General features: G+C 38.5%; 3 protein-coding genes across 4 annotated transcripts; 2 read left to right on the plus strand and 1 right to left on the minus strand.

The window, feature by feature from the left end:
• Positions 1 to 7,843: 7,843 nt before the first annotated feature.
• On the plus strand, positions 7,844 to 13,168 carry hesx1 (HESX homeobox 1). Its single transcript, XM_030135365.1, has 4 exons — positions 7,844 to 7,941; positions 8,834 to 9,003; positions 10,797 to 10,898; positions 12,844 to 13,168. Exons 1-4 carry the CDS (start codon positions 7,851 to 7,853, stop codon positions 13,030 to 13,032), a joined length of 552 nt encoding a protein of 183 aa, XP_029991225.1. The 5' UTR covers positions 7,844 to 7,850; the 3' UTR covers positions 13,033 to 13,168.
• Positions 13,169 to 23,489: 10,321 nt separating this feature from the next.
• Positions 23,490 to 67,229, plus strand: ergic3 (ERGIC and golgi 3). Of its 2 annotated transcripts, XM_030135358.1 has the most exons (14): positions 23,490 to 23,662; positions 28,512 to 28,582; positions 29,381 to 29,468; positions 29,551 to 29,670; positions 32,609 to 32,705; positions 32,788 to 32,953; positions 33,318 to 33,375; positions 49,827 to 49,841; positions 50,545 to 50,576; positions 51,081 to 51,177; positions 60,934 to 60,998; positions 61,177 to 61,313; positions 63,165 to 63,220; positions 63,938 to 67,229. In XM_030135358.1, the coding sequence occupies exons 1-14, from the start codon at positions 23,575 to 23,577 to the stop codon at positions 64,015 to 64,017; spliced, it is 1,170 nt and encodes a 389-aa protein (XP_029991218.1). In that variant the 5' UTR covers positions 23,490 to 23,574; the 3' UTR covers positions 64,018 to 67,229. The 2 variants fall into 2 exon arrangements, with proteins under 2 accessions (XP_029991218.1, XP_029991219.1); XM_030135359.1 differs by lacking the exon at positions 49,827 to 49,841.
• On the minus strand, positions 51,434 to 54,699 carry romo1 (reactive oxygen species modulator 1). The gene is made up of 3 exons (XM_030135366.1): positions 54,566 to 54,699; positions 53,029 to 53,161; positions 51,434 to 51,698 (listed from the first exon to the last, which is right to left on the minus strand). The coding sequence occupies exons 2-3, from the start codon at positions 53,157 to 53,159 to the stop codon at positions 51,590 to 51,592; spliced, it is 240 nt and encodes a 79-aa protein (XP_029991226.1). The 5' UTR covers positions 53,160 to 53,161; positions 54,566 to 54,699; the 3' UTR covers positions 51,434 to 51,589.
• Positions 67,230 to 144,179: the final 76,950 nt, after the last annotated feature.

Genomic DNA, 144,179 nt, shown 5'->3' on the forward strand with positions numbered 1-144,179 from the left:
GCTTGTGTTAGTTGACCATTTTACACGTTTCGCCCAGGCTTACGCCACAACATCCAAATCTGGCAAAACAGCTGCAGACAAAATCTTTAATGACTATGCTTTAAAGTTTGGGTTCCCACAAAGGCTTCACCACGACCAGGGTGGTGAATTCGAAAATCAGTTGTTTGCTCAACTAAAGGAATACTGTGGGGTCGCAGGCTCAAGAACAACTCCTTACCACCCACAGGGAAATGGGCAAGTTGAGCGATTCAATCGAACACTGATCCAGATGTTAAAGACATTGACAGAGAAACAAAAGAGTAACTGGAAGGACTCACTAAACAAACTGATTTATGCATACAACTGTACTAAAAGTGAGGTGACAGGGTTTTCTCCTTTTTACTTACTTTATGGACGCTCACCACGTTTACCAGTTGACATGTTGTTTAGTTTGGCTCCAAACTCTCACCAGAGTGACACTAACCAGAAAGACTACGTGAAGAAGTGGAAACAAGGTATGGAGGAAGCGTATGTGATTACGCGGGAAAATGCAAGTAAAGCTGCTGTCCGGAGTAAGAGACTGTATGACAGAAGACTAAAGTACTCAGCTCTGTTGCCTGGTGATCGTGTTTTAGTGAGGAACTTGACTCCACGTGGAGGTCCAGGCAAACTGAGAAACTACTGGGAGGATGTTGTTCATACAGTGGTCCGTCAAGTGAGCAAAGACATTCCTGTTTATGAACTGAAGCCTGAGAGGGGTAAGGGCAGATCTAGAATATTACACCGTAATCTCTTACTGCCATGTGACCACTTGCCATTAGAGGCTTCTCTACAGCCCCGCTCAAGGAAAAAGATCACGACACAACATTCAGACAAGACACCAGAAATGGATTCAGAAGAGGACGATGATGAGGATGGGTATTATCCAGTGCTGCATCACCAGAGCGCCCGACCAGATTCACCGGAACCGCAGGATGTGAGCTTCACAGAAACACCCCATCATGACCAACCTGAGGATGAACTGCCCGAGACAGAGCCTGACACCGCAGAGACTGACCATCCTCCAGAGGGCGACATTAGTCAGGAACAGGACTTACCTGTGGAGGTACGTCTCCCTTCACTTCCTCCACCTCTTTCTCCTGCCTATAGTCATCTTGGTGATGGAGAGAATCAGCGACCACAACGAGAACACAGGAGACCTAAGGTATTCACTTATGACAGACTTGGTTCACCATCTTGTTACAGTGTAAGGATGTTGCCATATTATGTTGGACAGAGCATGTGTTGGATGTAAAATGCACACCTTTATTATGCTCCAGAGTCTTATGGACAGGGTTAATAGACACTTTACATAACTGAGCTTGAGTTAAGAGATTCATGCTTTGAAAGATTGTGATATTGAGTTTTATGTCACTGTTATTGACAATGCAACAACAGTTACACATATAAGACAATAGAATGTGTTGGTGTTTAATACAAGATACACAGGTTTGATAAGATGGTACAGTGAAATGTGCACAAAATGACTCCTGATGAGTGTTACTCAAACAGAATGTATGAAAAGAGTTCCAGTCTGTAAACTGTTGATTATTATAATTAATACTTTATTCCAGTTTATAGTACTCTATAATGGTTTTGGTCATGTTGCCCAGCATTTTTTATGTGTAAACAGTACAGATGTTGGGGACAACATCTATTTTGAGGGGGAGTATGTGACAGGTTAAAATGCCTTGGTGCATTATTTTTTTGAAATGTTCTTCATAGGTCATTAATACATTTATTTGTTTTCAGTTATTATTATAGATTTATATGTGTTGTTACTGAACTGCACAGGTAGTGTATAATTACATTTATATTTAATTAATAAGGGAAAATATAGGTTTATATAATTTAATTTTACATTTCAAAAATAGTAATTAAAATCGTTACATATTTTGTTTAAAAATTAAATGCATTTAGAAAAGGTTTTATTTAAAACGAGTAAAATACAGTTTGTTTGATGTTTCATGCCTGATCGATTCGTGTTGTCTGGAAGGAAGTTGTTGTGCGCATGTGCACAGTGAAGGTGAGTGTTGTAATGGCGGCTGTTAAATAAACAGCGTACGAATGAGAAAAACGCAGCGTGATCGTTGTTATTTCAACACCACATTCAACGCAGTCATCTCCCTCGAACGTCCGGGCGGAGAGCGCAACACTAACACATTCCCCATTATAATGATACGCAGTTACAATTGATTTAGGTTTGACCAATAAAACATTTGACTTTTTTTTTTGTTTGTTTGTTTTTATGAATTCTGTTTAAGCTGGAATGCCTAATGTTGTTCTGCTGGTATGATGGTTTTTCCAATTAAGGCATTCATTTCAAGGGTTTTTTGATGGTTAATTACATAATGCGCCAAATTATAAAATTTTCTTTAAAAAAAAAAAGTGCTACACTCACATTTTGCAATAACTGTTGCAATACGTAACAAGTTATTACAAAATGCAGCAAAGTTTATTACAAAATACGTTCAAGAATTTTATTACAAAATGCGGTGATATTACATAATGAGGTGAAAAAGTATTACATTATTACATATTGCACTGTTATTACATAATGTGGAGCTACAATCCCCCAGCTGCTTACAAGTGAGACAAAACTGAGGTTCAAATGCAATGTTATTTATCGATAAACTGCTTCTTGGTCAAAAAAAGGCAGACCATAGACTGCAGTCATTGATCTGTAAGAACACAGCATTTAATAGATGACAATTAATGATAGATATTGGATGTATTAAATATGTAGGCCTATGGATTATGGACTAAACCTTTATGTGAATGGTGAACATTATTTTTTGTTGTTGACAGTTTTTTACATCTCTGGATACTTTTTCACATTTCTAAGGTTTTCCAAAGACAGCTGTTTGAAAAGATAGGTATAAAGGTATAAGTGCCATTTGGCTAAATAACCAATGTCTATGATTCATATATCTTTGTAAGTATTTGATAACTACTTAATGCCACAAGTTTCTAAACTTTTTTTTTTTTTGTCTGCATGTTTCAGGAATAAAGTACAGTACACTTCTGGATGCTTAATACTTTTCTTAGATTTTGTATTATGTTTCTTAATTTTAGCAGCACCATCAAGGGCCACAAAAGCTTAGAGCAGGGGTGTCAAACTCATTTTGGTTCAGGGGCCATATTCAGCCCCATTTGATCTCAAGCGGGCCAGACTAGTGAAATAATGACTAAATAACTTATAAATAATGACAAATCCAAGTTTTTCTTCTTGTTTTAGTACAAAAAACCCTAATTAAATTATGAAAATATTTACATTTTACAAAAAAGATGTAAAAAAAAACAAAAAACAAAACAAAACCTGAAAAAACAGAAATTTCATTGAAAAATTAGTGCAATTTTAACAACATTATGCTTCTACTTATTATTTATACATGTACATTACACACAATGTTACATAAACATTTGGTAACAGGCAGAATATTGTTAAAATTTTGGAGATTGGAACTAAAATTTGAACAGTTTCTACAATATTACATCTCTTATTATTAACTCAACTACAGATCACAGTGGATCCATAAATAATAATAATAATAATAACAACAACAACAACAATAATAATAATAATAATAATAGATTGGATTTATATAGCGCTTTTCTAGACACCCAAAGCGCTTTACATTATTGACTCATTATTCATTCACTCTCACATTCACACTCTGGTGGTGGTAAACTACATTTGTAGCCACAGCTGCCCTGGGGCAGACTGACAGAAGCGTGGCTGCCAATTTGCGCCTCCAACCACCACATAAATGCACAAAATATTTAGTAACAAGCAGAATATTGTTAAAATTGCACATTTTGGGTTGTTCATCTTTGTTTTTATTTATGTATTTATTTGTATTTTGTTGTGAAAGAATAGTTTTGTAAATGTAAATATTTTCACAGTGTAATTTCATTTTTTTCACTTAAATTTGTTCCACATAATTTTTCACAAAGAACATTTGTAGTTGTCATTAACTATGGGTTATTGTGTTGTTATTTTTCTTGAGATCACATTGGTCTGTATGTGGAACTTGAACCCAAATGATTTTGGCAACCTTGACTGTTCAGGTTAATTTTTGCACTTCCATCCCGCAGGCCGGAATGAGACCTTTGGCAGACCAGATTTGGCCCCCAGGCTGCATGTTTGACATCTGTGTCTTTGAGTAAAGCTGAAGAGAGCCTCCCAGTGGATTTACCTCAGCATGTCCATGAGGGTGACCCTCAGACTAATGTTGGAAGTATTTACATGTAATAATTCTCAAACACATGAGAGCATCAAGGCCCTGGTCAGATTCAAACCTCCATCACAGTTGTTTTCTGCCACTCATTTTAGACCCACTCAAATCCACATGAGCATCCATTTAAACCTACTGTAGTTGTTGAATGTGTCCTTGACATGAAGACGTTCATGCCCAAGGTGCCAACAGTGGGACTGAGGGATGAGGGGGATATATATATATATATATATATATATATATATATATATATATATATATATATATATATATATATATATATATATATGTATATATATATATATATGTATATATATGTATATATATATATATATATATATATATATATATATATGTGTGTGTGTGTGTGTGTGTGTGTGTGTGTGTATATATATATACACACACACACACACACACATATATATATATATATATATATATATGTATATGTATATATATATATATATATATATATATATATATATGTATATATATACATATACAGGGTGTGCCATAAGTCTCCATACATAGGAAAAATAAACGTTTCTTGACATAAACCATTTTTATTTATATAATATGCTCTATATGACTGCCATTTTGTCAGGAACAAATTGATCCAAAACTCTTCCTGTTTTTTTTAACTTGACAATAAGTTTTGCCACAGTGTCGTGTGTGATACTCGTCCCATGTTTTCTGTTAAATGCGCTTGCAACCATACGACTGCTTGCTGAACCGGCCATCAAGATGATTTCATTTCATTGCTCTTTATTCAAATGCATTCTTTGGGTTATCTGAAATATAAAGAAATACATGTTAGAACCATATACAGGGTGGGGAAGCAAAATTTACAATATTTTGAGGCAGGGATTGAAAGACAGTGTATGACCAATTAGTTTATTGAAAGTCATGAGAATTTATTTGCCACAAGAAAATTTACATAATAGAAAATGTTTTTATTCTATGTGTCCTCCTTCTTTCTCAATAACTGCCTTCACACGCTTCCTGAAACTTGCGCAAGTGTTCCTCAAATATTCGGGTGACAACTTCTCCCATTCTTCTTTAATAGTATCTTCCAGACTTTCTCGTAATAGTTTTGCTCATAGTCATTTTCTTCTTTACATTATAAACAGTCTTTATGGACACTCCAACTATTTTTGAAATCTCCTTTGGTGTGACGAGTGCATTCAGCAAATCACACACTCTTTGACGTTTGCTTTCCTGATTACCCATATGGGTAAAAGTTTCTGAAAAGGTATGGATAATAGTGTTAGGTATGCTTATGACATCAATATATGTTTGGTTTCAAAACAATTGACGTAGTGCCTGCTGAGAAAAAACAACTAAATGTTCATTGTAAATTTTGCTTCCCCACCCTGTATGTATGGAATGTATTATGTCTCCTATGTATGGAGACTTATGGGACACCCTGTGTATATATATATATATATATATATATATATATATATATATATATATATATATATATATATATATATATTAAAAGGGAAGTGGGCTCTGGGTGTGTCTTGGGCATCACAAGATCCGGAAAGAACTGACTGCTGCAGTTTGACAGACTCATGTATTTTTGGTCTAGCTTGAAGTCCAGTATGAAGTTTCCACAGTCAGTGATGATTTGGGCTGCCATGGCATCTGCTGGTGTTGGTCCATTGTGTTTTCTCAAGTCCACAGTCAACGCAGCCAACTACTATAGGACATTTTAGAGCACTTCATGCTTCTTTCTGCTGACAAGCTTTATGGAGATGCTGATTTCATTTTCCAGCAGGACTTGCACCTGCCCACACTGCCAAAGGTGCCAAAAGGTGGTTCAATGACCATGGTGTACTGTGCTTGATTGGCCAGAAAAATCACCTGATTTGAAACCCATTGAGAATTGTCAAGGGGAAGATGAGAGACACCAGATCCAACAATGCAGATGACCTGAAGGCCGCTATCAAAGCTACCTGGGCTTCCATTACACCTGAGCAGTGCCACACGCTGATCACCTCCATGCCACACCACACCACACTGATGCAGTAATTCATTTAAAAGGAGGCCCAACCACGTCTTGAGTTCATAGAAATGAACATACCTTTTTGAAGCCTGACATTTCTGTTTAAAATAACCGTTTTTTATTGATTTTATACAATATTCAAATTTTCTGAGACACTGAATTTTGGGTTTTCATTATCTGTAAGCCATAATCATCAAAATTTCAAAAAATAAGGCCTGAAATATTTCACTCTATGTCTAATGAGTCTATATAATATATAGGTTTCACTTTCTGAAATGAGTGACAAAAAATATTGAACTTTTTCATGATATTCAAATTTTTTGAGATGTACCTGTACCTAATATTTCCTTGAGGCATATAGTGGTAAGAAAAAGTATGTGATCCCTTTGAAATTTCCATTGTTTTCCACATACATTGGCCATAAAATGTTTTCTGACCTGCATCTATGTCACATGTATGGACAAACACAACATTCTTAACCTATTACCACACGAACAACTATAATAATTCATGTCTTTATTGAACACAACTATTACACAGTCACAGTGTTACTGGTAAAAGTAAAGCAAAAAAAAAAAAAAAAAAAAAAACATTTAAAACAAAGTTAAAGGAATTTTGTGTAACACAAAACTTTTTTTTGTGCTTAACTTTGTCATTTTCTTCTGTCCTAACACTTTTTGACCCAAAGGCTTTACCTTTCACTGAGGGATAAAATAAACAAGTGTGCTTTTAGTTAAAAGCTGCTACAGGCCTTCATTAGGAGCTAATCTGTCTCTGAAAAGGTTTTTCTTTCCTGCTGCTTCAGCCCCCATTCAGACGCTATGAGCTTCATCTGCATCACAACAAACACACAGATTAGCCTAATAGCATTAGTGAATCTCACAGGATCATTACCATCATTAGTACCATCATCATTATTATTATTGTAATTAGTTTAAAGTCAATAACAGAAAGACAGATGTGTTTTTTTAAGTGAAACTATTCTGATTTTCTACTTTGGTAATTCAGAAGAAAAGGACTCAATCTTGTATTGTGTCTGTGTGACAGTAAACAGAGGGGAAACTCACACACTGATTGACATGAGCTGCTTTTTTCTTGTTTTATCCCCTGCAAATTGACTTTGTTTTGCAGAGTTACAGCATTTGTTGGATGACGTAAACCATTTCAATGTGCCATTACACGCACACGCACACACACACACACACACACACACACACACACACACACACACACACACACACACACACACACACACACACACACACAGAGAGAGCAGAGATTACCTGCTGCTGTATGGAACCTCAGGGGATCTCATTCACATGGAAAAACTACTTCTTAATTCTAATTGGTGGCCAGTGTAAATCCTCCACTCCCATTTAAACCAGAAGACAGGCCTGTGTCTTCCTGTTTCTTCACATGTACCCAAGACAAAGCCACACATTCTCCAATTTACCGTAGACCACAGGCTCACAGTGCAGGACCTGAAGTCACTGTACCTGTATGGTGTTATTTTGACTTTAGGAACACTGGTAAGCACTTGAAGACAGTCAGTTATGATGATGGAGTCCACTTTGGCTCCTGTGATGATACATAGTAGGCAAACATTTTCCATTGAGTGGATCCTGGGATCAGAGAAAGAAAAAACAGAATTCAAAGTCCACCGGCCCTGGACAGGTAAGGAAAAAAATATTTCAGTTGCAAACTATTGTAGTTAAGTGAGAAATTATGAAGCAAAACAGTATATTCAATATGTAAGTCTTAGAACACACCAAATGTAACGTGTATTTTCCTTGTGTTTTTTTTTTTTTTTTTTAATTTCTTCTCCCTTTTCTTCATTTTATTTCTTCTCTGATATAAATTGAAATACAGAAATTTGATATTTCTTACATTCATGCTATTTGATTTGATAAAAATGTCCACAAAAAACAAAATATCTTTACATCTAATCAACATTAGGCTAAAAATGCAGATTTTAAGATCAAACATTGTTTATGTCTACAGAAGCTGTTTGTTTTGTCTCTGTGGTATTTTTCCAGATAAACTATTATACTCAATTTATCAGTCAATTTAAGTTCAAGAAGATAATAGTAAGTATGAAAATCTATTTTAAAAAATTAATAATGTTTGTTTTTGACAAAAAAGCACATCCTCTGTCAATCAACCTCATTCATATTTAAGGTGGATTTAATTTAGAATTAAATGTCAAATTAGAAAGAAAATAATTTTTGTATTTAGTTTACTAATAATTTAACTAATTTGCAATTTATAGCACAGATATAACCACAAGTCCTGATTACCGTCAGTGCTCTGGATAGCGAGCTGTTAAGCTAAGAAAAGAAACCTAAGAAAAACTTAAATCTGTGTTAAAGCTGAAATAAATGTGTAACAAAATGTGTAACAAAATAAACAAAATGTGTAACAAAATAATTTCAATTTATACTCTATGTTGTAATTCTCACTTTCTTGTCTTGCATCATGTTAAAATGTTGTGTGAATAATGTTAATATATACCATTTGACCTGTTTTAGTCATATTTGTTTAATATTTGATTTTCTCTCTTTGGAAGTGAACAGAGAGGTTGGGGCAGAGAATGAGAACAGAGTAAACCATCATTGTTTCAAACATCATCATCATCATCATCATCATCATCCTTGTCCTCAGCAGCTCAGCTCACCACAACCCACGTCGAACTGGTATGTTGGACGACGGCCTCGCACCGCTTTCACCAACAGCCAGGTAACCAGTCAGTCATTCAGTGGATGAACTTGGCTCTGGAGATATGTTCTCTGTTTGTTGATGCAAAGTGATCATCTTTGTATGCCTTATACAATTTCAGAGCGGCTAATAGGGAGCATCGGGAGGATTCCCGATGGGCCGGCTCACGTCGTTATCTGTCACTTCTCTAATCTTCCTCTTGCATTCTCTCTGCATTCAACTATGCATTCATTCTCAATTTAGATGAGAAAGAGAATGAGAGATTAGAGGGGTTCTTCCATCTGAGGGATAGCAGCCAATTTATCAATACAATATCATCCATAAACAAACAGTCCTCATTGTCATTACTACCTCCGCCACGAGGTATTGTGATCACTTTGCTTTGTGTGTTTGCGTGTTTGTTTGTTTGTTTGTTTGTTAGCAAGATAACTCAAAAAGTTATGGACGGATTTTCATGAAGCTTTTCTCGTTAAATACTGTACCTCTCAAGAATAAATTCTTTCTACCTTTTTTTAAACTGAATTATGTTTGATATTTGTTTTATCTCCATACACAATTTGTTCCACAATTTTATTTCACAGATGGTGATACAGAAACTTTTTAACGAAGTGCGTACTTTATGAATCTTTAAATTAAATTTTCCCCTTAAATCATCGCCTCCCTTTCTTTCACAAAACATTTGTTGAATATTGCCCGGCAGTAAGTTATTCTTTGCTTTATATATTATTTGAATAGTTTTTAAATTCCACATTTGAATAGTTTTGAACTCTACAAAGGTAAATATGTTTTCATCTTTATCATATTTTTTACCTTTTAAAAATTTATCTGATTTAAATTTGAACTAGAAAAGCACTAGGAGAGCGCAGACCTCCACCAAGGCAGATCAGTACACCCCCCCCCCCCCCCCATCACCACCAAAATTTAATCATTTGTTCCTTGTGCCAGTATCAACATTTCCTGAAAATTTCCTGAAAATCCGTCCATAACTTCAGTTATCTTGCTAACAGACAAACAAACAAACAAATGGACAGATAAACCCCGATGAAAACATAACTTGGTGGAGGTAATTAAACAAATTGTTAAAGTGAAGTGTTTTCTGTTAACTTATCAACATATACCTGAACTTACAACTAATAAAAAGGCATTGTAAGAGCTAGCTGCAGTTTCATTTATTCAAATTCCTCCTCCATGGAAAAAGTGGGCTGGTTTGGGCAGGAAACTCCCAAGCTGAAAAAGGGGCCCACTACCCCCCTGGCCTCATAGATACATAAAATTTGCACCTCAGGATTATTCCTTCATATTTGAGTATAGGTGTAAAAATCCAAATCAACATGACCTGCCCTCAAAAAACTCCTGTCTCTCCTCAACAGGGTCAAATCCCAGTTGAAAGTTTTATTAATTTAAATAGATAAGTACATCTAGAAAAAAAATGAAACTAATACTTCATTTTTCATTTTCTTATATTTTTTGATTTGAGGTTTACTTTTTCAGTTGTAAATTCTATTATTTTCAGATTCTGATTTTCATTTCTGATTCATTGTTTATTCAGTGTGATATTTGTGTTTTTCTGTTTGTTTGTTTTGTGTTTGTTGTTGCAACATAGTTCGTGCTACTCTCTTGGTCAATTTATTCTTAAGAAAGCAATTTTCCATCTCAGTGACACTTTTATCTGGTTAAATAAAGAATGTAAAAGTATTTCCGCAGTCATTCAAATGCAGTCTTGTAATGTAAATTAAATAAGAAGGTCCAGGAAATGAATGTCAGATAATGTAATGTCCCTTCAAGTGATGAAGATGTGATTGTGTTTCCTGCAGGTGAGTGTCCTGGAGACTGTGTTTCAGATGACCTGTTATCCAGGTATTCAGCTCAGGGAGCAGCTGGCAGGAAGACTTGACTTGGAGGAAGACCGAATTCAGGTACACCCTCAACAGTACAAAAACATGCCAACCTTTAACCTTAAAAAAGACATTTAACACTGAACACTGGATAAAATTACATTTAGTTACATTTCCCAAACCTTTATTTCAACCCTTGATCAATCTCTGCCCTTAAAACAACTCTTAAACCTCTTATTTAATGATTTACAATATAGGGAGCTTTTTGTTTTCACTATCATTTTCATGTTCCTCCATGTTTGATCATTTCATAGACCTCTCCACACACTTGTACTGGTATACTGACTTTCTGGAACTCTTCTTGCCTTAAATGATCAATCGTCTATCTTAAGTTACTTATCTTTGTTATAGCTAAAGTTCTAATCTTCAGTCATCCAAAAAAATTTGGCAGAGTCTGGAAGGATCCGGTACATAATGTTTATTGGGTGGCTGCAAAAAACGCAATGATCAGGTTCCAAAAGAACAAGCTACTGTTGAGAAATTACATGCCCGTGTGTCCTTTTCTGACCCCCCCCCCCCCATTATATTACACTCACACTCCAATGGAAGTTAGTGTCCAAATCATGACACTCTGTGCTGCTTAGAAACCTTCCCCACTCTCCCTTCTTCAGGGAGCACTTACCCTACTCCTTTTTCCACTAGAGTTTGATTTGTACTCATTTTAGGGGGGCTCTTTGGGAGCAAACGTGTGGTATGGCCGCTCTTGATGGTCACATCAACACAGTACATCTGGAGTAGGAGTAGGACACGTGCAACAGTACATCTCATAGTGGAACGCTTGTACATAGCTAATTGGTCACCTTCACCTGACCCCCGCTAATATCTGACATGGGCTTGCAGAGAACCAGTTTTGAAGGCTCTCACACCCAGTCTTGCGCAGTGTGTCGGACATTCCACTGCTCCATTTCTTTCAATACATCCCTGTGACTTTTACTCCTGCATGTGTCTGACAAAAACACCAACTCCAACAGGGTATGACCTTAGTGTGTATGTGAGGCCGCAACAGAGTTTAGCTTTAATGTTTTCAGCATAGTCTTACTCCTGATATACTCTACTTTCAGTATTTACAGGGTGGGGAAGCAAAATTTACAATGAACATTTAGTTGTTTTTTCTCAGCAGGCACTACGTCAATTGTTTTGAAACCAAACATATATTGATCTCATAATCATACCTAACACTATTATCCATACCTTTTCAGAAACTTTTGCCCATATGAGTAATCAGGAAAGCAAACGTCAAAGAGTGTGTGATTTGCTGAATGCACTCGTCACACCAAAGGAGATTTCAAAAATAGTTGGAGTGTCCATAAAGACTGTTTATAATGTAAAGAAGAGAATGACTATGAGCAAAACTATTACGAGAAAGTCTGGAAGATACTATTAAAGAAGAATGGGAGAAGTTGTCACCCGAATATTTGAGGAACACTTGCGCAAGTTTCAGGAAGCATGTGAAGGCAGTTATTGAGAAAGAAGGAGGACACATAGAATAAAAACATTTTCTATTATGTAAATTTTCTTGTGGCAAATAAATTCTCATGACTTTCAATTAACTAATTGGTCATACACTGTCTTCCAATCCCTGCTTCAAAATATTGCAAATTTTTCTTCCCCACCCTGTATATACTGTGTTAGTGTTGCTTACTGCTGTGCTTGCTGCTTTTATAGAATGTATAATATAAATACATAATGAGTAGTTAAGTATACATAACTTGAGTATGAGAATATATGATAAGTAATTAACTGAATATAATCTCACAAATCATGATTTTTCAGCCTACAATACTCAGATATCTTCTTTGTTCAAATATCTGCATTTTCATGCCAAACTATTGCCAGTGTTTCCATGAAAAACTACTGAAATGATTCAACACTTATTCACAGTTTATCTTTTGATCATGTAAATCACTTCACTGACTAACTGATGCTGTGGATTGTTCCTCTTCCTTTCCTCCTTGCTCTCTCGCAGATCTGGTTTCAGAACCGGCGGGCAAAGCTGAGACGTTCACTTAGAGAAACTCAGCTGCAGATGGTTCAGAATGCTGTGTCTGATGTTGGGGTCAATAATGAGGTCATACGAAACCTGGGGAAGGATATGCCAGGAGATCTGAGACATTTGCAGCTACATGTGGATGAAGAGGAGGTGAAGGAATGCTGATGAAGAACACCTGTCCTGGTGTGGATTTTCAGTTTATTTGTACACATTAGAATGTGTGCTTGTGCATCTTTCCTTTCAAATGCAATGTTATCCTGTCAAAGTGATCACTGAAAAACATCCACTGATAATATTTACCTGGTGGAGTAACACAAAAACAGCATTGTTTTTTCTGATGAATACTGATATTTTGTGTTGGATCTGTTTGTCTTACACTATTTGTCTAGTACTATGAATTCATAACATGTGTAGGCCTACATGTTTTGTTTTCTGTAAATGTGCATTGAATTTAAGCATTTGTATGAAATAAAGAAAATAAGTACTTAATTATGTACCTATAAATAAGCAAATACAAAATGTATACAAATTTCTCTTTGTATTTATACATATTTTTTAAATTATTTTTATACATTTTGCCAATTAATTTAACTTTTTTAAAATTCCATGTCATGCTTGTTACAATTTCTTTTCTTTTCTTTGATTCAAGACCCCAAGATGGCACCACATCAGTGGCCACGAGTTGCAGGAGCTCCGTCTTGGGGATTTCCTTTCTTTTGTATTTATTAACGTATCTTTGCATTTTTCTAGTTTTTCTTTAACTTCACTAAATCCCCTATAGGAGTTGAGCAACTAGGGGTACGCGTTTTGTAACTTTTGTGCAACTTTTTCTTCTGTTTTGTGGACTTTCCGAGACCAATTTTGGAGACCCATTCAGCCACTCTGTTTACACCCTGGATCAGCTGTTAGCTCTCAGCCGCACTGGACTACAGAGAAACCAGAGGTTCCTGAGGGAGTACGAAGGAAACAGCAGGGCTGCAGAGCTGGTGTCAAGCGCCAGGAGAGGAGATGGAGGAATAAACCAGGGGCCTGTTTCACAAAACTAGGATAAGGGATTAAGCCGGGATATGTTGGCTATCCTGGCTCAACTTATCCATGATCCGGTTTCACAAAAGCAGGATAGGGGAAAGCAGGATATGTTTTGATATAAGTTACCATGGAGATTTAGTCTGTGGAGCTAGCCTGGTCCAGACCAGGCTAAGTTCCAGGATTTATTTTATCTCATCCCTCATCTCAGTCAACAGTCACCACAAATGGAAACCAATAGTTATTCCACTGCCCATTAAACAATGGAATCACAGTAACTAGACCCACTGTCAGTATTTAAACATTTGTGATTATTAATTTCAATAATTTTACATAAATGATGATTTTAGATGATTTTGCAATCATTAGATCAGTTCAGTTCAATTGTGTTTATTCAGACATTTCAAACATTAGACATTTATGCAGATACAATGTTTAAAAACTAAAGAGTCTGTAAAGGAATAGGTTGAAGCCTAAGATCATTCTGCTGACCTCCCCATTCATATCACCAAACAAAATTAAATAAAATAGATACCAATGCCTTTAGCTTAGTAACAACAGAAAGAACCAAAAACTAAACAATTCAATAGTTTGAGTGGAAAAATTAACATTCACATTATTCATATATTTTCATGAAATTTAAACATAGTTTTAAACATAAATAGTGTTGTACAGTCTTTGAACTCAGGATTGAACTTGTTCCAAACATTTTCTCCAACACACAGACTAAATGTGTTCATATTTGTTCCAACAGAAGGTTTATTGAACACATGACTTCCTCTGAAATTAGAAATAATTTCCCATATTTTAATCAAGCTCTGAATATGAACAGCCAACCGATTTTTTAAATTTTCAACATGAATTGTTTTGTTTTAAAGTAGACTAAGTTACCGAACTTTAAAACTTTTAGTTTGATCATAAACTGATGAGTGTGTTCCTATAGGACACTTTATTGATCAGTGGTATTGGCCTTTTCTGAATAATGTTGATTGGATTTGTATTAGTTCTGTCAGTATTCACCCACACCTCCATGCACTACAACATCTTCACTTCTTTTGTATAGTTATTCCAAGGAATTTGATTACATTGACCCTTTCAGTCTGTGTATTATTTATACTTAGGTAACTGACAGTTTCCCATAGACTATGTATGTCATATAAATATAAATGCACAAAGAGTAACATGATGTTCCTTTATTGAATAAGGATCAATCAAAGCATGTAAAACCATCAGCTCCTTTAAAACTGAAGTCACACAGTGGCTATACAAGATAGAAAGAACAGAACCAAAACATATGATAGAACAGATGAATAAAGACACATTTAAAGGTAGAATACAGCCCACATGTCTGTACACTGAAAGAAATACACGTCTGTACACTGAAAGAAATGCAAGACAAATCCATACGTAACAAATGAACAGACAAATGAATGGATGCAGTAGCCTCCCTGCAACACAGTACACACAGTAAACACAGTATAAATACAGTATACATACAGTATATACACAGTATGTAACACAAACATCAAAACAGGCCAAATCAATTTAAACTGAATAACAAAAAAAAAAAACAAACCAAAACCAAAAAAAACAAACAAAAAACACAAATTCCTCTGCCCCTTCAGGACATATTTACCTTAAATCATGCACGTGAACTAAAATAATTGAACACATATTGGTCCTTGGCCAGCTGCCCACTGCGGTCATCAGGGAAGATGGCAGGATTGTCCCAGTCTATGTGTGATGCAGTTTTTTGAGGGGGGGGTGCTCCCTCCCTCCCTCTCCTTCCTCAGGCCACATTGTGGAGGACAGTACAGGCCACAGTGATGTCACATGACCTCAAAGGGCTGACCCTTAAGTGGTGAAGACAGTGAAAGCGTTCCTTCAGGAGGTCAAAGGTCATTTGGATCCTGGTCCTTGTCTTGGTATGGACATGACTGTAGGCCTGCTGTGGTTCCTGGGGGTCTGTGTATGGTGTCAGGGGAAAAGGATGGTAGGTAGACCCCCTGTCCCCCAGAAACACACCAGACAATTCACCTGTCAACACAAAACCTCAGCATCACAACCTCAGAAACACAGTGACATTCTGGACACAGATATGATGTAAAACGTGGTTGTTAATAGAGGCTGTGTGGCTCACCTTGTGATCGGCGCTGACAGATTCCAGAGGTCTGATAGACTCAGGAGTCATGGACTGAACCAGAACTAGAACCAGACCACTGAGACACAACACTGATGAGACAGTCAGCATGGACCATCTGAAATGATAAGATGAAGAATATTAAACCAAACACCGAACAGTGTTCATGAACCCATAAAGGCCCAGAACTACTTTAATGTCAGTTCACAAAGGAATTTTCTCTATATCTAACCTTTCTTAAGTGATTTATCTCCATTTGTTATAATATTATCTTCTGTAGTTTGTATTTTATCAGTATATATCAGATATTTTCCTATATTTAATTCACTGATCATGTAGATGTTCATTAAAGCTCAGATTAAAGTTGATGGTTATTCTATCAGAAACAGATCAAACTGAATAAACAGTGTCTTTTTCAGTCCAATCTGTCATTAACTGAACATAAACCCAGTGTGTCCATCCACTGTCATTGATCCAACTCCATGGGTTTTACTGGTGAATCAATGTTGTAGAAGATGACGGTGTTTCCACGTTCACTACGGAGCCTCTGAACGTCCAAATGGGTCTGATGACCATGAAAAGATGAACTGTATTTTACACCAATTATTGACACGGATTAATAGGATTAGTGGATCAACAGGGATTAAACAGTTTAGATCAGTAGTGACTGATGTTTGGGTCTTTATGGGTTAATTAACAATATCAAAGTCATGAATCATGATAAGATAAAACAAGATAAGTTTATTTCTCCCAAAGGTAAATTCACTGAAGTCAGTGAGCTCATCTATTTATCAGAGTTATTCAGTCTGATGCAGTTACATTTACACAGTTTCACTCACATCTACAGTTAGTTTAACTTACAATTTCACAACTCCGTTTTCACAGATGTTAATTAACCATTTGGGTTATAATTGTGATGGTTTCAGTGGAGTGGTCAGTGTGTGTTCGTGCACTACTTACTCATTCAGGCTGTCTGTAATCCTTTGCCACGCTGTCTCTGGTTGTTTTTGTAACTGTGGTGGTGTTGTCTTTCTTTTTGATTCACTCCTTTACTTCCTTGTTAGCCAAAATGAGGAGTTTTGCGTCTGACGGGGTAAAGTTCGCTGCTCTAGTTGCCATTTTGAATCGGTGAATCTGTGATCGATGTCGGGGTCTATTGAGGAAGCCAGGTGCGCGCACTTATCCAGGACGAGTTCCACCTGGCTTGATGAATCCGTGTCCGTTCATCCTGGCTTGGTCTTTGTGAAACCGATTAAGCCTGGACTCCCATGTTTTGGATTCGTTGAGCGCAGTTTAGTCAGTCATCCTGGATGACGGAATCCTAGTTTCGTGAAACAGGCCCCAGGAGTTTTCACATTTTATTTTGTGTCTAACTCTCTAAAAACCTGCTGGTCACAGTTTTAAAAATGGCAGTCCATAGCTTTCACTGTTCCTGTTTGGGTCTGTAACCCCTACCCACCGATGATGCAGGGGGTCACGTCATTGGTTCTTAGTGTGGCCCTGGTTTAGCCCAGATCGAAGTTGGTATTTGCCTGGAACCTGTTTGGAACCACTTTGGCCGGTGTTTAGACAATAGAAACACAAAGAACTGGTGCCAAGTCAGGCATTGGCTCTGAACCAGCCCTGGAACCAGTTTGGTGGAAAAGGGGTATAAGTCCTGACTCAGGCCCCCACCCATTCATATCCCTCTTCACACCTCTCCACTATTAGGATTGAGGAGATGACACAACGACCAGCGTCCCCGCCCCATTTCATCATTTTAAACTTAAAGGCGCCAACAGTCCCATAGAAATATATTCATTGTTTTTGTAACGGACTGAGTACAAAGCCTGAACCCAAATGCAAGACCAGCAAACAGATGAAAAGTTGAGTGCATTTATTAAACACAATCACAGGGGAAAAAGCACAACACAGAATTATTAACACGTCTGAAGGTGTGAGTTTCTGGACTTGACATCCGGGCAGGGAGCGGGGTCAGCGGGCGGTCAACACAGCCGAGCCGGAATAATCCCGGTCAGCAACCCAACTAGGGCAGAACAGAGGGGTGTCAGGGGACAGACCAGATCATACACGGGTAAGCAAAACAGAAGGCAACGGGACATGAGGAGCAGGCTTTACTCACAGTCAAAATCCAGGCAAGGGTCAAAACACACAGGTAACATTGGAGGCTGAGGTATCACAGGGGTTAGGCAGAATCAGAAGTCGGGATAATGAACCAGGTCACAACAGACGAGCAGGCAGAACAGGAACAGGCAGAATCGGTGGTCGGTAGTTAAAACGGGTCAAAGATGGACAGACAGGATCCAAACACGTTGGTGAGAAAGCACAATGAGTGTAGCAAACTAGCAAAGAAAAAGGGCAAGACACAGGGTTTAAATACACAAGAGGGCGGGAAGACAATTAGACACAGGTGGAACACATCAGGGCGGAGGCAGGTAATCAGGCACAGGTGAAACAATCAAGGAGGGGAAGTAAAAACACCAGACACGACACATAAGGGAAACTTAACAAAATAAAACAGGAAATGATAGACAAAACAGAAAAGACAGACAAAATCCAGACACTGTCTGGAAGCCGACATGACAGTTTTGGTAAATTGTCTGTAAAATCCACCCGATCAAAGATGCCTTGGAGACACTGCTGTGTTAAAAACTGTTCCAGTAACTCCCATGATTGACACAGCTAACGTAGAGAAGGAGGTACGTTATTTTGGGTTTCTGACCAGTTTATTGCATTTACAATTCCCACACACTAACCCACCCAACACACTAACCAGGCCATCACTAAACTAGAATCAAACCCCAGTTACTTCACAGATACATGGAAAAAGAATGTAGGGAGGAAACATTAAAAACACAAATGATGCTGTCTATTGACAATGAAACAATGTTGATAGCGTTTCACCATTACTACCCCCTTGATTATAACACGTAAACATTGCACTATCCACGGGCTGACACTTGACAGCACCACAGTCCGTGCGTTTACATGACAACTTTTATTCCTTGTTTAATCTGATTAAAGGTTAGATCCTATTTAAGATGCCCATGTAAACACCTTATTCCAGTTGAAAAAGAATAGTTCAGATTAAATTTAAACCCGAATAAAGTCACTGGTTTAATCCCCTTTTAATTCCGAACTAAATTATTCCTCGGACACGTAAACCCTTTATTCTGTTTGGACTTTATTCCTGCCATTCTGGGCATGCTCGTTGTCTTGTCCTGTCGCAATGACGCACACATTCTGCGCTGGCGGAAGAATTTGCAATGCAGTCTAGTCAACCCAAACCGTTTCATTGGGCTATTCTGATGGGATCTACCAGCCTCTAAAACCCTGAAGGAATAGTTCATCATCTGTTTTTTATTAATTCATTTGTCATGCACTAATGAGTTCGATAAATGGGCAAATCAGTTTGCACTGCAGCGCACCGATTGCCTTATTCTCGCAGCCCTTCTGTTAGCTTAGTTTAGCCTAGTTTAGCATAATCGCTTCATTCCTATGGTCAGACGGAGCCAGGCTTTTATAGGTGATTTATAGTATTTTATGAGTGATTTTGTGAAATTCAATTCTTCCTAATCATTACTTTTGTCCGGTGGGATCAATATGATCACAAATTGAGGCTCAAAGCATGGCAATGTGACCTACTGCAGAAATAAAATCTTGGAAAATAGAAACTAATGCAAAGCTAAAACGGTAAAGCAAAGCTAATTTAGCTCATGCACCCCTTCCAACAAAAAGATTTTCCAACTTCCGTCAACACAACAGTCCCAAGATTGTATGAGTGCAGTAAGTCGTGGATCTAAAGAAATAATTAGGGAGAATCAGATTTCACAAAATCACTTACAAAAGACAACAAATGACCTTTAAAAAACTGGCTACGTGTGACCATGGAAATGCAGTGACTATGCTAAGCTAAGCTAACAGGAGGGCTGTGAGAACAAGGCAACGTGAGCACTGCAGCGCAAACCCTTTTGCTCACTTATCTACCTCATTAATACCTCATGTAAACCTTTATTCGGGTTTAACATTTCCATGTAAACAGAAGGGAAAATACTTTAGTTACGAATTAATTTCTTCTGGAAAAATAAATCGGATTTAAAAAACATCATGCAACCGTACCCAGTGTTTTCACAGTCATCGAGCTTGTAGATCGCCAAACCTTGAACCCAGCTGTCAAGGGACTTGAGGCTTTTGAATTCATCCACTGTGTAGTAACTTATGCCGAAAACGAGATAGTTACCTAACTGCATGCAGGTACAGGGTGGCAAAGTCCAGATCCCTGCAACACTTGGAACACCGGTAGCTTGTAGGGGTCTATAGCCTTAATATCTCTGATCTCCAAATACCTTTGCTGAGCAGTTGTGTTGAGCTTCTCTCGATAGGGACCCCTTGCTTTCGCAAGTCTTGATTTATACGGCTCTTTCCTGCATGTCTGTACTATGCTGTTGCCCATAGCAACCCATATCTTGTAAGTTCAAAATGGCGCAGCTGCTGAGATATGTCACGTGATATGACGTATGTCCTCATTCCTAATTGTAACCTCTCCCTGCTGTTACTATTGACACCTCAGCTCCACTTACACCTCTGTGTCCCGACTCCAGCCCCCAGCGTCTCATGGCCCTCCTCTCACCCCTCCAGAGCACCAGTCCCCCCTCTACAGATACCATCATCACCTCTGTCCCTCACACTCCTCTCTATTCCCCTCTCGTCATCACAGAGGAGCCCCTCCAGTTACCTCCCACACCTCTCTCCCTCACTATGGACCAGGTTAGAGGGGAGCTCAAGAAGATGAAGGCCAGGAAAGCCAAATGCCTGGATGGCATCTGCTCCAGGCTGCTCAGGGAATGTGCAGACCAGCTCAGCAAGGTGGTTCTGTACCTGTTCAACCTGAGCCTCAGTCTGAAGAGAGTCCCAGTCCTGTGGAAGACCTCCTGTGTGGTTCCGGTCACCAAAAAACCCCAACCCAGTGAATTAAACCACTATAGCCCCGTTGCCTTGACCCCCTACCTCATGAAGTCCATGGAGAGAATTGTCCTCGGCCACTTCCGCTCCCAGGTAAGCTCTGCGCCAGACCCTCTGCAGTTTGCCTATCGTTCAGGCATTGGGGTGGATGACACTGTCACCTACCTACTGCACTGGGCCGTTTCTCACCTGGAGTCCCTAGAGAGCTCTGTGAGAGTCATGGTCTTTGACTTCTCCAGTGCTTTCAACACCATCCAGCTGTAGCTGTCACTGTTGCAGGGGAAGATGGAGGAGGCAGGTGTGGACTTACATCTGGCTGCATGCACCACTAACTACCTCACTGACAGACCACAGTATGTAAGACTACACAACTGTGTGTCAGACGTGGTAGTCTGCAGCACGGGGCCCCCCAGGAGACAGTGTTCTCACCGTTCCTCTTCACATTATCACCTCTGACTTCACAAACAACTCCACACACTGTCACGTGCAGATCTCTGATGACACCGGCATTGTTTTTTTTTTTTTTTTTCAGTTCAAGTTTTTATTTCTTTTTGCTTTGGTGTATTGCACTACAACAGTGCAGAGATTCACAGTATGAGATATTCATTGTTGCTCAAAACACATGTATCATCACTGGTATAAAAAAACAGATAATGTAATGAAAATAAAGTAATATACAATACATTAAAATAACAAAATACAGTATGGGAATAATTGTCAACGTCATAGCTAAGAAGAAACATTCATCCTGCAGGTTACCTTGATATCCTAGATGAGCTACTTTAATAGGAGGCATTCATGTTGCAGACTAATCAGTCCAAATGATATGAATCCAAAAAAGTTCCCACACTGATACCTCAGCCTTATTTCTGTTATTTATCCTGTTAAGCATAAGCTCATTATGAGGTAGTCTTTATCATGGTGTTAGTCCATTCTTTTAGTTCAAGGTTTTTAGGTGTTTTCCAATGTTTAAGTATTGTCCTGGCGGCTGTGGTGATGTTTGTCATCATTACAGAGAGTTCACCATTTGCTATGTTTTGAATTTGTGTCTTGTCTCCCAGTAAGCACAATCTCAGGGGCATTGGTATGTCCCTTCCCGGCCAATTTGATAAATTTCCTATTATCTTTTTCTAGAAAAGTTGAATTCCTGGGCATTCCCAGATGAATCAGTGTTTCGATGTTCTTCTGACATTTCCAACATAGGTTTTTCATCATTAAGCCTGCTCTGTTAAGTCATTGCAATATCCAATAATACCTGTGTAATATTTTGTACTGTGTAAATTTCCCTGTAGCTTTCCTGATGTATTGTCCATTATTAGTTACAATCTTCAGCCATTCCTCCTCCTCTAACCTACAACCCAAGTCTCTCTCCCATACTGTTTTCAGGTTTTTACATCCATCACTGGGAAGTTAGTTTGTTCTTCTATAGAATACAGAGGCCCTGTGGTGTTTCTCAGGTAGTTTGAGGTAATCCATGATGTGATTTTCTCCATTAGACTGTATCCAGCTGGTAATTCAGTTTCTGATCTGCAAATACTTACAAAAATGGGACTTCCCTATGAGATGGTATTTGTTTTCAACATTTGAAAATGACATAAACACCCCCTCCTCATATAAATGTGCAATGTTATATAATCCATTAAGGTGCCATCTCTTCCAATATATTGATGTATTCCCTACGCTTATCATGGGATTATGCCGCAAAGAACAACCGTATGGTTGTTGACAATGTGATAATTAAAAAATGTTACGTATTTTGGTCCATATCTTTTTAAAATGAGACATGATAGGATTAAAAACCTCGCCAGAATGCTGGGAAAAACTATCAGTAAGAGTAAATGGAGCTGAAAGTTTGCTTTCAATGGTTTGGTTTCAATGATGATAAGCAAATAATTAAATTGTGGTACTACCACCATTTTTATCACATTGACCTTTACCCATAATGTAAGCCTAAATTTCATTCATTTGTCTAATTTAATCCTAATTGTCAGTAGCACTGGTTCAAAAATTAGCGTCGATATTTCTTCCACATCCCTGCTTAGTTTGATCCCCAAGTACAACATCCCTTTTGGTATCCACTTAAAGCCGAGATTTGTCATGAGATTTGATTTGCATAGCCCTGATAAAGGCATAGCTTTGGACTTTGTCCAGTTAATTTTGTATCCTGAAAACACACACCATGTGCATGCGCAGCCACAAATATAAATATGTAAATAATATGTAATTCTAAATTTATATATTACATTTTTTTCTCTTTGTATTTCATTTTTCACTTTGTTTCTGTTTTTCTATCTGTTTTTTCTCTTTGCTTGTTGTAATGTTGCTACTGTTAACTGTGAAATTTGCCCATGGTGGGATAAATAAGGTCATACCTTGTCTTATCTTATGTCATATCAACAGACCCCCCCACCCCCACCCCCAGAACGTAAAACAAAAAAAAAGTTACGCGGCCGATTCTGATTGGTCCAACCGTACCCCGTGCGTGTCCCGGAAGTAGAAGCGTAAGACTGATATGTTTCTGGAGTGCAGGAATCTGTTGGTAACATTTGTGTTAAAAACGGCGGTTTTCTTCGGAAAAAATGGACACTCTGAATAAGCTAAAACAGTTTGACGCTTATCCTAAAACTCTGGAGGATTTCCGAGTGAAGACATGGGGAGGAGCGACAGGTGAGCGGCTTTTTCAGAAATTCGCACACATACAGACTGTTAGCGGCTGCGGCTAACAACAGGGCTAACTGAATGAACCGGCTATTTTCTTCTTTTTATTTCTAAATATAAAAAAATCTCAATAGACTACTGGGATTTTACTGTTTTCATTGCGTTAGTATGACCCGAGAACTACGTTAAAAGTATCTAATAACACAGCAGAGCAACAAGAAAACAGAGTGAATATATACAAGCCAAACCAATGGATAAAAATTAAGTTAGTAATTAATTTGGAATATTATATAATTTTACGACCGTGCTGTCATGAAAATAATACATTTTGGCTCTGCTATTTAACTACGCTGATTTAAATGGGCAATTCTAGATTGAATCCTGTGGTAGTCTATTTCCTATATCCTTTTCGAAAATTAATAACATACATATGAATGAGTACATATGTAAATAAACAAGAGGTAAATGAAAAGGAAATCACTAACCAGTGAACAGTAAGGTGAATCCTTAAACTTACTATACCCTTTAAATGACGGTAAGAATGTTCAACTCGTTCACTACTCTGTTTAAACTTTATTATAACAAAACGGAAATATAGCAATTTAATGATAGCCACTAAATGTGTGTAAAACGTTTTGTATTTACAACATGTACTACAAATTCTCAGTTCCATGTCACAACTATTCTACAAGGTTATCCTTGTGATATAAATACAAACTGTAGATTTTTCATAATTGTCCTTACCTTTCCTCCCGTTTCCTTAAATTCGTATTAGCAATGTAATTTATAACCACCGATTTATACTGACGGTAATAAGACATAAATTTGTAGTATATTATCTCTGCAGTTGTGAGATCAACTAGACCGCCGTATATTAAAGTATGTAACTCACTAAATAATGTGCTGGCTGGTTGATTACAATCTGAACAACTGAATGGATTTTTTTTTTTTTTGTCCTATTTCCTCAACACAATAGGTAATGTATGAAAGTGAAATACCATCACTTCTGATTTACTGTGATTTCTGATTCCATATATCTTTAGCTTCACATAATATTACTATTGTTTTAGACATTTTTGTTTATTAGTCATTTATGCTTGATTTCAAATGACCAAGCATTATAAACTTGGTTTTACTTAGGATACTCTGTTAAGAGACCAATAAATGGATGACAACAATGAATGACAACAACAGATGAATTCATACAATTTAATAATAAAGTGAGTAATCAGCTGCTTTGTAAATTTATCTTATATTCTTATTTTTGGTGCTGATTTTAACAGTTAAATGTAAATGGCAGCTTGGCTGCATTTTTTATTCATTTATTTTCTACATTTTTAACTTTTCATATTTGGGTGCTTCTATGAAACTGGGTACATTTTGGTACCTAGCACTTGGCCAGCTTTTTAGACCCAATAATAAAAGAGAAATTTAGACATAGTTCCCCTTAGGATGTACCTAATGATGACCTCATTCCTTATTCCTTTAAGCTTTTGTTTTGTTAAACTAGTTCATTTCTATGTTTTGAGTTGGAAAAAATACAAATATCAAAATGAATAAACCATGTATTGTTTCAAGGCAAAGAAAGTAGACTCAAATCACCAATGTGATCACAAATTCCTGTATTGCCAATAATGGTTGCAGTATGATATGTTTATCAAATCATGCAACCTAATTTTATGTGCCTTGTTCTCAAACTTAAAACACACAGGTGGAGTTTTTTTTCATGTTTGTCATCACCACCAAACATAAACACTTTTTTTCCTGGAAATGAATAATCATTTGTGAGTCATACACATATTAACCCACTGTCCTTGTTGCATAAGTACCTGAACCTATACTACGTAGCTCTTAAATCTCCTCCATCAATACTATTCATTTATCCATATAGTTCTGATAGTGTTTATTATATAGTTATATAGATGACAGAGGTTTCTATTATTTGTACTAATAGTTGTAGTATTAGTAGGGCTGGGCGATATGGAAAAAAATCATATCACGACAATTTTTCTCAATGCAACACCCCCTGTCTGTCAATCCGTGCATAACTCTGTGCCATAACTAGTGTAAACCGAAAGTGAAACAACATGCTTTCATTGTACGACTCCCGGCTTCTATGCCTCTGTTGTACACTGGAACTGAAACGGTTTGCACCCTACTTTTCAGTAACCCGGTCACCCGAGGTCTCGGTCATGTTTTCTCCAGAGGGAACACTCATTACCTCCTGCAGTAGTCCAACATTAGCATGTGTGCTGCTGCTGGCTCTTACACTTGTGCTGTGCGCATCAACCTAACTTACCATGGCTCTTGCATGGTTGGTTCGGTATGACGCTACTTAATTATGATTGGCTGTACTCACGTCTGTCAGAACATTGACGAATGAATTCTATCGAAATTGTATCGAACATGTCTCATATTTCTATTGGGGAAAAGTTATATCGTGATTAGAGCCCGACCGATATGGGATTTTTGGGGCAGTTACCGATACTGGGGGCTAAAAAAAGCCGATATCCAATATATCAGCCGATATCCGATATTGGCCGATAACCGATATATTGGCCAATATATGAAATAAGAACACTGATCTACACAGGATATAATAATCTTATATTACATAATTGTGGACAGGTGGATAAACAGTTGCATAAATCTTTGTTTATCTCACAGATGTAATTTACACAACTTTCAAATGCAAACTATGCAATCACAAAAATGAGAGCGAAAAATATTACTTACCATACAATTATGTTTTTGCTCACAAATTTTGATGTGTCTGCCTTGTGGCACTACAACTTCTTATGTGGACTAAAGACTAAACTGAACATGTGCAGAGTGAATTAGGTGAGTCCTAAGTTGTTCCTGATTGGAGCAATAGCAAGAGTTACAACTGACCCATGTTACAACTCTCCCTGGTCTCCCCTACACTATTAACACCCAGGCGTGTCTGCAGAATGAAACTGTGAGGCAGACAGGAAGTGCACGGACATGGGTGTGTGTGGGGGGGTGAATACTTCATAAGAGGAGGGGGCGGGTTTAGCGGTCTGTGATTTTCGCCCGGGGGGGCTGTCTATCCTTGGCAGAGTGCGTGGTGGGTGGGTGGGGGGGTTAGCTCTGTGATTGTGTGTGTGGGGGTGATAGTCATTGTCTGAGCATGAGTGAAAGTGAAACTAACTCGCTTTAAAGTTCCTCTTATTCTCCGGCCAACACACACACACAGGCGAGCGACAGAATCTCCGCGCAGCAAAAAAGTTAATATATCGGCTTCATATTGGCCGATGTTGATTAATTGGTGATACGCTATAATTGGCCCGATTAATCGGCCGGCCGATTAATTGGTCGGGCTCTAATCGCATATATATTGTTATAGGGCTGCATGATTTGGGCCACAAAAAAAATCCCGATTTTTTTTTTTTCCTGTAAAAACTCGATTTTGATTTTTGGGTAAAATTACAAAAGACAACAGAAGTCAGCATGTCGTTTTCGTGAGCAGCCCACAATGCAAGGCACTGCTCTGACCTCAAATCTGTGATGGTATCATGTGATGAAACCACAGAAGTTTATTTTTTCTTAGTTAAATCTTTATTGAATGAAGTAGAGTATATAAACAATGTATACAACAAGAAAATAACATAAGTTTGCCAGGGGGAATACACTATAATACAATGTCCAAATCAGAGCAAATACTTGTATATTTTTTATAGCCTTTTTGTCTCCAGATTTATCTAACAGCTTTAAATAAAGTTCAACATCTTTCAAAAAATAAATAATATTTGGTTTTGTATTACAGAACTTACATTTGTGAATGAAAAATTTAGCAAGTAAGATGACTAAATTAATTATTTTTTTAAAAAAAAGTTTTGTTTTTTTTTTCTTTTGTCTTTTTTGGGTATCTGGGCCCACAGAAGTGATACCAATGTAAGTCAGTGACAGGCATCAGTCGTGCGTGGACCACGGAATATGAGTGATCCACATGCGGTTCTATTTAAACTGGGGGATCCGTGCGTGGAACAGACCGACCCAGGACACACTGGAGGGATTCTGTCCCTGGAGTTGGTGGATGTGTGTGGGCAGAGGGCTGTCTGGGCTCCTCTGCTGAGGCTGCTGCCCCCGAGACCCGGACCCGGTTCAGAAGAAGACAGTACGGTACGGATCCGGGACAACGTAAGATGAATGATCCGCATGCAGTTATGTTTCAGTTGCGGGATCGGTGCGTGAAGCCACAGCTTACATTGCTATAAGTACTGCGGGCTCATTAACACATTTAAAGTCCGGTCACTACACGGACTTCTGTGACAGACCGCTGTCACTGGTAGAGCCTACGGTAGCTCGCAAGCGCGTGGCCCGGAGGCGCGAGACAGATGAAATCGATTTTATGATTTCCCTTTTTTTTTTTTTTTAAATTGTCCTAATTAAAAAAATCCGATTTCGATTTAAATGATTAATCGTGCAGCCCTATATTGTTATTGTTTTATCGCCCAGCCCTAAGTAGTAGTATATCCACTTTTAATACTTGTATTTGTAGTTGTATTACGGTTATGGGCATTTGCTCAAGGTTTCTGCCTGTTAAAAGGCAGTTTGTCCTCTCCACTGTCACCAAGTGTTTGCTCCTGGAGGATTCTATGGGGTGTCTGTAAATTGGCTGGAGAGTTTGGTTTCAGCCAGCTCTATATGTAAAGTGTCAGGAGATAAATTTTGTTATGATTTAGCGCTATAAATAAAATTTGATCGATTGATTAAAGAAATAAGAAGGAAGTACAATAACGCTGTTTTTTTAAAATGGTACGACATGTCATTTAAGTTGCCTAGGATTGTTTGATATTTGATTTGTCACACAGCCCCTCCCTATCTGTCTCTGCAGTGACTCTCATCAGTGGCGTCATCATGTTAATCCTGTTTGTCTCTGAGCTTCAGTACTATCTGACTAAAGAGGTGAGTCCAGATACATCAGCTGCTTTTATAGCCTCGTACATTATATGGCTGGAGGTGTAAGGAAACCCCATCTTCATGTAATTCTTTTAATTCCATGATGCTTATTCACTAACACAAACACAACAGACAGCTTGTACAAGTGTGTAGGACTAGTAAACTGTTACAAGAATGAAACTGCATTTGTCATTCTGCATGGCATGATGGTGCAAATGAGTTTCTGGTACACAACACAATATGAGAAAAATGCCATCATCCATGTAATATTCTGTGTTCTATTTATCTAGGTGTTCAGTCACTCCAGGTAAATGGAAGGGAAATAGAGTGATGTCTGAGTAACTGCCATATGTGTACAGATTATTTTAAAATTTAGGTTACTGTTAATAATTATCACATAATAAGAATGACACAGCCTTTACTGTTTTTAACCTGAGCTAGCTGTCAGTTTTGAGGTTTTTTGCTGCCAAACTGGTCTGATGAGTCTGGTCACTGACACACAGAAAGACTGATTTGAATTGTCTGAATGTCTTTGGTTTAGTATCAGAGTAGATGGCAATTTATTTTTTGTTACATCTTTAAAGCATGACATTTAAAGGTCACTTAAGTGGAGAGACAGAAATATCAGATTGTGCAGAGGGTATTACAACGTCTATTATATGCTACTCTTTATGCAGGCCATTTAGACATTTTCTGCTACAAAGTGAGAGGTTCTGTTTGTAGCTTGGAAAGATGACATCTCTCGCAGTTTGCTGCGACAGTTTTCCAAGAAAGAGAGCTGCATTTATTTTTCACTTCTTGCAGGTTCATCCTGAACTCTATGTTGACACGTCGCGAGGAGACAAACTTAAAATCAACATCGATGTCATCTTTCCTCACATGCCGTGTGCCTGTAAGTCCAGCTGCAGCGCTCTCTGTTGTTTTTGGTTTAATTTAATTAAAGGATGCTTAACATACTAACGGTTATCTCACAGACCTCAGTATAGATGCAATGGATGTAGCCGGTGAGCAGCAGCTGGATGTTGAGCACAACCTGTTCAAACAGCGACTGGACAAAGACCAGAAACCTGTCACCACTGAAGCAGAAAAACATGGTAAACTATGACTTTAAGCTGACCTCTGACCCCTGGATACTGAACAAAAAGAGGCTGGTACCTGTGGATAAAGTAAAAAAAAACACTGATCACATGTCTTTGAGCATAAAGCAGTAGTTCTAAAAAGCACAGGTGCGAGCATAGGACAGGAGGGGAAAAAAGTCATGAAAAGTCACAGACTCACAGGCTATTGGTACAAAAGAGATGCAGCAGATCCCCCCCATGTTGAGGTGCAAGCGGTTGGACCATTACAGCAGGGGTTGGCAACTCCAGTCCTCGAGGGCAAGTGTCCTGCATGTTTTAGATATTTCCATCTTCCAGCACACCTGGAAGCCCTTATATTGTTATTTCGCTTCTGCAGAGCTTGATGATGATCTGATCATTAATTGAACCAGGTGTTCTGGACGAGGGAAATATCTAAACTAGAAGCACTCGGAGAGCGCAGACCTCCGCCAAGGCTGATCAGTGCCCCCCCCCCCGATCACCACCAAAATTTAATTATTTCTTCCTTATCCCATTTCCAACAAACCCTGAAAATTTCATCCAAATCTGTCCATAACTTTTTGAGTTATGTTGCACACTAACGGTCAGACAAACAAACAAACAAACAAACAAACAGACAAACAAACCCTGGCAAAACATAACCTCCTTGGCGGAGGTAATAACAATAATTTGAAAATTATCAATAGTCTCTTTGGTAAACCTTTAAATTATAGTGCCACTAATTACACAGCAGTTACTGGATATAATTAAGTAATTTCAAAGTAAAATAGATTTTATATCTAGTGATACTATTACAGTGACTGGTACTGGTAAGTACTGGATAATATTATATTCAAGTAAACAAAGCAGAGTCAAATAACTGTGCAACTCCCCACACAGGCTCACTTTGTTCACATACAACAAACCTAGCAACTTACTATATCCATAGCTAAAGCCAGCACGAAGAGGCCATGCCATTATTTGACTGTTTTGTTTACCTGAATATTATATAGTACAGTCATTGTAATGCTATTACAATTATTAGTTATTTCCAGTATTTACTGTGTAATTAAAGGCATATCATTTTTTCCCAATGAAACAAATGCATCACACAGACCTCAGTCCTTCTGTGGGGAGCATATCTGAGGGTATCTGATGCACAGCTTTCAATTGCCTTCTGCAGGGTCTTGGAGTGGTTCTTCTGGCAGGCCTCTAAAGATAAAGACAAACAGAGGTTGATTTTGGCTCAAAGTGTTATGCCAAGGATCTATCAAGGAACGGCCATCTTCAAAACAGGCAATTCAAGATGGCTTCATCTGTAGCTGATGATAGAACAGTACTTGAAGTACCTGAGCCACTAAGTGAAGAATTATAAGCAGTAGGCAAAACAACTGAAATAGATGTAGAAGTTTGAATATCTACAGATCAACCCATTTAATTTAAAGAGAAAGCCATTCATTTCTTCATGTCTTAAACAAATTAAAAGAAAAGTGCTAATGTAGTAGTGGTAGTACTAGTAGAAATGAGCAGTAGTAAAAGTACAAGTATTCCTGAGTGTTTCTAGGCAGCTGTAGAGGTCAGTCCTAGCTGCTAATACACCGACTTGTATCTCACCTTGATCTCAAATGCACACCTATCTTGTCACCAAGACACCAAAGCTTTGCCGTCAAAGCAGTGCCCCTGTGCACTGAGTTCTGGTCATGCGGTGCACCATGTGCCATGGCACATAAATACAGGCCTCGAGTTTTCTGCCTGAGCACAGATTTTTTTTTTGTGTGTGTCATGTACAAATAGGCACTGTTCTCACTGATGGTTTGTTTATGTCCATCAGTCATATAGAGTCATCAAAAGTTAAAAGGTCTTTGTTTGGTCTCAAAAGATTGCAGTTAGGTGAGTAGAAACATAAAAACTATAATTAAAAAAAACTTACTGACTATGACTGGATATATCGCCAAGTCCTGGAATTTTTTTTTTTCCCCTTGCAACCCTTCAAACTGCAGTTTGCCCACAGGGCATTGGTTCCGATCTTTTGCATAATTCGTCTGACCGAGTCACCAGGTGTTGTACCTCCAAGCAGAGACAGGTAATCAACCTGAGAAGAGAAGAATGAATGAATGAAACTAGAAGCACTCGGAGAGCGCAGACCTCCGCCAAGGCTGATCAGTGGGCCCCCCCGTGGGCCCCCCCGCCCCCGAATACCACCAAAATTTAATCATTTCTTCCTTATCCCATTTCCAACAAACCCTGAAAATTTCATCCAAATCTGTCCATAACTTTTTGAGTTATGTTGCACACTAACGATCAGTGCCCCCCCCCCCCCATGCCCCCCCCCCCCCCCCCCCCCCCCCCCCCCCCCCGATCACCACCAAAATTTAATCATTTCTTCCTTATCCCATTTCCAACAAACCCTGAAAATTTCATCCAAATCTGTCCATAACTTTTTGAGTTATGTTGCACACTAACAATCAGTGGCCCCCCCTGTGGGCCCCCCCACCCCCGATCACCACCAAAATTTAATCATTTCTTCCTTATCCCATTTCCAACAAACCCTGAAAATTTCATCCAAATCTGTCCATAACTTTTTGAGTTATGTTGCACACTAACGGACAGACAAACAGACAGACAGACAGACAGACAGACAAACAAACAAACAAACAAACAAACAAACCCTGGCAAAAACATAACCTCCTTGGCGGAGGTAAACATGCAGGATACTGGCCCCAATGACTGGAGTTACCTACAACTGCATTACAGTGCTTCTCCATGGGGTTTATGGATTTAGGTCCCTTGTGTAGTAGGGACCCCCCCCCCCCCCCCCCCCGATATTAGTTATTAAAAATATTATTCATGAGTTTAAAAAATTGTACAAAAAATTCTCCTTTGGGGTGAATTGGTGTAAGTGAACTGCTTGTGTTGATTGATGGATAATGATACAGCTTTGTGCTTTGTTGTGCAGAGCTCGGTAAAGCAGATGATGGGGAAGTGTTTGACCCAAGCACACTGGACCCTAACAGATGTGAGAGCTGCTATGGAGCTGAGACTGATGATCTCAAGTAAGACACTGTCATCACTGCTTTTTCTTTGTGTTTTTGTTAGTCAGTAGGTACGTACTGATCCCGCTACTTGTTGGTACAGATGCTGTAACACCTGTGATGATGTGCGGGAGGCGTACCGACGGCGAGGCTGGGCATTCAAAAGTGCAGATACGATCGAGCAATGTAAGAGGGAGGGCTTTACGCAGAAGATGCAGGAGCAGAAGAATGAAGGCTGCCAAGTTTATGGCTTCCTAGAGGTCAACAAGGTGATTCACTTCTCCTATGTGGTTATCATATACAAAAATTACATCTAGCTGATTAAAGAAGCAGTACACCGGCCCCTAACCAGTCCACAGATTTTCTGTACCCCAACAATGAATTCATTTACGAAGAGTATTGACTGTGTATCGGTAATTCAGTTTGTCTTATTGGACTATTCTGTAGCGCTCCACTGTTATCTCATTGAAATGTAGTCTTGCTTGAAGAGAACATACGTTTTGAGCACAACAGCTCTTAACGCTCAAATGTCTTGGTTTTCGTGTCATTACCACTCATAGTCCCATTTATCCATATGTTCCTGAGTGTCAGTTATAAAATTGGACTATTTTCCCTCTCCCCCTCTTATTGTAGGTGGCAGGAAATTTCCACTTTGCTCCAGGCAAAAGTTTTCAGCAGTCACATGTTCATGGTAAGACCTGCTGTTCATCCAGTGTTTTTACAGATGCAGCCTCTCTGAGTTTTTTGGACACCCTTTTTTATTGTTTTCTGGTGCTTTTTTAAATTAGAATGTCATTAAAATTAGAGTGGCTCAGTGTTTCTCCTCACACTTTTTTATAACTGGAAAAGAGAAAACATAGAAAAATCAACCAACCTCTAAACCTCTAAATGAAAAATGTGTACTTAGTTTTTGGGACATGAAACACAAAAAAACAGACTTCTTTTAACTGGAAAAAATATATTTGTAGACTGGTCAACCCTTACCACAAATTCAGTTAATTCTGTTGACTGACTAAAATCTCATTTCATTAATGGCAGCTGTCCATCTTTATCTGTTATATTGTTGTTGCAAAAATGAATATAATTGATTTTGTGCTCATTCCAATATAGTGCTATGAAGGTGTTAAAAACTATAAAACATCAACATTTTTGAAAATGAAAATTTCTTTGTATCACTACCACAAAAAAGTGAAAATGTAACAAAAACAAACAGAAAATAACATCAGTATTAGTATGGGCTATCTGTTAAAATGACACTTAAACATCAGTGTAAATTAGCCTGGAATTTCACAGTCAGTGCATCCCTAATTTACAGCACAGTGGCATAATAAAGAGTGTTCAGAAACATTTGAGTGGCATTTTTCTTTCATTCTGTTCATTCCTCAATCTGTCATCTATTCATACTCACTGACACATTTATTCATCACAGCTCACAGCTGCACTATTGATGGCAGATGAAGCTTCAGGGTTTCACACTGAGCCAAAGGAAACAATATTAGTGCTTTGCAAAACATGTGGGCCTTTACCTACCCTGACCAAAATACTAAACTCATGATTTAATGAATAAAATTCAGATTATCTTCCAGTGAATGCTAAAACGTAGTACATAATATAGGCTCTATAGAAAAATTCTAAATTTAAAATAGCTTAGTTAGCAGGAAAGATTTTGTTTCAGGGCGCCAACTTAATTACTCGATGTCAGGTCCAGAGTTTGGTTCCAATGACATATTGCTGTATTACCGAGATGTTCTCTCATCAACTGACCAGTTAGTGAGCTGCAAAAGTTTCTCAGTATTTTGTGAATTTGAAGCTTCAAATGTGATCAGTCATTACATTTATTCATTTAAAGCTGAACACAGACAGTCGTACTGAAACACTGAGTGAAATTAGCTTTGGGGCTTTAATCATCATAGGGCCATCACCAGAGGGCACAGAAACATTTCTCTTTGCATGTTTGTTTGAGTGTAGTGTTGCAGTAAAATTACATTTCTGTATACTTTATATACAAGAAGGCCGAGATCTTTTTTTAAATTGTGCCCAAATCTTTTAACTTAGCCTTTTTCTTTTGCCTTTACGGCATGTACAATGTGACCCTTGTATAATAATAATAATAATAATAATAATAATAATATGTCCCTAGGCCATCAATAAAAGGTTAAAACTGAAAGAAACCCCAGGAAAAACAAAATGGAGGACCCCCTCTTCTAGGACAGACGGACAGGAATTGTGTAAGATTTATGTAGTACTTGGGTGTCATGTCCATAAATGTTGGCAGGATGAAAATTATAAAATTATATCAGATGGTATTGCTTACAGACATTGATTGTAATTTTTACCTCTCTGCCAACTTGTGGCTGAAGGGATATTGTGATCATTTTGTCGTCTGTCTGTCCGTCCTTCCATCTGTCTGTCCATTCAACGACATAATTGCATTATCTGAAGAATGCATTGAGATATTGGCACCATATTTATACTCTGGATGCATCTTGGCATGGAGCAGAAGCCTTTTGAAAATAGGTCACTTTGACATACTTTTTCAAGGTCATATGGCCTTGTGCCTTGTGCAGTTATAATATCTGAGCACTTTCAAATATAAATATGTATGCAATAAGTTTTACACAGAGACAATCTAATCTAAATTATAGAGCAATAACTTTCAACAGAATGTTACACTATATTTGGCCAAGGGGTATTAAAGGTGGGGTCTGAGATGTTTTCCTGAAGCATTTTTTACTATATTGCTTAAAATCCCCTTCACATCCTGATTACAACTAATTAATTAAATGCTCTAACAGAGAAATAAAAAAAAAAATTAGTCACCTGTGGAATGCACAGGTCTGAAAAAACACCATCCAATCATTTCGAGCGCCCACTCGAAGTGATTGAACGGTGATATGTCTGTCAAACTCAACTACCATTCGCCCCTCCCCCCTCTGCGCGTACCCCTCTTCAAGCATGAATCGTGCGTTCTCAGAGGCTTGAAGCACTTGTACAGGAAACAGAGCCAGAGCTTGGCTACATTAGTTATATTAGGATGGAAAGTTCACCGGCAAACTGTTTTGTCACTAACATAAATAAGTAGTAAATGTAACGTTAGTCACATAGGTATGAACTGGAGTGGTTCTGTAAGAGTGGGGGGGGGTTGGGGGAGGCTGAATGAGGTATGCATGGATCCACGAGCCGGAGCCTCAACCTCAGCTGGGGTTGGAGCTGGGGCTGAGGCCGAAGCTGGCGTCAGAGGCCGAAGCTGGCGTCAGAGCCCGAGCCGGGGACAGAGCCTCAGCCAGGGTCGGGGCCGTAGCTGGCGTCAGAGCCAGACCGTACGGGAGTTGGGACCGTATGGGAACGGAGCCGGGGATGAAGCCGGAGCCTCAGCTGGCGAATTGTTGCTGTGCAGCGCTCGTGAACCCTCGGGAACAAGCATTACGTGTTCCAGTACTCTGGAGGCGTGGCTTTGGGGGGATGTCTGAAGAAAAGGGTTTGGACTTTTGAACTGAGTATTTTCAAAATGTAGCTTGCTCAAACCATTTTTCTAAGATCTCGGACCCCACCTTTAATAGTGTGAAGCACATTATGTTTATCACAGTCAATGAATTCCGTCCATCTGTCCATTCATCATTTTTCGCACACCCATTTCTCATAGACTGTTCACCTGATTATTTTCAAATGTGACACATGGGTCATTCCACCTCAATTGAGCAAGTGCCTCCTGCTCAACCATCTTAGATTTGCTTGAAATTTTTACCATGTAAAGTTCAACACTAAAAAACACCTCAGCCAAAATTTCAGATTGATATATCAAATATATTTGAAGAAAAAAATTCATGAACAGGGTACCCCTCTTGCCGTTTTTGGTGCATCTCGCGATTGTCTTAAAATGTAGCAAATTTTAGAGTGCAATATCTCAGTAAGTTTTCTAGCTAAATGCATGAAATTTTCAGCAAAGGATGACTACCACATATAGATTGCATATGTCTATTCTCAATAACATTGTCTTTATTGGGACTGTGGTATGACCTTGTGAAATCTGGAAAATAAACTTGAAACTTTTACGAACCCCTATATTTATTGACCAATTAAACACAAACCAAATATGATATATTGCAAATAATTACACATCCTTTTACATAGGGCTGTGCAAATAATCGAAATTCAATTACGATTTCGATTATTACACGCAACGATTACAAAAATTATGTAATCGAGAAAAAACGATTATTAATTTTGAGACCGAGGTGAAGTTAGCAGCGGGTTGGATATTCGACGGACATTCAAAACCCGTCGCCTTAGGGACTATGAATAAATTACTGCTCTAAATGTTTTTCTTCAATACCTTCTCAGTCATGTGACCCAGAGACTCCAAATCAGTCTCAAATTATTATAATAAAGAGGACCTTTAGGAAACACCACTTAATATTTCTTTCCAGTCTATATTAATATTTTTATGACTATTATTCATATTTTTTAATAAAAATGTCTGTTTTTCTTCAATAGCTTCTCAGTCATGTGACCCAGAGACTCCAAATCAGTCTCAAATTATTATAATAAAGAGGACCTTTAGGAAAGACCACTTAATATTTATCTCCAATGTATATTAATATTTTTTATGAATATTATTCATATTTTTTAATACAAATGTTTTTCTTCAATAGCTTCTCAGTCATGTGACCCAGAGACTCCAAATCGGTCTCAAATTATTAGAATAAAGAGGACCTTTAGGAAACACCACTTAATATTTATCTCCAGTCTATATTAATATTTTTTATGAATATTATTCATATTTTTTAAATAAAAATGTCTGTTTTTTTTCAATAGCTTCTCAGTCATGTGACCCAGAGACTCCAAATCAGTCTCAAATTATTATAATAAAGAGGACCTTTAGGAAACACAGCTTAATATTTCTTTCCAGTCTATATTAATATTTTTATGAATATTATTCATATTTTTTAATAAATAAAAAAGTCTCTTTTTTTTTCAATAGCTTCTCAGTCATGTGACCCAGAGACTCCAAATCAGTCTCAAATTATTAGAATAAAGAGGACCTTTAAGAAACACCACTTAATATTTCTTTCCAGTCTTTATTAATATTTTTTATGAATATTATTCATATTTTTTAATAAAAATGTGTCTTTTTCTTCAATAGCTTCTCAGTCATGTGACCCAGAGACTCCAAATAAGTCTCAAATTATTATAATAAAGAGGACCTTTAGGAAACATCACTTAATATTTCTTTCCAGTCTATATTAATATTTTTTATGAATATTATTCATATTTTTTAATAAAAATGTCTGTTTTTCTTCAATAGCTTCTCAGTCATGTGACCCAGAGACTCCAAATCAGTCTCAAATTATTAGAATAAAGAGGACCTTTAGGAAACACCACTTAATATTTCTTTCTAGTCTATATTAAAATTTTTTATGAATATTATTCATATTTTTTAATAAAAATGTCTGTTTTTCTTCAATAGCTTCTCAGTCATGTGACCCAGAGACTCCAAATCAGTCTCAAATTATTATAATAAAGAGGACCTTTAGGAAACACCACTTAATATTTCTTTCCAGTCTATATTAAAAATTTTTATGAATATTATTCATATTTTTTAATAAAAATGTCTCTTTTTCTTCAATAGCTTCTCAGTCATGTGACCCAGAGACTCCAAATCAGTCTCAAATTATTATAACAAAGAGGACCTTTAGGAAACACCACGTAATATTTCTTTCCAGTCTATATTAATATTTTTTATGAATATTATTCATATTTTTTAATAAAAATGTCTGTTTTTCTTCAATAGCTTCTCAGTCATTCATATTTTTAGATAAAAATGTCATATAAATGTCATTATAAATATAAATGTCATTCATAAAAAATAATATAGACGGGAGAGAAATATTAAGTGGTGTTTCCTAAAGGTCCTCTTTATTCTAATAATTTGAGACTGATTTGGAGTCTCTGGGTGACATGACTGAGAAGCTATTGAAGAAAAAGAGACATTTTTATTTAAAAAATATGAATAATATTCATAAAAAATATTAATATAGACTGGAGAGAAATATTAAGGGGTGTTTCCTAAAGGTCCTCTTTATTATAATAATTTGAGACTGATTTGGAGTCTCTGGGTCACATAACTGAGAAGCTATTGAAAAAAACCAGACATTTTTTGTAAAAAATATGAATAATATTCATAAAAAATATTAATAAAGACTGGAGAGAAATATTAAGTGGTGTTTCCTAAAGGTCCTCTGTATTATAATAATGTGAGACTGATTTGCCGTCTCTGGTTCACATGACTGAGAAGCTATTGAAAAAAACCAGACATTTTTTGTAAAAAATATGAATAATATTAATAAAAAATATTAATATACACTGGAGAGAAATATTAAGTGGTGTTTCCTAAAGGTCATCGTTATTCTAATAATTTGAGACTGATTTGGAATCTCTGGGCCACATGACTGAGAAGCTATTGAAGAAAAAGAGACATTTTTACTAAAAAAATATGAATAATATTCATAAAAATATTAATATAGACTGGAAAGAAATATTAAGTGGTGTTTCCTAAAGGTCTTCTTTATTCTAATAATTTGAGACTTATTTGGAGTCTCTGGGTCACATGACTAAGAAGCTATTGATGAAAAAGACATGTTTATTAAAAAAATATGAATAATATTCATAAAAAATATTAATATAGACTGGAAAGAAATATTAAGTGGTGTTTCCTAAATGTCCTCTTCATTATAATAATTTGAGATTGATTTGGAGTCTCTGGGTCACATGACTGAGAAGCTATTGAAGAAAAACAGACATTTTTATTAAAAAATATGAATAATATTCATAAAAAATATTAATATAGACTGGAGAGAAATATTAAGTGGTGTTTCCTAAAGGTCATCTTTATTCTAATAATTTGAGACTGATTTGGAGTCTCTGGGTCACATGACTGAGAAGCTATTGAAGAAAAAGAGACATTTTTATTAAAAAATATGAATAATATTCATAAAAATTTTTTAATATAGACTGGAAAGAAATATTAAGTGGTGTTTCCTAAAGGTCCTCTTTATTATAATAATTTGAGACTGATTTGGAGTCTCTGGGTCACATGACTGAGAAGCTATTGAAGAAAAAGAGACATTTTTATTAAAAAATACGAATAATATTCATAAAAAATATTAATATAGACTGGAGAGAAATATTAAGTGGTGTTTCCTAAAGGTCCTCTTTATTATAATAATTTGAGACTGATTTGGAGTCTCTGGGTCACATGACTAAGAAGCTATTGAAGAAAAAGACATTTTTATTTTAAAAAAATATGAATAATATTCATAAAAATATTAATATAGACTGGAAAGAAATATTAAGTGGTGTTTCCTAAAGGTCTTCTTTATTCTAATAATTTGAGACTGATTTGGAGTCTCTGGGTCACATGACTAAGAAGCTATTGAAGAAAAAGTGACATTTTTATTAAAAAATATGAATAATATTCATAAAAAATATTAATATAGACTGGAAAGAAATATTAAGTGGTGTTTCCTAAAGGTCCTCTTCATTAATAATAATTTGAGACTGATTTGGAGTCTCTGGGTCACATGACTAAGAAGCTATTGAAGAAAAAGACATGTTTATTAAAAAAATATGAATAATATTCATAAAAAATATTAATATAGACTGGAAAGAAATATTAAGTGGTGTTTCCTAAATGTCCTCTTCATTATAATAATTTGAGATTGATTTGGAGTCTCTGGGTCACATGACTGAGAAGCTGTTGAAGAAAAACAGACATTTTTATTAAAAAATATGAATAATATTCATAAAAAATTTTAATATAGACTGGAAAGAAATATTAAGTGGTGTTTCCTAAAGAGATTCGAAATCAGTCTCAAATTATTAGAATAAGGATGACCTTAAGGAAACACCACTTAATATTTCTCTCCAGTGTATATTAATATTTTTTTATGAATATTATTCATATTTTTTACAAAAAATGTCTGGTTTTTTTCAATAGCTTCTCAGTCATGTGACCCAGAGACGGCAAATCAGTCTCACATTATTATAATACAGAGGACCTTTAGGAAACACCACTTAATATTTCTCTCCAGTCTTTATTAATATTTTTTATGAATATTATTAATATTTTTTACAAAAAATGTCTGGTTTTTTTCAATAGCTTCTCAGTCATGTGACCCAGAGACTCCAAATCAGTCTCAAATTATTATAATAAAGAGGGCCTTTAGGAAACACCACTTAATATTTCTTTCCAGTCTATATTAATAGTTTTTATGAATATTATTCATATTTTTTTAATAAAAATGTCTCTTTTTCTTCAATAGCTTCTCAGTCATGTCACCCAGAGACTCCAAATCAGTCTCAAATTATTAGAATAAAGAGGACCTTTAGGAAACACCACTTAATATTTCTCTCCAGTCTATATTATTTTTTATGAATGACATTTATATTTATAATGACATTTATATGACATTTTTTATCTAAAAATATGAATGACTGAGAAGCTATTGAAGAAAAACAGACATTTTTATTAAAAAATATGAATAATATTCATAAAAAATATTAATATAGACTGGAAAGAAATATTAAGTGGTGTTTCCTAAAGGTCCTCTTTGTTATAATAATTTGAGACTGATTTGGAGTCTCTTGGTCACATGACTGAGAAGCTATTGAAGAAAAAGAGACTTTTTTATTAAAAAATATGAATAATATTCATAAAAAATATTAATATAGACTTGAAAGAAATATTAAGTGGTGTTTCCTAAAGGTCCTCTTTATTATAATAATTTGAGACTGATTTGGAGTCTCTGGGTCACATGACTGAGAAGCTATTGAAGAAAAACAGACATTTTTATTAAAAAATATGAATAATATTCATAAAAATATTAATATAGACTGGAAAGAAATATTAAGTGATGTTTCCTAAAGGTCCTCTTTATAATAATAATTTGAGACTGGTTTGGAGTCTCTGGGTCACATGACTGAGAAGCTATTGAAGAAAAACAGAAATTTTTATTAAAAAATACGAATAATATTCATAAAAAATATTAATATAGACTGGAGAGAAATATTAAGTGGTGTTTCCTAAAGGTCCTCTTTATTCTAATAATTTGAGACTGATTTGGAGTCTCTGGGTCACATGACTAAGAAGGTATTGAAGAAAAAGAGACTTTTTTATTAAAAAATATGAATAATATTCATAAAAAATATTAATATAGACTGGAAAGAAATATTAAGTGGTGTTTCCTAAAGGTCCTCTTTATACTAATAATTTGAGACTGATATGGAGTCTCTGGGTCACACGACTAAGAAGGTATTGAAGAAAAACATTTAGAGCAGTAATTTATTGATAGTCCCTAAGGCGACGGGTTTTGAATGTCCGTCGAATATCCAACCCGCTGTTAACTTCACCTCGGTAATTTTGAGTTGTTTAATTCACGTGCACGCAAGCTACCATGAGCTGCTCTGCCCCGCCACCCTCTAAGCTACAGCTGCCAGCCAGCCGGCAGGTCCACCCCAAGAGGAAAGTTGTACCCAGCGTTCTGGAAAAATAGCAGGAGAATCGCAGCAGAAGTGCTTGGTAAACAAAAAAGGCAAGTCAAATTCAATTGTGTGGAATCACTTTGGGTTTGATGAAGAGCAAAAACCCATTACGTGCAAAAAGTGTTTCGTAGTTGTGTCCGCACCGACCGGTAACACAGCAAACCTTTTTAATCATCTAAAGTTTAACCACCGCGACCTTTATCATAATCTTATGAAAAACTAAAACACATAAAAAAAACTCCGTCTACAACTTCCTCTGCAATGCAATCTTCAGTCTCCGAATCTCTTAACGCTGCAACTCCCATATTAACCTAACTGAAACCTCACGGCATGCCACTGAATTTACTATGTTTCATACTACACTGAACATACTTTAATTTATAATTTGCACTTTACGTGAGTTTTTTTTTTTATTGCTCCAGTTCTATGGCAAGTCTAGAGCAGTTTAATTCCAGTGCACTATTTGTTGACAAAAGGAAACATACTTGAATTTATAGTACACTTATTTGCATTCAAAGATTTTTTTTGTTTCGTACAAAAGTGAACATACATTGTTTTAATGGTTAAAAGCTTTATTTATATTTAAAGAGTATATCTTACATTACTTAATAAATTTTTGATATATCAACACATTATGGAATTTCGCGATTGTGTTTCATGCCAGTTTTTTTTCAAACCACAACAAATATGATTATTTTGCATATCTCATGTATTGTAAACCACTTATTCTTCATCAATTACCAGTGAGCTGATGATGTCACCAATACATGTATCTACTGAATGAGTTTGGTTCAATATTTTGTCATGATATTCACATATAATTCCAAATTATTTTACAAACAACCATATGTTTGCTTCAGACGATATTTGTTGCAATTCACATCTGTTTTTCAGAAGTTCCTGATCTTCAGCTGTGAGTTCTTCAACCTTGCTCAGTTTCATGGGACTGTGTAAAATAATTTGGAATTATATGTGAATATCATGACAAAATATTGCAATGTTACCATAACTAGAAAAAAAAAGAATGACCCCCTCCCAGAAATCATGTATATACTCACACTTTAAGTTTGTGTACATAATCCAACTTATGACATTGGTCTTCGAGACCCAGATGATCTCCAATAGTGCATGGAACTAAGACTGCTGAAAAAGCCATCACTGCTTTAGTGTCCAACATCAGTGTCCAGACTCATTCAGTAGATACATGTATTGGTGACATCATCAGCTCACTGGTAATTGATGAAGAATAAGTGGTTTACAATACATGAGATATGCAAAATAAGACTCATATTTGTTGTGGTTTGAAAAAAAACTGGCATGAAACACAATCGCGAAATTCCATAATGTGTTATTTCAAAAATATTTTTTTGTAGGTTAGAATCCTAGAACCATCATGAAATTTTACATTTTGTAAGCATATGTGATGGTCTTTCAGAAAATAAGTTCTTTTGGTTGGTACTCCTTGTCATACCTGTGGTACTTGAAAGTGAAAATTAATAAAAAATGTTATTTTGTGATTTTATTATGACAAAAACAACAACAAAAAAGGATCATACCCATTAATAAATGCTGATCTGATTACTCTATATACTTATGTAAAAGGATGTGTAATTATTTGCAATATATCTTATTTGGTTTGTGTTTAATTGGTCAATAAATATAGGGGTTCGTAAAAGTTTCAAGTTTATTTTCCAGATTTCACAAGGTCATACCACAGTCCCAATAAAGACAATGTTATTGAGAATAGACATATGCAAGCTATATGTGGTAGTCTTCCTTTACTGAAAATTTCATGCATTTAGCTAGAAAACTTACTGAGATATTGCACTTTAAACTTTGCGGCATTTTAAGACGATCACGAAATGCACCAAAAACGGCAAGGAGGGGGGGTACCTTCAAGAATTTTTTTCTTTGGATACATTTGATATATCGGTCTGAAATTTTGACTGGGCTAGTTTTCATGGTTGAACTTCACATGGTAAAAATTTGAAGCAAATCCAAGATGGTTGAGCAGGAATTTTTTTCTAAACCCGTTGAATTGAGGTGGAATGACCCACGTTTTTACCACTAGGAGAGGTGCAGTGTACAATCTGATGGTTGAATTAAAATTTTGTGATTTTTTTTTTTTTTTAATAAATAATTGGGGGGTGTAAGCAGGGTGCGATTTGTTGGGGGGAATGGGGGGGGGGGGTTCAACATCCCGTCTGGTGTTTACATCCCTACTTCTGTCAATGAATTTCATTCTTGGGGGGGACAACCAGCCAATTGAGGTTGTGACAATTTTCTTATACCTATATCCTCCATTACTGGCACTAACATTCACCTGAACCGAACTGTCGGCAGTCTCAGAATTCGTTAACATCCCCATGCACTGGAGCACCATAAAGGGAGGTAAATGTGACAAATTCACAGGGCTCAGCATTTGTAGAGGGCCCATAGAGCAGTGGATACAGGTTAGAAGGTGTGAAAATTTCACGTAAGATCCACTGCATAATAGAGGAATAGAACCCGAGAGTTGGACATTGTAAGTATGTAAAGTTTCACTTTCCTTTCATACCAGCGTTTGTTACATTAGTTATGGACCGCACCCCATGTATATAACTGCCCCCCCCCCCCCACACACACACACACACACACACACACACACACACAACACACACACTTGGACAAAAAAAACAACATCCCTCCCTCTATTTTTTTGACAAATCGCACGCTGGGTGTAAGATGAAAATGGTATAAAATATATTTTTGTTTTATTGCTCAGCCCAAGTTATATGTTGGTTCCTTTGTGGATGTAGCTACATATGGTTATATTCAACAATGTTTGCCAAAGCAAACCCTCCACAGATTGCACAGTTCAGTGTTACCATGCAGGACAGTTATCTAAAATGTCACCTCTGCAATGAAAGCTGCTACAAATCTGCTTTGACTGGCAGACGTTTTACCTTAAATGTAACACATTCCATCATTTTGTTTCTTCATCCATCTGTCGCTACTTCTTTATTCTCTGTTGCTTTAAAATATATTGTTTGTTGCATCCCTGTTTTGATACTGTCTCCACCTGATTTAGTAGGAAATTAGCAGCAGCCTCCAGAAAAAACCTCCTCCTTAATGGAACCTCATCAAGTTATGATTTTAGTGATTTTGAAGTTAAAAAAATTATTTGCTTTATATGTGCAGATATGAAGTGTGTCAGAAAAGTTCCAGGACTGGTGTTGCAAAAGATATATTTCAAATACAAACTACAAACTCCAGGTTTTTCCCTTTAAAGTAATCCCCCTGGAGTCTAACGCACTTTCCCAGCTTTCTCTGCCACGCCTCCATGCACTCCTGGAAGGATTCTTCCAGGATCCTCTTCAGCTCCATTGTCACGGCCATCTTGATGTCATTCAGGTCTTCAGATTGGGTCCCCTTGATGATCCCCTTCAGCTTGGGGAAGAGGAAAAAAATCACACGGAGCCAGGTTGGTTGAGTAGGGAGGTTGCTTCAGCAAGTTGATGTTCTTCTCAGCCAAGAACTGTCGGATGATCAGGGCATTGTGAGCAGGTGCATTGTCATGATGAAGCAGCCATGAGTTGTCCTGCCACAACTCTAGCCTCTTCTTATGCACTGAATGAAGTAAATGCCGCAGGATCTCTTTATAGACATGCTGCTTGATCGTCTGGCCCTGAGGCAAGAACTCGCAGTGGACGATGCCCCTCACATCGAAGAATGTGATCAACATGACTTTGGACTTCGACTGTCTTGCTTTCCTTGGCCTTGGCAACATCAGACTCTTCCACTGAATGCTCTAAGCATTTGGTCTCCAGGTTGTACTCGCAGATCCAAGACTCACGGTGATTACTCTCCCGAACATGTCTGGTTCGGTTTCAAGACGCTCAAGGATGTCCTGACACACTTGCATGTGTCAGTCCTTCTGGTCCTCGTTCAGCAGTTATAAAAGCATGTGGAAAAATGTTCAATGGCTGCAGAGAGCTGAGATCAGTTAAATACTCCAGGGTGATTACTTTGAAGGGGAAAACTTGTAGTTTGTATTTGAAATATATCTATTGTGTCACCAGTCCTGGAACTCTTCTCACACACCTCGTATGTCAAATTACTTACCTTTTTTGTCCTCCGGAGGGTAACATCTTTAGGTGTTAGACTGCCCCCTCAAGAAATCACTTGAAGCTGTAGGAGTTCACAAGGGCTTTTTCACAGTTTCTTTTTTTTTTTTTTTTTACTTATACAAACCCTTCATAAATAATGGCTAATTGCCTCAATTTTCAATCCAAATTGTTGTCTCTGTAGAATAAGAAAATGTAGGTTATTGAACAAAATGAAAATGAGGAGAAATGGCTGCAGTCTGAGCTGTTAGTTACTGAGAGTTTCCTCCCAGTAGATGTATGATATGATGATGTGAAATCAGGTGGATGAAATTAAATGTTGACGTGTTTGGTGTGATACTTGAATGCTCAGCAGCAGAAATAAGAGACAAGAATCACTTGTGCTGAGGACATGACTACAGCTGAATGTACTCAGCTGTGCCTTTTTAAGCACTGAAACATTCAACCTAATTTTAATGTTTTGGGGCTGCACTGGGACTCTTACAGTGAGTGATTAGTCAGGATGATTTTCATGTACTCTTTCTGTAGTTTTCAACAAATCCTATAGAAAGACTAACAGAAGCAATGGTTTCTTTTTACTAATATTGTTTATGTAGCTGTTACCCAATTTAGCTTGTATTAGTCCTCTGAAATTTAAAACCAATTAAAAACACATCAGCAAGACTTAGTGTGTTTCATTTTTATGAAACAGAAAGGAACACTAATTCTACACTTAAATGTAGATGTTCAAAAGAATATCTACGTTTAGTAAAACATTGTTTGGTTTAGTTTTTTGTTTACATCTATATTATGTTTTATACCTCTGCCAACCCATAGGGCAGGGGTCAGCAACCCTGGTCCTAGAGAGCCACTATCCTGCATGTTTTAGATGTATCCCTCTTCCAACACACCTGATTCAAATGATAAGCCTATTATCAAGCTTTGCAGAAGCCCGGTAACGACCATCAGGTGGGTTGGAAGAAGGAAGCATCTAACATGCAGGATAGTGGCTCTCTAGGACCAGGGTTGCTGACCCCTGTATTAGGGCATTAGTAACTTCAGTTATTTTCAGATCGACTTATTTGTCAATAAAATTGAAGTCGAGTCAACTAGTTGTGTGATGACATCATCACATTGACAGCGGAGGAACAACACAGACACACTGCTGTTCAACAATGAGCAATTTGTACTAACGTTCACTGTAACATTAACAATGGACAGTAAAGTGCAAAATAAAAAACTTGCAAGACAGGAGCATCAGCAGTCCTTCTCAGACATTTAACCAAAACAAAACATAGGCTAACACCTTGAATTGTCTTAAATTTAAGTGAACAACATGAAGTGGGAAAAGGTTAAGACAGCAGCAGCCAAAATGCACAGCATGTTAGAGGAAAGAGCGCATTGTCTTCATGACCTAAATGAACAGAATAATCAAAACACACTGGCTGTCCAAATTATTATTCAATACTGGTCGTGCTTGCATGGTTCACAGAACATTCCTTAGATGATAGTTTTTCTAGATCACAATCAGTTTAGTAATCCTACTCTGAGTCGTCATCTTCCTTCAGTCTTGGACCCTTGGAATTTTTTGGACCTGCACCAACCCGACCCGGGTCCGCTGATCTGCGTATCACTACCTTAAGCTTCATGTTTTCATGTTGAAAGATGAGAGTATCAACATGCGCTGAATGAAGGCTTGTGCGCTGTCGGGTGATGGAAGGGAGAGAGAGAATAACACATGGCTAGTCAACTCCTCCAAAGTAATGTTGAGTTGTGCCACGGATGTTGATGCATTGACAAACCGGTTTTTCTGTTAATGCTCTAGTATATACAGTAGTAATACCAGGAATTCCGTCCATCCGTCCAACCAACCAATTTCTCAAAGACTAGTCACCCAGTTCTTTTCAAATGTGAGACACATTTTCTTTACCACTAGGAGACGTTCAGTGCTAAATTTAATGGCTACATTTAAGTTTTGGGATTTTTTTTTTTAAATTTACAAATTGTTGAAAATTTTAACCTAGAACATTTGGCCAACTGATTTTCTCAGAGTATTCACCTGATTTATCAGAAAAACTGGGATCAGATTGAAAGTAAATGGTGTATTCACACCTACTTCGTTTGATCCGTTTAAAGCGGACCAGAGTTCATTTCCCCAGAAAGTCTGGACTTTTTTTTAGGTGTGAATACAAACATGCAAACTGATTTGAATCAAACAAGCGGACCAAGATCCCTTAAGAGTTGGTCTTGGTCAGCTTCCAAATGGACTCTGGGCTGGTTCCCTTCTGGTGTGAATATAACCACAAACCAAGGAACCATGCACCTTTTTTTGCTTGAGGAGCCACTGTAGCTGCTGGAAGTAGCCGAGCTGCACAGGTAGTAAGAGCTAACAGCAGCAGCCATGAGCTGTGGACAGACATGGAGCAATGTGGAGATTGAATGTCCATTGACATTTGGTCAGATGCCCATATTGTGAAACTGGCACTGAATGAGCTGTTCTTGACTGTTAACATTATTTTTTCGCAAATTTATGTCTGTAAAAATAGAATTCATATAACGAAAACAATAACTGCACATAGGACCTCCATGTTTGTTTTCATCAACACCTGCCGTCTCTGATTAACCCCGCCCCCTGACTTTTCTTTCCAATGCCATGGCAGTTTGTTATGTTTGCGCTTCTGTGTACACATTTTGGTCCACTAGCAAAAACTGTAATGAGAATGTGATCCAACCCAAACAAACAAAAAAAAAATTCCGGATTCAATCTGGATCAAATAAGTGGACCAAAGGACTTTTGAAGTGTGAATACACCCTACGACTTTGGCAGAATAATGGTTGTCTTGGTTTGACTGAACTACCTGAAGAGGACAGTTAATTAATTTAATGTAGTTTACAATTATCTTTGAGATTCCAAATAAATCCATGAGTAGGCGGGGCATCAGTGAGCAGAAGGGATAAAGTGTTGTGCAGCTGGGCGGGGGTATTAGTAAACTCTGCCTTCTTTTTCACTTGTTAAGGCATATTTTGGATAGAAATCATACAGCAAGGAAAAAAATTATATTACCCAGTCCTTTACCCATTGCAACAACAAGACCCAGTGGTGTGTTTTTAATGATCTTCACGGTAGAGCTGTGCAGCACAGATGAATAAGGTAAATTGAGTTACAGTTACAGACCATTTGTAGGATGAACACATGGCTCATATTTGTCTTTTGACAGGATGTTTATAGAAAGCCACTGGACTTCACCTTTAAATGAGTCATCAGAGAAATGGGCAGTTGTGAGTTTGTAAGTCAAACTTGTATCCAAATAAAGGCTTTAAACCATCTAGATTATGGGGACCAAGGCCTGATTTTGTCCTTTGGATCAGTTATTGGTGTCATACACATACATAGAGACCTAGAAACATGGTGTGGGTGTCGTGCAGCCCCTTTCCTTCAGAAATCATCTCACACATGATCGTAACATGCTTTGTTTGCCTGCATCATTAAAGTGACTCTTCTCTCTCCTTTCTGCAGTGCACGCTGTGGAAAGTAAGTCCATCTTTCTTTGCAGCCTTTTCATTTTACAGACATGCTTTGGCAAACTGAGCCTTGTTCTAGTACTGTATACTAACTCTTTTACTCATACAGTATCTGGAAAAGTACTGCAAGTTGATTTTTGTTTTGCATGTGCAGGACTTACATGTGTTGAATTCAAGGGCAAACTGAATGTTACTATTGGTATAGATTTTTTTTTTTTTTTTTTTTTTTTACTGTCACATATTTCCCATTTAGGAACCAGTTTACAATTCTAAGGATGTGGCTTATTGCATTCTTGGACTAACAGGCACCTATTTATTTATTTATGCTATTATTGTTTTCATCCGTCTCATGCCTGTTTCCAAGAGATTTGATGTGTTATTTTACTTAACCTGACAGTCTTACTGAGAATTACAAGGAAATGAGTCCTGTTGTGTACCATATATATCTATAAGTCTGTCTGACTTGTAGTGCAATCTAAGCTTTCATCAGTTCGTCTTTGTGAAAGTGGCTTCAGGACTATTTCTTTACTGTGTGCAGGCTCAGTACGATTATACACTAAGCTTCATCTTGAGTAAGAACCTGATCAGTGCAGCTTATTTGTCCATGGGCTGTGATCAGTCTAGATCTGACCAGTGACATGCCTCTTTGTCTTTACTTGACATGTACTTTAAATATTTTCTTTTAATAATGCAATGTTTGTTTTGTTTTGCAGTACACGACTTGCAAAGTTTTGGCTTAGACAATGTAAGTAACACAACCCAACATGACAGATTTTTCATTTTTCCCCACATACCTTACACACTGTTGAGTGATAATCTAAGTTTTTTTTTTTGGCTGAAAACAAAGTCTATGTAAAGGTACCACTGGTAGTGCTATCTTTAAAAAATGAAGGGAACACTAGTTTTCAACTAAACAGTTCCTAATGTCTGTGGAAATTTTAATTAAAGCAGTGCATATTATGCGAGTTAAGATGGTCTGTCTTATGACAGGCTGATCAATCATACAGTTAAACACATCATATGGACAAAAGTATTGGGATATAACTTCCAAATCTCATGCCTCAGGAGTTTCATCCATACCAATTAAATGAAGTATTGAGCACAAAATTTCTTCTCTAAAATTTTGTGGCGATCCTTTAGTGAAAGCTGTTTAAAGAAAGAAATGTAGTTATCCCAATACTTTTGTCCACTTTCTGTAGTTTCTATGATTTGTCCTGAAAATAAACTTCTGGGTTTCTTTACCCTGCAGATAAACATGACACATTTGATAAAACACCTGTCATTTGGCAAGGATTACCCTGGCATTGTGAACCCTCTGGATGAGACAGATGTCACGGCACCACAAGGTCAGTGATGCAACAGCAATAATTTGATCCACAGAAGTACAGCAGCAAAATGGACTTTTTAAAAACATTTTTTTTTTAAAAAACTGGAGACTTTTTGAAAAATATCAGTTTCATCATGAATACCTTTTCTGGGAATTTTCCAAGCACTAAAAACCCCATGTGAGATCAGACCTCTGTAATGAAGAGAGGGAAAGCTAATTAAACAGTTTGTCTCTCCCTGGGCAGGGGAAATTAATTGGAAGGTAGAACACATTGAGCTGTTTGACAAATGTGAACTTTTATTGATAAAACTAGGCCGTAGGTTGAAGGAGCAGCATGGAGCAGACAGCATGCTGTGTGTGTAGTTCTTAGAAAAGTCCCATAGCTGTGTGGTTCTTTTGTGGGGTGGGGTGGGGGGGTTACTTGATCATCCTCAACAGCGGATCCCCATCCCGATGGCCATGAAGGTGCCAAATGTGCCACCGCTCTGCATCATTGTCTTCCCCACTCCTCCCATCAGCTCCCTGCCACGCATGCCAATCCTGCAGACACACAACGGCACAGTTTTTAATTCATATTACACCTGCAAGTTCACAGCATTATTATTAGCTGCAAACTAATGTCTTTAAAGCTGCGGGATACTTTAGTCACCAATTTTTCATCAAATCTGTAAAACCCGAGTCATAGCCCAAGTATCACAAATCTGTTAGTCTTTCCGTGATTACTCACTTGAATCTCTTCCCTCACGGTGAACATGTGGAGGTTCGCGCAACTGCATTATGGCCGCAGCGGCAGCTGCAACAAACACTACGCGGAATCAGCTGGAGCTCTGCTTCCCACAATGCATGTTGTGACAAAATTCCGAAAATGCCCAACTTACCCACCAACTCTGTTTGTAAAAAAATGGTTTGTTTATGGTGGAGTACACTTCGAAATTGTTCACTGTAAGGGAAGAGATTCAGGTGAGTAATCACGGGAAGACTAACGGATTCGTGATACTTAGGCTATGACTCGGGTTTTAAAGATTTGATTAAAAATTGGTGATGAAAGTCTCCCGCAGCTTTAAGAGGGAAACTGAACCTTATGAAACTACTCAATTCCTCCTGATTTTTTTTTTTTTTTTTTAAACATTATATTCATAATTATGTGTGCACAGTTTTCTTTAGGCACCAAGGGAAACCTTAAACATTGATGCATGTTTGGAAAAAAAAGTGTCATTTTTCACAGTTTACAAATTGATGTCATTTCCATCCACTGACGAAGAGGACTGTGGTGCTCCTTAGTAGTTAAAAAAACAAACTAATGTTCACATATTACCAGAAATTTTTTTATAGTGGCTGACATAAGCTTTCTTTTCTTGAAACAATGCAGAGCAGCATCTTGTTCTGACAAATTAACAAAATGCACTGATTTAAATCCAGTGTCAGATTATGCAGCATGGATCTATTTTGTGCCCCTATTCTATCTATAAAGCCAATTTAGATGAAAATACAAATGCACAAATAAATTACTTCAATTTTATTAATGACTACACAGTATGTGCCATAACATCCAGGAAGTTATCAGTCATTCTCTCATCTCTGTCTGTCTTTGACTTCTGTACTCAGAAGCAAATTACACTAAGATGATGTGGGTCAAAACTCAATCTATTAATATTAATCTAGAATGTTTCTGTGTAGTGAAGTTTTGTCTTAGAGCATATAAGATACAGTTAATTTAAAAACGCAACATCTAATACTAAAAAATAGACACTAATCAGATTATCTTAAGTATAAACCTATACTTGATTAGATTAAAAATCCATGTTTCAAAATGGTCTTCAGATGCTGCACTGAAAACTACTAAGTGGTCATCATATTTTTTTGAAGTTACCTGAGACAGGAGAAAGTGCCAAACATGGCTCCAGCAGCCATTCCTACTGCAAACCCCATCATGAAGCCCATCTTGACCCGGTCAAAACAGCTGGGCTGGGTCTGTCCATATGGACCTACAGCCACGGGCATCTGGAGAGGACAGACAGGTTAGACATGAAGTAGATGGATGTCTGTTTCAGTGTGATGTCCAGTATGAGCTGATGGCAAGAGGCAGAAAACTAAATCCTACTCCAATATAGCTTTCCCCTTCATGTTATTCCACCCCCAAAACTGTTGGTGAGGGCCAAGTCAAATGTTTACTAATATATCTGATAACCCTGTCATTAGATTGCAAGTACAGCAACAAAACAGAGCAGGGACTGTGACTATAGTTACAATACAGAGCTTCGAGTTAATTTCATGTTATGTACCAAAGTAGCTAATCCTTAAACTACAGACAGTGGATCCTACTGGTTTAAAGAAGGCTAGGCTAACATCAACGAGCCCCCTTTGGGTCATGAGGTCACCTTCTGTTCTTTTCTGTTGGACAACTAAGATATGACGATGGATGCGGCATTCCAAAGTGCTGGGAGATTATTTTATTAGAATATATCCCACCTCAAAGCATTCCAGACAATCCATATTGAACATAAACAAATATGGAGGACCGCAGATAAATTCCTATTTGCTTTCTTACTGAAGAGGCATTTTGACTATCGACAGTTAGGGCTGGGCGATAAAATGATTACGATATATATTACAATATAACTTTTCCTCGATACAAATGAGACATGCTCGATACAATTTCGATCATAATTAAGTAGCACAGCACCGCACCAATCACGCTGAAGTCACGTCACATTAGGTTGGGGCACATAGCACAGGCGTAAGAGCTAGCTGCAGCACATATGCCAATGTTTGGCTTGAGATGGAAGAGGCCAAACCACGGATGAGCTTATTATACATTGCGATGTTTTTTTCATTGCGAACTTGCACATTGTTTGCCGCTATTAATGTGTTGACATCACGTTGCAGTTCGCGGTAAGGTTGGGGTACTTCTTTCTGGTCCCACTTTGCAACAAGGATCTCCGGCTTGGACAGGCGTTACATTGCATTTTACCGAGTTGAATGTCGGAAACTTTCCATCTCCCAGCACTTTGGAATGCAGCATTAGCTGCATCATTTCACCTCTTCCATCTCGTTTACGTATGTGAGAACACTGTACTATCGACAGTCAAAATGCCTCTTCAGTAACAAAGCAAATAGGAGCTTATATCTGCGATCTCCATATTTGTTGTTTGTTCATCGTGGATCGTAGGGAATGCTTTGAGGTAGGATGTAATTAACTTAAAGTGAGATATATTCTACCTTCCAGCACTTTGGAATGCAGCGTAAGACCCTACACGCTTACGTCGTTTGTTGTGGTATCTTAGCATGCTAACTAGCCGGCTAACGTCACTGGTGGCCTTGACAGATAAACCACGGTACGTTTTCATCGACATCCCAGGCATCTATGACAAAACATGCTACAGAATCCGTCTAAAACGTGTCTTACCTCGTACTGTGTTTTAAAAAGCTTGTTTTTTTCGGTCCCTAACCAGACGTTGAGCGTATTTTCGTGCGCTGCTGTGTCTAAGTGCCTTTCTAGCAGACCCCCATAACCGGATAGAGGAAGGAGGAAAAGCTAGAGGAGGCAGAAAAAAAGAGGAGAAATTACTTGGACGGGAGAGCAAACAGCTCCCCTATGTGGTTTATTCATGTACTACTTCATCCATTTTGTTTTTGCATAGAACTGTAATCCTTGGTGAAAATGAACATTTCAGACGCCCTTCCGAGTAGAATTATTTTTCTTATTGCATATATTGGGGTTTGATTTTCAGACATCAAGTATAATTTCTTAATCTGATGTATAAATGAAGAAGGATGTATCTAGGGTTTCTGCGGATCATTAAAAAGCATTAAAAGTCATTAAATAGATTTTGCAAAAATTAAGGCCTTAAATGGCATTAAAAAGCCTCAAATTTGATATCCAGAGGCATTAAAGAATTTAATTCAATTGATGGAAAAAAAAACATTGTTTTTTATATAAATAGGCCTGTAACAGTACACATACCGAACCATTTCGGTACACACCTGTTCGGTTCAGTACACAGTACCAAAACGGCACAGTATGTTGAGAAAAAGAAAAAGGAACGAAAGACGTTGTTCGATGCGGAACTTAAAATCTGTGCAAGTTCCACACGGACATATTGAAGGAGCGCACATTGGCCCGAAATATGAAATAGCAGCTGCCATAAGGTTAAAAAAACAACAAATATGATGTCAACCTGGAAGAAGAGATTGAAGACCGTCTGCCATCATTACAGTCCCGTTTGGGACCATATCAGGTCCCGGTGACAGAAAACAACGGGGAAAGAGACGTTAATAAGATGGATGTTGTTTGCCACCAATGAACTATGGTAGTTCTAAAACACTTACACTTGCTCTCTCTGACTGTCTCTCTCTCTCTCACACACACACACGCTGTGTAATAGAGGAATAGAACCCTGGAGTTGGACGTTGAAAGTATGAAAAATTTCAGTTTCGTTTCATGCCAGCGTTAGTTATGGACTGCACCCCGAGGTGAGAGGTTGCGCTAGACATTTTTATTGTCCGTCATTTTGACGGGCAGGGTCGTAAAAATTACGTCATAATATATTATTATCTGTCATTTCAAATTCTTATTTTTTAATGATAATGAGATATATTTAGTAGTATTTAGTATATATTTAGTAGTACATCTCAATGACACAGCAACTGCAGTTGCTGCTGGCTGATAAACCAACATGATATCACAACTCCCATAATTATATATGCCACTTATAATTGGTATGTTATCTGTAGACATTATAAGCTTTCCTTGTGTATGTTCACACAGTGTCACATACCATGCACTGAGGGTTAGGGTTCAGGTTATGTGAACCAGAGATCTGGGCACAAATTGACATGCCATCAAATAACACATGAAAGGTAGAAAATGCGTACATATAGCACACCAAATGCCATAAGATCTGGCGTATTCCTTGCTTGTGCTTCATCCTCCACCACATCAGTCCCTCTCTTTTCACCACGTTTATCAATGCCATCACATTTACTGGGCTTTCTAAAATAACCAAGGAGACTCGGCTGTCTTCACATTTTGCACTAGCAAAGTAGCATCTAATTTTGGCTGAAGTCAGCTAAACAATGAGACAAGTCTTGACACTGACTGAACCGGTGTTGTATGCAGCGTAGAGGTGAATAGTGGCGCTGTTGGGTTTTGTACAGGTAGGATGCTGTTACGGAATGTTTGATGCCTTGTTAAGAGAGAGACAGACCAGTGATCCTGCGAGCAGGCTCTGTTCACAATGTTGTGTGAAAACCTTCTTTGGTAGATTACCCTCAGTATTTTAATCTGTCAAAATGATGGATGGCCTTCAGAATTTTCCGTCATTTAAAAAAAAAATCCATCAATGATGGAATATTTTCGGTTAACGCTACCTCTGCTCCAGGTATATACAGTTGAGGACAAAATTATTAGCCCCCTACAAAAATGTAATTTTTTTAAAGGTATTTCCCGAGTGCTTTTACAGAGAGCGACACATTTTTAACACAGCTTTTTTAGATATCCTAGTTTTATTTTGGATGCTTACATGATTTTAGTTTGCACATAGAAATGAAAATATTCCACAAAAAACAAAAATTACCAGGGTCAAAATTATTAGCCCCCCTGATCCTAATAGTCAATTGTGTATCCTTTTTGCTGGATAACAGCCTGCAGTCATAGTATTTTTTTATTACAAGTCTCTGACACTTTTTTTGAGGAATGCCAGCCCATTCTTCTTTGGCAAATCTTTCCAGCTCCTCCAGATTTGGTGGCCTTCTGGCATGGATGTTCTTTTTTAGGTCACCCCGAATATTTTCAATGGGATTTAAGTCAGGGCTCTGTGCAGGCCACTCAGTTACATTCACTTTGGTCTTCTGAAGATGGCTCTTCACCAAGGGAGATGTATGTTTTGGATTGTTGTTATATTGGAAGATGAAGCAATGACCCAGACCCAGTGTTACTGCTGACTGCTTAAGGTTTTCTTTCAAAATCTCCACATCTTTCTTTGTTCATGATTCCTTCCACCTTGACCAGATTTCTAGTTCCAGATGCACTATAGCATCCCCACAACACAATACTCCCACCACCATGTTTCACTGTAGGGACGGTGTTCTTTGGGTTCTATGCCTCTCCCTTTTTTCTCCAAACATAAATGCTGCCTCTATGGCCAAAGAGCTCTAGTTTTGTCTCATCAGACCATAGGACACACTTCCAGTATGCATAATGTTTCTCCAGGTTGTCCTGAGCATATTTAAGTCTGGCTTAAAGGTGTCTCTTCTTCAAAAGTGGAGTTTTTCTTGGTCTGCATCCTCTCAGTCCATTCCAGTTCAGAGCTAGTGACTGTCTTCTTAGAGACTATGATTCCTGATGTGGCCAAGTCATTCACCAGTGTCTTGGCAGTTGTTCTGGGGTCTTTAGACCCATCTCTCACTAGTTTTCTTTCCAGGGTCTTTGAAATCTTTCACTTCCTATCTCTGCAAGGCTTGTTCTGTACTGTGTGGCTGTTTTTGAATTTCTGGATTATACTTCTCACTCCAGTTCTTGACACTCGGAAATGCTTGGATTGCTTTGTGCATCCCTCTCCTGCTTTGTCTACATCAATAATCATTTTTCTCGGGTCCAAACGGATTTCTCTAGTTTTGGGCATGGTGCTTTCTCAACTGACAGCTCAATGAGCCATACTGAGGCTTTTATACCATGTTTTAACTTAAATGTTAAGTGAAATCACTTGATTCACCTGATCACTTTTGAACACATCACCTGTGAAGTTCCAGCACATCATTGCACAAAAGTGGTTTGTGCCATGACTTAATAAATGGTCATATCTTAAAGGGGGCTAATAATAATGTCCCTGGTTATTTTAGTTTTTTTCTAAATAATGCTGTTTTGGTGTGCAAATATAAATAATTTGTGCCTTCTAAAGAAAACTAGTATGTTCAGAAATGCTATGTTGAAAATTCCTTGCTCTGTTAAAAAAGTACGTAGGAAAATCTTGAAGAAACTTAAAATTTCATAGGGGGGCTAATAATTTTGTCCTCAACTGTAACTGCCCCCCCCCCCCCGACTTTGGGAAAAAAAAAACCCTCTGTTTTTGACAAATCGCACCCTACACACACGCACATGCAAACAAATACACAAAGTGGCCTGAACAGTTTGTTAGCCATCCTAAAATAAATAATTTGATTAATTTTGTTGTCATTGTTGCTTTTCAGTTTGTTCAGAGAACAGGAGTTTGCCCTCTTGTTAATGTTGCACTTCATGTGGAGAATTTTTTGGTTGTTCTTTTTATGCAGAATGTGAACTGACAGAACTGTGATTTGATTTTTGTTGTTTGTTTTCAGGGAAAAGTGCAATACTAATGTTTAAAATACATTTAGTAATATTTTATTTATTTTATTTTCTATTTGATTTATAGCAGCAGAGTTATATTATTCCTGTTTTTCTATATTCTGTTGTCTCCAAACATTGGGGAAAAATGTTCAAAAATTCATAAATGCATGAAAGACATTTTGAGGGGTTTTCTTTCTTCCTGTACCGAACCGAAAACTAATGTTCACATATTACTAGAGGTTTTCTATAGTGGCTGACATAAGCTTTCTTTTCTTGAAACAGTGCAGAGCAGCATCTTGTTTTGACAAATTAACAAAATACACTGATTTAAATATATATACACTACCGTTAAAAAGTTTTAGAACACCCCAATTTTTCCAGAATTTCATTGAAAATGATGCAGTTTAATGTCTCAGTGTACTCTGAAATTAAAGCATAGAACAAATAAACAATTGAAGTTAAAAAAAGAAATCATGGAATCAATTTAGAAACCAAAATGTATTCTAAACTTTTGACTCATCAAAGTAGCCATCTTTGGTAGATACAACAGTTGAACACACTTGTGGCATTCTTTCTACAATGGAAATCAAATATTCTTCAGAGAGTTCTTCCCAACTCTGTTGCAGAAGTTCCCATAAGTAGCATAAGTTCCCATGTGTAGCACTTGTAGGTTGCTGTGCTTTCACTCTTCTGTCCAGTTCATCCCAAACCAGCTCGATGGGGTTTAAGTCTGGAGACTGCGCTAGCCACTCCATTTTTTCAAGGGTACCATCTTATTCTTTTTTCTTAAGGTAGTTCTGGCATAGCTTTGACTTACATTTTGGGTCATTATCTTGCTGTAGGATGAGCCCCTGACCAACTAGCTGCATCCCAGAGGGTACTGCATGGCGCTGCAGAATGCTGTGGTAGCCGTTTTGGTTCAGGGTGCCTTTCACTCTGTACAATTCACCGACCCTGGATCCAGCAAAACAGTCCCAGACCATCACACTTCCTCCTCCATGTTTGACAGTGGATGTCACACATTGCGGAACCATCCTTTCACCCACTCGATGGCGTACATAAGTCCTGCGGGATGAACCGAAGATTTCAAATTTTGATTCATCAGTTCATAACACCTTCTTCCAGTCTTCAGTAGTCCACTGGCTGTGTTTTATGGCCCAGGCAAGCCTCTTTTTCTTATTCTGAAGTCTCAGCAATGGCTTTCTTGCTGCAACTCGACCCATCAAACCAGCAACTCGAAGTCTTCTCTTCACAGATGATACTGAGGCTTGCTTACTATGACCACTGTTGAGCTGTGCTTGAAGCTGTTGTCCTGTGAGTTGCCTGTCACGCAAGCTGTTGACTCTCAGAAACTTGGCTTCTGATTCTGTTGTGGCTTTGGGTCTGCCAGACCTCTTCCTGTCAGCATTTCCCCCAGTTTCTGAGTGCCTTTTGATGGTGAAGGAAACTGTACTTACTGACACCTTGACTTTCTTGGCAATTTCTCTGTAGGAAAGACCTACATTTTTATGTTTTATGATGGTCTGTCTCTTTCCTATCGTTAATTGCCTTTTCCTCTTTTCCATTTTTATAGTAACACACTAGTTTCTGTAGTACAATACTGTTCAAATAATGCTCACAGCGGTATGGTACCAAAGTGTGTTCCAATACTACTTTTATGCAGACAGAGGGGGTTGTAAGTAATTAAGAAATGTTGGGACACCCGTAGGAATTGGTAGCACCAACTTTAGAGGCTTGATCAGCCTCCATATCTGCAGAACTGCCTTAAGTTGTTAACCCATTTCTTGTTCGCTGTAAAGGCCTTTTTGTATAATTCCGAAATGTTTATTATTTTTCAGTTTTGTTTAACCTTACTTTTTTTTTTTTTTTTTTTTTTTTTTTTAAACCTCTTAACTTTGTACCATTTCAGGCTGTTCATTGGACTTGAACTGCTTGAACTTCAATACAAAACTGAAAAAATTGGGGTGTTCTAAAACTTTTGACTGGTAGTGTGTGTGTGTACATTTATGTATGTGTGTATATATATATATATATATATATATATATATATATATATATATAAAACTGTATCTGCAGTTGGACATGGTCATTAAATTTGTTTAAAAAGTGGCATCAAAAACATTAAATTAGATTTGCTGATAGCTGCAGAAACCCTGGTGTCTTCAGTTCTTAGAATCTTTTATTCATATCATACCAAATGTCACAAATTTCTTAGTAAGAACAAGTTCATAAAGTTTGTTACTTAATGGATTTACTTTCATGAAATGTATTTCACTAATATCTATACCTGTAGAGATGCCACGATTAGTTGATCAGTTGAGTTTTGCACCTCTTAATGTCACAATGTTATTTTAATGCTTTTATGTCAGAGCCTTTTATAAATTCACACGCAAGTTTTTATTATTTTTTTTATTCATGTATTTTTGCAGCTGTGCTAAGTTTGACAATTTTCCCTGTTCTCCTGTATAGCATCCATGATGTACCAATACTTTGTGAAAATTGTTCCCACCATCTATGTTAAAACTGATGGAGAGGTGAGTCCAAGGTTTTATGTTCATGTCACATTATCAATCAAAATTAAAATCTTTCAAATGTTATCAGGTCAAAAAGTACTTGTGCAGAATTTTGTATGGTTTTGTCTTTCATGTCAGTCCCAGGATGTTATATCAAAAACCTAAATAAATCTCAGTGTTGTTTTTGTTGTTGTTGCAGGTGGTAAAAACCAACCAGTTCTCAGTCACCAGACATGAAAAAGTGGCTAACGGGTTAATAGGAGACCAGGGGCTCCCGGGGGTCTTTGTTTTATATGAGCTGTCACCCATGATGGTTAAGTTCACAGAGAAACACAGGTAGGTTTAAATCAAGTCAACGTGACACTCAAAGCATAGATAGCACAGAAAACACATTTCCTCCTAGTTATTTACCCAATTAGCAACTGGATCATTTAAGACAAGTGTATGATGATAACACAAAGTAAATGCTGTAAATATCTGTAAATATCTTATTAAAAATGGATAGTTAAAGTTCTTGAATCTGATTGGGTTAACCACCTTTGAAGCTGTGGTAATAATAAACATGTTTTATTTGCTTATGATAATAATATTTGTCTAATACATATTGTATACATTGCATGTTCTAATTTGGGGCGGCCATCGCTCAGTTGGTAGAGTGGGTCATCTAATAACTGAAGGGTTGGTGGTTTGAATCCCGCTCTGTCCTAGTCATGTGCTGTTGTGTTCTTGGGCAACACTTCACCCTCCTTGCCTCCAGTGCTGCTACTCACACTGGTGTATGAATGTTTGGTGATGGTCGGAGAGGCTGTAGGCGCGAATTGGCAGCCACGCTTCTGTCAGTCTGCCCCAGGGCAGCTGTGTCTACAGATGTAGTTTACCACCACCAGAGGTAGAATGTGAGAGCGAATGAATAATGGATCCACTGTACGTAGTGATGGCCGAACGAGGCTTTGCTGGAGCTTCGACACTTTTTACGAAACCTGGTTCATTGCTCGAGGCTCCAATGACACAGTGCTCGAGGAAGACATCTAGTGGTCATTAAAATGAAGTGCAACCGGGACGTGTCGAGTCAAACTTCTTTCCATTCTGCAGCATACCTATTTAATGCCCATCACATCCCAGTGGTTCATGGATTGTTTTGGATTTGATTGTCCATGCACATTTCTGTTTGACTACACTAGATGATTGTATGTTTGTAGTGAACACAATAATAATATTATTAGTAATAATGACAATAATTATTGAAAACATGATCCTAATTTGGAATATCTGTATGTAACCCTAAATAGATCTTCACTTGTTGTGGTATGGGACATTAAAATGTTGCTGTTACGTTCATGAGATGTGCTCCACAAATAGAGACTGATGTCATTTCACATGGGGTTGGTGCAAATACTGATTATATTATGGATTTGAGCAAAGTATGTTTTAAGGTTCATTGGTAAATGGGTTCATCGGTGTGTTTCGAAGTGATTTCACGTGATTCGAAGCACTCAGCTGCTTCATACATCACTCAAGTGTGTCGAACGTCACAAGTCATGTGACCAAACCACGCCTCGGCACTGTGCTTCGATACATCTGCTTTATGAGCTACAGCGCATCCACCGGAGCTTCGTGGGTCAGCAGCCCATCACTAACTGTACGTGCTTTGAGTATGCGTTCATAGAAAAGCAATACATAAATCTAATCCATTATTATTATTATTATTAATTTGTAATAGAGTGCTTTGACATTGTGCATGTATACACTAGGGCATTAACAGAAAAGCTGGTTTGTGTCGACGCGTTGTCTGTGGCACAAGTCCATGATATTTTGGAGGAGTCGACTAGTCGTGTGTTATTCTCTCTCTCCCTTCCATCACCTGACACCGTGCAAGCCTTCATTCAGCACGTCAATACTCTCATCTTTCTACATGAAAACATGGAGCGCAAGGTAGGGATGCGCGGATCAGCGGACCTGGGTTGGGTTGGTGCAGGTCAAAAAAATGTCACTTTATTTGCGGGGCGGGTCAAATAATTCCTTAAAAGCAAGTTGAGAAAAAAAAAAAAATCTGCGCATCAGTAGCAAAAGGCCAAGACTGAAGGAAGAAGATCACTCTTTAACCACAGTCTCCTCTGTGATAAAGTATTCTGAATCTGAATTGTGCTTCTTGCTGCTAACAAATCCTTCATCTCTCTCTATTTGCAGATCATTTACACACTTTTTAACAGGAGTTTGTGCCATTATCGGGGGTGTATTTACAGGTCAGTAGCTCCACCTGTATGTGTGTGCTTCAGCCACAGACAATATGTTATTAGTGGACAGATGAATCATGGCACCACTCATTATGTTCTGAACTGCTGTAAAGCCAGTCATTTGTAGTTTGGCACCTGGTTGGCTTTTTGGAACTGAAAGTGTCACTATTTGGACAAATGGGATGTAGGCAGAGGGATCAGTGCTGTCTTTGAGGTGAGCCAATGCTAAGCAGTTGCTCCCTGACTCTGAAAAACTGTGATCTTCATCAAGCATTGTGTGATAAAGCCATTTTGCAGTCTTGTTAGTGGAACCTATTGACCACAACTATAGCGAAGCTGTTTGTCAGAGGAAAAAAATGTGTTTTATTAAATACACACACATTGAAAGTCCAATTCAGGATGTGAACAATCTGTCTTACAGACCTGTCAATCAAAGCTGGACATGGCAGACATCAAAGCTTGTATTTGACCTGAGATCTGGTAAAAAGAGAAACAAATTAAAGATGGACTTGATCACTTATTGGTTGGTCCTGGAAAATTGACTTATTTTTAGAGAGAAGTTCAAAATAAGTCTGTGGGACTCTGGGCTTTTTTTTTTTTTTTAAAGCTTACCCTTGTGGCCATCAGTGGTATTGCAACCTCAGCTTTGGTCCTTGACCCTGGGCTTCACTGAGAGTCACATGAACTCAAAGCTAATTTTTTTTCTTTTCTCCTCAACTCCTGCAGTGGCTGGTCTGATTGATTCGCTCATCTACCACTCAGCTCGGGCCATCCAGAAGAAAATAGAGTTGGGGAAGGCTTCTTAACAGCGCCCTCCCACCCTGCCACTAGCCTCCATTGGTGCAACACAGACATCGACACAAAGACAGAAGAACCTAGAAATCGAAAGACCGAAGAACCAGAGTGGGAACAGAAGTTTGTTTTCTGTCTTAAAAAGCACTAGAGATGGACTTCTGTTTTGGAGTTTATTGCTCCATTGAAAGTGGCTGCCAACAGGACAGGGACCGCAGGAGAGGCTTTCTCATCCATTTAGATCCATCCGTCCGATTTCCTGTGGAGATATTAAAAGATTACTTCACACAAGAATTTGTTTTCCTGTCAGGTACTCACCCCAGACCGAAGGAGGAACATTTTAAGTCATACAACTCTGGAAAATGCTTTTACTATTTATAGGTAAGGGTTTGAGGAAACAGAACATATTTGTTTATTGTATAAACTACTGACATCATTTCTCTTATATTCCAATTACAAATACTGTTATTTGTGTAGTTATGTATAAGAAATGACAATTGTTTGAAAGAACAAAGCATTAAGTTTTTTCAGTTTTCAAATAACGCAAAAAAACAAAAACAAGTGATTAATTTCGAAACAACATAATACTATTGTTTTAACTTACGAAGACTATACAAATCAGTATTTGATGGAATAATCCTGATGTTCATTAACAGCTTTCGTGGGTTATGGCTTGCTCCTCACTGGGGCTGAGCAATACGACTATCTCAGAATTAGGTTGCAATAAAATCTGAAATAACATTAAAGCAGCACATGACTTTCACCACCAATTTTTCATCAGATCTGTAAAACCCTAGTCATAGCCTAAGTATCACGAATCCGTTAGTCCTTCTGTGATTACTCACCTGAATCTCTTCCCTCATGGTGAACAACTTCAAAGTGTACTACGCCAAAAACAGTCCATTTGTTTACAAACAGAGCCAGTAGGTCACTTGGGCATTTTCGGAATTTTGTCATGACATGCATTGTGGGAAGTGGAAGTTCACACAGCTGCATTATGGCTGAAGCAGCCTGGCAGGAAACGCATGGCTAAAGCTCCGCTTCCTACAATGCACGTTGCAACAAATTTCTGAAAATGCCTGAGTGACCTACTGGCTCTGTTTGTAAACAAATGGTGGAGTACACTTCGAAATTGTTCACCGTGAGAGAAGAGATTCAGGTGAGTAATCATGGACAGACTAAAGGATTCGTGGTATTTAGGCAATGACTCGGGTTTTACAGATTTGATGAAAAATTGGTGACGAAAGTCATACGCTGCTTTAACATAAATGTAACACCAATGATGCAGATTTGGACACATCTACTCAACAGAGATAGTGTCAAACAGAGGAAATAAATGTGACATCTGTGCTACAAATCTCCAAATCTGGGTACATGCTCTGTTTGGGAAGTCAGTTTAGGAAGGATAAATGGCAACACCAAAATAATACTGAAGTAAAAGGCTTGTTTCAATTCACATACAGATGCATTGTTTCTGTTCTGCTGTATGAGTTAAAAACACACACAGGTTGTAGTGGGGGATGCATTCAGTGCACCTTGTCAACTCTGAAATATCTCTTGTTTTGAACAGCAAAACACATAAAATGGCACTATGAAACAAATCGCTGTATTGAAGAACACCTTGTAAATTCAGTTATCTTATCTGAAATTGCCTGTAATCTTTCAAACAGGAAAGCATATGTTTTTACACTGAGAGCATGAGACTTTCCTGCATTACTATTCTAAACTGTAGACAGTAATCCTTTCTATGGCTTCCAGGCATTAGCAGGACACTCTATGACTTTCACATTACTACTGGAGCTAAAATACTTAGTCTGGTTTTGTTTGGCAGCTTGTGGCCATACATGTTCCTCTGGGTGACATTCCAGAGGGTTTCAGTGGAGTTCTTTTCCCGAGTTGTATTTCTGAACGTACATTCATCACAAGATAAGAAAAACAGGCCAAGTCTATTGTGAGGTGTTATCAGTAAATCCCACATGCAGACCAATGCAACTGTGAATTGATCTCTTTACAAGTATCTACAGCATGATATGTTTGTCCTCTCTGCTCTTCAGCTGTTAAAACTCAGCTGTGAGTCACACTGCTGCACTAGGTTACAGGCTCCTCTATTACTATGAACACACACTGTGTTTTATTTAGACTCATTTACTGCTGCCATTAATGTTCACAACAGCACCTCATGTGGCTGAAAATAATCTCTAGGTTGAGTAACAGATTGCAGTGACTTGTTAAAATATGATTTTCAAAACTTCAGCAGAGAACAATGGTCTCACAGCTAATGAATGGGACTAATGCTGTTTATGATAAAAAAACAAACAAACAAGTTTTTATTGAGTATCACCAGACTTGTTATAATTTGCCTCCACATGCCATTTTCACAATAACATTTTGTACAAAAAGCCATGTTCAAAAGCAAGCTGGACCTGAAAGAGTTTAAAGATAAATTAGTTTTAGATTCTTAGCTTAATGTCATTGACAAAATGTCAGAAACATTTTATCAGAACCTTTGTTCTTTTGAATGTGGCAAATAGAATCACTTTGATATGAAACACTCTGGGTGGCATGTTGCCTTTAAGATTTAAATGTAATTGAATCAGGATAATTTTCTTTGTAAGCAGCTACTGACACTACGCAGCAAGATTCTTTTTTCTTTAAAAAGATCTTGTGTCATGAAATTACTCAGAGGGCTGAACTTTTTCATAGACAACAGAATAATTCCATTCATTGACAGTCTGACAGGTTTTTGGGTGCAGTTAAAAAAAAAAAAAAAATCTGGACAGCTGTATTCATCTTATTCACAGCTGTGGCATTTTCTGGCATCAAAGGGTGACGTGAACTACAAAGCTCCTGATTGGCTGCACTGTTTTTCCAGCCTGGCAGTAAAACACCTCACCTGCCTTTGTCAGTGAACCAATTAGAAATATGGGATGTACTGTTCTAATATCCTCAATATCCCAGTGTCCTTAAAAGGACATTTGAACACTGGAATTCTCCAAAAGACTAAATCCTTTGGAAATTTTTCAAGGATGCTACAGACTCTGATTAAGATCACTTTATCCCCAAGGGGCAGTTCAGTTTGCAGACATGGGTCACAGCACAGGACAGGACATTAGCCACATTCCAAAATACACACAGATCTGTCACTGTACAGGACAGCTGAAGGGTCCAGCCATAAAGTGCAGCAGTGACAAAGTGCAACAATAGCAATAAATAGATAAAATAGATTTTAAAACCTAAAAAACAACACATGTATCTGTGTATCCCTGGTACCGTTTCAGCTCCCATAATCCTGTATGTGAGTCATTTAGATATATCGCTAAATGAAAAAGAGCTTTCCACTATCACAAATACACATGCAAAAAACATTTAAATACTGTATGGTTAGGTGATGTAAACATACAGTATTTAATGTATTGATGTATTGACAGTGTACAGCACATTTCATACATAAAGACAGTTCAGTGTACTCATGCATAAGTAAATGGAACATCTAGAGGAGAATAGTATAAAACACACACATGTTGAGAAAGTAACACAGCACAATCCTCTCTTATGGTGCTGCCAGCATGAGCCAAAAGCATGAATTCTAACACACAAAGTGGCTTTAAAGGATCTGGTTTAGGAGTGAAATAAATATAGAGTGCTGTGATATAGGGAATTAATATTTACACATCACAAATAGTGACAGTTTTAGTGTGATTTTTGTTTCATCCCAACTGTGCTGCTTTTCTTCGTCTCCTTTGTGTTCATCCTCATTTAAAAATGTTCCATGGAAATTAAGAGTTCTTTTCTTTTCTTTTCTTAAATTGACCGCACAATTTGCTAAAAGTTATGTCAGATCATTCTTTCTTCTAACATTTTTCTGACAGCCATGAACATGCAGCAGCAGTCTCTTTATTGGTTTTACCTCTTTTTGTTTTTGTATTCAGGACTGTAAATAATGTACAGACACATGCACAAATGCTAAACCACAAACAGCATATAATGCATAATGCCACCAAATGCAGTGTTTCATTCCTCTGTCAATTATAAAGTCACTCATATTAGGTACATGTTTGGTGTTTTGATGAAGGAAAGGGGCTACTTTTCTTCTTACTACTGTGTGGATTATTATTGCATCTCATAATTTTTCTGTGCGAGTGGGTAAAGTTAAAGTGTCATTGCACAGCCAGCAGCCTCTCATACGCCTTTTAAAAAGTATTATTTTCATCTAAAAATGTGTAAATAACAGGGAAGTAGTCCTGACTTTATCCCTGACTCACATGTTGAGTCACCATATGACACCCACATGTTTCTTCTAGTCTGATCCACTTTCCTTCTGTTTATTTTCAGCATGTTTTCAGTGTTAGACAGAAACACTCAATTATGGATGGGAAGCCATAAGAATTTAACGATTCCAGTTCCATTATCAATTTTGCTTATTGATCCAATTCCTTATCAATTCTCATTGGGTGAGGGAATATAAGAGTACAAACGGGTGTGTTTGCATCAGTTGTCTTTTATATTTCCATCTATGCACAGAAAATATTACAGTATGCACAAATAATAATAACAGATGATGCCGGGCCCGTACAGTGGAACTGAAACTTAAGACGCTTTACTAATTCGTCTATGTCTCTTGCTGTTGTGCACCTCATTTTCCTTTTCCCTACCCTTGGAAACTTGTATTTCAGGGGGCGGGACATTTGTTGCCCCCACCAGAACTGGGCCCAGGTGATGCCCTGGTGTTCCCTCTGCTGGTAGATTCACAAGCATCGCTAAGTAATGTATCAAATATGTGACATTCCTGCAAACGAATTGCATGCTGTGTGTTCAGATGTTTGAGAATATTAGAGGGATTTCCCCCTTTGAACAAATGGAAGCTTTGGAAGTGTTACAGGTAGCCCTGGTGTCATCTTTTCGTGTGAAGTATAGCCATACTTTAGAGCATTTCTGCCTCAACGCCATGTTGGCTACATTCTGAACCAAAACAATGCAGCGTGTGTGTGACGTCATCACACATGCGCAACAAAGGAGGAATTGATAAGCAGAATCGTTAAGCAGGCAGGCAAACAATTCCAAGGAATCGAGCCACTGGGAACCGGTTCTCAAAAAGAACCAGTTCTCGATTCCCATTCCAGCACTCAATGTTGGCTAAAATAGGAATTAATTTTAAGGAAAACTCACACTGGAAGTTTTCCATCTAGTCAGTTGTAGTTTGTGTTTTTTCCCCCCAGCTGTTTTAAGTGCAGTTTGTTGAGAAAACCCACCTGACGGAGATTGAAATATGCTTTATATTAGTCAGATACACTCAACTACAGCTTTTGTTTGTAATTTAAGTCATGTACGGTGATGCATTTGCAAGAAAGGAACCATTAGAAAATTTGCATTTGCATTATGTGTTTTAGGATAATAGGGAATCTGCTGCCAACAAAGTCTGTTATTCTTAGAGATTTTATTGTGTTGCACGTTATTGTGTAAAATCATTAGAGTGTCTGACCTTTCAACAAACCTCTTCCTGGCTCTGCTGCAGGTGTGTGTCTTAAAAAGGACTTCCATATAGAATTGGATAATTTTTTCCATAAAATGAATAATGTTAAATGATAAAACTAGGACAAATTTTCCAAAGGTCTGTCTTCTATAATAACAATAATAATAATAATAATAATAATAATAATAATAATAATAATAATAATAATAATAATTATTATTATTATTGTTTTTATTTTTATTTTTATTTTTTTTTAAAATTATAAATTCATCCAATAATCCAACAGTCAGAAATTTTATTTAAAAAATATAATATGAAGCAGTTTTCTCATTTTAGGTGATACAGTCTTAAAATATGTCCTATTTCAGTGAAAAATCAAATGTATGCTGTTCTTTTCATCATGAATGTATCTGCCATGTTGCAGAAATATTCAGCAACAACACATTTATTATTAACTCTTCTCTGGTTATGTTTAGATGATGAATATACATACCACATGTTTGGGATAAAGACAGTTAAAGAGAGGATGTTATCATTTATTGGTGTATAAATGTAATTTGAAGGAGATAAGGCTCTTTTCAACATTCATGTGATATCACTACATTGTAATGGCAGGAAAACAGGTTCATTTAGTCAATAAAAATCTGTAATTTCAGACATGTTTGAAATTAACATTCATGTACTGAATGTTATCAGCTGTAAAGAGACAGTTCAATGATCTGGTATTTCTTTGTCTGAACTCATTCAGACAGAGAAGATTGAGACATGATTCTGTTGTTGCACCTTTTAGCATCTAAATCAGGGGCAGGGGTTGTGTGAGGGAGTGTGTGTACGTGAGTTCTGATGGGTTGTGCGTATGAGTGTGAATGTGTGGATTGAATGCGAGAGAGAAGTGTATTTATATTTTGATGATTGTCAAACAGTTTTTAAAATGACAAAATAAATGTTGAATACACCAGCCTTCACTGTGTCATTGCTCACTTTGTGTCTGCAGAGAATTTACTAACTCTCAATTTCAGATTTTCTTGATATCATGGAGAGAAATAAGAAAACCTATCAAAGTGTCTTTTTCATAACTGAAATGTACATTATTTCACACTATTCAGTAACATAAATTTATACTTTGAAACCTCACGCTCAATTGGAGAGAAAGGTAAATAATGATAAACTTGGGGAAAAAAAGGTGTTCTTAAGGCACAAGCAGCAGCTTATAATTTTTATGTATCAATAAAATTAATGGACAATGGATGCAAACAATTCCTTAAATTGTTTTCACTTTTGACTATTACTAGTCTTCCATCCATATAAAAGCCATGTTAGAACAGATGTTTGCTACACTCAATAAGCATTATTTAAATGTTTTTACAACAGTTCCTGTGATGGAAATGGAGTTAGATTCCTCCACTTGAATTAGGGAAATGATTTCAAATATCAACATTTTTATGTATTGTACACTGTCTATTGATGAGCATTTATGGGTTTCCACACACAGTTCCACTGTCATTAGAACAGCAAAACAGTACTTGTACTTTGTGAGATTGGCTGTTTCAGGAATTCCTCCTGAACTTCTACCTGATGGGCAGTGTACTCATCTAAAATAACATTATGACAAAAAACAGTCCTGGACCTGACTTTTAAACTTCCAGTTACATGTTTACAACACACCTCAACAGAACTAAGGTTTGCTAGATAAAAAGTTGTCAGGACAGCCTGAAACAGCATCAGCACACAGCTGTCTTTGAGTTGAAGAATCTTGCACATCCAGATCTGAGAGCAGGGCAGCAGAAATTGTCAGATGCCACACCCATCCTGCACACACCACCTCTTTGTACTGCCCCCATCTAACAAACTATGTCACACAGTCCACTCACACAACACCACAATGAATAATAGCTTCTTCCCCACGACTCTTAGACAGCTGAGCACCATTTGATGCCCTCCTACACTTCTACACAGATAAAGAGATCTGCATCAACACTTTAATAACCTTATGCTTTTTTTTTTTTTTTCTCAGATCATCTTACTGTCTACTGTACTCACTATATCTTATTGGTACTTTTAGAGTATCCTGCTGTGTCTGTACTGTTTTACTTTATATTGTTGCTTCTTATTATCTGAAGAGCTCAGAGTTAAAAAAAAAAAAAAAAAAAAAAATCACAGCACGAAGACTTTATGATTTTTTTCCCTTCAGTTTGACAGTTTAGTTTGTCATGTATTTTGTATCTTTCATTGTAAAGTCTATAAAAGGGGTAACATTCACATGTGGCAACAGTAAAATAGAATTTATATTCAAACAATAAGTTAACAAAATTACCCAGAACCTGTGATGGTATGAAGGGCTGGGATTAATATTTTATTATTCAAGAATGTGGGAAACATACAGAAAATTAAAAACAGAATAACCAAGTATGTAAACCTGCTGAAATGACAAGTGGCTGACAAGCAGCTGTACATATGACAGCCACTAGATGGCAACCTTGTACTTCACTGTCACCCACCGTGAGACAGCGAACAGAGCATTTGAATGAAATTACAGTCTGCCTGAGTAACTTCCTGTATTTGTGTGTCAGCACTGAGCTGTCCAGTGTTACAGTCCAGAACTGTTTGATACTGGAAATACAATTATGTATCAGGATGTAGTTGCGTGTCTCTGGCTGGGTATTTTATGTAAATCCATCACAAGAGTATAAACACCACCACTGATTCTCTAGCGAAATTGTAAACTGGTTTGTCATGGGAAGAGAAATGGTAATCTTAGCCGTGAAAGTTGTGGACTATAGACCAACTTTGTCATCTGTATCATTATGTACATATACAGAATTGACAAAATTGGATAAACACTCAATAAACTTAATTTCCTAAAACCATTTAATGGAAAACATAATTTGATTTGTTTTGTTTTGTTTTTAACCTTGAGCAGTAGTAATGAACAATGTGATTTTGACATTATAACAACATGAAACAAAAACTCTGACCTGGAGGACACTTTATCTCTATGCCTTTTAATGATGTTTTCCTCAACAGTTGAAGGTCAGAGACTGCTGTATGTTGTACAGATTCTAAAATTCCTTGAGGCAAATTAAACATTGGATCATATAAATAAAAGCTAAGCGACATGGTAGAAACAACCCTTAACTCCTCAAAACTGCCATCTCTGCCTCAAAACAATATTTTTTTCCTCTGGTTTGTGTCATAACATGCTAGTCTATGATTAAGATGTTTAACCCATAAAGACCCAAACAGCCACTGGCGACAAAATCCATCTACAGACATAAACGGTTTAATACCTGTTGATCCATTAATCCTATCAATACATATAAATAATTGCTGTAAATTCTCTTTGTCTTCTTTTCATGGTCATCAGATATGACCCATTTGGACGTTCAGAGGCTCTGAAGTTACCGTGGAAACACTGTCATCTTCTATAACACTGATTCACCATGGAGTTAGATCAATGGCAGTGGATGGAGACACTTGTTTTTACATTCATTTAGCAATATCTTTGCTGGAAAAGTAACTTTTCTTTTAATTTTTCTCTGTTTTTATGTATTTAACTTTGAATTTACTCTGAGTTTTCATTTACATGTACATAATCTGTGAATTCAATATAGGAAAATACATGCTTTACACCAAAAATGCAAAATACAGAAGATAATATTGATTAAAAATGGTGAGAAATAAGTTAAGAAAGGTAGAAATATAGAAAAATTCATTTGGAAACTACCACAAAAGTGGCACTGGGTCTTTATGGGTTAAGATCATCACGGCAGAACTCTATTTGTTATGAAGTCAGCTGTTGACATTATAAAAGTTGATATTAAAAGGCACAAAGTTATTTTTCTTATAAGATTTCATTCAAGTAGAACTGCACAGCCCCTACAGCTGTTCTGGATTTACACCAAAAGACTGGAATCCCCCTTTAAGAAAATCTCTACCCAGCATATACTCTGATTAAAGTAATGTTTCAAGGCTGCATTTATTCACTTATGATTGTCTATGTTTAGTTTGGAGTTTATAATGGAGTTTTCTACATACAGAACAAAGATTTGAAGCTGAGGTTTCACTTTAATGCCCACTGTCAAGAAGGCAAACCCATCATCATTACTGTCTTTTTTAACACAATATGGCCAAATGCAGCCATTCATACTGGATAGACAATCAGTACCATCTATTTATCTATATGCAGCAACTCTGGATATTCCATAAAATTGTTTTTTATTACAGTTAAAATTTGAGCTACTTTAGGATGGAAAAGTAACCTGAGACCTGTGATAAGTCATTCTGACATTTAAACAATACACAAATACTTTCTGTCTCTGTTAACAGTGTGTGTGGTTACATGATTGTATGTATATTAGCACTGCTTTCACACACTCATCCTCGTACTTCCTGTCCCTGGATTATGATGCCATCACAGCGAGACGCTCCACTATCAGCTGGAATCTACCAGTGACGGATGTTAGCTTTGGGATTTAGACACACACAGTGTTGCTAGTAGAAAGGAAAAGGCGTAGTAAGTGGTTCCGCTGACCAGATGTTGGTTTGTGAATCAGAAATTAGCTGGCTTTATGATTGAGAAAGACAATGTGACTTTCAAAGAGGACATATCCTGCATTGATAATGCTATGATGCCTGAGGTATGCATTAAATGTGAAAGTCCACAAAAATGTCCACAAGTTCTGATAATCTACAACATGGTTCACAAAGGACTGCGAAACTGTGTCCCTGCACTTCCTATTGCCATGCTTCACTTCATTGTCTGTTATGGACTGACATGCATATGTTTATGTACTACATATGTACTGAGCAAGTCCCACCCAGTGTTTAGTGATGTATACCAATCATGTGAAGACAGAATACTTAATTAGTTTTATTTCTGTTCAAGGTGACAGAGTGATGAACTTCCTGCACTGATTTCCTCTGAAAACCAGATGGAGACGCTTTTAGTAATGAAACACTCTTTCGTCAGAGTGTGGACAGAGCAGCTGAATTTGACTCACTGCATCCAAACAGAGATGGAAAATATCAAGCACGAACCAAAGTGCACCAGAGTATGTCCACCAGCATTTCATTCATATTTATTTAGGCACTAGTCTGCCTGTGATCCACAGTGACTCACAATGAGGTTGTTCTGTATTTCATGTATCACATGGGAAAGACTTCAACAGAGCATCACAACAGATGAATCAGTAGAGACTCATCATAATGTACCATAGCTGTGGTTCAGCATGGTTTTATACCAATAATCTTTATCTAAAGTAAGTCTGTAAATATAGATGGGTGGAAAATTAAAGGTAAAATTGGGATGAGCAAGTGTAGTTAGTGAGACCCTGGGTTGTTACAGTTATTTAAAGAGATTTCATCCATTTAATAATACCTCATTTTAAAAATCCAGTGTATAACATTTAGCCACATGTAATGGTGAAATTGTAGATTATTTCATCCTCCCTCACCCTGACCCATGGTTGCCACAAAAATGCTTTAGCCAGCATTTGTTCATTCTGGGCTTTTTAGATGACAGGATATTAACCCTGGTCCACACTTACACAAAGTAGGAGACAGTAAAATTCACAGTAACATTGGATGCCACCCATTATAAAATGGGCAAGTTCATTCTAAGCTATTGCTGAATAATTTCAGGGCAACACAGTGCAAGATATAAAATAGAATAAAGAGCTCATTCTGAGGTAATAGGAATGAATATTATTTTTGTGTGACAAGAACAAAATTTTGATTCTTATATTTCATCTTTACAATGATTATATCCCTCTAAATTCCCCTAAATTTGGAGGATAGGATCACTCCCATCTGGTTGAGTCCAGGCTGGGCCCTTTGCTACATATGGTCTTTCCTCTCTGCTTCTGCATTTCTTTCTTTCTTTTTTTTTTTCTTATCTCAACCATTCATCTATCCAAAAAGTGGAAAAATGTTGAGGAAAAAAAGTCAGAAAAGGGACTGTCCTCTTACTTTTCAACAGGGCAAAATGCACAGGGGACAATGCAGGGTCCTTTAGCAAAAAAGAGGCAATGGAAATTTGATGGTGGTCTGCCTGTGGAAGAAGATTTACACAACATTTGTAATGTTGCTTTACATTCTTCTGTTAACACTGAAATATAGAAGCAGTTAAATGATTAAAGAACCATCTTCAGACATGGGGCTACTTGTCTGGTTTACAATAAGTTTATGTGAAACATTAAGCTCTCAGTGTAATAAAGCCTCTGAGCTTCATCACACACATTAATATCATCCCAGCTGTTATATTTACAGATGAGAAATTAAGAGTCACTCCTGAGTCTTAGTTTGTTGTTTTTTTGTGGAGGAACTGAAGTCAATGAGTCAGTCCAGCTTTTGTAGCTCCAAGGAAGGAAGTTCAAGCTTTTCTTAAACCATACTACTCCATTTTGGATTTTTTTCAAGCGATATTAAGATATAATATTTCGTCTGTACAAATGTCTAATTGTGGTCAGACTGCTGACAAATGTAAATGCTTGCTAAATCTGACTGTGTTGCACATTAGGGTAATTCCGGACACCTTTCACAGCCTAACAGAGCTGCTTAGCTGCATTTTGCTTTTTTAAATGCGTGCTGTTTTGTCCAGTAGAATGGGACTAGAGGAAGTGTTGTAGTGCATGTGCAGGTTTGAGCTCCAGCAACCAGGCAGGCTTTTCATATAAGAATGTACATGGATGAAAACAGCCATTTAAGGCATCAAGTTGGAGAATAAATGCCTTTACGCAAATGATTAGCATTTTTATATATTCTTTTGAATATGTGTATTTGTTTTAAATGTATACATAATACAATTCTGTACAGGTTTTTTTTTTTGTATTTCAATTTTGTGAAAGCAGTAAGCATCAGGTACCTTCAGCAAAGTTCCAAAGAAGGTAAAGCAATACTACAACCAGATGTAAAATGATGTAATATTGTACAGTCTGAGAGTGTGAGTGTGTGGATTAGCCAATATTAAAAGCAAAAATAACAAAATTAAGTCTATGGAAAGCATACTGATGCCCATGTTTATGGTTCTGCAGTGGTTAGCACTGTCACCTCACAGCAATATGGTCTATGGCTTGATCCAGCACCAGTTGGCATGGGCCACTGTGCGTGGAGTTGGCATGGTCTATTTGCATCTCTCCGGGAACTCCCACTACCCCCACCATCCAAAGACATGCACCTTAATAATAATAATGGATTGGAACAAATTTTTTCTTTTCTAGACATTCAAAGTGCTTACACTGAATCCTCCGCAATCAAATACTGGTGGTGATAAACTACATCAGTCAGGCAGACTGACGCAAATGTAGTTATCAATCTGTGCCAACTCTGAATATTTATTCATATTTTTACACCAGTGTGAGTGACACTGGAGTCAAGGTGGGTGAAGCATCTTGCCCAAGGACACAACAGGAAGAGCAGGATGTGAACCACCAACCCTCTGTCTACTGGATGACCTGCTGGTCATGGCAGATGGCCATCCTCCAGGAGTCTGGGTCTGCTCGAGGATTCTCCCTGTTAAAGGGAAGTTTTTCCTTACCACTGTCACCAGTCACAGGTGTTTGCTCCTGGAGGATTTTGTTGGGTTTCTGTAAATTGGCTTAGAGTCTGGTTTTGACCAACTCTATATGTAAAGTGTCATGAGATAGCTTTTGTTATGATTTGGTGCTACACAAATAACATTTGATTTGATTTGATTTGATTTGATTTGACTTACCTCCTGAGTCCTAATAGAAAAAGTGGTCAACTTAAATCACCCATACGTGTGAATATGAGAGTGGATAGTAGTTTGTCTGTATATGTCAGCACTGTGATGAACTAGTGACACATCCAGGGTGTACCTTGTCTTCGCCTGACAGCAGCCGAGAAAGGCTCTGGAGCATTTTGGAAAATGGACAGATGGATAATTTACAGTTGTAAGACCTTAGAGCCACATATAATGTGAAACCAACATATGTGTTGTAAATGCCTCATTCAGAATATATACTGTAATTCTGTACATGTACAAATTCTACTGTGGTTGTCCAATATAAATAACTTGCATCTTGGGATACATCCAAATGATGTATGTATGTGATAACAAAATATCACCTTAAAGGTAATATTTATGTCCACATTTACATACAGTATATTTACATGTATACTGTATTTCCAAATTTAAAATATGTATTTCTCATTTATTATATCGATTGTATAGGACATGGCAGAACATTTAGCGACAGTGGAAAAATGGGCTTTATACAGAACAGCAGGGCTACTTTTACAGCAGGACAAAGTTGGTTTTAAATATAATCGGTAGTGAAATGTAAAACAAAGCCACTTTTTAATTTTGCCACTTTTATTTTGTCTTTCTAGCTGAATAATAGCAAGTGTTTGGGTCACAAATACTGGAAATTGTGTGTGATTAATCACAGGAGGTTCCGATTATGTGAAAGTGAACATCAACATGAAAAAGTAAATTTGCACACATCATTTATCAAGTGGGCACATTGTTTAGCTAAAGATCTCTATTTTATGGAACTCTTATCCTTTTTAAAATACCACATATACAGTACAGGAGAAGTTCTGAACCTTCTGCTAGGCTGCATTAAATTAACAAAAAAACAAACAAACAAACATGCAAAAGGCTGTCTATTATTTTGAGAAGTTACAATTCTGAATGATGAAGTTTGTGAATTCATACACTGGTCACATTTAATAAGACCATTTGTGAACTGGGTCAAGTCACGCGCCTGTTGACTTTGAATCAAAAAATTAGAATTGAGATAATGATTTCAATTTTTTTGTAGTTCAATAGTATAACATCTTAAGTTTCTAAATCCATTAAAATTTTTGCCAGAAAAGCATTTTCAAGAAAATTATGGAACTTTTTATATGACCTAAATTCAGTCCCACGGAAAGTTCTCTAAGAATGAATAATAACATAACTTATCATTGCTATAATTTGAAATCTCAGTCATATATTTCTATTTTCCATATAGTTTTATGACCTTTTACACACCCTTTTATCATTATAAAAATCATTTTGTCTAAAAAAATTGGTGTGAAGTGCTTTTTTAAGCATTTTATTATCAGATGGTGCTGGTTATGTAGGGAATTTCACTTTTCTCAAAAAAACATGTTTTTTTTTTTAAATTACTCATTAATCAAATGAACCAAACCAATGGAAATTTCTGAAAGAAAGCATTTAACCCTCTGCTTAAGCATGGCTTCACTGGAATCTAAGATTATTTTGTCACTAATCTAAAAAAAAGATTTTTTTCCCCCCTACATAACCAAAAACAGGTCTCGACATGAAATAGCTAGCTTGTGAAGGATTTTTTTTCTTTCACTTTCTATACTGAAAAAAAATTGGAGTATATTTACTTCAGAAAACTTAGGAAAGTTTTTGCACTTACATATTACAAGTAAATTCTACAGGGGCAATCGTCAAGTAAACTTTACTTGTGGGTATCAGTTTATTTTACTCGCAAACCTCAGGTAGTTTACTGCTGATTATTAATATGGTCATTGAATTTTACTCTCTCCTTTGTAAGTTTTACTTAGACTCTGACTGCTTCAAACTGAAAAATCTCACCTAAAATCAATGGCTTTTTAAGGTAATTTCAAAATACTTTTGTAAACTTTACTTATGGACTATAAATAAGTAACATTTACACAGCATTTTACATAGTTTTTGTGCAGTTTTAATTGCCTAAATTTGTTCATAATATTTTGTTTATTGAAACAATGACTTTAAAAAAAAATGAGGCAACTGTTTTAATTTAACACTTTTATTTTTCTTGAGTGAAAAAAATTTTTTTTAAAATAAAATATTGTCCAACAGGGTTTGCATTGCAAAACAACAAGGTATATTTCACCCTGAAAAAAAATAACACATTTGATATGCTTCAGTGCATCTTAAAAGACATGCTTATTAGAACATTGTGACACGGTTTGCTGTAGTTGTGACACTGTTTGCTGTAGTTGCTGCTTGAGAGGGCACTGTGTCAGCTGCAGAAAGTTGTCGCTTTGGGGAGGATAAAAAACAAAGACAAAATAATACATTAAAACTACAGAACACTGCAAGAAATACTACATTAAAACTACAGAATTGTGTTCTGTAACCAAAATAAACTGTACCGCTGTCAAAATATTTTAAAATATCACTGATGTACTTATGAAATATAAAGCACTACACATTTATTTTTACCTGAGTAGCCAGATCGCTTTGCTTGTGACACTGCTTGTTGTAGTTGCTGCTTGAAAGGGCACTGTGTCAGCTGCATAAAGTTGTTGCTTTGGGGAAGATAAAAAACAAAGACAAAATAATACATTAAAACTACAGAATCATGTAACAAAAATAAACTGCACCACTGTCAAACCACCAAATTTTGAACATTTGCAATCTAAATGAATTAATCTGGTGCACTTTGACAGTATCAATCACTTATCACATCAAGAAGTTAGAATGCCAAGTTGACAATTTCAAGGTTTTTAAAAATCAATATGAGTATTTTTTTAAATGATTTGCTCCATAACTGAAACACCAAGAGGACTGAGAAGAGGCTTTGTCTCATTTGAGCTTGCATTTCCAACAGCACCCTTACTTTGAAGGCGGGGTAAACGCCACCGCGGCAGCTATGTAGCCTCATGACGTCATGGCGGCGCGATATGGTACAGCCAGCCAGTGCACAACATAAACAAGCAAGTCCTACACCTCCTGTTTAATCTTCTGACAGGGACCGTGAAACCACACAAAAAAAAACACACACAGCCTCCAACACGACAGCGGTTAATTTGATGACAAGGGAATACAGAGCCGAGGTGGATTTCTTGCCGAGTTTGGCTCCGGACAACTCAGCTGAGTCAGGAGAGAGGAGAGAGAGAGTGCTCCCAGAGCTAACTAACATTAGCGCCAACGGTGCTAACTAATGCTAGCAACGCGGCTACATTTAGCTGTAGTTAGCTCTCAGTTTAGTAATGAAGCTGCAGCAGTCAGTCCATCAGGAATCACCTCGGCATTGTAATGATCTCTGTCATTATTGCTGAAGGCTGTGTATTGCTCCGGTCCAGAGGTATTCAGTGTAAACGTGCTGGTTGTTAGCTTGTCTGACTTAATGGCTAATTTAGCAAGATGTTTGCACAAGCATACTCCAAAATACTATTAAAATTAAAATTTACGTGATGTGCGATAATGGCAAATATTACAATTTATATTATCATATTATTACATTAACTCCGTTAAGTTACATATGCAGAAAAATCCCAAATGTCTAACCTTAAACCTGACCATTGTCTTCTTGTGTTTTGGCGGACAAATATCGCATGCGTCCTGTATGCGTGTCACAAGGCACATGCGCGGGCTCATAAACAGACAGCACAATTAAAACCTACTTGGTATTTCTAAGTTCACTGTAATGACTATGAAACCTTTGAATATTACGTGAAAATACATAATAAAACGTACTCTTCCCGCGCAGTTTACTTATTACATGGATGGCATATATAGGATTTACTTAAATAATTCCAGTTCTCACAGATACTTTCAAATAGAAAGTTAAAATTGTGACAGTTAACCTAGTAAATATTACTACACCACAAAGTCATTTTTTTCAGTGATTTAACTTTTCAAATCAATAATTATGATATTCTATCATCTTCATATGGATTTGGTATACATGAATATTACATTCTCTGGAAAATATTTCCTCTTAATTGAGATCAAAGGGTAATTATCACAGGATATTGATGGGACTCAACTTGAGCAGTCTGTCAGCTGGTCTGAATGGAGCCACAGCTAAGTTACTCAAAACTGGAACAGTCTCAGAGCTTCTCTCAGCTTTAGCCACCAGCATCCCTTACTTCAAGACCCACAGCTTCACCAAGAACAAGCAAGCAGCCTACTTCAAGTAGAAGCAGTCCATCCAGGATCCTAGCCACTGCACCATCCAGACTGACTTCAGTGAGAATGCAAGCATTCTGTCACAGGATGAGGCCCACAGTGGTCACTGGTGCCATGGCCAGGCAGCCCTCTTCACTGCAGTTATCTGGACCTCAGAGGGGACAGAGTCCTATGGCATCATCTCTGACTACCTAGACCATGACCAGTCTGCTCCAGCTGTGTTTGTGGATCACCTTGTGGAGTCTGCCCAGTCCCAGTCTTCAGTCCCCATTGAGGAGAGTGAGATCTTCAGTGATGGAGCTACCATGCACTTTAAGCAGAAGAACATGATGCTCTACATGACTTCTCTTCTGCAGAGTAGGGGCATCAGTCACTTGGAACTTCTTTGTGACTTCACACAGGAAAGGAGTGGTTGACGGTGTTGGTGGTACTGTGAAGCATCTGGTGTTCAGTGCCATCAAGTCCCGTAAGCATCACATGACAACTCCCGCTGAGTATGCGAAGTGTGCCATCGAGGTCAACAAGAAGATCAACATCAAGTTCATCTCAGCAGAGGCCATCCAACAGAGGATTCAAACTCTCAACATCATCTAGGGATCTGTCCTGTCCATTCCTGGAATCCAGTCTGTTCACTGTGTGAGGACACAGTCCTTTGGTCAGGTTTCTGTATCCCACTATTCTGAGCAACCTGAATGCACCCACAACCTCCTTCCACAGCCTGAGCCTGTACCTATAGCAGCTTGGTGGTATACAGTTGTGAAGCCTGACTCTAAGTGGTGTATAGCACAAGCCATCGGCTTGGAGGAAGGTGCCAACATTATGCTGTGATCAGTACTGAATATACAGGCTTTACTGAGCATTAAATGTGCATTAAATGTACTTAATGAATCACTTTGTACGGCTAATATGTGTCCTTTGTATATCTAGTCATAAATATGTATAAAAATGTATAAATTTGTTACCTGTCTTTCCCTACATAACTGAAATTCCTAATTCCCTACATAACCATTCCATTCTTTAAAACTCTTGCCAAAAGTCATAGTTATATTTAAAAAATAAAAAATGCATCCATAGTTTATCAAAATAGACACCTTAAAGAACATCTGAGCAAATTTTCATAGTTAGGAGACACTTGCAACCGCACTTTTAAAATGTTTAGAAAAAAAGGAAAATTTAGATGTTAATTTTTGTTCCCTACACAACTATGCAGTCTTTCAAATTTTTATGGCAAAAGATGGCACTATAGCTTTTGTTTCTTTTTATGAGCTTCAAGTACTAGTTAATACCTTTAAAATGATGTGTTATTCGTGTCTCTAGCTTAAATATTTTTTGAATTAGAGTATAAAATTGTCATACCTGCAGCCAGACGTTAGTCTGGTTTTGTCTCTTTTATGTTTTGTTGGTCACTTCCTGTTTTATTTTGTTAAGTTTCCCCTCATGTGTCTTGTCTGTCGTCTTTACTTCCTGTTCCCTGATCATTCTCACCTCTCACCTGATTACCTGTCTCCGCCCTGATTTGCTCCACCTGTGTCTAGTTGTCTTCCCTCCCTTTTGTGTATTTAAACCCTGTCTCTTCCCCCTGTCAGACGCCAGTTTGTAACTCCAGTAGTTCTTACCAGCGTTTTGACCTCGTTTGTTTGTTTGCCTGCCTGTTTTTGACCTGTTTTGGATTCCTCGGTTTTCTCGTCTTCTGCCTGTTCCCTGTCGGTTTTTGTCTGCCTCTTCTGATACCTGGTTTTGACCTTCTCGCCCTGACTACCGGTACGTGAGTTTTGCCTTGTCCTAATGTCCTGTTGCCCGATTGATTGCCTGCCTATGCATGACCTGTTTCTGTCCCTGACCTCCCTTTGCTTTTCCCTAGTCGGGAAAGAAAACCCTAACACCGCTCGGGGAGACGGGCTGTCGCCCTCGATCCGGAGGACGAATCAGAGGAGGATATCACCTACCATTATCCTCAAGATTCTGTCACTAATATTAATTCACCTGTGTGTGATTAATAAATCTTTTGAACCATACTCTTGGTGTTTGAGTTCTGCATGTGGATTCTGTGTTTGTACTAAAGCCTTTACAAAAATGTAGTCAGGCACTCCCTACATAACCACGTGATTTGACCCAACTGTTACAGAGAAATTACCCTTTATTTGTAATTTACCTATATCAGTATGGAGAACCACAAGTTGTAAATAACACTGTCTTAGTATTAAATACATTAAATAAAGCATTGTGATAATATCTGGCTTGTTTTAAAAAATAAGTCAACATTTTGGATGATGCATACAATGGTAAAGAGTCGTCTGCGTGTTACAATTGCAGCCTGACCACATTCTCATGTCAATAAAACAGAGATTTTTCAATATTTTACTTCAAAATTTATTTTCAGCATATTTGAACATAATATCTAAAAGGTTTTGTCATACTTGATATCAGTTTCTGTTTGCGTAAAGCTTAAAAAAATTTGTCCATTTCAAGTCCACGTGTTACCAAGCAGTATTTTGACATTTTTCACCTAAGAATTTTATCTCCCCAAATTGTATTATACATAATGTTAAAGTGCTTATAAATACCTACTCAAATATGTATAATACATGCATATAAGTTACTCTGCTCACATGACAGAGACTGTTGAACATGAAACTTGTCCATGTGTTACTGCTTGATTGGACCCAGGAGTGTTTAGCCAGAAGATGTGGTGCAGGAAAACTTCATCCAGATCTTTCAATTTTCAGGGCACCACATCCCCAAAGATTACATGGGCCCTCCCTGTGCATTCACGGATACACTCCATTCATACAAACGGGAGACATTTGAGTTTTAATGTGCTGCCAGATTTGGTTTGAACGCTTGAATAGATTTCATTTCTTTTTCAATAATACCTTATTTTTCTACACATGCCTGGTCAGAACAAATGTCATTTATGACAGATGTTTTACCTTATGTGTGTCATGTATGTTTTTATTGCCAGCACCAAATGATATAAACCCTCTAAATCTCTTTGGCTGAACTGCTGATTTAGCCCCACAGTCAACAGAGAAACACACTGTGTGTAATGAATTGCACTGTTGGCAGATTACAACCGCATGGAAATGAAATAAAATGATGGGAAAGAAAAGGCTTCTGTTCTGTTTTGGATGAAACTGAAGAGACTTTAACAGATTAAATGCAACTTAGGGCTCAATGACTGATCATTATAGTCTTTAACTGAGGCTATAGCCATGTGTGTTTGAGTGTAATTTCAGTTTATGCGGCGTTTCTGCATTATTTCACTTTAAAGTGTATTCATTTGTTGAAATCTGGTTGTGTGCATGTGTACTGCTTTTGTGCAAGTGTGAAGTTGGACCTCCCCTTTAAATTCTCCAGCTGAAAAACCCTGGTGTGTCTTTTTTTCCTGCACATTTTTCCATGTGCCGTGTGGACGCCACGTCAGCTGTGTCAACCTGGCTCTGCACCATGTATATGTGTAAAACACTTGCTCTTTAGCAGCAAGGAGCAGATATAGTCCAAATTTCATCATCAGAGTCTTTATTTGGATGCAGATGAGACCAAGACTCAAAGATTGACTCCTCCATGATTCCAATAACCAAAGGGTTGGCGGTTCGAATCCCGCTCTGTCCATGTGCTGTTGTGTCCTTGGGCAAGACACTTCACCGTCCTTGCCTCCAGTGCCATTCACACTGGTGTATGAATGCGTATGAATGTTTGGTGGTGGTCAGAGGTGCCGTAGGTGTGAATTGGCAGCCACGCTTCTGTCAGTCTGCCCCAGGGCAGCTGTGGCTACAGGTGAATAACACAGATCCGCTGTGCAAAAGTCCAGCCTGTCTCACCTCTGTTACTCCTTTGGCTTGGCTGTGTAATTTGGTCAATGGTGCAAAAAGGTGGGATCACCATCTCACCTTTTTTCTGGGATCTCTGTGTAAAAGGGGCTGATGAAAACAATGGCAAGGCAGCTTTATTCCTTATCGTACATTTTATTTTACAGGGTAAATAAACGTGCAATTCAAGGTCCAGAGGAAATAAATGTAATTTGAATATATAGTGTTGAGTAGCGCTGTCATTAAAAAGGATGACAGTAAAATGTCAACATGGGTATGTGCTAAATTAATATATTAGACATACAATGAATTAAAGTGATGTAAGCATGTAAAAAATACAGTACTATACAAAAGTCCTAGGCCAACATTAGGTTTGTCGGTTTGGTAAAGTTATAATGACCACATGTATGCATTTCTCAGTCTCTGTAGTAAGATCCAATCTGGATATGAAGTATCTACAGCAGGAAAAACAAACGTTTCAGGGAAAAAACTGCTTCCATGAAACAAAGTATCAATATTTAATGTAATCTCCCTTTGCACTTAACATATCTTTTTTTTTATTGCATTCATTTTCTTTCAATATGTCAGTTGTTTCTCATTATTTGTGCTGCTTCTTGTCATTGGGTCATACGTCACACTAAATAGTGACTTTAACCTTTGCAACCCATTTATTTTTGTTCTGTGTGTCCTATGCATTTATGCACGTTTTCTGCATTTTCTTGTTGTATTTGAAGAAAAGAGAATGCAAAATAAATATATCTGCTCATTTCAACCCTGCAACGGTTTGACTTGATTTTGTGTTTTGACGTACTGAAGACTTGTTTACGTTTTTATGTATGAAAGCTTGTGTCTGTTTGAAACTTTTTAATGTACTGCTGCCCGTCTTGGCCAGGACACTCTTGAAAAAATGATTTTTAATCTCAGTGAAGTTTTCCTGGTTAAATAAAGGTAAATAAATAAATAATAACAATGAAACTAAAGGTGGCCATAAGACGAAGACACACCAACCCGACTAACTGGGCCAACTTTGGCCAGAAAAGGTAGCCCAACTGATCAGTTGGTGCCAGTCTCCCCAACACGGTCAAAAAAGTGTGAAGAACACACCAAATTGACTACCGACTCAAATGTACGTTCTGCACTTGTGTGAAATGTCAGCCCGGAAATGACAGAATATCCCTGTAGACCAAAACCCAGCCCTTGCTGTCGTCAGTGATTGTTGTCAGCAGATTTTTGAGTAGTCCAGAAGGGTTGCTGTTGTTGTACTCGATAAACGGATAGCCAGTCATCTTCTTCAGTGTTGGAGTTGAACAGCCTCAAATTCTCCGTCACACTCCTTCTCAGTCTCTCCTCCGTTGTTGCTCAATAGCACTTCCATGCTGCAGCTCTATTTCCTTCTCAAACAGATGCATTGATTGCTTTTAACTTAAAAGCTGCAAAATATGGATTTCTACGTGTGTTTTCCATTATGAGGGTTTGTGCATGACACGCAAAATGATTGTTAAAAATTAAGATTAAAACTTCTCCTCTCCGCATCACCTCTTCCACCTGTCTGTCACTTTTGTGCTTCCTGCTAGAGCACCTCCTGGTGGCCGTTAGCCTGTATAAATCTATACTCGAGCTGCATCGCTGTATAAGCTGCAGGGTTCAAAATGAGAAAAAAGTAGTGGCTTATAGTCCGGAAAGTATGGTATATGGATAAGTGAGTGATGACGATGAAGGCAGGAGAGAGGCAGGACCACAGCAGCAGGTCCAGAAATGATCCTGGGAAAACCTGTGAGGTGATAAAGCACAGACTCCAGGGAAGAAGTCAAGTCAGTAACATGTATTCACTGGGGTGTAAATAGAAGAGAAAATTAGGAGAGAAAAGGTCAGGGAGAAAGAGGAAAAGAGAGGAGGTCATAGAGGAGGAGGAGCACAGAGGAGCTCAGTGTATCCAGAATAGTCTCCCAGCAGTCTAATCTTATAGCAGCAAAACTAAGCTAAACTATAAGATTAATCAAAAAGGAATGTTTTTAACCTACTCTTAAACATAGAAAGGGTGTCTGCCTCCCGAACCAAGGCAGGGAGGTGGTTCCACAATCATGGAGCTTGATAACTGAAGGCTCTGGCCCCCGTCCTACTTTTGGAGATTCTAGGGACCACCAGTAAGCCTGCATGTTGAGAGTGTAGTGCTCTAGATGGATTGTATGGAACTAAAAGTTCTTTCAGATAAGTAGGTGCCTGGCCATGAAGGGCTTTGTAAGTGAGGAGGAGTATTTTAAAGTCTATCCTAGCTTTTACAGGGAGTCAGTGCAGAGAAGCCAACACAGGAGAAATATAGTCTCTGATACTGGTTCTAGTCAGTACACAGGCAGCAGCATTCTGGATTAGCTGAAGGGTCTTTAAGGAATTTTTGGGACAGCCTGAGAGAAGTGAGTTACAATAATTTAGTCTGGATGTAACAACAGCACGGACTAATTTTTTTGCATTGTTCTGTGTTAAAATATGTCTAATTTTAGTAATATTACGCAGATGAAAGAAAGCAGATTTAGAAATCTGTCTTGTGTGAGAGTTAAACGATAGATCCTGATCGAAAATAATGCCTAGATTCCTCACAGTGGTTTTGGTCTCCATGGTAACACCATCCACGGTGATTACTTTGCTGGACACTGCATCCACAACAGTTTTTGGGCCAAACACAATGACTTCAGTTTTGTTTGAGTTTAACAGCAGAAAGTTGTTGGTCATCCAGTCTTTAATATCTTTAATGCACTCCTGTAGTTTGGCTAGCTGATTGGCTTTATCAGGTTTAATGGATAAATATAATTTGGTATCATTAGCGTAGCAATGAAAGTTGATGGAATGTTTTCTTATTAAGTTACCTAAAGGAAGCATGTATAGGATAAACAGTATTGGTCCAAGAACCGAGCCTTGAGGTACTCCATAACTGATTGTAGTGCACTGAGAGGATTCATTAATGTTAACAAAGTGAGAACTATCTGTTAGATAGGATTTGAACCACATTAATGCCGATCCTTTGATACCAATTGATTGTTCCAAACGTTGCAGAAGGATGTGATGGTCAACAGTTTCGAAAACCACACTAAGGTCTAATAAAACCAGTATAGAAACCAGACCCTTATCTGAAGCAGTGAGAAGGTCATTGGTAACTTTGACCAGTGCCGTTTCTGTACTATGATGTTCCCTAAAACCTGACTGGAAGTTCTCAAATAAACTGTTGGCTTGAAGGAAATCACATAACTGATTGGCTACTGTTTTCTCCAGAATCTTAGATATGAATGGAAGGTTCGATATGGGTCTATAGTTAGCTAAAACTGCAGGGTCAAGGCTTGGTTTTTTAAGAAAAGGTTTGATTACAGCTACTTTAAAGGACCGTGGTACATAGCCTGTTGATAATGACAGGTTAATCATATCAAGGAGGTGGCTGCTAAGTAAAGGTAAAGCATCTTTGATGAGCTTTGTTGGAACTGGGTCTAAGAGACAAGCAGACAATTTAGATGAAGAGACTATCGAAGTTAGCTGACTGATCTCTATGGGAGAAAAGCAATCCATAAAACCAGATGGCTCAATAGTCAACTCTGTGGTTTCTGGGTCTGAAGGATTTAAGGGTGGACTAGAATTTGTTGAGGATAAGAAACCATTATTTTGGTCTCTGATGAGCAAGATCTTATTATTGAAGTTCATAAAACCGTTGCTATGGAGGGTAGCAGGAATACTAGGCTCATATGCAAGGGTGTGATTAAAGCAGTGAGTGGGTTTATGTACACATTGACTAAAGCCTCTTGAGTCTAATAACGGCATAAATGCATTACTGAGACTGAGACTATTGTCGTCCACATGAACATTGAAATCTCCAACAACAATGACTTTATCTGTTTTAAGGATTAGACTGGCTAGGAAGTCAGCGAACTCTGATAGAAATTCAGTGTATGGACCAGTAGGACGATACACTATAATAAATAGTATATGCTGGATGGGCTAAGACTAAGACTTTCAAATGAGTTAAAGTTAGGCTTAGGTTTGGGATTTATTTGTAGACATGAATTAAAAAATAGCTGTGACTCCTCCTCCTTGGCCTGAGCCTCAAGGAATCTGATTATTATGGTGAGTAGGAGGAGTAGCTTCATTTAGGGACACATACTCCTCCTCACAAAGCCAGGTTTCCGTCAGACAGAATAAATCTATTTGATGATCTAATATGATATCACGAATTAATAAAGCTTTAGCCAATAAAGATCTAATATTAGGGAGGCCACATTTTACTTTCTTGTGCTATTTGTAGTATTAGTGTTGATTTTTATTAGAGTATGCTGTGCAGGTGTTTTTCTATTTACTTTAACTTTACAGGTTCGGGGGACAGACACAGTCTCTATATGGTTTACAGTGAGCACCTGCTCAGGAAGCACAGAGAACTGTTTAAGACTGCAACTCTGCATCCCGGTCTCAACTCTGGGTCAGGGTTTTGGGTCAGTAATAAACCTGGCAAGGTTTTCACTAAGGAGAGCAGCGCCATTCCAAGTTGGATGTATGCAGTCTCTTCTAATAAGAGCGGGTTTTCCCCCAAATGTCCGACAATTGTCCACAAACTGTATGTCATTTGCAGGACACCACCTAGACAGCCAGTGATGGAGTGAAGACATGTGGCTAAACATGTCATCACTGGTCAGATTAGGTAGGGGACCAGAGAAAACTATGGAGTCTGACATACTTTTGGCATAGGTGCACACCGACTCAATATTAATTTTAGTGACCTCTGATTGGTGTAATCGGGTGTCATTACTGCCGTCATGAATAACAATTTTACGGTATTTCTGTTTATCCTTAGCCAGCAGTTTTAAATATGATACTATGTCGTCCACTCTGGCCACTGGAATGCATTTGACTATGGTCGCTGGTAGGGATGGGAATCTTTAAAAATTTAAAGATTCCGATTCCATTATCGATTTTGCTTAACGATCGGATTCCTTATCGATTCTCTTATCGATTGTCATTGGGTGAGGGAATAAAAGAGTACAAACAGGTGTGTTTGTATTAACTGTCTTTTATATTTCCATCTGAACCGAAAGTATAAGATGTACAGAATGTACAAATGAGAATAATAACAGATGATGCCGGGCCCGGTTTGGGGGGGGCGGGCGGCGTGCAGTGAAAGTGAAACTAAAGACGCTATTCCTCTATTGCCACATGTCCACTATGTTGTACCAGTTCGACTTGGCTCGTCTCATCTCCCGTTGTTGGGCACCTCATTTCCTTTCCCCTATTTGGGTACGACGTTTGTTGCCTGCACCGGAACTGGAACTGGGCCCGGCGTTCACTCTGCCGCTAAATTCACAAGTGTCGCTAAGTAGTGTATTAAATACGTGACATTCCTGTAAATGATTTACATGCTGTAGACAAATGTTTGAACATATACCACCCTTTTGAAGAAATGGAAGCTTTGACAGTGTCACAAGTGGACCTGGTGACATCTTTTTAGATCGTTTCTGCTTCAGTGCTGTGTTGGCTACATTCTGACCAAAACAACGCAACGTATGCGTGACTTCATTGCGCATGTGCAACGAAGGCGGAATTGATGAGCAGAATCGTTAAGCAGGCAGGCAAACGATTCCAAGGAATTGAGCTACTGGGATCTGGTTCTCATAAAGAACCGGTTCTAGATTCCCATCCCTAGTCGCTGGTGTCTCTAGCTTCACATACTGTACTACAGAGCTGCCAATGACCAGAGTTTCATTCTCAGCGAGTGTGTCGCTGAGTGGGGAAAACTTATTGGAAATGTGCAGTGGTTGGTGGTGTACCTCAGGCTTTCGCCTGCCACTATGCTTCCTTCGAACAGTCACCCACCAGAGCTGCTGGGGGACAGCTAGCCTGGGCTGGCAGGTCCGGTCTGGCTAAAGGCGGCTGGCAGCTAATGTTTCGTTCATAGAGCGGACCTGAGCTTCCAATTGGCTAAGCCTTGCTTCCATGGTCGCACATATACTACATTTATTACATGTACCGTTGTCACTATAGGAAGCAGGTGTAAAACTAAGCATCTGACACACCAAGCAAGACAGAAGGGAAGGAGAATGAGGAGAATGGGAAGGAGAAAGAGAAGCCATATTAGCTGCTAAACTACAGTGGATTACCTACCGGGACTAAACTGACTAAACGAATCGAAAGAGGCTACCGTTTTTGTGGAAATAGATAACCCTCCTTATCTAATTAATTCTCTAATAACTGGCGATTTTCTAATGCACTGGCAATCTAGAACAGCATCAGAAATGAGCAGTGATTCTACTGAAACTACGAAGTTGCTGCAGCAAACACTCAACAAAAAACAAGAAATGATGTAAGACGCTAACCACAGTACGTCGGATGTAGCAAAAGCACAACAAAGACGCATCACATGAAAGACACCTGTGACAAATTGTAGTGGCTTGGGATTGGTGGACAGGGTGCACACTGCCTATCCTGAACTGATTTGAGGCAGGTGTGCATGGAGAGGACACTGATAAAAAGATAAAAAGAAGCAACGGAGGACACACTGACAGAGCAAGACAGACAGAAAGACAGGAGAAACAAGGAGCGGCAGAGCCAACGGAGTGCGGTCGGAATGGGGAAGAGAAGCCAGTCCATGGGGGAGCGGTGTGACTGAGGACAGCGAGACACTTGACTCAACGTAAACAAAATATGTAAAGGAAAGCGAGCAGAGTCAAAGTAAAGAGTGCATGTGAGCTGTCTAGTGTTGAATGCTCCAAGCCTGAGAGCAGCGTATGCTTTGTGTTTCTCACAGCGTGCACAAAGGGATGATCACAGCAGCCGGGCCGGAGTAGCCGATGGCCGTAGGGCCCCTTCCCCTTCGTTTTAAAAGACTGCACTGTTTTATCTACATTTTTAAAATTAATTATTGTTGTTACTGTTTGTTTTTAAAGCCATTGTTTTTATAATAAACCATTTTATAACTCTTATACACTCACAGTCAATGAAAACTTTGCGACCATATTTGTTGACAAAATTTTTATTTGAAACCCTAAACTGGAATTTTTTCATATGAATCATTTGTTTAGGATGTTGGCATACAGAAACAAAAATCTAAAGTTTCAAGAATAATTTCAAAACAAAAAACTTAACAAAAGAAAATGGCACCTGCCAAACACAAAGTCACAACAGTAGCAGTCCTGGTCGGGAGTTGTCACTCTCTTGCCCTGGATGCTGTCATATCAGTCCCCGGACTTCTACTTGTTTTGTCTGTCTTGTGTGTCGTTTCCTGTTTTATTTTGTTAAGTTTCCCTCATGTGTCTTGTCTGGTGTCTTTACTTCCTTTTTGTGTTCACCTTTTCCCTGATTACCTGACTCCTCCCTGATTGTCTCCACCTGTGTCCAATTGTCTTCCCGCCCTCTTGTGTATTTAAACCCTGTGTTCTCCCCTGTTCATTGCCAGTTCGTTTTCCTCCTTTTGGTGTGTTAACTTACCAGCGTTTTTTGGATCCTGTTTGTTCGCCATCCTGTTGTGACCCGTTTTGCCCTTTGACCACCGTCTCTGCCTGTCCCTCGTTTGCCTGCTCGTCTGTCTTCGACCTGGTTCGTCTATCACACCTGAGAATTCGTCTGACCCCTGTCTGTTCATCCGCCTCGGTGCCCTATCCTGGTTTCGACCCCTGCCTGGACTATCGGTACGTGAGCCTGCCTATCCCCATGTACGTTTGCCTGAGTGATTGTCCTCCCGTGTATGACCTGGTCTGTCCCCTGACTCTTCTGTGTTTCTTCCTAGTCGGGTTCCCCTCGTGTGCTCCCGACCAGGGCTGTAAAGTGGTTCTCCTGGAATCCGAAACCAAGACGGTTCCCCACCACAGCCACACTGAAGAAAGATCCATTACTTTCCTGTGTGAATTATTAACTCTGACTGTATTCAATAAATCCCCTTTAATTGTATTTCCGTCTGAGGGTCTTGCATCTGGGTCCGGTTCTCGTACCATCAGTCCTAACAGATGCGGTCTATCGTCAAAAGAGCCTGTCATGTTGTGGCGTTCAACCAGGTTTCTGATTGTGGGTTGTAAACAGCCCATACGCCTGGCTATATCACTGTAGCTCAAACCGGCCTCCACCATATCCAGTGCCCGGAGACCTTGTTCATGTGATAGACGTGGCATGATGCCATTCACTGGACTAACAATGGCGGCCTTTTTTGGGCTTTTATATAGGCCTTCAAAACCAATCCTCAAATTGTGCAAATATCCACTGAGAATTGCTCAATGTGTATTTGGTCCACTTTTGCAAGGAGACCAACCCATATGCAATGAACCGTGACAACATGACAACTCATCATTATCTCAACTACCCAAGCACTAAGTCATCAATAAATCCACAATGAAAAATTACACCCCCCCTACAAGTAGAAATATGCGTACATTTCTACCTCAAAGTTTCCATTGACTGTCAGTATATATCTGTCCTGTACCTTTTCTCAACGGTAATATTTACTGGTATATTCAGACCTCACATTAATGTGTGACATATTCACATGTAAACCTCTCCTTCACTGATTCACTAGTCAAAGGCTATCCCTCCACCAGATTGGCCTGACTGAATGATGGGTAGTGGCCGATTACACATGTTGAATCGGCCGAAAAGATTAGTGATGGCATTAACGACGACCGATTGAATGGATCGGTCAATCGGTCAGTATCCATCTGCAGTGTGAAGCGGTCAGTTGTTCATTATTTCTAAATCTGAGCAGACAGGATAACCCTGTGCACTTCAGAATTCATCCTGTTCCTTCTATAATTATATATTATAATATTAATAAACACCAGTGCCTCAGTTCCACTGCAGTCATATGTGTCTGTTCCCTAACACTGTCCACCATGTTCAACACATGATGTGGTCTTTGGATCATGTGCTGTTCTCCAGACTCTGATCTCCAGACTTTTCTCTGCCCATCATTCTGGTACAGGTTCATTTTTGTTTCAGCTGTCCAGAGAATCTTTTCTGGGACTGGGTAGGCTATTTCAAATTTCCATTCTGTTATTCTGTGTTCCCAGTAGTTTGCACCTTGTTGTTAACCCTCTGTATTTACATTCATGAAGGCATCTCTTGACTGTAGATTTTGATAATGACGCACAAATCCCCTCAGGTGTGTTCTGGACTTGGCTGGATCTTGTGAAAGGGTTTATCTTCACCATCAAAATAATTCTACAATCTATTCTACTTTCGTTTTTGTCTGTGGTCTTCCAGGCCATTTGGCTTTAGTGCACGCACCAGTCGACTCAATTGATGATTTGGCCACTCCTGATGTTTTTCCTAATGGATTATTTCTTTATTTCTTTGCTGATTGATGGCGTTCTTCACTTGCATTTACACCTTTGACTTTGGCTGTCAATTCAAGTGAACAACTACCAAATGCAAATTCAACATTTGGAATCAACTCCAGACCTTTCATCTTCCTCATTAGCCAACAGAAGAACCATGGGCTTGGCTGTAATTGACTCAGGTTGCTGTGATTTGTGTGTTTAGACATTCCACAACCTGGTCATTTCTGTTATCAACCATTACTATATGTGTTTGTTAAGATTATCAAGAGCTGAAATTACTTGACAGTATTCATGCCTACTGTGTTAGTGAATCCTCGGTCTTCTCCAACCCCTCTCATTTAATTCTAAGAAAATAACTTGGCATTAGTCATGTTGTGCGTCTTTAGGCTTCAAAGTCTCAGTTAACAAACCAGTTGCATATTGGCAAGTATTTGAAGAAAAAAAAAGATTGCTATTTATTTTACATTGTCTGTATATTCATTAAATGATCCAGACAAAGGATCAGCCCACTCACAGCACACCAAAACTTAACTGAAGTGAAAGACATCCAAGTGGCTTGAATGCAAATCGGGTTAAATTATTATTTTGTAGCTTGCATTGCCATTTATTTGTCATCATTAAGGATGTTACTAGAGATTATTTCTTTACTCTATTCCAGACTTTGTAAAAGTACAACATCAGTTGCAGATAGGGAAACATTGTGATTTCCAACAGAAGGTGAAGTTGAATGATTAGTTACAGACTTACAGTAAGGTTTTTAGATGTATGTGTGTGGAGCAGTGAGGTGTAGAGCCTCTGACGAACTCTGACAAGTCTTTTTTTCTTGGCTGTCCAGAGTGTCAAGCTGTGCAGTGAGCTGTAGCTAACACATTCCTGCCTAAAATAGAAAGTGTAGACTTTCACCAGCCTGACCCGCTCAGCTGCATTACACAGATCGTATCCTCAGTGATGACATAGTAGCACATTTATTCTTGGAGAAGCATTTATTCTCAGTGCAGACTCACTCATTCTCTGAACATGGGGGCCATGGTGTATGCACATGTGGGCAGGGGCCGATAGTTGTCTGTCAGCCAACCAGGAGTCCATACCCGTGCACACATGTTTAGATGTTTAGAGGTAGTGAGGCATGAGAATGTTTAAATAACTCTGCAGTATTTTACAGATGTATATGCTTTTTGCTTGTCTGAATGTACTTTAAATGATGTATTGTATATTTCTCACCTGGTATTAATCTATATTCAGTGACACCACCCACACAGTTAATCCCACGGAGTGCACACCAGGAAAAGTTAACAAAGAATATTACATAATTATTACATAATAGAGACTTTAGATTTGTGCCAATTAACATATTCAAGTACTTCAAACCCTGCTTTAAGAAGGTGAACCAATGTAAGTAAATGTACTAACTACATAAAATGGGTTACGGGGCTGTTTTTACTAGATTTCAGATGACAATATTGTTACATGTGAAATAATTACAGTAGAAAAAGAGTGTCCTGTGGCTGAGCTTATTAAGGCTGCCTTTACCAAAGCTGTATGAACAGCAAAGAGGCCTCAGTTGTAAAGACATAATCCGCAAATGCTGCAAAAAGATGAAAACTACATTAAAAATGATGTAATGAGGTTGAAATAACATGAAAGATGCAACAAGATAGATAGATACATAAAGACTTAACAAAAATAGGTGAAAATTAAGTCAAAATTACATTTAAAAAATGTCATTATAAATAAATAAATAATTGTAAATTTTATAACCTATAACCTGCCTCAGCACAACATGGAAGTTCCTATCAGGCATTATAGCGGCTAAGATGAGTAGGCACATGGGGTAATACATGAGCAGAGCACAGAAAAAAACAGTAATAACACCAGAGCAATTGCCTGAGACTATAAGACCAGGAACACCAACCTGTGCACTGCCTGGATTGACTACAAGAAAGCCCTATGACTCAATGCCACACACGGACACTGGAGTGCCTAAAGCTGTATAACATCAACCGGACACTAAAGCTGGGCACACACGGTGCGGTTTTTGGCCCAAATTTGACACGATTCATCCCCGATGACCCTTTTCAAATTGGGCCACTGTTGGCTTTGTCATGCGTCTTTATCGTGCAGTGTGCAGAGGGTCATGACTGCTCACAGCACCCGCACAGTCAGAAATCAGATTATCACTGGACTTTTTGACATGTCAGAAATATTTTTCCCAATCGTGCAGTTTTACATCACTACACAGCACATAAACACGGAAATACAACTGCGGCCATGACAGCAACAACTACATGGACTCTATTTATATGAATAAAAAAGGCTATGAGACACAAACAAAAAAAAGTTCAATGGTGTTGTACTGTTAGCTTAGCCTAGCTTTTATCTTACCTCCAGCCAGAGTCCTGCATGGGTCCACTTTTCCAAACCCGTACCTGCATAGAACCACAACCCAACCTGACCTGTGTTTAAATACATAGTTTACATAGTAACTCACATTTAAGGGCTTTATTTTTATCTAGAACGCATGCCATCAATACATCTCTGATATGTGCTGCACGTCTTTGGCTGGATGTAAACAGAGGTGAAGCTCACTTCACAATAAAACAAACTTGCTGTGGATCAAACACGGTGAAATTAGATGATCATTAAAATCATCATTAAACGTCCTGCAAATTATTTTCATCCATGAATCTTCTTTTATTTTTCCACTTCATTGCTCACTACTCACCCGCATTTCGGTTAATTTTACTCGTGCCCGCTTGGCTCATGTCATGTGTAAATCAGTCGCACAGCGTGGGCAGGGGTTGAATTAGAAATGATCTCAAATCATACAGTGTGCGCTAGGCTTACGAGAGTTCATCTAGAACTCGATGAGGCTATGGAACACGACTCTAAACACCAACTTAAAGCCAATTGCACAGGTGAGCATCAAATGTGGCATATACCAAGGAGATGCTCTTTCCCCCTGCTGTTCTGCAAAGGCCTGGATTGTGTCTCTTCCAGTGGCCAGGATATAATGCCAATGGGTATCTGATTACTGGCAGGGAACAGGTGTTAATGGCCTGGATTCTTGCCATTCAGCTGACTTTTCAGGACTGCCTTAGCCTTTGTTAGTATATGGCTGTGGCTGACCTCTGCGCTGCCTCCTCATGATTGCCACTTGCCTGCGGGATCCCCAGGTATTTGTAACTGTCCTGCACATCTGCAGTGTTCCCTTCAGGTAGTTCAACCCCTTCAGCTGTGATCACCTTCCCTCTTCTAGATACCATCTGCCTACATTTATCTAGTTTGAAAGTCTTTACTGTAGATCTGAGTGAGGTGAATCAGGGAGTCAGTGTCAAGCTCATTCTTGGCATACAGCTTGATGTCATCCATGCAGAGGAGGTGGCTGATGGTTGTTCCACTCAGAACCCGTACCCAAAGCCACTGTTAGTGATGATCTGGCTGAGAGGGTTTAGGCCTATGCAGTACAGCAGGGGGACAGAGCATCTCCTTGGTATATGCCGCATTTTATGCTCACCGGCGAAACTAAATTTGAGTTGACGTCCAGAGTTGTCTTCCACAGCCTCTTCGAGTTATGGGTCTTAGTGTCCTGTTGATGATATACAGCTTTAGGTACTTCAGTATCCGTGTGTGCCATTGAGTCATAGGCTTTCTCATTACAGGCAGTGCACAGGTTCTTGGTCTTGCAGTCTTGAGCAATTGCCCTGTCAACCAGTATCTGGTGCTTGGCTCCTCGGGTATGATTGCTATTTCCTCTCCTGCTCTGCTTATGCATTGACCCATATGCCTACTTGTCTTAGCTGCTATGGTGCCTGATAGGAGCTTCCATATTGTGCAGAGGCAGGTTACAGGCTGACAGTTGGATGGTGTTGTTCCCTTCTGGGGGTCCTTCATTTTGAGGACTGTCTGGCACTCTGGGTGGTTCCCCCCACCTTATCAGCTGATTCATCTGTGATGGTAGGCATTCATGAAGTGCAATCAGCTTCTTAAGCCAGTAAACATGAATCATTTCAGGCGTGGTGCTGTCCAGCTCTTCAGCTTGTTTGAATGTCTGCTAGGGTGATGACTATTGTTCTGGGAGGCTGCTGTGCTCTGCTTGTAAGTTTATCAGCCACTGGTGTTATGTGATGCCTCCTTCTTCCAGATACCTTTCCAGTATTGCTCAGTCTCAGCCCTCAGTGGGTCTGTTGTCATCTTGTTACCTTGTCAAGGAGAGTAGACCTTAGATAGGTTGATGGATAGCATCTTGTCTATTCTCCTTGCCTTTACTTCTCTTGTGTACCTTTTTTGGCAGGTAGCCAGGGCTGTGAGCCTTTGCTTAGCAGTCTCCAGTGCCTCAGCTCAGGACAGCTTGCTATTTTTCTTGGGCAGTTCTTTCTTCAGATTCACACCTATGCTTAGTTCTGTTAGTGCTTAGTTCTGGTAATGGGTCATCTTGCAGCCGAGCATTGTTAGGATGACCGTTGCCACTGAATACATTAGTGAAGTAGTAATAGCACTGCTTTTGACTGAAACCTGAATTTAATTAGATGCATGTTTTTTTGCGATACAAATACATGAAAAACTATTTATTATTTAATCATGTATTTTCTTTTAGTGCAAAATGACAAAAGTAACAGAATAAAATAAATATATTTCTTAGACCTTTCCTGTTTAAGTTCACCAAATAAAAATTAATTTTTAGTAGAACTGTCTGGCTTAATTTAAGTTAGAATAAAATAAATATCTTTATTTAAGAGAACTCAGTCCTGCTTAATTTAATACCATATAAAATAATAGAAAATAACAGAAAGCAGAACATTCTTGCAATTGTGCACATTTAGTGCAATAAGAAAAGTGCAAACAGAAAGTCTGTGGAAACTTGTAAATACAACACTTAGTGCTTCAAAGGCCATGACTGTACAGTTGTAGAAAATAATAAAAATATTGAACTCAAAAGTTCAATGCTACATAATGTGGAAATAGCTTATTTCTTCCACTTTTATTTTGTCTGAGTTCTAACTGCAGCAAGTGATTGCTTGTCTTTCAGAGTTGCAGAGTAAAACTCTGAGCAAGACATTTCATAATTGAGAGTGATAATGAGCTCACTTCATATTAGGACAAAAGATACAACAGCCTGGATGTTGGGGAGGTCAGCTGTCTGAAGAACTTGCATCCACCTCTCTGCTGTTCCCACGCAATTGCTTGAAGCCCGTACTGTCTGCAGTGTCAGACTCCAAAACCCGAAAATCGATGTTGTCCATATCACCCGTGCTGGTTTGTTGTCAACTCTTGTCTTCTGGTATCTTCCTCGCAAGGAACAGTACCTTGACCAATAAGATGAGCCAGATCCTGTATTGTCATTTGGTGTATGTGTGTGCTGTCAGCTCATTGGTCACGAAGCAGGAGAGGGGTGGGTATAATTCCATTGACATTTTACAGACTGTTTTTGATTCTCATGGTAATACGGGACAAAGTGCGTCCCCTTTCAGCTCAATGCGGGATACATACTTTTGTTTCTAAATACGGGACAATTCCACTTTTCAAGGGACGGTTGGCAACCCTAGGTGTAGCCAATGAAACAATAACTATAAAGTGACAATCAGATTTATGTAGTGATCACTCTGAAAGGATGCAATCATGCACAGCAGTATTCATCAGTATGTGTATTCAGTTAAGAAAATATTTGATATCAAATTTGTTATTACTTAAAGCTATACTGTAGGATCTGGCATTTTTACACTTTTCTTTTGTAATCTGAAAATGCTCCTAATAAGCGTGGCAAACTAAAATGTAAAAGAAATCCACCAGGTTTTGACACTCAAAAATGTTTAATTCTCATACATTTCTGATAAAAGTCTGACCAATCATTTTATTTGGTCCGAATAAAATAATTGGCTGAGTATCCTGTCTGTCATCCATTGCCGCTGTCCCGCATCAGATACCAGTGCCTCTGAATCTGACGTTTCATTTGCGCTGCTCCTCCTGTCAAGGGTTGTGAACAGAAGGGACTCAAATGCACAGTACTGAGGTGAAAAAATGGATTTCTTAACAGAAACAGCAACCAAGGGGAACAAACAGAAAAAAACGATTGCAGCAGTCAGAGTCTGGTGAATAAAGGATGGTGATAAAGTCCATGAATCAGGCGTACTTGACTCCGCAGACACGTCTGTGCAAAGCTCAGTTTTTTATGAGGAGATGTTAGCGACTGAAAAAAAATGGAGATGCGGGATTGACTGGAGGAGCGTCGTCATCCTAAAAATGAAGCTCCACCCTCATGTACCCCAGCCTTACCAAAGTCATGGTTAAGAAACTCTGTTTAGTGGCAACATCGGTTCCATTTGGAAGAGTATTCTCTAAGACAGGACAGATATTATCAGAGAAAATAAGTCGCCTCAAGACGTGAAAAGTTAGATCACTTTTCTTCCTTAACTCAAATTTGCCAAAGGATAAGAAGGAGAGGCAGTACAACCCACATAGGATGCAACTGCTTTATTATTTCAGGGATGTCTTTAGTTTTGCTCACACTTATTGTTTACACTTTGTTATTGTTTGCATCGTTTTGATGTGGATTCAAGTCAAGGAGCTGAGCTCCTGTTTGTAAGTTCAGGTGTACAAACACCAGGTAGGGTAGTACAATTTTGCAATCACATTTTTATCATGTCCAAATTTTTATTCTAGTTTTATTTGTTATATATTAGTGCTGTCAAACGATACATTTTAAAAATCAGATTAATCACAGGGTTACTGTGGATTAATTTAAATTTATCATGATTAAATGTCATAAATTTGCAAAGAGGAAAAAATCTGCAGTGCAAACACAGCTCCCTTTGGTTTTTAAGCAGCCTTATGGCTTTGATTCAGATCGGGCCAAAGCAATAACAAACGCAATTGGTGTTTACATTGCAACTGATCTGCGGCCATATAGTACTGTTGAGAACAGAGGATTTAAACACATGTTGAAGGTGCTCGATCCCCGATATGAGATCCCTTCACGTCCACATTTCAGTCAGAAAGTTTTACTAGCCCTTCATGATGAAACAAAATCTGCCATTGTCCGTGACTTGTCTAAGGCATATGCTGTAGCACTGACGACTGATGGATGGACATCCAGAGCAACTGAAAGCTACCTCACAGTGACTGCCCATTACATCTCTCCTGTGTGGGACATGGTAAGCCATGTTCTGCAAACTCGACCAGTTTATGAGCAGCACACTAGTGAAAATCTAGCAGAGGCACTTAAAGAGGCTGTGTGGGAGTGGGAATTGGAAAGGCCAGGAACAACAATCCCTGTTACAACAGATAATGCGCAAAATATTGTCAGTGCTGTTGGTGAAGCTGGACTTGGCCCACAAATTGCATGTTTAGCACATACAATTAATTTAGCATCACAGAAAGTGACATATCTCAATCAGGTGTCCAGGGTGCTCGCTAAAGTCAGATGGGTTGTGGGGTTTTTCGACCCACGGTTCAATGCCCTTCCTTATTTGGCTGATGACTGTCGTGACAGAATCTTCAACAGCCTCCTCACAGAGATGGAAGCCATGAAAGAATGGGTATTTAATTAATTTCAATTAGCATGTAATACAGTAATTACTTAATTTGAATTATCTACTGCTGCTTCAGTGTCAGTATTAAAATTGTTATTCATATAATTAAATTTTTATGCATTTTATTTTGCAGAGTGGGGAAGAGCCAGCAGCAGTCAGTTCATTTCCAGGAAGAGGACTCCAAGAGGAACCTGAATCATCTCCTCCTGCCAAGAAGTCATCCATGGCCGAACTGTCTGGTGATCTCTTCAAACCCCTGGTAGGAGTAAAAAGGTCTGCTGCTCAACAGATGAGAGAAGTTTCCTTATACAAAACAGTGGACTGCATTGAACTGGATGTTGATCCACTAGTATGGTGGAAAAGCAATGAGCACAACTATCCTCATGTTTCCAAGTTAGCATAGCATTACCTTGCTATGCCTGCTACCTCTGTCCCGAGTGAGATGGTATTTTCTATGGCTGGAGACATTGCCACTGCCAGTAGATCTGCCCTTACCCCAGACAATGTGGACAACCTAATATTTCTGACAAAAAACATTAATGTTGTGGAATGAAACTGAAAACACTGTTGAGGTTCATTTCTCGGAGGACTCATGAAATAGCTGAAATATTTGTAAGGACCAGGGCCATGCAGAGAGCTATAAAGGGGCAGGGGCTCAAACTTCCGAAAGGGCACATGAAAACGAATAACCACCAATTACATATGTTTTGAAATGTTTAATAAATCATTACACAAAGTATACATTTTAACATTAGTTTGGCAGACAGCTACAATAACAATGTTATAACTTACGAAGTCGAATAAAGTGATAAAAATTAGGTTTGAAATTCTTTCTTGTTGTAGCCTCCTTGCAGGCCAGGTGAAGATCACTCTGAAAAGAATGGTCTCACTGGTCTTGAATAATTCCCATCCCAAATGTGGCAAATTCTGGAACTGCAGACATTTACAGGAAGATAATTAATGTGTGTGAATGGTGTGCCTAATGCCCATGAATAGCATGTAATGTTATTCCTTATATTGTGCTTACATGTAGTACTTTTTTTCATCCAGCTGGTAAGGGATCCGCTACTTTTAGCAGCTTCAAGCAGCTCCTTTCTTTTTTGTTTAATGTGTCTTTGTTTGCGAGGCATTTTAAAACTAAATAACAAAACAAAAAATATATATAAGAAATACAACAAATACACCCGCATACACACCATGCATGTCAAGTTATTTTATTATTCATGAGTGAATGTAAGGCGTGAGTGAGTGGTTGGTGGTGGGCAGAAGTGGCTACAAACAGTAGTTTTCCACCAATGTGTATGGAATGAATACAAAATCCAATGAAAAGTGTCACTGAGTTTCCAAAAAAGATATATAATACTAATGCTACATCTTCTTCTTCTTCATCATCATTATTATTACTATATTTATTATTATCATTCAGTATTATCATCATTAGTATCATTATCAGTATTATTATCAGTCAGTATTATCATTATTTTCCAGACTCCACATTCCAAGCAAGTCCTTGGAAATACCTTGTTAAAATTATTTGAAAACTGTGGGCGGGCTGTTGCTTATTTTCATTCAATAAATGTATATGACTAATTAGACTAGACTCAGACTGCACCTATTCTGTGTATAGTAGGCTACAGTAAAAGATGTGCATTTTCTACAATGTAAAATATATATCTCTCAGTCTCAAAAGTGAGGACTATTACCATGTGTTACAATTTTACGGCTAAAACTCAACAGTTTATGGAAATAAAACATAAGCAAATAAATGTGACTGCTTCAGCAGGACTCAGACTCAGGTGTGCACCCAGCTGTTACAGTGTGCTAGTCTGTGAGCTCATTCCATGACGTGACGATGATACTGAATTATTTACTGACTTACGATCGGTTTTGGGCCCCAAAACTATAGTTGTTGAAGAATAGGACCAGAGTGACAAGTGAATGTTTTGGGCAGATAGTGGGGTGGACTCTCACGTACCTTGAATTGCGGAGCTTCCCTCCTCCTCGTTCATTCTTCAGACGAGGACGTGCGCGTGCGCGCGAATGTGTCACAGTAGAGATTGAAATCCAGTAGGATTCCTAATCCTACTAGGACAGATAGTAATTGTAGTTTGTCCTAGGACAAACTAAAATTACTATCTGTCCTAGTAGGATTACAAATCCTACTAGGACAGATTGAAATTTTAGTTTGTCCTAGGACAAACTGAAATCCTACAAGAAATTAGGATCTGAAGATTGGAATTCCTATCTGTCCTAGGAGAATTTACAATCCTACTAGGACAGATTGTAATTTTATTTGGAAGTGGGATCTGAAGATTGGAATTTCAAATCCTACAAGAAATTAGGATCTGAAGATTGGAATTCCAATCTGTCCTAGGAGAATTTACAATCCTACTAGGACAGATTGTAATTCTATTTGGAAGTGGGATCTGAAGATTGGAATTTCAGTCTGTCCTACGGCAAAAAATTTAAGAATTCTGTCAGGACAATCTCGAATTCTATGAGGAGAATGTCAGATTATATCAAAATGTATGGAAAATAGACTGAATCATTTCACAGCCAAAATTCCAGTCAATTTCAGCATAGGTAAGCACATTTAAGTCTTAGAAAAAGTCTTTGAAGCTTAGCTATAGAATATTATATTCAAAGTCTGTGTAAATTCTGAATAAAATCATGGTTTGTCAGAATATTGTTGTTTCTATAGAATATTAGATTCAAAGTCTGTGTAAATTCTGAATAAAATCATGGTTTGTAAGAATTTTGTTGTTTCTATAGAATATTAGATTCAAAGTCCTAGGACAAACTAAAATTTCAATCTGTCCTAGTAGGATTCCTAATCCTACTAGGACAGATAGTAATTAAAATTACTATCTGTCCTAGTCCTGTCCTAGTCCTAGTTATCTGTCCTAGTTTAGTTTGTCCTAGGACAAACTACAATTACTATCTGTCCTAGTAGGATTAGGAATCCTACTGGATTTCAGTCTCTACTGTGACATATGCGTGTGTGTGTTGCAAGCAAGGTTGCACAGGAGGAAGGGGCGGGGCGTGACAGAGATGAAAGGGCACCAGGTACAGTGACAGCCAAATTAAACCACTTGTAACATTTATTATCACTGATCAAAATTTTAGTCACGAAAATTTTAGTCATGCAGTTTTTTGCGCAAAAAAAAAAAAAAAAAAGGAGTAAAAAGGGCACTTGTAGGCAGAGGATCAAAGCGGCAGGGGCTCAAGCCCCCCTGGCCCCCTGCTTTGCATGTGCCAGGTAAGGACTTACACTTGCTCTCTCTCTATCACACACACACACACACACACACACACACACACACACACACACACACACACACACACACAAAATGGCCTAAACAGTTTGTTAGTGGTCCTAGAATAAGTAATTTGGTTAATTTTGTTGTCAATGTTGCTCTTAAGTTTGTCAAAAGAGAATACAAATTTGCCCTGTTGTTAATGTTGCACTTCATGGGGATTTTTGTTGTTATTTTTATGCAGAATGTGAGCTGACAGATCTGTGATTCGATTTTTGTTGTTTGTTCAAAACTACCTTTCAGGGAAAAGTCCAATACTTATGTTTAAAATACATTTATTAATATTTTATTTATTTTATTTTCTATTTGGTTTATAGCAGCGGAATTATATTATTCCAATTTTTCTATATTCTATTGTCTTTAAAAAATTGGGGGAACATTGTTCAAAAATTCGTAATAAATGCATTTTGAGAGGTTTTCTTTCTTCCCGTACCGAACCGAAAAAAAAACGAATCGTGGCATTCAAAACCGAAAACGTACTGAACTGAAAATTTTGTGTACTGTTACAGGCCTTCTATATATATATATATATATATATATATATATATATATATATATATTTGTATATATATATATACACACACATACACACACATATACATATATATATATATATATATATATATATATATATATATATATATATATATATATAGGGTGGGGAAGCAAAATTTACAATGAACATTTAGTTGTTTTTTCTCAGCAGGCACTACGTCAATTGTTTTGAAACCAAACATATATTGATGTCATAATCATACCTAACACTATTATCCGTACCTTTTCAGAAACTTTTGCCCATATGAGTAATCAGGAAAGCAAATGTCAAAGAGTGTGTGATTTGCTGAATGCCCTTGTCACACCAAAGGAGATTTCAAAAATAGTTGGAGTGTCCATAGAGACTGTTTATAATGTAAAGAAGAGAATGACTATGAGCAAAACTATTACGAGAAAGTCTGGAAGATACTATTAAAGAAGAATGGGAGAAGTTGTCACCCCAATATTTGAGGAACACTTGCACAAGTTTCAGGAAGCGTGTGAAGGCAGTTATTGAGAAAGAAGGAGGACACATAGAATAAAAACACTTTCTGTTATGTAAATTTTCTTGTGGCAAATAAATTCTCATGACTTTCAATAAACTAACTGGTCATACACTGTCTATCTATCCCTGCCTCAAAATATTGTAAATTTCGCATTCCCCACCATGTATATATATTTCTTATTTATTTTTCGATTTTTTTGTCTGTACTGTTCAATTGTTTTTGTGTGGAAAATTTTACAGTAAAGTTGTTCTGCATGGAAGTTATCTGTAGCCTGCATAGTTTTTATTGTGCCATGAAGTTGTTATTTTTTTTTTGTTGAGAAAATTCAAAATATTGATCTCACTGTCAAAGCATGGGGATATAACACCACTTTATGGAATGTTTACAATAAAAACACAAGCCAAAGGAAATTGTAATCAATATTTCAGAATAATTCCCCATAAATAGAGTAAATATTGGTGGGATGTGTAAATTTGAATGATCCTGATCCAAATTTTATCTTATATAACTGCTACCATGATAAAAATGAGTTACCTCTGTTCGACTTCTAAAAAATAAATATAACAACGAGCCAGTCTTATGAACGGCTCTTTGAAAGGAATAGCTCCTCAAGATCCGGCTCCCTTCAAAGAGCCGTAAATCCCATCTCTAGGAGGAATAGGAGTAGGAAGGTCATTAGGTTTTTGAGTTCATCTTCAGTCACGGAGATGCGAGCAGCAAGAGAATGTGTGTGTGTGTAACCCAAAAGCTTCCAAAGATGGTGAGAGAAAACGCTCATCCAAACTTGTCCAACAAGCGCTGTGCAGCAATATGTTCCCTTCACGCGACATGTGATGACTATTTGTATATGTATATGTGGTGGAGGATTTCAGGGGAGGGTGGGGGCTGCACCCTCTTCTCCTTTATCAGCTTATGTCAGACATGTTTACATCCAGAAACAAACACCTAACAACTGCAGAGCTGCAGTAATCTTGCATTTATTCTATTAAATTGACTTGGAGTGTTCCTGTTGAGGCAGTTTGGGCTCGGGGCTGTGACACTGTCATATTGTCAAGTATACAACAGACATTTTAAGCCCTTTATGTACAACTTATGTAAGTCTTCTCTGCTGACATCGCCTGAGGGAGCTCTGTGACCTCAAACACAGGGTTACAAGGAGAATGGGAAAAAAATGCTAGGCATACCATGGCAGATGTCCAAATGACTAAAGAGACACTTCATTAGTAAGGATTTAAAAATTACATGAAAAAGAGTGAACTAAGAGGAGCTTACGCAGTTACACCCCATTTATGTATCAAACATGTCTTAATGTATGCTTAATGATGTGGATAGACAAAAACAAGTACATTTATTTTGGAATGACCTCTCCTCTGAAATACAGAGAAGGAGAGAGAAAATTAGATAAAAAGCCCAATATCCAGAATGATTTTTTTTTTTTTTTATCCAATTCAAATTTCTTTCTGTATCAAGCCTTTACAAACAATCACTCAATCCTTATGTACATATACCTCAATACCGTTTTTTTTTTTTTTTTTTTTTTACATTAAATAAGGGGGAAGTCTGCAAGTTTCTGTCATGGTGCAGTCACAGTTGCCACAGGCCCCTCCCTCAAACTTATTGCCTTCACCTGCTGGCACCGCACCTGAGTTGCATTTGCTCCTCCCACATTAGGAGCCTATTTAAATGGCTCCCTGCTCAGGTGCAGTGCCAGAACACTCCGCCACATCTGCTGCTGATACTGCTTCACCACAGATTCACCTGGGCTCTGAATTCACCTCTCTCTGCCATAACCTAGACATTCTTATCACCTTGGTTCCCTGCCATGACACTGTAGACTCTGCTATTTTCTCTCTCAGGTTTTTTGTTAGTCAGGTTATTGTTTGTTTTTTCATGGTAATAAACTGATTACTCCCTTTAGTACAGTGCATTTGAGTCCGTTCATTCTCTCCGTCATGACAGTTTCTCCTCTTGGCCCAAATCATAAAGCTGTGTGTGTCAAGCCACAGAACAGAGGAGTAGAGTCACATCTAACTGAATGCCAACTACAGCTGTTAATCACATACTTGACCCTTCATACCTGCTTGAAAACCCCACAATTGCACCATGTCATAAAATAAACTCTATGGAGCACTGCAAGTTTACAATGTCAGTGAAGAAAATTTTGAAATCATGAAGCTCAAGCTCTTGCTCATTAAACTCTGAATTGACCATAAAGCATACAATTTGAACTTTAATTCAGTTCAATTCAATTTTATTTGTAGAACTCTATATCACAACAAGGTTGCCTCACAGGGCTTTACAGAATTAGTTGGATATGAAAACAAACAACAGTCAAATAAACAGTAGATGAAGAAAATGAATGAATGTCCCAGGCATCCCCCATCCTTAGACCCTCCTTCTCCCGGAAAACATAAATTAGCTGCAACATTTTTGAGCCGCGGATTCACAGCATGTGGAAAAAAGTAGCAGCTTATAGACCAGAAATTACGGTATATGTCAGGTGACATCCAGACTTAAGGTGCATTAGCATTGTCTACTTGTTTGAGTGTGGACCAGAGTTCATATCCCTTAACTAAAAAGCATGGGACAACATGCGGGTGGGGTGTATTCAGTTGCTTATCATCTGCACCTTCACTACTAGATAGCACTAAAAATTACGCACTGAACCTATCTACCTGTGTTTAATTGGTTCAGTGTAGACTGACTGAGACATGAGCAGATAAATATTCTATAACGACTGGTGGAGTGATTCTTTTACAGATTTGGAGTAATACAATAATAGAAGAATCTATTTCTTTATGTTTCTTTCAGAGGTGGAAAATAACTAATTACATTTACTCACGTTACTGGAATTGAGTAGTTTTTGTGAGTAACTTGTTATTTTTTAAGTAGTTTTTGAAATAGGTAATTTTATTTTTACTCAAGTACATTTTGACCCAAGTATTTTACTGTGCTACAATGGAAAATCCCCCCCATTACTGACTAAAAAATGAAATGCAGAAAAAAAAAAACAGCCTGAACTGAAAGAAAATTGTGCAGGCAGGTGTGTGTGTGTGGAATTCCCACCCTGAAACAAATGCCCTGCCCCCTCAAATAAAAGTTTCTGAAGGTAGGGCAAAGGCAAATGGGCTGCACAACAGTGGGAGGCTTAGAGAGTAAAGCATCCTAAATTTCACTTTCACTTTGCACGGTCGTATGGTGTGCTCGTAATCATTGTGTGATATGTATGCATGTGCCCATTTCAGGTTCTTGATTGCTACCTCATATATGACTATCTAGAGCTGATCACTAATGTTTTAAGTTAAATAGCCTAGATGAAATGAATCGGTTTCACCAGAGGACAGTCAGATATAATACGAGTGCATGATTTTAGTTGCAGTTGGTCTCTTTTGCACTGCAAATTATTTGTTTCTTATGAAGATTTAAAAAAAAACCCCAACAATTTAAATTTAGAAGTGTTAGATAATTTATCTTGTTTAAAGAGTTAATTTCTTATTTTAAAGGGGTTGTATGTAAGAACTAGAAAAGCACTCGGAAAGCACAGACCTCCACCAAGGCAGATCAGTACCGCCCCACCCCCACCCCCGATCACCACCAAAATTTAATAATTTGTTCCTTGTGCCAGTATCAACATTTCCAACTTTTTGAGTAATCTTGCACAGGGACAGACAGACAAATCAACCCCGGTAACAAGGTAATTATGTTCCAAGTAATCAAATGGCCCTGACTGTCACCAGACATTAAGGAATCATGTTCATTTCAAATACTGATATCACTGACCATAGTTGCCCAGCCACAATATTTGCATTTTAAAAGCTAAGTGTCAGCCTCTAAATAATGTTTATGTTGTCACTTTGTGTTTTGGTCTGATGCTCCACCCATTACCCCTCTCCCAGTCACCAAGTCAGTAGCGTTACAGCATCCAGGTTACCAATTCCCACTGAGCTGCAGCTGGAACATTTCTGATCACAAATGTCCGACATTACTAAACCTAAAAGGCCTCTTATTATTCCCAAATATGTCATGACAAAGTGAGAAATAAAACAAGGATATGTATAGAGATGCTTTTGAAACATGGAGATGACTGAAAGCAGAGAACAATTTGTAGACTGACGCCAGCTCCTCTGTGGTCTCCCCTGACTTTCCCCTGACTGCGGGCCCATGCCACGATGTCTTCTCCCAGGACCAGGCCGTGGTGTTTTCTCCCAGGTCGAGCCGCGGTGTTTTCTCCCAGCCCGGGCCTGGGTAAAGAGACCACAGCCCGGGTGAACAGACCGCGGTCCAGCCCCAGGAGAAAACACCATGGCCTGGTCCCGGGAGAAGAGACTGTGGCCTGGGTGAAGAGACTGGGCCCGGTATACGTACTGGTGTAGGACTTGTTGTCATGGTAGCTTGTAGTTGATGCTCATGCTGGATCTGGCAACCCCTAGCCTGGGGGGAGGGGATACCACACTCTACAGTATTTTGAATGTGATTGCAGTACCAGTTTCGGCCACAATCCTACATACTACTCCTGTAAGTGTTTGTACTTATGTAGAAATGCTTATTACCTCCACCAAGTAGGTTATGTTTTTGCCAGAGTTGGTTTATTTGTCTATCTGTCTGTCTGTGTGCAAGATAACTCAAAAAGTTATGGACGGATTTGGATGAAAATTTCAGGAAATGTTGATAGTGGCACAAGGAACAAAAGATTGAATTTTGGTGGTGATCGGGGGGGCACTGATCTGCCTTGGTGGAGGTCTGTGCTTTCCGAGTGCTTTTCTAGTTTCTAGATTTAACAATCTTAATTCAAGAAATCTTGTTAAATGAAATTATCTTGCTGCATCAACAGATATTTCACTTGTTTTGAGTACATTTTTCTTCAGATTTAGTGTTTTTATCTTGTTTTTAGGCACCCCTTTTTTGCAGTGTGAAATCATCTTACATTTAAGCCACAAGCTCCATTGAGCAGGACCTTACACCAGGCGGTCTGCCTCCCACACGATCTGCCTCCCATGCGATCTGCCTCCCGTGACCATCGACACCTCAGCTCCCGAAATGTGTTTTCGGGACCTCTCTGTCCCGAAACCAGCTGCCACCTTTTTGTGTCCGTCGTCTTTACATCCCTACAGAACACCAGCGACCCTCTGCTGAAACACCATCACCTTTAAATGAGACTTTGATTTTGGAAACCCTACTGTGTGTAAGTGTGTGTATGTGAGAAACAGAATCAGTTTGAAAAATGAATTGAAATTATATGAATAACTGAGCATAAAAGTGATGATTTATCACATTTAAGGCTATTATTTTGGAAAAACCCTATTGTGGGAGCATGTGTGTCTGTTAGAAAGAGTAGCTTTTAATGAAGAAACATTGTACAAACAGTTGAGCGTTTGGTCATAAAAATGAAATGAAGTTATTTAATAGACATTATTTTTTTAATAAGGCTTTTATTTTGAAATAAAAAAACATACTGTGTGTACTTTTTCCTCTGTGTGCAAATTGTCACATACCCACAATGAAATACAGTAAACTGCTGTTTATGAATGTAAAGGGAAAAAAAAAAAAAAAAAAAAATCATCAGTGTCACCTGGGGATTGAACCCTGATCTTCTGCTTGAAAGCCCAAAGCTCTATCCACCACACTAACCTGTCATTCTCTGACCAACTGATTATTAGGCCTGATAACAGCAAGAACAATCTGTCATAGTGAAGAATAAAAGTACTCTTGAAAAAAATCGCAATTATTCCATAACCGTAGGTCCTATCTCCAAAATTCTTTCACTTTTGGATTCTGCAGACTTGTGGGAATCTAAAAGTTAGGTGTAACTTTTGTGAAAAACATCAGAAATGAATAAGCAGTAATTGCAGAAATGTAGAGTAACTTTGAAAGGCAGATTGTCAACTTCCTGTTGGAGTTAGCTCATGGGTGTCAGTGTATGAATTGTCAGGCTCAATCAGGCCAACATTTTGGCATTTGTTTCATGTATCTGTGACATTCCTACTGGTGGCTAGGGCAGTTTTTGTGTGTTTTTTAGTACAAAGGTGGTGCTACAGAGTCCATTTTGGCACCCAAGGGGTTAATTTTGATATTGCATCACAGTGTTCACCAGCCATGACATACACACCAACTTTGGCGAGTTTTGGAGCATGCTAATGGGGTCAAATGGCAGTCTAAAGTGGAAAAAGTATGACAATAAACAAATTGTAATAAATCCATAACTGTACATCCTATCTCAAAAATTTTTGCATGTGAGAGTTGTGGTCAGTCCCATGAATGGATAGATATGTAACATGTAGGGAAAAAGTCCAAAGTGAAAAATGACTTCCAGACATCGCAACTTTCCGGGCTTCTAAAAAAAAAAAAAAACTAAGATAGTTATGGAAAAAGTGCAATATCACTTTTTTGAGAAGGGTTCACTCTATCTTTTGGTGCTATTTAGAAGTCAATACGACAAATGGTATCATACGAGTTAGTTTTAAAAATTTTATTTTGAAAGGCATATTGTGAACTTCCTGTTGGAGTTAGGTCATGGGTGTCAGTGTATCATTTGTAGTGCATCATCCAACAAACATTTTGGCATTGGTTTCATGTCTCTATGACATTCCTACTGGCTACTAGGGCTGTTGCTGTTTTTTTCACATAGGTGGCGCTAGAGAGCCCATTTTGGCCCTTGTGGGGTTAGTGTTTACATTTTATCAAATTTTTTGCCAGGCCTGACATGTGTGCCAAGTTTGGTGAGTTTTTGAGCATGTTTAGGGGGTCAAAATCCAGTTCAAAGTGGTGTCTGAATAATTAAAGCTGCAAGCAGCATTGGGCGGGGCCTCACACCGGGCATTCCGCCTCCCGTGCGATCCGCCTCCCGTGAGCGTCGACACCTCAGCTCCACTCACACCCCTCCGTCTTGATACCAGCTCCCAGCCTTTTGTGTCCGTCCTCCTTACATCCCTACAGAACACCAGCAACCCTCTGCTGAAACACCATCGCCTTTAAATGACACTTTTGTTTTGGAAACCCTACTGTGTGTACTGTATGTGCGTTTGTTTTGTATGTGAGAGACAGAATCAATTTGAAAAATGAATTGAAATTATATGAATAATTGAGCATAAAAGTGATGATTTATCACATTTAAGGCTATTATTTTGGAAAAACCCTATTGTGTGAGCATGTGTGTCTCTTAGAAAGAGTAATTTTTAATGAAGAAACATTGTACAAACAGTTGAGCGTTTGGTCATAAAAGTGAAACAAAGTTATTTAATAGACTTTTTTTTTTTTTTTTAATAAGGCTTTTATTTGAAAACAGTTAAGATACAGGAAGGTGGAAATTCTTGCTTGGCATTACTGCCTGTCACACCTCCTCCAGTGCCCATGGGTTAGCCACAGGGTCAGCTGCAGGGTCATCAGCCAGGAACCACCATTCTCAGATGTTTCGCCCCTTTAATCCTGGAACATCTCCTGGTGGCGGGGCAGTGAGAGGGACGTCTCCTTGTCACCCCCTGCAGCTGGTAGCTGTTACCCCCTGTGGCTGTTGTTGAGGTTAGGTGTTCTTTCCCCAGTGCCTGTCCTTCCTTCTGAGCCAGAGCCAGAAGCTGCCTTTTTCTGCCTCCTCGGAAAGCTCTTTCATAGCCTTCCTCAGCTTCCCCCCCTGCCACTACTGCGCCCCTTAGTAGCTGCATCATGGACAGCCCCACAAAGCCGCGGCAGCCGACCTCCACTGGGTAGATGGTAGTCTTCCAGCCAGCCTCCCGACACTCAGCAGCCAGATCTGTGTACTTGGCCCTCTTACGCGCAAATGCAGCCTCAATTTCCTCCTCTGATGGAACTGTAAGCTCGACAAGGTACACTGCTTTTGCTGATTCGGACCATATGACAATGTCAGGGTGAAGAGGTGTGGTGGTAATCACAGTTGGAAATTGGAGCTGTCTGTCGAGGTCAACCCTCATGTCCCACTCCTGACCGGGGAAAAAAGGCCTTGGTCTCTCGCTTGGCCTGGTGTATCTTGGCCCTCCCCCTTCTGTGACAAAGCTGGCGTGGTCTGCTGCAGGTAGTTGTTTACTGCCCTGATGGCATCCTTCCAGCACCTCCGCCAGCTTCCTCAGGACCTGGTCATGGCACCATCTGTAACGTCCCTGGGAGAGCGTGGTCTTGCAATCTGATAAGATGTGCAAGAGGCTTGCATTGGGAGTGTTACAGAGCAAGCAGGATTCCTCGTTCCCAAACCACTGGTGAAGGTTCCGAGGGCAGGGAAGCATGTCGCAGGTTGAGCGAATAAGGAAGTCTTGCCTGTGGGATCTTCCACAGGTTGGACCAGCTGATGTTGCGGCTGACAACTCCCTCCCAGGTGTCCAGCTTCCTTGCCGACCCTACGACACGGCCTTGATCTTGTGGCGCTCCTCCTCCGTCCTCGTCACCTCTGCCACCACCATCTCTTTCCTCTCCTTACGACTGGCCTTAGAGCAGAATTGTGGCCCTTCTCCCCATCCTAGCCCTGCTCTTCCTTCTTGGACTCTGCCCACGATCTCTCTGTGTTGCAGCCTCCTCACAGCTTGGTCAACCTCAGCTTGGGCACTCCACTTTTGGCCAGTGGGAACCTTGTCATTGGCTTTCCTTACTGTCTGGTCGGTGGACTCTCTCAGCTCAAGCACCAATCTGGCCTTCTCCTGCATGAACCCCATGCTGATGGACTGCAGTGGCAGCTGCAGGGCATTCTTGCTGAAGAGGCCTGTTTCAGAGAGACACCATGGCAGTCCCAGCCACTTCCTGATGAACGAGTTGGCTTTCCCATCCATCTTGCCTACGATGGATAAGGGGACCTCGCACATCTTCAGGGGCCACATTAGCCTCCTGTAGAGTGTGTACTGATAGCACCAGGTCTTGTATTTTCCAGGGAGTTGGCTTTGGTTGATTCTTGCCAGACCATCCGCCAGCTGCTTCAGGACAGTTCTCCCCACTTGCTTGTCAGACAGCCCTGCGGTGTACTGCCTCCCCAGGCTTTTTTTTTTTTTTTAATAATTTTATTTGTGGATTTTTAACAGCATTACATGGATGTATCATACAATCTTTACATTTTTACTGTTTTTTGAACACAAGTTCCCACCCCCAACTTAAATATAAGCATAAACATGTAAATATATTTACCAGAAGACATCAAGACATCAATAAACATGTCTCGCAAAAGTGGAGATAGGGTGTCCTTGAAGGTTTTAAAAAATTCAACTGGGAAGCCATCCGGTCCCGGGGACTTCCCGCTTTGCATAGAACTGATTGCTGATTTAATTTCCTCAACAGTAATTTGCTGATCTAACTGGTCTTTCAGATGTAGGTCCAGAGTTGGGATTGCCAATTTATCAAAAAAACAGTCAAAAAGTTCTGATGAGTGTAAGGATTCAGATTGGTATAGTCCAGAATAAAATATTTGAAAACTATTGTTTATTTCTCGTGGGTTTGTGGTAACCTGTCCAGTTTCAGTCCTAATTTCAGGGATCAAATGATTGGATTCTGATTTGCGAAGCTGGTGTGCTAACATTTTTGATGCCTTTTCCCCATGTTCATACCACCTACTTCTGGATTTAAAGATCATCTGCTCAGACTGTTGAGTAGAAATTAAGTTAAACTCAGTTTGCAAACTCAGCCTTTGTTTATATAACTCTGGGGAGGGGTTTGTAGAATGCTGATGATCCAATTGTAATATCTTGTCTGCTAATTCCTTCATACGTTTCTGTTTTTTCTTTTTAATCGATGAGCAACATGATATAATATGACCCTGCAAAAATGCTTTTAAACTTTCCCAAATGACACTGTATGTCACATCAGAGGTAATATTTGTTTTAAGAAAAATATCAATTTGTTTGGAAACATGTTCTACAAATTCTTTATCAGATAAAAGGAGGGGAGAGAGTCTCCATGAATACAGAGAAGGTTCATTTGGGAAACTGAGCTCCAAAGTCAATGGACTGTGATCCGATATTACTATACTGTTGTAGTTGCTTCATTTAATATTTGAAAGAAGTTTTTTATCAACAAAAAAATAATCAATGCGTGAATATGTTTAATGTACTGTAGAGAAGAAGTACTGTTTTGTGGAGGGATAAAGAAATCTCCTACCATCCACTGCGCCATAGGATTGTAAAAATGACTGCAAAATCAGTGCAGATTTAGAGAGTGAATGTACTTTGGTTGATGAGCGATCTAGCACGGGATTCATAACAGTGTTCATGTCTCCCCCAAGAATCAAATGATGTGTGTCAATCTTAGGTAGAGATTGCAAAAAGTTATCAAAGAATTTACTATCATCCCAGTTTGGAGCATATATATTTGCTAAAATAAGCGGGGTGTTAAACAGTGATCCTGTCACAACTACATAGCGACCATTTGGGTCAGCAATGGTATCTGAGACTATGAATGGGGTGACTATGGGAGACTATGAAAGTGCAAAATACACAAAAAAAAAAAAAAAAAAAAAAACAGAAAGAAAGAAAAAAGAAAAGTTGAGAATAAACACATAACTCTCTCCCACCCCCAAAAAAGTCTCAGTGTTGTCCCCAAATGACAAACACACACTCCCATAGCTTTTTTGCTTCTGAGATTCCCATTCACCTTGTGTTGTTTACAACCACAGTCCCATCTTGAAGGAGGATGACTAAAATTCACCTCTAAACTATATTACAATCAGAAGGTCAGACCTAATATAAAGATATATCAGTTTAATGTGAAATCAAAAGTTAAAATGGACCAAAAAACAAAACACATACTAACACATATTAGCTCTGTCCATTTACTGAGTAAGTGCTTCTCAGAGCTGCCCAGGGTAAGAAAACAAATGCACCTCTCCTTATATCTGTTTGTTATTACAGGAAGAGTTTCATAGCATGCTCTAATCTATCTAAAGATACGAAAGTTAGACAACAAGTCATTCCAACGGTTTATATAAAAAAAAATGTAACAATATAACAATAGCACTCAAACATATTAGGCTAGTAAAAGCCAGGAATTCACCAGCTAGTGTGTAGTGGGTTCCAGAATATACCCTCGTAAAATACACTTTAACAACACTTTTACCTCTAATCTGTACAATAATGTCTTAAGTGTTACCTCCGAAATTGGAAATGGCATAGTCCTTCGAGGCTTTAGGAGAGTCAAATACCTTTGTTCCCCCATTAAATGAGATCTGAAGCTGGGCTGGGTATAGAAGACCGTAGCGTACCCCTTCTTTTTTCCGGAGAATCTCCTTTACCTCGTTGAAAGCCGCCCGGCGTCTGGCAAGGTCGGCGCTGTGGTCAGGGAAGATGAGGACTGGTTTGCCTCTGAATTCCAGTCGACCTTTCTGCCTGGCTAGGCGCTGTATCCGCTCCTTCTCCTGGTAGTAATGTATATGGACAATAAACGGCCGTGGTCGTCCTCCCTCCGGCAGTGCTGGGGCCGTGGTGTGGTGGGCTCTGTCCAGAATGGGAGGTTTCTCCAGACCCCCAGGGCCACCGAGTATCTCATGCAACAGTCCAGCGATAAATTTTGTTGGGTCTCCCTATTCCATTCCCTCAGGGACGCCGAGTACACGGATCTTGCATCGTCTCCCCCAATTTTCCAAATCGTCAGTTTTCATCAGTAACTTTTTGTATTGGCTACTTAGCTCAGCGTAGCATGTCTCCATGGCTCCCAAGCGAGTGTCCAGAGTATTTAGCCCTTCTTCATGGTCGCATAGCTGGTCATTGAATTTGTCAAGAGCTGTTTTAATGGGGGATATTGCCCGTTTGATTTCCTCCTGTAAATTGCCGTTCTCTTCTTGAATCACTTCCTTAACAATGTCACGAAATGCTTGCAATGTGCTAGCATCGATAGTAACTTTGCTAGCTTCCTCCGGAGTGTTAGTCTGCTGTCCCTTAGTTAGTTTTGGTGGCATTGTGCTCCGAGAAAATCCGCAGATGTTTGAAAAATAGGTCGATCTTCTTGAGTTACAACTAAAAAAAGTTTTTCTTCAGCGACATTTGGCAAATTATTAAGTATTTTGCTAAAAAAGTCGGTACCTCATGGTTCGAACATCTACTCTCTAACGCGCCCTTCCATGAACCTCCCCAGGCTTTTGATGGGTTGTTCAGCTAGGAGAGGAATTCTCTCTCCCCCAACCACGAAGACAGTGTTGTCATTCCTGACTCCCCTTCTAAATGACAGGCTGCGGGATTTGGAGGGCTTGATCTTCATTCTAGCCCATGACATCAGCTCATCCAAACTCTTTAACAGCCGAGATGTACATGCTGCTGTCTGAAGGAGGCTGGTGACATCATCCATGTAGCTTCTTAGTGGGGGTAGCCTCTGGCCAGATGGTAGTTTTATCCCTCCCATCATTTGTTTTGCTCCTATGAGGATTACTTCAAAGGCTGCCACAAACAAGACTGGAGAGATTGCACACCCCATGGCAATCCCCACTTGAAGCTGCTGCCACCCAGTGGTGAAATCCTGGAGGGCAAAGCACATTTGCAGGTCGCTGAAGTACAGCGCTATCAGGTTCCTGATGCAGAGAGGCATATGGAAGAATTCCAAGGCATAGCTGATCAGCTGGTGTGGAATTGATCCATATGCATTGGCGAGGTTGAGCCAGGTCAGTCTTCTCCCGCTTTGCCCTCTGGATTTGGTTCCAGATCATCGTGGCGTGCTCCACACATCCTGGAAAACCTGGGACTCCTGCTTTCTGGCCGCTTGTGTCTATAGCCATTCTCAAGCAGGTAAGTGGTCATCCTTCTGGCTAGCACTGAGAAGGAGATTTTTCCTTCCACATTCAGGAGGGCGATGCTTCTGAATTGGCTGATGTCTCTGGAGTTCTCTTCCTTGGAGATGAAGACCGCTACAGCTCTTTGCCACTCCAATGGAATGAGCTGCTTTTTCCAGGCAGTTTTCATCAGGTACCACAGCAGTTCTAGCACCTTGGGGTAGTTCTTATAGAGCTTGTAGGGGACTCCATTGGGGCCAGGTGCAGATGAGGACCTTGCCTTCTTCACTGCTTGCCTTACTTTGCTGAGCTTGGGGGGCATGGTGTTGAACTTAGCTGTCGGTAGTGTGGGCCGGGGCACATACCCTGGTGTTCCCAATGGGACATCCCTTAGTGGGTCGCTGTACTGCCTCTTGACATGCTGTTCCATTTGCTCCCTGGAGGTTTTGAGCTTCCTGGACTTCTTTCCTCCAGCAGTTGCCTGGCGTGCCAGAAGGGATCCTTAAAGAAGCTGGCTTGATCTTTTTTCTTCTGGCTGCTGTGCTTCCGGATGCATTCGGCTCGACGGAGCTTTGCTAGCCTTTGCTTGACCTCCTCCCACAGGGCTTTCAGGCTTTTCCTCTCTGGCTGGGTGGCCTTCCTCCAGATCTTGCGGAGTTTCCAGCGTCTTTACACAAGCTGGGAGATCTCCTTTTCCCTCCTCCCCCTCTCCCTTGGGGCAGGCTTCTCCCTGGGGATTATTTCACCAAACCTGTCCTTGCAGCACTGGTATATGATGTCCCCAAACAGGTTGAGCTTGGCTTCGATGCCTCCTCGCAGTGCTCCCTCTAACCTTTTGATCAGGTCTGTGTCCAATGTATGCCATGCCTCGGCTTCGTTTGACCTTGGCCATCTGAGCTTGTTCTTCCTTGCTGGTCTTCTGGTCTCTGCTTGAGGCTCTGTTCTGTGTGAGATGACGGGGATTGGGTCTTGGTGCTCATGTAGGGGCTCCGCTTCCTGCAATCAGCTTTCTTTCTCTGTCCCGTCTCCGCCTACAGCAACGTAGGCGGAGACGTTGGCACTGTGGTTTTCCGTTGGCACTGTGGTTTTCAACCTGGCTCCTGGTCCCTCTTCTCTCACCCGCTTTTGCAGTGCAAGGTTGCTGCTGGCCTTTCTGTCCACACTTTGCCTTCCCCTGGTGGATGCGTAGCCCCCTGAATGTGGTCACCTTTTCCCACCCGCAAGCACACTTTCGGAGGATCTTCTCATTAACTGGAGCTCTGGCGTTCTCGCTATCCATTTCCGTCATCAATGTCATAACTGTGTGATCCGTTTGGTTAGGCCCATCTTTCATCCCACCTCTCGGAGGGCCTGCGGGTTGTCTTCTTGTAGCGTTCTTCGTTGTAAGGAATGGGTGTCTCTCCTACGAGAAAATAGTGGGTTGGGTTACTAGCCGCCCACTCCCAGTGTGGTCTTTCCCTGCTGTCAACCAGACTTTCCTGGCTGTCCTCCAGTCTTCCCTTATTTTGGAAAAACCCTATTGTGTGAGCATGTGTGTCTGTTAGAAAGAGTAGCTTTTAATGAAGAAACATTGTACAAACAGTTGAGCATTTGGTCATAAAAATGAAATGAAGTTATATAATAGACTTTTTTTTTTTTTTAATGAGGCTTTTATTTTGAAAACAAAAAACATACTGTGTGTACTTTTTCCTCTGTGTGCAAATTGTCACATACCCACAATGAAATGCAGTAAACCACTGTTCATGAATATAAAGGGGAGAAAAAAAAAATCATCAGTTTCACCTGAGGATCAAACCCTGGTCTTCTGCATGAAAGCCCTAAGCTTTATCCACCACACTAACCTGTCATACAACTACAGATTGATTATCAAGCCTGATAACCGCAAGGGCAATCTGTCATAGTGAAACATAAAAGTACTCTTGATAAAAATCACGATTATTCCATAACTGTAGGTTCTATCTCCAAAATTCTTTCACTTTTGGATTCTGCAGACTTGTGGGAATTTAATGAGGTGTAACTTTTGTGAAAAACATCAGAAATGAATAAGCAGTAATTGCAGAAACGTGGAGTAACTTTGAAAGGCAGATTGCCTACTTCCTGTTGGAGTTAGCTCATGGGTGTCAGTGTATGATTTATCAGGCTCAATCAGACCAACATTTTGGCATTTCTTTCATGTATCTGTGACATTCCTACTGGTGGCTAGGGCAGTTTTTGTGTGTTTTTTAGCAAATAGATGGCACTACAGATTACAGATTTCTTTATTGTCATTTGACAGCACAGTGTACATACAGCACAGAGTACATCAAACGAGATTTCCCATCAAAGCTCATTTGTCTTTAAAACATGAGTGTCCTGGACACTTTGAGACTGGTTGGTTTAAGTTTCATATGTGTCATTTAGTAAGTCTGCTTTAGTGGCTTTAATTCACAGTATAGCAAGTGTTTGTCAGTAAAAAAAAAAAGAAAAAAAAAAAGGATCATAAAATTCACAACTTAAGCCACTTGTACTTGAAAATGTTTTATGGGGTGGTCTGAAAAAAGTTGGCACATTTTACTGCCTGAAAGGTCCTAATTATTATGTGGACTAAAAGTTGATAAAAAAACAAAAAAACAGAAAAAAAAAACTGTGCTGGACTGGATTTATGATTCACTGTCCTGTTTTTATATCAAGTATTTTAAAGTAACTGAGTAACTTTTACTCAAAGTAAATTTTAAATGAAGTATTTTTTTACTTTTACTTGAGTAGATTTTTATATGGGTACTTTTACTGTTACTTGAGTAGAATTTAAGCAAAGTAAAGATATCTGAACTCAATTATAAATTTTCAGCACTTTTTCCACCTCTGGTTTCTTTGTCTGAAATGATTCATGATGTTGGCGCCTGAATCTGATCTGAAAAAAGTGGAAGTCAGGAACAACCCCAGCAGCTATTACAGGATGTCAGTGATTTTTTAATATTTGATTCTTTTCCATCTGATTGTTTGACATAACAGTAGATTTGGCCCTTTAGCTTTGTTTCAGTTATAAGGATTTGTACTCCATTAAATATTTCTTTCTTCACCTTTTCACATTGTCCGCCTGTCTTGCTCAGAGCTGCCGCTACCATTACACACAATACACAATGTGAGTAGGGCATCCGACACCCGGGGGGGGCACCAAAATACCTTGATGAAAAAAAAAAAAAAAAAAATCAAAGCCATGGTAATTATAATTGAGATTTTAATTTTAAGTAAGTATTGTGTATGTTATAGATACAATTTCACTTTACAATCAGAACTATTCACTCAAAAAATTAATTATTTTAATGTAGTCTTTGGACAATGCAGTGTGAAGGCTACATATTAATAAATGTGATATGATGAATAGGGCTGGGTAAAAAAGTTGATTTAATCGATCTTAGATCGATCTCATTTTAATTTTGCATAATCGATTAATAGTGGATGAGATCGATTTTTCAGAGCAGGACCACGAGTACGCGGAACCGCGGGCGGCTCCGTCTTGCGAACCCCAGGGGAAGACTTGGTCTCGCGGAAAAGACGCAGTGGGGAAACCCCCTCCTCTGGAGGTCCTCCGGCCTCAAACTCAAACCCACAGTGTGAAGGAACTGGCCGTCCGGCGACTCACGGAAACCGGTCATTCTTGGAATAATAACTTGGATCCATACTATTACCTATGGCTGAGTATGGAGTTAGAGGAAGAGTAAAGCGACAATGTCCGACCGCTACGCTACCCCCACCCCCACTCCCCAACCAACATTCAAGGAGCGCCCCCCCAATCCCCAGTCAGTAGAAGCCTCCAGCCATAAAACAGAATAAAGGTGACAAAGTCCGTTCTGATCCACTGTACAAACATGGCAATGTTTCTGTCTTGTTCATTATTTCAGAGCACATTCAGCAATTTTCCGCTGAAATGTCATATTTATTTCCTTTCTAATATCAATATTGATACCAGTATTGATGTGTTGCATGACTGCGATACTCAAATAATCAGGTTACAACTCAAAATTGTACTTTGGTATCACTAAATTACTCTCAATCAATCAATTAATACTGAATCGAAATTGAATCGAATTGAATCAAATCATGATTAATCAATTTAGAAACTTATGAATCGAAATCGAATCGATTATGGAAATTGGCCATGATACCCAGCCCTAATGATGAACTAAGAGATGGAATGGTTGCTATCGTTCTGTGGATACTGTGGCAAGGGCGACATCTACAAGTGGAACTGAAATTAAAAAATGATGAAGTTCTGAGGGCAACTTGTTAGCATTATGTTTGTATTAAACATTCATTGATAAATAATTTTTTTTACACTGATATATAATATTTGCTTAAACTGACTCCCCTTCATTTTTATTTCAGAATAGATTTAGAATGATGTTATGATGGAAGATTGTATGTATCCCAAACCAATAATTACGCTAATTATAATATGATTTACATCAGATTAAGTAAAATCTAAATAAATTATAATCAACTGCATTCCTTCCGCTACAACAAAATGCAGCTTTCCATTTAAACAGTAGCATATAGTGCTTTCAGAAGAAGTCCATGTTTAAAGATCAAGAAGTGCTGTGGTGTAAAAGGGCTTGGAGTGCAACATGGCTCCAGTTTTAAATGTTTGAACTGTATAATATTTTTTAAATTCTTAATTTACCACATGGGATAGATTTCTAAGTCTGGTATGTTGTGGAATTCTATTTATAGAAAATATACTTTGTGCAGCTTGGATATATTTTTCTATATTTTTAATTGCAGTTGTAAATAATTGAAATCTGGAGGTTGCCACTTGTTAAGCCCCTTGAGGGTTTTTGGTTCCCACCCATCACAATTTTTAACCAACATGTATTTATATGTATGTTTTTTGCTATGTGAAAAAAAAATGTTTGAGAATGTTTGAGTCTCTTCCTATGCTAATCCCCTTTCTTTGTATTTCTAAAAAAATATATGCAGGGTCAGTGCTGAAATAGGTGCAAGGAGGAGCACAGGGCCAAGAGGAAGAACCAGATGATGAGCAACCAACCACCAGCAGTTCATTCATCAATCAACCCCAGCCAACCCATCATGAACCCCAGCTGACCAGCAGGTCTGTAGACTCCAGCTCTGATCAGCTACCATCACCCAGCAATTCGGGTACACAACATGCACACAATATTTCTAAACTACTTGTTTGGAAGGGTGCAAATCTATTTTTGCTTTTGTTATTTATACAGGACTAGTGGCATTGTAACCATGGTGCCATTGTACAATAGCACCTTCCTGTGGTGCAATAGCGGCATTGCACCCGTACGCTCTCCCGTGCTAAAACATTGGGACACGCGTGGGACAACGGGACATGCGTTGGACAAACATGCGTCAGACAAATACACACCGGGCACAGAATGTCCATTATAGTAGTACATTACTGAATCATGATTGTTTTCAACAACAGTAGTAATATTTATTTTTCTGGACAAAAATGTTTGTTCAGTTTGATGAGATTTGGTCTACTGGAGTAGATTTGGCACTTTCAGATACTTGCGTTCATGGTTGTGTGGGTTTTGGTTGCTGTACGTACTGTGAAATGATGTTATGTGGTCCTTTTGATAACTGAACATACTTCTCTCAAGTTTTATGATTATTATTCTTATTATTGTTGTTATTAGTGTAAGTTATATCAATAAAAGGTTGGCCGCTATTATTGTTTATTTGGTTGTTGTTGTTGTTGTTGTTGTTTTTTGGGGGGGGGGGGGGGGGGGCTTAAAGCAACCGTGCTTAGGGCATCCAAATGGTTAGCAGCGGCCCTGGTCTTACATTTTCTTTTTGCATTTTGCAAATGAATTAAAGTCTGGATAAAAGACAGCAATGTGTCTACTGAATGAAGTAAAAGACTCAGACCCTTTGTGTTTTCAAAAACAGAAGAGGAGTTATGGGTTACTTGAACCATCAGCAACAACATAAAACTCTTTGAGTTTGCATTTTTCATTCCTTCTTTTTTTCCCTCTCCTTGTAGTCCTAAAAAAGTGCTTCTGGTAACACTTCACCACACTAACCGTGATCTCCCTCCCTTTTTCCACTCCTCCTCCTCCTCCTCTTTATTCGTTCCTGAAGTTCCTAGAAGCCTCCACAGTTGAGTTTCAGAGAATGTCAGGAACGTAAAGGAATTTTTGGCTCCAACATCCCTACATGTTATTCAGATGTAAGTGTCTGGAGCCAAACTGAGTCTGTATCAGCTGCCTCAGGCCAATCGTAATCTTGCTCTAGTTTGTGACTCATTTTTTTCAATGTAAACACTGCAGCCTCCTGGGTGTTTACAGGTTTACATTATTACAATTTTGAAAATTTACAGACAAGTTATATACATTCTATGGTGAGCATAAGTGTAGCTCATGTGTGGCTTGCATTTCATTTTGAAACACAATGGGTCTGATTTACTAAGATTGCAAATAGCAGGCGCAAATGTACTTGCTCGCGCTAAAAAATGTACACGCTATTGATTTGCATTTAAAGGGCGATCAACTAAGACTGCCTGCGCAAATGACAACAGGCACTAAGTCTTGGAGACCACCCTAATTAAATGAGGATTTTCTGTGTGCTACTGGTTGTCGTCAAGGAGACAGTACGTTGTAATAAAAACTTCTCTGGGATACACCAGTACTCATGAATATGAAGTTGCTGTTTTTCCAAACTGAGGGGTGGATAGGTTTTTGTTGTTTGTCAGAGGTGAAGTGTGTTATTAGTGAATTAAATAGCTTCTCTCTGTATGTCACTCTATTTGGTGAATGAAAACTTTTAAGCCCGAGGGCATGATAAAAAAAACCCCTCCACTTATGTAGCCGGTTCAGGAGTCCAGTCACAACACTGTGAACGGACACTGCTCTCTCTCTCAGGGGAGAGAGAGAGAGAGAGAGAGAGAGAGAGAGAGAGACGTGCCTCAGAAGTCCGGTCCTGGCCTAAAGTGTGTGTGTGTGTGTGTGTGTGTGGGGGGGGGGGATGTCTCAATTTTTATTTTTTTCTTCTGTCATTCCAAAAATGCTGATGCAAGCAGAACACATTGGTTCTCTGTGTTGCCTTTGGTTGTGCCTATGCCTCCTCCTTGCCACAACAACTGCAGCCAGTTTTGCGCGAAGCTGTGCCAGTAAAACCTGCCTTTCAGACGCACTAAATATAGATGCAAAATCAGCCACCACAATCAGTTTCAGGTTTGGTAAATCACATTGCGCGCGCTAAATAAATATTTGCATCTACTCCTCCCAATAATGTTTCGCATTCTGGCAGAAATGCCCATATTGCATATTCTATGGCAGGCCAACTCTATCACTATTCGCCACTCCCACAACACGTCGGGTCATTTAAACGCCGTAAAAAACAGCGTCCAAACCACAAACAACCACAACCAGCGTCCATTCCCTCAAACTGACGTTTTTTATGCCGCCATGTGCTGTTTTAAGAGCAGTGTAAAAAGCGTCATCTTATGGCTCTTTAAAACGCTGAATTTTACAGCGCTCTGTGTCACTATTGACAGTGTAAAAAGTGGCATTTTCTTGTATTATAACCATCTCCACCCCCTGGGTTTCACAGCCACTAACGTTGAACTCTTATCAGCCAATAGGTAAAGAGAACAGACAGACCACATCAATTCACCACTGATCTCCTTTGCTGCTATAAGGAAAAGCCTGTGTATGCGCACGGCTGCTATTTGCATTCATATTTTCACACAGACTCACCAAATGAAAGGGTGACTGATACCACTGCGGGACAGCCTCAAACATTTAATGTACAAAAGATTAACGTAGTTTAATGTTCGAATACAGCTGTCAATCATCAAGAGAAAGACAGACAGACACAGACAGACAGTTTCTTGAATAAATTTGGTGATAACTGATCACCAGGCGGTTGTTTTGGAACAGCAGAGAGGTGGATGCAAGTTCTTCAGGCAGCTGACCTCCCCATCATCCAGGCTGTTGTATCCTTTGTCCTCATTTGAAGTGAGCTCATTATCACTCTCATTATGAAATGTCTTGCTCAGAGTTTTACTTTGCAATTGTGAAAGACAAGCAACCACTTGCTGCAGCTAGAGCTCAGACAAAATACAAGTGAAAGAAATAAGCTATTTCCACATTATGTTGCATTGAGCTTTTGAGTTCAATACTTACTTACTTATTATTATTATCATTATTATTATTATTATTATTATTATTATTATTATTATTATTATTATTATTATTGTAGTTGCTGTTTTCTACAACTGTACAGTCAGGGCCTTGGAGGCACAAAGTTTACAAGTTTAAAGTTTCCACAGACTTTTCTGTTTGCACTTTTCTTATTGCACTAAATGTACACTATTGTAAGAATGTTCTGCTTTCTATTATTTTCTATTATTTTATACAGTATTAAATTAAGCAGAACTGAGTTCTGTTAAAGAAAGAAAGTAAGAACCAGACCAACCTTGTTAGTGTGTGATCACAGCTGGACCCGCTTCTCTCATTGTGTCCTAGTCATGTCCCAGTTGTGTCCTGTGATTCCATTGATCCACATCCAGCCCCCAGCACCCCCCCCCCCCCCCAACACACACACACAAATCACACCCTGCTTATACTTTCACAGTGCTTTCACCAGCAAGTCAAAATGAGGCCCTAATAGAGGAAATCGGTAATGCTGCTACCTGTTGCTAATACAGATTTGCTGAAAATAAAGGCCTGGAACATTCTTTAGTCAGTCTCTCCGGAAAAAACGCAACTATGCGATCACATAATTCAATGTATAATCAAGCAATTGGTGTACAGTATGTGGGGATCTGCATTTTTTCCAAAATGGCGCATATTCACAGCAACAATAGCATATTTCCACGCAAAATCCACGAAATATGTGGGTTTTGCATGATTTCATAATCTGTGTATCATTCGTTCATTCGTTTTTCAATTTAAAACCAAAAATGAGAAAACAAAAAAAGACTTTTTTTTTTGTTTTTCATTTTCAAAACCAGAATGAAAAACGGATAACGGTTCGTTTTTCCATTTCCCAATTTTGTGCTCAAATGAAAAATGGGAAAAAGTGATAACGACGGTTTCATCCCATTTTGCTGTTTTCAATATAGTTGTCTGACCCGGAAGTAATCGTTACTAGGGAAAAATAAACAAACGGAATCATGGCCAGACTGGAGGAATATTTGCTATGATTAAGCAGCTGTTTGATATGTACAGAAGCGTATTGCATTCACAAAAAAAAAAAAAAAAAAAAAAAAAATCGGCTCCGTTTTTGAATTTAATTTTTTTTTAGAAAACAGTATCTTGTAAATTAGGAAAAACAGAGCCAATTTTTAAAAACTAATTTTATACTGTACTATGATGGCATAAAAATTCAACTCTGATTTTCTCAGTCAATGGGCCAGTAGTGGCTGATCCAGGCTGGAGCTCTGTTTAAGGAACCTGTCCCGTTTTAGGATGTCGGAACCAGTTCCCTTTGAGGATCATGGAACTGGTTTCGCTTACAAAACTCAGAACCAAGCTGTGCTCCCTGCTCCACGCACGCATCAAGCCATCCTGCTCCGTCAAGCAGCTACCAGTAGCTTATATCGACAGCGACGTCTATCGATTGACGCTACCCTGTCAAAACATGCTACCTTACGTTTCGACACGCCTATTTGAAAACGAAATAATGCTTCTACTGTAGAAAAATACCATTATTTACTTATTCGTATGAATATGGGTAGAGGAAGCTCATTTCGACAGGCTTATAACTTCTATCGAATAAAGCTCCCACAACAGGTAACATATTTATGCAGGCTTATAACTTCTATTAAATAAAGCTCCTACTATAGAAACACCATTATTTACTTATTCATATGAATATGGGTAAAGGTAGTTCATTTAAAAACTTACAACTTCTATTAAATAAAGTTCCTACTATATAAACGCCATTATTTACTTATTCATATGAATATGGGTAAAGGTAGCTCATTTAGACAGGCTTATAACTTGTATTAAATAAAGCTCCTACTGCGGGTAACACACCTCACCTTTGTGATACTCGACACATTGAACATGGGACAACAGAAGAAACATTACATTCAAATCAAGTCAACTTTATTTGATATATACACTATATTCACTATTTTGATCTTGTGAGGGAAATTCGGTGTCCATATTTATCCCACCTGTGGTGGCTTCATGTTTCTTTCCACGGACCTCCCACCTGTAGGAGGGCACATGCTGCTTCTCATCCAGCCTTTAAAACCTCTGCAGGATGGGTCTGGATGCTTGTGATGTCTCCACTGTTGACAAACCCTTCTGCAAACTGCAAAATGGCATTTTAGGCATTCAGTTACATATGACTGGCTAACATAAAGGAAAAAGAACTGTTTACTACAAACAGTCTGAATTCAAATCTTTACCTTTAACGCCTAAATCCCACAGCTACTGGCATCTTGCTGCTTGTTGTGGTGAACAGTTTTTACAGTCCATTTATCTCCTTGGACTTCGTGGCCCACCATCCTCAAGAAATTCCTAATTATTGTTTAAAAAGCATAACAAGCATACGAAATACACAATATACTTGTCTGGATCAACGAGTAGCAGTGTCCGCTCTGACATGGTGACAATCTATAAATGGTTACTGGATTCATGTTATTCCATCACACTATGACATATTTATGAAAACTGACTTCTGTTGCATCAGGTCAACTGAAATGCGCACACACACACACCTACACACACACACACACACTATATATATATATATATATATGTATATATGTATATATGTATGTATGTATGTATGTGTATATATGTATGTATGTATGTATGTGTATATATATATATATATATATATATATATATATATATATATATATATATATATGTATATATACACACATATATATCTCAGAAGTAGGTCTGAGGAAAATAGAAGAAAACCGCTAAATTCCAGTGAGCACCTACATTTACAGGACAAATCCATCTTTTTAACACTGGAAATTTCATCTGAAGAATGGGTTTCATATCAAATTATTGTTAATTCAGGTTACTAGTGTTAGGTGATATGGCTAGATAAAAACAAACAAATAGATTGCTTTTCTGAAATCTTCTGGAAAACAAACTTTCAGCTACCACAGCACAGAGCTGATGAATGGGTTCCTGTTAAAAAAATTAAGTGTGTAACACTAAACTGTACTCCAGGGAACATTAAACACATGCATTGAGAACAATATAGTTTTACATTCAGCATTTGCCTGCTGTTTTTCACAAGGATATGAATGTATGCATCAATTACCTGTATTACAAAAACAAACACACCCCCCAAAAAAAATCAGTAATAGGGAAAAAAACACATTGTGGTTTGGTAATACTTTGTTTGAGTTGTCACTTACGTCATCAGCCAGCCAGTGATCTGGCTTCTGTTGGGGACTGGATCATCTTTGTGTTCCCATAGAAGAGCTGTCCTGCACTGAACATTCATAAAGTACATATAAACAAAAAGACATTTTACCAAAACATAGATTTATTTGAATACACCTTTGCCTACTCACCCTTTAGTCAAAACTTCTCAGCATATCTCCTTCAGCTTAATTTTTGAGATTTATTTGACCTGTATGGGTATATCCTCCCAGACAGGTCATGTAGATTCTCCTTGCACCTCTGTTCCATACCTATAAGCCTTCACAAATGGAAAAACTAGAAAACACACAACAAAACACATTTTTTTGTAAAAGCCACATTCAGACACTTTATACATGTTCATCCACGCAAGTAAGAGATTTGCATATGATAAATGACAAATAAGACAGACTGGGGAACCAGGTATGTAGGTATTTGTGCAGTCAGGCATTTCTTTGGTTTTCCAAACTTAGCCAACTCATCCTCAGCGTGTATGGAATCATAATGTAATTAACACAGGTTTGAATAGTTAAGGGAACTGTTAACATAGATTTAGTCAGTTAAATAGTAGGCTACCATTGTTGTCGTTCGTTGAACTAACTTAAACAATAATCTAAACACCACTAACACAGAGGTGACTCATACTTAAGGCTAGTATCATACAATGAGAACTTCCTGCCGCTATTATCATCTCACTTCAATATTCTACGTCTATCCTTTGTGCACATGTAATTGCTTACAGGAATTGTTAACATAGATTTAGTCAGTTAAATGGTAGGCTACCATTATTGGCGTCTGTTGAACGAACTTAAACAATAATCTAAACGCCATTAACACCCACCTGACTCACGTACTTAACTCTAATATACAATGAGAACTTCCTTACGCTATTATCATCTCATGTCAATATTCTACGTCTATCTTTTGTGCACATGATTGCTTCCATGCTTAGTGCTCAAAAGGCACTATAAAAGAAATGTACTTACAAAATATGACTCACTTCTGTCTGGGGTAGCACAAATCGATGGACATTTAAACTGTGAAAACGTTTAGGGGTCAGTAGCTCAACTCAACAGATAGACAGGACACTGGCCACGATTCCGTTTGTTTATTTTTTCCCTAGTAACGACTACTTCCAGGTCAGACAACTTAACTATATTGAAAATAGCAAAATCGGATGAAACGGTCGTTATCCGTTTTTTCCATTTTTCATTTGAGCACAAAATTGGGAAATGGAAAAACGAACCGTTATCCATTTTTAATTCTGGTTTTGAAAATGAAAAACAAAAACAAGTCGTTTTTTTTTTTGTTTTTTCATTTTTGGTTTTAAATTGAAAAACGAATGAACGAATGATACACGGATTTTTCATAATCCCCGCATTTTTCTGCATAAAGTTTAAAAAAATATTGCATTGTAACTTGGCACAGGTAGTGATGTAATATGTGATGTACAATGTCATCGGCTGTCCAGAGAAGGTAAACTAACCGCGTACCTCAGAAAAAAATCCTGCAGATGATGAAAAATACAGCTCATTTGCTGACAAAAATATCTGCAAAATCCAGAACAAATAAGTACCCCGATGTCCTACACAAAAGAGGATTCATACTATTTTGCACCCTAAGTAACTGTACGTTGCAACATAAGAAAAAAATTGTCGCTGGAGAGCCACTTTTCCAGTGCAAAACATTTGAAAATGGTTTCTGCTGCAGCAATAATAATGTTTTATGACCATAAAGGCTGTAATAGCCTTGAGACAGATGGCCTGTTCTTCCTCACTTTTGTGAGGCAGGAAGCAATAATTTTATTTTTGACACTTGTGACTCAGGAATGTTAAAGCCATGTTTTAGCCATGCTTAGAAAATAAAGAACTAAAACATAACCAGCACTTTCTGTGAATCCTGTAAAGAATGCTTACTTCTTGGTCTTCTTCTTTGCTCATCATAGGATGTAATTAGACATTATACATTTAGAAGTAGCCTTGTTGGAAAGGGGTGCATGCAAACACATGTTTCCAGTTCCCACATATTTTCACAACTTCACATATTTTTGCAGATTTCCTGCAATTTCACCGCATAAAATCACATAAAAACCCCATCTATTTTTCATTTTACCTTTTCCTCCTCTTTTATTTATACAAGCTTTTATTTAGAGTGGGGTGTTTACAGTTTGTATTTTTTTATGTTGTTTTATTGATTTTATGTTGCTTGTAATTTTGTGTAGCACTTTTTGGTTTGATACAGCGCAATATTAATACATCTTTCTTTACTCCTTGTTGTTGAGGTTTAAAAGTCACTTGACATACATTAAACTCCACACCCTCCATGCATTGCTGTGTGTCTTGAATGGTTGGTGTTTCTCTTTCTCTACTTTTAAAATCAGATTTATAATATCAATAATTTATATAACATCCAATTTACAAGTGACTTAAGAGGGAAATAAAAGGATGCCAGACCTGATCACTTTAAAAATTACACAACAGTTACTTGCAGACAATAGAGGTAGATCTGTTAGGTCCTCCACAAATTATGGATTGGCTGCAGCATTTGTTGCCAAAGGGATGCTATCTGTTAGAGATCCCCCCTTCTGCTAAATAAATAAATGCATCAGTTAAACATCGATGGATCCTGAAACAAAATGTTCCCACATGCACCACAGACTGATATTAATATGACCTGGAGCTACTGCCCTACATAATTTAATAACCAACCATATACACAGACATGTGATGGGAAATTTAAAGACAGAAATAATGTCTTTAGTGAGTTGAGTGCGTGCACAAACACACAAAGAAGCATATGTTCAGAGGCCTGCAGGAGATTCACTCCAGTTCAGTTGGACAGAGTGTTTTATTTGCGCCTGTGTATAAAACTGGCTAAATGACAATCGGAGCAGTGTAACTGAATGACTGTACCATAAGTGGAGAAGACCGGTGGCTCAGCAGGCTGACTCGTTGTCAGTCAGTTGTGGCAGTAATCACTGTTCACTTTATTCCCATGTCTGCTGCTTCATTCCTACAGAAATAAGTATGAAATGTCATGATAATCATTGTGACAGTTTGAGTTTGATGCTTTAATTTATTTATTTTATATTATTTTATTTTATTGATTTTTAGGGGTGCCAGCCAGGTCTCTCTCCTGACATATAAGATGTTATGTTAAGTCAGTTTAAGTCAGTCTTTTGCTTGAGTTTCAAACCACACAAAGGATGTGAGTTTTAATTAAACCCACACCCCACACATTAAATGACAAAACAAGAAAGCACACATTCAAACCACTTAAAATTCAAAATCATGTATTAAACAATGATTATAAAAAAACCCACACAAATTCAAACCCTCAGTTGCCCCCCCAAAGTCCAAACTCAACAAAATCCACCAACCAAGCAAAAATTCCACAGTTCATTTAAACAAAGAATTCCACTCCGGGTTTTCAGTTTTTCCAAAAGAGAGAAAAAAAAATAATTCAGTTCATTTCAGTTCGTTAGTAAAAACAAACAAACAAACAAAAAACAAACAAACAAACAAATAAACAAACTACGGAAGCGTATTGCATTCACAAAAAAAAAAAATTTCGGCTCTGTTTTTCTGAATTAATGAGATAATTATCTCATAATTACGAGAAAAAATAAGTTAAAAAAAAAATCGGCGCTGTTTTTCTGAGTTTATGAGATACTGTTTCCTGAAAAAAAAAAAAAAGCTCTGTTTTTCTGAGTTTACGAGATACTGTTTTCCGGAAAAAAAAAAAAAAGCTCCGTTTTTCTGAGTTTACGAGATACTGTTTTCCGGGGGGAAAAAAAAGCTCTGTTTTTCTGAGTTTATGAGATACTGTTTTCCGGAAAAAAAAAAAAAAAAAAAAGCTCTGTTTTTCTGAGTTTACGAGATACTGTTTTCCGGAAAAAAAAAAGCTGTGTTTTTCTGAGTTTACGAGATACTGTTTTCCGGAAAAAAAAAAAAAATCTCTGTTTTTCTGAGTTTACGAGATACTGTTTTCTGAAAAAAAATAAAATGTGGCTCTGTTTCTCCGTGTCAGTGGGACAGTGGTCCCTGGTCCAGGCAGGAGCTCCTTCTATCTGTGCTGCTGAAAGCCTCTCGGGGGAGTGTGAAGTTGTTTCCGTTCTCGTAACCGGTTCCGATTTTGAATCATGGAACTAGTTTCATTCACAGAAATCAGAACCAAGCCCCGCTTTGTGCACGGATCAAGCCCTTCAACCACACCGGCGCTCAGAGCCTGTAACCCTGCTTCCTGACAGGGCACGACCGCGGTGATGGGAGTTGGCATTAATGAAGTCAAATAAAATGACATTCACCAGCATTAAAGAAAATATACACAGCAGAAGAGTGCAAATGTGGATTCATTTATTTGTCGGACCTGATGGAAAGCATTAGTCAGAACTAGATCCATGGAGGAGCAGCTTGGTGAACCGGTTCGTCCCCCCCCCCAATAACTTTCCATCAGGTCCAGGCGGACAGCTATCCGCTCCCCGGTGTGTAAGCCGGACTGGAGCGGGTGGACGGAGCAGCTCAACTCGACAGAACAGCGGCGCTCGGAGCCTGTAGCCCGGCACCATGACGCGGTGATGGGAGTTGGCATTAATGACTACTACCACTACTAGGACTCCTGCCATGGGGCGGGTGTCCCGTCCCAGTGCATTGGGCCGACCAGGTGAACCAGTGTTGTCCATCGCATCCAACAACATGGAGTTACCATGGAGGACGCAGAGCAGCTGGAGCAAGACCACCAGCGATGAACAACACCGGTTCACCTGGTCGGCCCAATGCACCAGGACGGGACACCCGCCCCATGGCAGGAGTCCTAGTAGTGGTAGTAGTCATTAATGCCAACTCCCATCACCGCGTCGTGGTGCCGGGCTACAGGCTCCGAGCGCCGCTGTTCTGTCGAGTTGAGCTGCTCCGTCCACCCGCTCCAGTCCGGCTTACACACCGGGGAGCGGATAGCTGTCCGCCTGGACCTGATGGAAAGTTATTGGGGGGGGACGAACCGGTTCACCAAGCTGCTCCTCCATGGATCTAGTTCTGACTAATGCTTTCCATCAGGTCCGACAAATAAATGAATCCACATTTGCACTCTTCTGCTGTGTATATTTTCTTTAATGCTGGTGAATGTCATTTTATTTGACTTCATTAATGCCAACTCCCATCACCGCGGTCGTGCCCTGTCAGGAAGCAGGGTTACAGGCTCTGAGCGCCGGTGTGCTTGAAGGGCTTGATCCGTGCACAAAGCGGGGCTTGGTTCTGATTTCTGTGAATGAAACTAGTTCCATGATCCGTAATCGGAACCGGTTACGAGAACGGAAACAACTTCACGCTCCCCCGAGAGGCTTTCAGCAGCACAGATAGAAGGAGCTCCTGCCTGGACCAGGGACCACTGTCCCACTGACACAGAGAAACAGAGCCACATTTTATTTTTTTTTTTCAGAAAACAGTATCTCGTAAACTCAGAAAAACAGAGCTTTTTTTTTCTTTTTTCCGGAAAACAGTATCTCATAAACTCAGAAAAACAGAGCTTATTTTTTTTTCCGGAAAACAGTATCTCGTAAACTCAGAAAAACAGAGCTTTTTTCTTTTTTTTTTTTTTTTCCGGAAAACAGTATCTTATAAACTCAGAAAAACAGAGCTTTTTTTTTTTTTTTTTTTTTTTTCCAGAAAACAGTATCTCGTAAACTCAGAAAAACAGAGCTTTTTTTTTTTTTTTTTTTTTTTGGAAAACAGTATCTCGTAAACTCAGAAAAACAGAGCTTTTTTTTTTTTTTTTTTCGGAAAACAGTATCTCGTAAACTCAGAAAAACAGAGCTTTTTTTTAAATTTTATTTCAGGATACAGTATCTCATAAACTCAGAAAAACAGAGCTTTTTTTTTCTTCCAGGAAACAGTATCTCATAAACTCAGAAAAACAGCGCCGATTTTTTTTTAACTTATTTTTTCTCGTAATTATGAGATAATTATCTCATTAATTCAGAAAAACAGAGCCGAAATTATTTTTTTTTTGTGAATGCAATACGCTTCCGTAACAAACAAACAAGAGCGCCATTCAAAAAAAAAACAAAAAACAAGAGAGCAGAAAAAAAAAAAAAACAATTACTCACAACACTCCAGTGTTCGGTTGCAGTCAGTCAGTCAGTCCGTCAGTCAGTCCAGTCCAGTCATTCGGTAATCCATTCCGGGTTATTGCTGCTGGTTTGCTGGGATGAGAGGGTGACTGTCTTTTGCTCCAGTGGGATGGATGGATGTGATGTACCAGAGGGAGAAACAGACGGAGATGAATAGAGCTGGTAACGGGATTAACTGCCGTACTTTTGTCTGTTCTAATGAGCTGTTGCTCCGACGGTTCTGTGCCGTCCTCACCACGAACGCACCGCCAAATGCGGATATGGGGGTGGTATTTAAAAACTGCTGCCAACTCTGGGCGAATCAGGTGATGATGCCGTGGCAACAATTTCTGGGGTGGATCCGGAGGCTAACAGGCATGTTATGGGGGTGTGTGTGTGTGTATGTTTGGGGCAACTTCCAGGTTGTCACACTATCAGAGACCACATTATAGCTGCAGAGCTTGCCGCCATTGTGAAAAATTCCAGTTATCTTTCAGCCTGATCTTACTCCAAGCAGTTTTACAGGAAAAAAATATTTTACCCACTTCTGAGAACTCTGAAAATCTACTCCACTTTAGGCCCTTTTCAACCGCAGGAACTTTTGCAGGAATTTTGAGTATTACCCTGAACTTTGAAAAGCCCCAGTGCGTTTCCATCTAAATTACCCAGGTAAAAATCTTTCCCTCGCCCCCAAACTTTCCCTGAAGAAGTTCCTGGTAGGGAGGTAGTATTTTTCAGATTACCAGGAATTCTTAGGGGTGGGGCTATGTGCTGGAGAATGCTGATTGGTGGACTACACTCACAGCGTTTCTGAATTCCGTTCTCACGCCACTATTTCATCCTTTATTTTATTTCCACAAGCTTCGTATTTTGATAATTCGGAAAATGGACCAAAAGAGAAGCTATGACAAGTGGATGGATGATGAGGTCCAGGCTCTTTTGAGCGTATTTGCGGAGGAGGAAATTCAGACAGACTTTGAATCGCCAACATGAAATGAGCGACTTTCGAGTAAAATTAGCCAAAGGCTCTGGTGTATGCTCCTTTCACTGGGCGCTGTATGTATATGATGGCCTTCTGCTGCTTCTTAGCTAGGCGCCTAATTTTATTTAAATGGAAGGATGCTCTCCCTCCCACATATGGACAGTGGATCAGAGAGGTTATGCACCATATTCATCTCGAAAAAATCAGATATACCATTAGGGGTTCCACCAGAAAATTCTATGCCATTTGGCAGCCATCTATCAGCTTTGTAGAAGGTATGGAAGCTACCAACATATCTGTGTGACTCAAAAATCTGTGTACCTTTTTGCTTTGTTATATTTATTTATTTTTACTTTATTTATTTTTAATCGTCTTTCCCCTTATTTATTTATTTAAGCGTATGTGAACTTATGTATGTGGATATGTGTACATATATATATATATGTGTGTGTGTGCATGCGTGTGTGTGCATGTGTCTCTACATGTATGTGTTTGAGGGGGGTTTGTATATTTCTATATGTAGGTGTTTGTATATTTCTATATGTAGGTGCATTATGTCTGGATGTACATGGATTGGTCCGGTGCTTTGGGTGGCTGGGATGGGTGGGATGGCAGGTGGATGTAACTGGATGCAGCGGTTTCATGTTTAAGTTGTATCTTTCTTTTTGTGGATTTGAAAACTTAAAATAAATAAAGACCTTGATCCAAAAAAAAAAAAAAAAATAGGCCAGGACAGGAGGGTAGGGAAAAGGTAAATGAACATGAAGTTTCACTTTTACTTCGGGGGGGAGGGGGGCAACAGACCGCCCCGCCCCGTGCCGTACCCCCCATTGTATAAGTAGGACGGAAGCAGACACCCCCCCCCCCACACACACACACACCAACCGAAACGCACGCGTGTGCACCCCCCACCAGAACGTGCACATGCACACACACCCCACATTACATACAGCCACACCAACAGATCAGTTCCACAGCAAACACTGCATAAGTGACCGGACTACTTACAGAGTAATATGAAAGATGCGAATCAGAGGTAAAAGAACCCATTTTCCTTGACAGCGGTGCAATAAACATTTTGTGAAAAAAATCGTGTCAGAGAATTGTGATCTCAATTCTAAGCAGAAGAATCGTGATTCACATTTTTGCCAGAATTGTGCAGCCCTAGTGGTAACCCAAGTGATTAATGATACACTCAGACATTAACGTTTAAACTCTTTACATTAACGTAGTGGTTATTACACTTCACTAGCCCGCAGGCAACAACAACTACAGGTGACAAGACCAGATGTCTGCAGAGTAACAGGTGAGTCACTGCCAATTAACATACAAAAGTTCAACCCAGCCCTTTACAAAACAGTAGAGAGAGTCCCTCTGCAACAGCCAGGGTCAGAAGTAGGCTGCAGCATCCGCACAGCTTAGAGGGTGATTGGCTACATCCTGCCACCTATTCAAGTCCTGTACTCCTCCAGGACACTGAGGAGGGCCAGAAGGATCATGGCTGATCCCTCTCACCTTGGACACTGCCTCTTTGTGGTAGGAGGATGTGGTCCAAAACCTGGACCACATCCTCCAGACACAAGCACAGCTTTTTCCCATCTGCTGCTCTCCTTATAAATAAGCCATCCATCATTACCCCTGAGCCCGTGATGTGTGTGTGACAGGGTATTAAATTAATCACAGTCTGCACCTTCACCACTAGTTATTGCTAAATATCACACACTGGACCTTTAAATGAAAAAGTAGGTATAAGAAGCAATTTACAGAAACAAATAGTTACCTTTGGCTTACAAGGCTTACAAGTCAAAAAACACAAAGATGTATGACCTGTTGTCTGCATGCAATACATTCACAATATTTGCAACATTCAGGGTCCAGAATGTTCTATACTTGCTATTAATAATCAGAAAAAGAGGAAGAGAGAGCAGGCGGTTCACTGATGGAGGCCTCTTCCTCTTCCTTTTGCTCATCCTGTTGCAGAGTCATGAATGAGCAGCTTCCTGGCAAACTGAATGGAGAAGTTGTGTGCGTGCATGTGCATATGTGTGGAGTAAAGTCAGATATACATCTTACTATTCGTGCTTTTTATTCAGTCAGTAAATTTATGCAAATGTCAGACCACTTTGTTTGCTGGTTGGTCACATTTAAACCATGTTAGACCCAGATCTTAAAGCTCCAGTACTCTGAGATTGAAGATCTAATACAAGCATTGCATGAGTAGGAAGGGAAGGTTTTGATTCTATTTTAATGAAAGGCACATTATAATTAAGAGATAATATATAATTTATCCAGGAATTATGTATATTATGTATATTAAAAAGCAAGCAGTTCAAAACAGGTCACACAGGCCAGCACGGGAATATAATATTTCCATGTTTAAGGGCCATGCGATTAAGTATTAGTGCTGTAACTTTTTGCAATTAATTCTGGAAAATTAATGCATTTTCCTTTCTTTCTTCCTGTGTCAGCTGGCCTATGATCAGTGTTGTGCAGTGATAAAACAGTGTTAGTTGTTAAACCAAAATTTTCAGTAGTGTGGCAGTAATATCACTCTTTTCTGACTCAAACAGCTTTTCAGTAGCCAAGCCCTTTTAATGATCATGTATTGCTTTAGTATCTAGTTATTGAGTATTTTAAGCAAAAATAATATTTGACAATAGCTTAAAAGGAGTTGATGATTACTACCACAATGTTCAGGTTATAGAATAAGGATTTTGATCATGGCTCCAAAGTACTTGCCAGTCAACGTGAAATCTTTATATACAGCGAGTAAATTGTACTCATCACTGTGTGAAAACAGTCATAAAAAAATAAATGACATTATCATCAGATTGAATTAATCTGGATTCAAACTCAGTGGATGGGATGGCAGAGAGGGGACTTAACACAGGTGTAACAGGCTGAAAAAGCTGTCTGAGTGAAAGTTTGTTGTGAGGTCCACAGGATCATGTATTGCTTTACATTAACACTGTTGCTTTGTAGTTTGGAAAAATCACTTTAGTTTTCTCAAACAAAAAACAAAAGGTAGGTTAAGAAAATTGCTGCATGCTACTTGTGGATTAACCTAGATTGTTAATAAGCTTTAGATTAAGGTATGAATTGTTTAGAAGCGAGAAATTTGCATTTCATGCAATGCCATGTTGGTTCTTTTGGAGCCAGAAGCAACCATCTTTAGGGTCAGAAGCAGTCATTTAGACAGAGAGGGATTTAGACATTGAAGAGATCAAATGAAATGAATGAGAACAGAATATTGAAAAACAAGCTTGGTCATGCAATGAATTAAACTCATACTGCAAGGTTCTACAGCACTCTGGAGTTGAACTCCTTGCCTCTTGTGTGCAACTTGAGTGATAAGACTAGAGTTGTCCTGATGCACCTGAATGCACCAGATACAACTGTTCTAAGCCACTTAGGCCCTCTGAGGTGAACAGCCTTAGCGGTTCTGAAATCCAGATAGAATTGGGTTTTTGTTCTTACTGTTATTAGTAAAAAATTGCTCATCAAACCAATTGGTGTGACGACTATAGGAAATCTTAGTGTTAACAAGAGAATCTGTGTTGAAAGGTTTTAATATTCTATTACAATGTACAATGGCGGATTTTACCTACCAGGGCTCCAACCCTGGACCCTACCATTCTCTTGCCCCCCCCCATTTCTCCTGGATCTGTTTTAATTTCAGTCTTACGACAAAAAGGAGTATTAATACAGAAAATTGCATATTTAATGTATTCTAACTGATTCACAGCCAATCACAAATGGATTGTGAAAAATTGTAAAATAGTAACTAGGTGTTTGATTCAGGTAAGTCTGCAAAACCAGTTTCAGGATTTCAATGCGATGTGCACATGATGTCCGCAACCCTAAATCTTCCCTTTTCAGTGAAAAAGAACAAGCTTGTTCCCAGCAAACTGTCAGTGTGCATGAAAAGATGTTTGTGTCATAACCTTGAGGTGAGAGTGACGAAATTTTCTAAGAAAGGAATTAAACAATAATAACTGAAAAATAGAAAATACCACAACAGTAACAGCAGATTTTTTTTTCTTTTTATGTGGCACTAGATAATACATCTGCTGTCACTGATAATGTGTAGCTGTTGGACCTGCAGCAGTTTGCCTTTATCATGGCTCCTGTACCCTCTTCATCAGCATCTGTTCAGCCTGGCCTTCACCCCTACTGCAGGGACTTAAGCAGAATGAATTAGAATATCTACATTCAAAATCTAGGGTTGGTTCCATGAGCAGAAATCTCAGACATTTTTAGATGCATCTATAAAAAAAATCTGTAATTTGACAGAATTTTCACTGTTTATTTTACAGATTTTTCCTGTATTTTTAAGATCCAGGAAAATATCAATGAAATTACAAAAATAGACTGTGATTTTACATGTCAAATGTAAAATAACATGAAAAAACTGTAACTGTTAATAACCATAAAATTTCCATTTTATAAAAGAATAATGTTTTTTTTCACAGAAAAATACAGTTAAAATACATTTACAAATGTATCATAATTTCACAAATATTTGGTTTCTATTTATGAGATTAAACTGTTAATTTAAAGTTTAATACTGTAAAAAATTATAAAACAAGATAAAATTACTGACAATTAACCATAAAAGAAGTATTTGTTCTGTAGGTTTAACAAGACTTGTTTGTTAACTGACAAATATCTTGTATAATTACAGGAGATTTCCCAACAAAAATGTTGAATAAATGTGTTTTTGTGAATGTATAACATGTATAAGCACTGATAAATTGTCAAAATACAGTTTTTATCAGTGGATTGTAGAACTTAGTCTCATTGAAAAGTATATGTCATTCAACCACAACACTTCACATACTCTTAAATTAGCAGTAGAATATTGTAAATATAAATGGTTGGTTATCTGTATTATGACAGTTTTTAAAAGTAAAGATTATGTTCTGGTATGTTTGCCACATTACATTGTGGGTATTGGGCATGTTGTTGGTTATGTGTTATTTTTATGTGCAGGGGTTCAGCAGGCTTGCAGTGTTAGTGTAACTTTGGGGTTAATATGTGTATGGTAATGTTTATTGGCCTTTTTGTGTTTGTTTTTGTATTTTTGTTCAGGCACACCATGAGTGAAAGCCATAGGCTGAAAAATGCCTTTCCTGTTCATCAATGATGGTCAAGTTCAAATTAATGCCAAACACTGAGCTTGCTAAACTATCCACACACACATCCAATGCTATTTAAGTTGCACTGTGGTTGACATCTCATTGTTCAATGGCCTGTGTGACTTTATGTCAAAACTGTACTTCTTTTATAAGAAGTTATCCAAGAAATCCACATGACTGAATGTGAAATAACCTATAAAATAATTTTTTTTATAGTTTATATGATCTTAAATTAACAGCAAATTGTTGGAATTTAAATCCAGACAACTACTTTATTATCAGTTAATTGACATGTTTTGAAAGATAAATCAAATGTTTTTGTGAGTGGTATATCATTTCATTACATCAAATATTAATTGATATACAAGTTTTTAACACAAAATTATGTGATGAAAACCAACTTAAAACAGAACTTTTCTGCAATTTTAAGCCCTATTATTTGTTTTATAACAATGTTTGTCCATATTTATAGGTAATTTGATTGTTTTAATACATGTAGATATTCTTTGCTAAACATTAAAAAGCCAAAAAAAAAAAAAAAAAGCTAACTCTCATGTAAAGTTAGGGCAAAAAAACTGTATTTTAATTATGAAAAATTACCATATAATTATGAGATGATTATTTTCTGTTATTTAACAGTATTTTTTTGGCGCCCCAGCTGCCGGAATACTACCGTTTTGTTGTTGTTGGTTTTTTTTTTGACATTCTTTTTTTTTTTTTTTTTTTACAGTGCATCTGTGCTTGGCTGTGTGGAACATTAAGTTGCACTACTTTTAAAGCATTTCTGATATTTATCATTGCTCTCTACTGAAAAACCAAAACTGGAAACTCAAACAGTTAAATAATGACACAGAGAGCTGAAAAATAAGTGTACATGGACACACTGATACACCACACATACAGACTAGAAGAAATTCTACTCTTTACAGTCTGAGAGGAACACAACATTGATTGCCATTTTTTTAGTAGAATTTGCAATTAAATACACACAAAGGACAGAAAAGCATAAAGCTAGAGATGGAGAGATGTATTTAGGCTGGACGGTAGCCTTGCTCACAGGATCAACTGTTTCTGAATAACTGTTTGAGTTGACATTCTCCTCCCTCCCTTCTGCATCAGTGTGAAACAACATCAATAAACTCTTGGCTCCAACTACGCATTAGTCTTATTAAGTGGATTAGACTTCTTTTGTTGGGATTTAGTTATTTTAATACCATGACTTGCTTCTCCGTGTGCAAATGTTCAATCTTGCAACAACACTAAAGCTGCGTCTTCTGCTTATTGCCATTAAAAACAAATTGGATTTATTCAAAGGAACACAAACGAAGAGAACCAGCCATACTGACACTTCCATACTGATATATGTCTATACTTCGTTCTCACTGTGTGAACGAAGTGTGGCTCAGTTGGTAGAGTGGGTGGTCTAATGACCAAAGGGTCGGCGGTTCAAATCCTGGCTGTCCACATGTCGAAGTGTCCTTGGGCAAGACACTGAACCCTAAGTTGCTCCCAGTAGGGCCAGGCAGTGCCTTGCATGGCAGCAGCCGCCTGCTGGTGTGTGTGTGAATGGGTGAATGTGAGGAA

Source organism: Sphaeramia orbicularis, chromosome 5, assembly GCF_902148855.1.
Source record: "Sphaeramia orbicularis chromosome 5, fSphaOr1.1, whole genome shotgun sequence".
In the NCBI taxonomy this organism is placed as follows: Eukaryota; Metazoa; Chordata; class Actinopteri; order Kurtiformes; family Apogonidae; genus Sphaeramia; species Sphaeramia orbicularis.

Coding starts and splice junctions, on each gene's coding strand:
- hesx1 (XM_030135365.1), top strand. CDS start 7,851: ATGATACATAGTAGGCAAACATTTTCCATTGAGTGGATCCTGGGATCA. Junction 7,942..8,833: donor AGTCCACCGGCCCTGGACAG/GTAAGGAAAAAA, acceptor TCTCTTTGGAAG/TGAACAGAGAGGTTGGGGCA. Junction 9,004..10,796: donor CCGCTTTCACCAACAGCCAG/GTAACCAGTCAG, acceptor TGTTTCCTGCAG/GTGAGTGTCCTGGAGACTGT.
- ergic3 (XM_030135358.1), top strand. CDS start 23,575: ATGGACACTCTGAATAAGCTAAAACAGTTTGACGCTTATCCTAAAACT. Junction 32,706..32,787: donor GCTGAGACTGATGATCTCAA/GTAAGACACTGT, acceptor TTGTTGGTACAG/ATGCTGTAACACCTGTGATG. Junction 50,577..51,080: donor AAAGTTTTGGCTTAGACAAT/GTAAGTAACACA, acceptor TTTACCCTGCAG/ATAAACATGACACATTTGAT.
- romo1 (XM_030135366.1), bottom strand. CDS start 53,159: ATGCCCGTGGCTGTAGGTCCATATGGACAGACCCAGCCCAGCTGTTTT. Junction 51,699..53,028: donor GGCACTTTCTCCTGTCTCAG/GTAACTTCAAAA, acceptor GTGTGTCTGCAG/GATTGGCATGCGTGGCAGGG.